We start from the raw sequence: 141,658 nt of genomic DNA on the forward strand, positions 1-141,658 counted from the left end.
GGAGTTTGGGATTGACATGTACAACTCCTATGCTTAGGATGGATAACCAACAGGGATCTACTGTATAGCACAGGGAACTCTGCTCAATATTATGTGACAACCTGAATGGGAGAAGAATTGGAAAAAGAACAGATACATGTATGTGTATAACTGAATCACTTTGCTGTACATCTGAAACTAACACAGCATTGTTGCTGACCTATATTCCAATAAAAACTGAAAAGTTTTTTTTAACCTCTTTATTGGAGTATAATTGCTTTACAATGGTGTGTTAGTTTCTGCTTTATAACAAAGTGAATCAGTTATACCTATACATATGTTCCCATATCTCTTCCCTCTTGCGTCTCCCTCCCTCCCACCCTCCCTATCCCACCCCTCTAGGTGGTCAGAAAGCACCAAGCTGATCTCCCTGTGCTATGCGGCTACTTCTCACTAGCTATCTATTTTACATTTGGTAGTGTATATATGTCCATGCCACTCTCTCACTTTGTCACAGCTTACCCTTCCCCCTCCCCATATCCTCAAGTCCATGCTCTAGTAGGTCTGTGTCTTTATTCCCGTCTTACCCCTAGGTTCTTCATGACCTTTTTTTTTTTTTCTTAGATTCCATATATATGTATTAGCATACAGTATTTGTTTTTCTCTTTCTGACTTACTTCACTCTGTATGACAGACTCTAGGTCCATCCACCTCACTACAAATAACTCAATTTTGTTTCTTTTTATGGCTGAGTAATATTCCATTGTATATATGTACCATATCTTCTTTATCCATTCATCTGTTGATGGACACTTAGGTTGCTTCCATGTCCTGGCTATTGTAAACAGAGCTGCAATGAACATTTTGGTACATGACTCTTTTTGATTTATGATTTGCTCAGGGTATATGCCCAGTAGTGGGATTGCTGGGTCGTATGGTAGTTCTACCTGTAGTTTTTTAAGGAACATCCATACTGTTCTCCATAGTAGCTGTATCAATTTACATTCCCACCAACAGTGAAGGAGGGTTCATTTTTCTCCACACCCTCTCCAGCATTTATCGTTTCTCGATTTTTTGATGACGGCCATTCTGACCGGTGTGAGATGATATCTCATTGTAGTTTTGTTTTTGTTTTTCTTTTTTTGTGGTACGCAGGCCTCTCACTGCTGTGGCTTCTCCCATTGCAGAGCACAGGCTCTGGACGCACAGGCTCAGCGGCGGCCATGGCTCATGGGCCCAGCCGCTCTGCGGCATGTGGGATCTTCCCAGACCGGAGCATGAACCTGCATCCCCTGCATCGGCAGGTGTACTCTCAACAACTGCGCCACCAGAGTAGCCCCTCATTGTAGTTTTGATTTGCATTTCTCTAATGATTAATGATGTTGAGCATTCTTTCATGTGTTTGTTGGCAATCTGTATATCTTCTTTGGAGAAATGTTTATTTAGGCCTTCTGCCCATTTTTGGATTGGGTTGTTTGTCTTTTTGTTATTCAGCTGCATAAGCTGCTTGTAAATTTTGGAGATTAATCCTTTGTCAGTTGCTTCATTTGCAAATATTTTCTCCCATTCTGAGGGTTGTCTTTTGGTCTTGTTTATGGTTTCCTTTGCTGTGCAAAAGCTTGGAAGTTTCATTAGGTCCTATTTGTTTATTTTTGTTTTTATTTCCATTTCTCTAGGAGGTGGGTCAAAAAGGATCTTGCTGCGATTTATATCATAGAGTGTTCTGCCTATGTTTTCCTCTAAGAGTTTGATAGTTTCTGGTCTTACATTTAGTTCTTTAACCCATTTTGAGGTTATTTGTGTGTATGGTGTTAGGGAGTGTTCTAATCTCATACTTTTACATGTACCTGTCCAGTTTTCCCAGCACCACTTATTGAAGAGGCTGTCCTTTCTCCACTGTACATTCCTGCTTCCTTTAGCAAAGATAAGGTGACCATATGTGCGTGGGTTTATCTCTGGGCTTTCTATCCTGTTCCATTGATCTATATTTCTGTTTTTGTGCCAGTACCATACTGTCTTGATTACTGTAGCTCTGTAGTATAGTCTGAAGACAGGGAGCCTGACTCCTCCAGCTCCGTTTTTCGTTCTCAATATTGCTTTGGCTATTCGGGGTCTTTTGTGTTTCCATACAAATTGTGAAATTTTTTGTTCTAGTTCTGTGAAAAATGCCAGTGGTAGTTTGATAGGGATTGCATTAAATCTGTAGATTGCTTTGGGTAGTAGAGTCATTTTCACAATGTTGATTCTTCCAATCCAAGAACATGATATATCTCTCGATCTGTTTGTATCATCCTTAATTTCTTTCATCAGTGTCTTATAATTTTCTGCATACAGGTCTTTTGTCTCCTTAGGTAGGTTTATTCCTAGGTATTTTATTCTTTTTGTTGCAATGGTAAATGGGAGTGTTTTGTTAATTTCACTTTCAGATTCTTCATCATTAGCATATAAGAACGCCAAAGATTTCTGTGCATTCATTTTGTATCCTGCTACTTTACCAAATTCATTGATTAGCTCCAGTAGTTTTCTGGTAGCATCTTTAGGATTCTCTATGTATAGTATCATGTCATCTACACACAGTGACAGCTTTACTTCTTCTTTTCCGATTTGGATTCCTTTTACTTCTTTTTCTTCTCTGATGGCTGTGGCTAAAACTTCCAAAACTACGTTGAATAAGAGTGGTGAGAGTGGGCAAGCTTGTCTTGTTCCTGATCTTAGTGGAAATGATTTCGTTTTTTCACCAATGAGGATGATGTTGGCTGTGTGTTTTTCATATATGGCCTTTATTATGTTGAGGAAAGTTCCCTCTATGCCTACTTTCTGAAGGGTTTTTATCATAATTGGGTGTTGTATTTTGTCGAAAGCTTTATCTGCATCTATTGAGATGATCATATGGTTTTTCTCCTTCAATTTGTTAACGTGGTGCACCATGTTGATTGATTTGTGTATATTGAAGAATCCTTGCATTCCTGGAATAAATCCCACTTGATCATGGTGCATGATCCTTTTAATGTGCTGTTGGGTTCTGTTTGCTAGTATTTTGTTGAGGATTTTTGGATCTGTGCTCATCAGTGATATTGGCCTGTAGTTTTCTTTCTATGTGACATCTTTGTCTGGTTTTGGTATCAGGGTCATGGTGGCCTCGTAGAATGAGTTTGGGAGTGTTCCCCCCTCTGCTATATTTTGGAAGAGTTTGAGAAGGATAGGTGTTAGCTCTTCTCTACGTGTTTGATAGAATTCGCCTGTGAAGCCATCTGGTCCTGGGCTTTTGTTTGTTGGAAGATTTTTAATCACAGTTTCAATTGCAGTGCTTGTGATTGGTCTGTTCATATTTTCTATTTCTTCCTGACTCAGTCTTGGCAGGTTGTGCATTTCTAAGAATTTTTCCATTTCTTCCAGGTTGTCCATTTTATTGGCATAGAGTTGCTTGTAGTAATCTCTCATGATCCTTTGTATTTCTGCAGTGTCAGTTGTTCCTTCTCCTTTTTCATTTCTAATTCTATTGATTTGAGTCTTCTCCCTTTTTTGTTTGATGAGTCTGGCTAATGCTTTATCAATTTTGTTTATCTTCTCAAAGAACCAGCTTTTAGTTTTATTGATCTTTGCTATCGTTTCCTTCATTTCTTTTTCATTTATTTCTGATCTGATCTTTATGATTTCTTTCCTTCTGCTAACTTTGGGGGTTTGTGTTCTTCTTTCTCTAACTGCTTTACGTGCAAGGTTAGGTTGTTTATTTGAGATGTTTCCTGTTTCTTAAGGTAGGATTGTATTGCTACAAACTTCCCTCTTAGAACTGCTTTTGCTGCATCCCATAGGTTTGGGTCGTTTTGTCTCCATTGTCATTTGTTTCTAGATATTTTTTGATTTCCTCTTTGATTTCTTCAGTGATCACTTCGTTATTAATAGTGTATTGTTTAGCCTCCATGTGTTTGTGTTTACAGATCTTTTCCTGTAATTGATATCTAGTCTCATAGCATTGTGGTTGGAAAAGATACTTGATATGATTTCAATTTTCTTAAATTTACCAAGGCTAGATTTGTGACCCAAGATATGATCTATCCTGGATAATGTTCCATGAGCACTTGAGAAAAATGTGTATTCTGTTGTTTTTGGATGGAATATCCTATAAATATCAATTAAGTCCATTTTGTTTAATGTATCATTTAAAGCTTGTGTTTCCTTATTTATTTTCATTTTGGATGATCTGTCCATTGTTGAAAGTGGGGTGTTAAAGTTCCCTAAAGTCCTCTACAATGCTTGTGTTACTGTCGATTTCCCCTTTTATGGCTGTTAGTATTTGCCTTATGTATTGAGGTGCTCCTATGTTGGGTGCATAAATATTTACAATTGTTATATCTTCTTCTTGGATCGATCCCTTGATCATTATGTAGTGTCCTTCTTTGTCTCTTGTAATAGTCTTTATTTTAAAGTCTATTTTGTCTGATATGAGAATTGCTACTCCAGCTTTCCTCTGATTTCCATTTGCATGGAATATCTTTTTCCATCCCCTCACTTTCAGTCTGTATGTGTCCCTAGGTCTGAAGTAGGTCTCTTTTAGACAGCATATATATGGGTCTTGTTTTCATATCCATTCAGCCAGTCTGTGTCTTTTGGTGGGAGCATTTAATCCATTTACATTTAAGGTAATTATCGATATGTATGTTCCTATTCCCATTTTCTTAATTGTTTTGGGTTCGTTATTGTAGGTCTTTTCCTTCTCTTGTGTTTCTTGACTAGAGAAGTTCCTTTAGCATTTGTTGTAAAGCGGGTTTGATGGTGCTGAACTCTCTCAGCTTTTACTTGTCTGTAAAGGTTTTAATTTCTCCATCAAATCTGAATGAGATCCTTGCTGGGTAGAGTAATCTTGGTTGTATTTTTTTCTCCTTCCTCACTTTAAATATGTCCTGCCACTCCCTTCTGGCTTGCAGAGTTTCTGCTGAAAGATCAGCTGTTAACCTTATGGGGATTCCCTTATGTGTTATTTGTTCTTTTTCCTTTGCTGCTTTTAATATGTTTTCTTTGTGTTTAATTTTTTATAGTTTGATTAATATGTATCCTGGTGTGTTTCTCCTTGGATTTATCCTGTATGGGACTCTCCAGCACCAAGAGCCTTTCATCCACACGGCTCAGAATAAACCGAAGAAAAAGTAGAAAGAAAGAAAGAGGATAAAAGAAAACAAAATGATGTAAGATAAAATAAAATAAAGTTATTAAAATAAAAATAATTATTAAGAAAACAATTTTAAAAAGTAATAAGGAAAAAAATGGACAGACAGAACTCTAGGACAAATGGTGGAAGCAAAGCTATACAGACAAAATCTCACACAGAAGCATACAGATACACACTCACAAAAAGACGAAAAGGGGAAAAAATAATCTATTTTGCTCTCAAAGTCCACCTCCTCAATTTGGGATGATTCGCTGTCTATTCAGGTATTCCACAGATGCAGGGTACATCAGTTTGATTGTGGAGCTTTAATCTGCTGCTTCTGAGGCTGCTGGGAGAAATTTCCTTTTCTCTATTTTGTTCGCACAGCTCCCGGGGTTCAGCTTTGGATTTGGCCCCGCCTCTGCATGTAGGTTGCTGGCTCAGACAGGACGGGGTTAAAGGAGCCGCCGATTCGGGGGCTCTGGCTCACTCAGGCCGGAGGGAGGGAGGGGTATGGATGCGGGGCGAGCCTGCAGCGGCAGAGGCCGGCGTGACATTGCAGCAGCCTGAAGCGCGCCATGCGTTCTCCCAGGGAAGTTGTCCCTGGATCACGGGATCACGGGACCCTGGCAGTGGTGGGCTGCACAGGCTCCTGGGAGGAGCAGTGTGGAGAGTGACCTGTGCTTGCACACAGGCTTCTTGGTGGCGGCAGCAGCAGCCTTAGCGTCTCATGCCCATCTCTGGGATCTGTGCTGATAGCCACGGCTCACACCCATCTCTGGAGCTCCTTTTTTTTTTTTTTTTTTTTTTTTTTGGCCGTACGCGGGCCTTTCACTGTTGTGGCCTCTCCCGTTGCGGAGCACAGGCTCCAGACGCGCAGGCTCAGCAGCCATGTCTCACGGGCCCAGCCGCTCCACGGCATGTGGGATCCTCCCGGACCAGGGCACGAACCCGTGTCCCCTGCATCGGCAGGCGGACTCTCAACCACTGCGCCACCAGGGAAGCCCTCTGGAGCTCCTTTAAGCAGCGCTCTTAATCCCCTCTCCTCGCGCACCAGGAAACAACAAGGCAAGAAAACGTCTCTTGTCTCTTCGGCAGCTCCAAACTTTTTCCCGGACTCCCTCCTGGCTAGCTGTGGCGCACTAGGCCCCTTCAGGCTGTGTTCACGCCGCCAACCCCAGTCCTCTCCCTGCATCCGACCGAAGCCCAAGCCTTAGCTCCCAGCCCGCGCCCGTCCTGGTGGGTGAGCAGACAAGCCTCTCGGGCTGGTGAGTGCTGGTCGGCACCAATCCTCTGTGCGGGAATCTCCCCGCTTTGCCCTCCGCACCCCTGTTGCTGCGCTCTCCTCTGTGGCTCCGAAGCTTATCCCCTCTGCCACCCCCAGCCTCTGCTTGCGAAGGGGCTTCTAGTGTGTGGAAACCTTTCCTCCTTCACAGCTCCCTCCCACTGGTGCAGGTCCTGTCCCTATCCTTTTGTCTGTTTTTTCTTTTGCCCTACCCAGGTACATGGGGGTTTTCTTGCCCTTTGGGAGGTCTGAGGTCTTCTGCCAGCGTTCTAGTAGGTGTTCTGTAGGAGTTGTTCCACGTGTAGATGTATTTCTGGTGTATCTGTGGGGAGGAAGGTGACCTCCGTGTCTTGCTCTTCCGCCATCTTCCGTGCCTTCTTTCGCCATCTTCCGTGCCTTCAAAAAGTTTTTTAAAAAAGAAAAAAAAACCAATATGGGAAATGAACATTACAGGCTAATGTTATTTGAATATTGATGTAAGTCAAATCAGTCAATAAGCAAAAATGTTATATCATTTTAATTTGGGTTTATCCTAGGACGAGTGGCTTTTCATTCAAAACACAATTGATGTAACATAACACATTAATTTAAAATGAAATTTTGAAAACGTTAACATTTAAATCATGAAAAGTATCAAATAACTAAACATAAATCTAAAAAAAGATGTGCATGACCTCTGGTGAAAACTACTGAATTGTATTAAGAGACACTAAGAAGACCTAAACATAAAGATATTCCATGTTCAAATTTGGAAGAGAAAATACTTTTCAAATGTCAATTCTCCAAAAACTGATCTACAGATTCATTGCACCCAAGAGTTACTTAACAGAACTTAATTGGTTCTAAATAGATGTGGAAAAACCAATGGCGAACATTAGCCAAGTAGTCGTGAAGAATGAGAAGAAGATGGGAGGTCTTGCTTTAGCAAATTAAGTCATAGTAATGAAGACAGTGTGGTATTGATGGGGGCATAGAGACATAGACTACTGGATAAGAAGTAGAGATCCCACACACATTTGGACACTGATACATACATATATGAACACTTGATTTATGATGGAAGTTTCACGGCAGAAATTAGGGGAAAGACTATTTTCTTTTTTCTTCTCAATAAGTGGTGCAAGGACAATAAATGTCTCTATGGTGTCCTATAAGGACACATTTTTTCTACATGGAAAAAAACTTGACCCTGTTGTTGTTGTGTCCTCTCCTGCCTCTTGATGTTGTGGGCCCCCAAGGTGACAATGATTGAGCTGCACAGAGAGCAGAGTAGGGGTGTGGGGAGCATGGAGTCACAGGAGACACAGACCAGGAGCTGTGACAGGCAGGTGACACGAGGCAGGGCTGCAGCTGAGGGCAAACTGAGGCGACACATGGTCCTGGGGCTGAGTGACACTGTTCCCTGTGCTCTTCAATGACATGAGGGCAGAGCTCCTGGGAGCTTTCTCAGCAATGTCGTGAAATTAACCTGAGTTTGCATTAGGAGCATATAGAGTTGGATCTTCTGAAATCCTCCTGTCCTAGGGCCTAACACAACCTAGGATTTCAGTAAATGATTTTTTGGCTGCAAGAGTGAATAGCCTCCAATTAGCTTTTGGCTAAGGTTTGGTGGGGATAGTGCAGGTGGGATTCAAGGCCACAAGGATGGGGGAATGGCACTGCCAAAGGCAGTGGGGCAGTCGAGGGCCTGGGAGGCAGGGGAGATTGGGCAGAAAATGGGCTGCTTGGGGACTGGGGCAGAGTCAAGGCACGCAGAGAGCTTTGGGTGCTGTCATCTAGCCACTTCTGAACAATCGCACCCTGAGCTCTGCTCCTGGGCAGGAGTGAGGGGTAGAGGGCACTGAGAAATTTCACTGGTTCTTAAGCTGGGTCCACTGACAACTCCCATACTGCAGACTGTTTGTCTGAGTTGCCCTTTCCTGGGATGGAGTGAGGGATTTTAATTCCTTGTGTTTTGTAGCTTCACATCCTCTGCCAAATGCACAACCTCTGCCAAATGCACTTTCCCAGTGGTAAGAGAGAGGCTTTTAGTGAACACCCTTCCTTCCTGCCATCCATCTTTGCTGAGTGTCTATGCAGCATCGAACTTGTTAGTCTGGGTTTGGGAAGGGAGCTGAGGTTCAGAAATTTGAGTTGGGCAGAAGGGTCAGAGTACAGGGGGTTAAGTGAGATGGGCTCAGGAATAGGGACTGTCACTCACCTATTCCAGCCCGGGGGAAAGAAGAAAGGCCATCAGCAGCAGGAGTGGCTGCAACATCCCCAAAGTTCTGCCCATGTCAGAGCTGCTGTCTTTCCAGACACAAAACACAGGGGAAGGAAGTAGGGGAGGCTCAGTGCCCACACAGACCTCCCACACTGGTGCTCCCCCGAGCAGGGTGTCAGCATGCAATGTGGTCATCCACATTCTCTGCCATGGGTTAGGTGAGAATGGCACTGTCACCACACTTGTACTCCCATTGCCGAGTCACAAAGTAAGAAGAAAGAACAACAAAGTGAAGGCTGTGATGCAGCCAGTGTTACCGAGTCCAAGCTCATACTGCTCACTGCACAACAGGACAATAAATATAGAGATGAGTTGTTGAGGCAAGGAATAGCAACTTTAGTTGAAAAGCCAGCAGACTGAGAATATGGTGGACTCATGTCCCAAAGACCCATCTGGCCTGAGTTAGAATTCAGGTTTCTTTTATACTAAAACGGGAGGGAGTGAAGTCAAGCATTTCTTGGTTCCAGTCAGCCTCTGGAAGGGATGTGTTAATTTCTTCCGTTCTGCAATCTTTCACAGGTGGGCCTGGTCAGGATGTTTCCGGTGAGCTAAACAAAGGTATTTTAGCTTAATGCTCATTTCCTGAGAGGCAGCATCCCCAGACATAGGCCATTATGTATAATTAAAACTTTACAGGTAACATCCCTTTAGTGACTAACTTAATAGAATACAAGGGCTCTTCCCTATTACACCAGCAGAGGGGCTGGATCCCCAGAAGCCCCTCAGTGACTGAATCAAGAATATCTCCATTTCTCCATTTTTGGCTGTTTTTTCATTGTGATGAAATCATGAATAAATATTTTAAAGGCTAGGTCCCGGGATATGAAAGACACAGCTCTTGCCCTTGAGAAGCTGACAGTTGCTGGACTAGACCTAGAATCTGTGGTAAGAGAACAGGATGGTAAGAACTTTGGGGAGGGAGTCTGCTTGGTGCCATTGTGAGGTAGAGGCTGGACTTGCTTTAGGGGCGGATAGACCTGGACACACCCCAGTACCCCAAACGGCAACCTCATTTCCTATGTTGTCACCACTTCAGTGTTGTATTTTTAAAGTGCTTAGAATCGCCTCTTTAAATGTAAATATTCTGCAACAAAGAGTTTTTCTTATCCCACAATTTTGAATGAAAGTCCTGGGCTTGATGTTCACTGGACCAAAACAAACCATCCCTGGGTCCATCGGAAGTGAATGACCTGGTGGGATGTGTCAGAGCAGGCCAAATAGGGTCAGGTGGGTGGTACAAGGGGGCTGCCTGATGTGGATCACCAGAGCCTGGCTGTGGGCAGCAGGGAACACACTTGGAGAAGATGAGTGAGAGATCTGTTATATAAATCTCTGTGGGGATTCATCAAATATGTAAACATATTAAGGCTAGTGAGCCAGGTTTCTCACTGTCTGAGGATTAGATGGTATTGGTGGCATCAATGTTAATTCCCTAGGTTTGATCATTGGACTGTGGTTATGTAAGAGTGTCCTTGTTTGTAGGGATTACACTCTAAAGTATTTGGGAAGTTGATGGAGTACCATGTCAGTAACTTTAGTCTCAAATAGTTCAGGAAAACAAAAGTTTTTTGCATTATAATTGCAACTTTTCTTTATTCTTGAGATTGTTTCAAAATTAGAAGGAACTCCATAGCCTTCACATATATAAAGAACAACCAGTTTGAAGATACGAACTGTAAAGAAATATCTGTTGCAGTAGCAACAAAAACCATAAGACTCTTAAGAAAAACTTAATTAGAACTGTGAAAAACCTATTCAAGCAAAACGTTAAAGTACTCCTGAAAAATACAAAAACGGACCTGAGAAATAGCAGGATATTCTTAATTCTTGAATAGGGTGGATCTACACCAAAAAGGCACTGATTCTCCCAAAGTCAATATAAAATTTTAATGTGTCCAATAAAAATATTATTTTTTTCTCCTAGTGTTATACAAGTTCTAGATACTTTCTTAAATTTATGTGGAAAATAAGCATGAAAGAATAGCTAGTCAGATATTACAAACATCCTATAAAACTTCTTTTCTGAAAACAGTGTAATGTCCACTCCTGAGTAGACAGAGAGACCAATTAAACAGAATAGAAAATTCACAAGCATACCCAACTACATATGGAAATGCAGTTTATACTAAGGTGGCATTACAAATCACCACACATCAAAGATCAATAATAGATACACACAAAAAAAGAGACACACATCAAAGATCTATAATAGATAGACACACACAAAAAAAGAAAAGAATCCAAAGATAACACTAACTACAGTCACCAAATCACAAGGGAAGGGAGTAAAAGAAGAAAGGAGCAAAAAAGAACCATGAAAAAAACCCAAAAACAATGAATAAAATGGCAATAAGTACATACCTATCAATAACTACTTTAAACATAAATGGACTAAATGCTCCAATCAAAAGACACAGAGTGGCTGAATGGATAGAAAAACAAGATTCATCTATATGCTGTCTACAAGAGACTCACTTCAAATCTAAAGATACGCACAGATTGAAAGTGAGGGGATAGAAAAAGTACTCCAAGCCAATGAAACAAAAAGAAAGCCAGGATAGCAATACTTATATCAGAGGTAATAGCCTTTAAAATAAACACTACTTATAAAACAGACTTTAAAACAAAGAGATAAATAAGGACATTACTTAATGATCATGGGATCAATCCAAGAAGATATAACAATTGTAGATATATATGCACCCAACATAGGAGCACCTAAATACATAAAGCAAATATTAACAAACATAAAGGGAGAAATCGATAGTAGCACAATAGTAGGGGAGTTTAACACCCCACTTACATCAATGGACAAATCATCCAGACAGAAAATAAATAAGGAAACACTGGCCTTAAATAACACATTAAATCAGATGAACTTCATAGACAGATAGATAGATCGTTTCATCCAAAAGCAGCAGAATACACATTCTTTTCAAGTGCACATTGAAAACTCCCCAGGATATATCACATGCTAGGCCAAAAAACAAGTGTCAGTAAATTTAAGGAAATAGAAACCATTTCAAGCATCATTTCCAACCACAACACTATGAGACTAGATATCAACTACAAGGAAAAAAACTGCAAAAAATGCAAACACATGGAGGCTACACAATATGCTATAAACAACAAATGAGTCACTGAAGAAATCAAAGAGGAAATTTTAAAATGCGATGAGACACTGAAAATGAAAGGACAATGATCCAAAAACTATGGAATGCAGCAAAAGCATTTCTAAGAGGAAAGTTTATAGCAGTATTGTGTGGGCTACCCAGACAGGAAATAAACACTGGAAGGTCTGCAAGTCTACAAGGAGTGGTACTGGCAGAAGTATGGTGGTGGGCAGGGAAGGCAGAGTCATCCCAATACACATTCTTGAAACAAATTAGCAAGAACTTGAGTCCTTTGGGCAATTCCCTCCCTAGCCACCCTGGGACCTGTCTCTTCTTATGGGTCTTGAGGGAAGAAGGGGTGGTGGGAGAGGCATTTGATGAGTAGAGGCATTTCCTTGGTGGTCATTACAGAGATGTTTTATTTTATTTTTTTATTTCCATTACAGAGATCTTTAAACAAGGGAAGGATTGTTTCCTTGAAGGTAGGAGATGGAGGATACGTCTATGGACAAGAAGATTTGAAGGAATCAGAATGTTTAAGGTGCTTACCTGCTTCCATCCAAATGTGCCCATGAGCAGACAGACCAGCTCACCAGGACAGTGTTTTGAATACTTGTCAGAGAATGCCTGCCACAGGAGCCCAGAGGTTTTCTCTCTGGGGAGGTAGGTGTCTGATTAGAGGCTCAAGTCTTGTTCAGGGATGCCAGGAAATACTCACAAAGGCAGGGGTTAGAAAACATGGAAGACACCTTCACACCATAAACAACAATAAACTCAAAATGACTTAAAGACTTGGGACTTCCTTGGTGGCGCAGTGGCTATGACTCTGTGCTCCCAATGCAGGGAGCCCAGATTCGATCCCTGGTCAGGAAACTAGATCCCACATTCATGCCACAACTAAGAGTTTGCATGCCACTACTAAGGAGCCCACATGCTGCAACTAAGGAGCCAGTGAGCCACAACTAAGGAGCCCATGAGCCACAACTAAGGAGCCTGCCTGCCACAACTAAGACCCAGCACAACCAAATAAATAAATTAATTAATTAAAAAAAAACAATAAAGGGGTCAGTCCAATAAGAGGATATAACATTTGTAAATATTTATTTAAAAAATGACTTAAAGACTTACATATATGACATGACACCATAAAACTCTTAAGAGGAGAACATAGGCAAATCATTCTCTGACATGAATCGACCCAAAATGTTCTTAGGTCAGTCTCCCAAGGCAATAGAAATAAAAGCAAAAAAAAAACAAAAAACAAAAAACAAATGGGACCTAATCAAACTTAAAAGCTTTTGTACAGCAAAGGAAACCATAACAAATGAAAAGACAAACCACAGACTGGGAGGAAATATTTGCAAATGATGCAACCGAAAAGGGGCTTAATTTCCAAAACATACAAACAGCTCAACACAATACAACACAGCTCAACACAATACAACACAATAACAAAAAAAATAACACATTGAAAGATGGGCAGGGACTTCCCTGGTGGACCAATGGTTAAGACTCTGTGCTCCCAATGCAGGGGGCCCGGGTTCAATTCCTGGTCAGGGAACTAGATCTCGCATGCCACAACTAAGAGCCCGCATGACACAACTAAAAGATCCCACATGCCACATCTAAAGGCCCTGCATGCCCCAACTAAAGATCCTGCATGCTGCAACGAAGATCTCGCACATGGCAACAAATATCCCGGGTGCCACAACTAAGACCCAGCAGAGCCAAATAAATAAATATTTTAAAAAAAGAAAATATGGGCTTCCGTGGTGGCACAGTGGTTAAGAATCTGCCTGCCAATGCAGGGGACATGGGTTCAAGCCCTGGTCCGGGAAGATCCCACATGCTGTGAAGCAACTAAGCCCGTGCACCACAACTACTGAGCCTGTGCTCTAGAGCCCGCGTGCCACAACTACTGAAGCCCGCGTGCTGCAACTACTGAAGCCTGTGCACCTAGAGCCCATGCTCCGCAACAAGAGAAGCCACCACAGTGAGAAGCCTGAGCACCACAACGAAGAGTAGCCCCCGCTCACCACAACTAGAGAAAGCCTGCATACAGCTATGAAGACCCAATGCAGCCAAAAATAAATAAATAAATAAATTTATTTAAAAAAAAAAAAAGAAAAGAAAGATGGTTACAGGCAATGAAAAGGGGCTCAACATCACTAATTATTAGAGAAATGCAAATCAAAACTGCAGTGAGGTACCACCTCATACCAGTCAGAACGGCCATTATTAAGAAGTCTACAAATAGCAAATGCTGGAGAGGGTGTAGAGAAAAAGGAACCCCTCTGACACTGTTGTTGGGAATGTATATTGGTGCAGCCACTATGGAAAACAGTATGGAGGTTCCCCAAAAAACTAAAAATAGAGTTGCCATATAACCCTGAAACCCCATTCCTGGGCATATATCTGGAGAAAACCATAATTCAAAAGGATGCATGCACCCCAATGTTCACTGAAGGACTATTTACAATAGCAAAGATATGGAAACAACCAAAATGTCCATCAACAGATGAATGGATAAAGAAGATGTGGTACATATATACAAAGGAATACTACTCAGTCATAAAAAAAGAATGAAATAATTCCATTTGCAGCAATATGGATGGACCTAGAGATTATCTTACTAAGTGAGGTAAGTCAGACAGAGAAAGACAAATACCATATGATATCACTTATATGTGGAATCTAAAATATGACACAAACGAACTTATCTATGAAACAGAAACAGACTTACAAACGTAGAGAACAGACTTGTGGTTGCCAAGGGGAAGGGTAGTGGGGGAGGGATGGACTGGAAGTTTGGGATTAGCAGATGCAAGCTATTACATATAGAATGGATGAACAACAAGGTCCTACTGTATAGCACAGGGAACTATATTCAGTATCCTGTGATAAACCATAATGGAAAAGAATATGAAAAAAATGTGTATGTGTGTGTGTGTGTGTGTATATATATACACATAGAGAGAGAGAGTGGAAGAATATATACATATATGTATATATATATAAAACTGAATCACTTTGCTATACAGTAGAAATTAATAAAACATTGTAAATCAACTATTTTTCAATAAAATAAATTTTAAATAAATAAAATCTTTAAAAAAAAAAAGAAGAAGAAAGAAAGAAAACATGGAAGGCCTCTTGCTGGCTTGGCTGTCAGGGAGCCTGGCTCAGTCCAGGCTCTGTCCTAACTCTGTGGTGCCTCCCGTCGGTCACTACAGCCTCCTGGGACTTTGTCTCCCTCATCACTCAAAGGAGGATGAGGGTCTGCAACAAAGATTCTTAAACCTGTTTCAAGCCACAGAACCATTTCCTCAAAATAAATGTTATACTTACACTGAACACGTATGTGGCTGGGCAACTTTTTTAAATGCTATCTTTGTTTTGTTTCTATATTTTCCTTTTTGTCTTTTTCAATCAAGGAGCCAGGTCCTTAGTATGTCTTAGGGTTTTTTTCAGCTCTAAATCAGAAGCTGTGTGACATCATCGCTCTTCCTTTGTAAAAGTGCCCCAAGTCACTAGGAGATTGTGCCGCTGCATGATTTCTGCACAACAAGATGTGAAAAGGCGTGCTTTTGAGAGCTACATGATCCCAGAGTATGGACCCCGTGCCACAGAAGAACATGGTGCTGTGTGTTTGGGGCAGGATGGCACCTGCACAGAGCTGGAACTCACACTCAGCTCCCAGGCAGTGCTGCATAGCAGTGCAAGACCTTGGAGGGATGGCTGCTGGGAGTGTCTGGTGAGGTGAGCCCAGCACAGGGCGGTCCTTGCTCAGCAAAAAATCACACACTCTACATGTGGCCCCTCGGTCAAGACCTCTCTAAGGTTGAAAAGTCTAGGTCGTCTTGGACCAAGTGGAGGCAGCAGTAACCCTGACAGCTCAAATAGCAGAGACGTTTCTCCATTTGTCCAGACCATGTGGGCCTCCTTGATTCCAGTTTGATTCTGCACAGGCAGGAGCTTGTAGTCATGACAGGGATCGTGTTTCTGCCCCGTCCAGCTAGATGAGCGTTTAGACTCAGATTCTAATTGCCTTCAAGCAAATACATCATATGGGTTTTCCTACCATCTGAATGTGTGCAATGACATTCCTACCTGCTACTTTTTTAGCGTAAAAGAAATAAGGCTGCCCTCGTTCCCTTGTTTTGAGGGAATTTTTAGTCCTGGTGGAGACTGGGGAAGTACTGACTAGCCTAACAATTTGCATTTAACAAACTGCAGGGTGGGAGTGGCCAGCCTTCTCTAGACCCCTTCTTGAACTGTGGGGAATCCTGGGAGTAACTTGGAATGAAATGAAACCCAGATAGGGATGTTGGTTGCTCCAATTTCATCACTTTCTCATCACGAGCCTCATCAAGGCCGTGGAAGTTTCTGACTTGGACAGAAGTATTCTTTTCTCTATCCTCTCAATCAGCTGTTTTGGAGAGCTGATAAAGAAGGTCACATTTCTTCCTAAAGGAAACATAAAACAGTCTCAAGATAAGGATGACACCACAGGCCTGTGACTCCCTCATCGACCCTTTGTTCAAAACTCACTGTCTGAGAAGAATGGTGGCTGCGTTAGGAAGATGGGTCCCTTAGCTCACTCCTGGACCTGATCTTTACTTAAGCTTCCCTCTGGGACACAGAATGGGCCCTTCTCCCATTGAGCTTCTTTGCTTCATTGCCTTATCTGGTTATCTCAGCACTGGCTGGACAGAATTCAGGAGAACCTGGTCCACAGAGGATCCCAGCCCCAGGCTCTGAGTAGAGTTCACAGAGGATAGGGTCTTGTGCGGTGAATAGACTACCAGCTATCTCATGGGGAACAAATGAAGAACTAACCAGGGTCAGGGGTGAGGGGACTTAACTTACAGTGGAATTTCCCTGCGTTGCAACAAAGCAGCTGTGCATGACAGCTGTCTTTAAGCATTATATGAACTATCATACGGTATGTATTTTCTTTGTGCATGTGGTTTTATATGTAGGGCAGAAAAGGCAAGAGGTTGAATTCTATGTACTTTCTGTCCACATTGCCATCTGAGTAGTCATGGCCACTTGGCCAGGGATGTTGGGATGCAAGCTGCTGGTGAAGATGTTGGCTAGGTGAACTTAAACCCTCTTGCTGCTCTTAGGCGTTACATCTTGGAGAGTACTGGCCTGGCAGTTGGGAGAGCAAGGTTCCAATCATGACTCTGGGAAGAACTCTCAGAATCAATCAATCAACCCCATTATACTCCTTATTTCCACTAATATGTTCTATTGAAGAGAGTACTTGGTCATCTGAAGTCTTCCCATTGATTACAGATATCTACAGTAGGTAATAATTTAAGTAACAGATTTGCTGCTGTTTGCCATAAATGAGCATTTACAACTTATAACTAATATTTTTAACCACTTACAACAGAGTAAGTAGTACCTTTAAATTTATCAGATTAGAGAACTAATAGATAACCCGGGCCAATTTTCAAAAGCTAAGTTTAGGTTTCCCTGCGTCCTCTTCAAAACAAATATCTCTATTATTTAGAGTTCAATTAGGGAAGCAGAAGCACTATGAATGATGTACAATAAGGGATTTATTATAAAAATTGTATCTTATAAAATTATGGGAACTGGTGAAGAAATCCTCTCTAGATCCTTCTTGATATCCTTGATCCTTCTTTTGATTTATTTTTACAGTCCAGGAAAGCCAGATGTTATATGGAAAGATCATGTGATTGGAGTCATGGCTATGAAATCTTGTCAAGTGACTCAAATTCTCTGAGCCTCAGTTTCCTCTTCTGTACAATGGAAACAATAATATTTCTCAGGGTTGATGTTAGGGTGAATGGGACAAAGCTTCCACCTATAGTATACCATATTTCATTGATTCCAAGATGCACAATATTTCACATCTTAACCTCTTTACAACAGTAATGAATCTTGTAATCAATGGCATGTTATCGTCTAATTGAGAACAGTTTTTCCCTTTCTCAGTGTCAAATAAAATAATGAAAGCCCAGAGTAACAACTCAAATGATGCAGGTGCAGGTATCATTTTATTATGCAACTAAAAATGACCCTCAGTGCACAAGCGGAAACCCCAGCACCCCCTAGAGAACACACATGTTTTCCTTCATACATTGCATTCCTTTCCCCAGTCATTGGACTAACCCTTCAACTCCCATTTCTCATTATTCAGATTAGTGAAATGGAAAATATGAGTTTCAGAATCTGACATATTAAATGTTAGATCTTGCTGCTATGTGACATTCTGAGCTTCAGTTGTGTGTTCCATAATTTTGTATACTACTACTTACCCAAAAGGACTGTTAAAAAGATTAAATGAGATGATGTGTGTTAAGTCCTATCAGTGCCAAACATATTGTGGGTAGTCAACAAATTCTCCCTTTTTCCTTCCTTCTCTCACTGCCACATTCTATTCTTCTACTGAATATTTGGACTGAAGGAAGGATGGATCTTCTAGAACACAGTCACACTTGCTTGTTTACATATTGTGTATGACTGCTTTTGTGCTATGACAACAGAGTGGAATAGTTGCCAGAGAGACAGTATGGCTTGCAAAGCTAAAAATACTTACTATCTGGCTATTTACAGAAAAAAGTTTGCTCATCCTTATTTAGATTCTTACAGCATCTAAAAATCCCCACCTCCCCTCCATTTGTGTTACTTCTCTGGCTCAAGAGAGTTTCATTAGATGAGAAAGTGAATGCCTCATCCGAGGAGTCAGGACTCTTGGGCTCTGACTGAAGCTTCAGTACCAGCAGAGCAGAGAGGATAGTTGAGAGAATTTTTGATGAGGAAAACAGCCAGGCCAGAGTGAAAGGCAAAGATGTGATTATGTTGTTTCTGTGGTTTGCAGTCCTCCCTCGTTTTTTTTTTTTTTAACACTCTTATTTTTCTTTAATTGAAGTGCAGTTTGTGGCAATCTCTGCTTACAGCAAAGTGACTCGGTTACACACACAGAGACATTCTTCTTTATATTCTTTTCCATTATGGTGTATCACGGGATATTGAATATAGTTCCCTGTGCTATACAGTAGGACCTTGTTGTTTACCCTCCCCTTTTCTTTTAATTCTGGAGTTATAAAAGCAGGAGCGAGGGAGGGAGTGACAGAAGCAGCTTACAATGGGCAGCATCCCTGGGAAAATGCAGGTCCTACTCCTTCTACTGCTCTTTCTCTTGCCTCCTGAAGCTAGAGCTGGTGAGTCCAGGGTGGAACTTTTCTGTCCTCTGGGTACTCTTAACTTACGAAGCTGAATCAAAGAGGACCCTAAATTGACCCTGCAAGATCCCATTGCAAGTGTTCCAGCGGGGAACCTCTATCTGGAAGAGTCATACCCTTTCCCTGCAGATGATGACAGTGTCCCAGGGACGGGAAGTCTTGGGTGGAGGAAGAACAGGAAAATGGCTTTGGAAGTTCCTCTCGACCTTTCCTCAAAATATCCATGATTCTGATTCATGGTCCTTCTCTGGCCTTGCTCTCATGTGGACGTCAGGATGGGGATGAAGAAATGTTTCACAACAGCTCAGAATCAAGACTAGCCACTGTGTTCTCAAAAGTATGATGAGAACTGACAGGGTGCATTGGAGAAGGGGAAGCCAACACAATGACACGTGGAGAGGTCTGAGCTACTTTAGAGGGAAGGGTGAGGATGCAGGGGATTGTCGCACATCATTCATCTCATTTTTCCCACCTAACGCTCTGTCTGACAGTTCGGTGAGCCTGTGTTTGAGGATTTGGATTCTCTGTTTCAGAGGAGATTATCAGTGGCATTGAGTCCAAGCCACACTCCCACCCCTATAATCACTGATAATAATCACTGATGAGGAATACGTTGCCACCTGTGGTGGGTTTCTCATAAGTCAAGAATTTGTACTGGGGACTTCCCTGGTGCCACAGTTGTTAAGAATCCGCCTGCCAATGCCGGGGTCATGGGTTCGAGCCCTGGTCTGGGAAGATCCCACATGCCGCGGAGCAACTAAGCCCATGCACCACAGCTACTGAGCCTGCGCTCTAGAGCCCGCAAGCCACAACTACTGAAGGCCACGCTCCTAGAGCCCGTGCTCCACAACAAGGGAAGCCACTGCAACAAGAAGCCTGCGCACCACAACCAAGAGTAGCCCCCGCTTGCCACAACTAGAGAAAGCCCATGCGCAGCAACGAAGACCCAGTGCAGCCAAAAATTAATTAATTAATTAATTTTAAAAAAAAAAGAATTTGTGCTGGGACTTCCCTGGTGGTGCAGTGCTTAAGAATCCGTCTGCCAATGCAGGAGACACGGATTCAATCCCTGGTCCAGGAAGATCCCACGTGCCGCAGAGCAACTAAACCTGTGCGCCATAACTACAGAGCCTGCACTTTACAACCTGCAAGTCACAACTACTGAGCCCACGTACCGCAACTACTGAAGCCTGCACACTCTAGGGCCCGCATGCCACAACTACCGAGCCCAAGTGCCGCAAATACTGAAGCCCATGCTCCTAGAGCCTGTGCTCCACAACAAGAGAAGCCACCACAATGAGAAGCCCACGCACCACAACGAAGAGTAGCCCCCGCTCGCTGCAACCAGAGGAAACCCACATGCAGCAGCAAAGACCCAATGCAGCCAAATAAATAAAATAAAATCTTAAAAAAAAAAAAAATTTGTGCTGACAGGTGCTCACTGTTAAGGAAGGTAAGAAAACTTTGAATAGCTCTCGTCCCGTGTGCGGAGCTGTAAGAACCAGAGTTATACACGCCAAGGCAGGGATTCTTGAGCCTGCTCGTCTCAGGATGGCCAGCAACGCACAGTGGGAGGAGCCAGGCCAGTTTCATCTGTCATGTCCATTTCCAGAGGCCAGGGCATCATTCAGGGCAGCCCGGGTCAAGGCAGGCCAACCCTGCCTCCTTATCCTGGTGCTGGCAGAGCTCTCGCAGTCCATGTAGCTGCCTGGGCCTGGGCCTTCCTGAAACGGCTATGACCTCTGGGGGGAGCTTCTGCCCTGAGCAAGATCTGCGTTCCTCAGGCGGCCCTGCACTGGGGCACAGTGGGCCTGGGGTCTCTTTGCTCACAATGGTCCCTTCTCCAGAGACCAGCACCTTTTCCTGCCTCTCTCCTCCCTCTCTGCAGGCATGTTAGGGTCACTCTTGGAGCTCATGACACGACATAGAAAGAATCCACATGGCAGTAGCTGGAGGTCGAAGAACAGCTTTTTCAGCAACCTCAGTGACATGTTACTGAAGGTGCCATCGTTCTTTCACTTCTCAGCCCCTCCTTTACCCATTCTCCTGAGCTGTGCATTTCTCATTCTATGCCAACCCATTTCCTTGGGGCCCCCTCCACTCCATGTCATCACCACCCCACTGGGGAGAAGCTCTAGGCCCTGCCTGGGGACCTTCTACCACACCACTCCCTCCACTCTCCCTGGGACTGGCAATCCACCTGCTCTTCCTCCCTCACGGCTACGAACAAGAGCCGAGCTGACCCACACCACAGGGACAATCCCCCTGCCTACCCATCTGCCTTCATTCCACCCAGGAGGATGCGCCAGGCAGCTGGCTGGGGGAAGACAAGGGTGACAGAGCCAGTGTCACATACTCTGAGGGAGGTGAAGCTCAGACTCCTGGATGACAAGACCTGCAACCACTTTCTTTTGCCCAGTCATAACCTCCAAATCTGTGCAGGCAATCCCAGGAAGAGAAGATCAGCATACAAGGTAACCACATACCTACACCTCCGTCTCCCAACTCAGTACTTGGGAGACAGCGTCCTCCTGGGCGGCGATGGGGTCAGGAAGTCCCGAGTACAGTGAACATGTCTGAGTTCACGGGTTTCTAGGACTGTGGAACTGGACTCCTCCTTCCGGGTGCCATCCTTCTATAGCCACGTCCTGCTTCTAACCCTCCCGTCTATCCTGCCGTACAGGGCTCCAGGAGAGAAGTGAAGAAGATGGAAGGGACAGGACTAGAGTTGTGGTTCTATGCCAGAGAGAGAATGAAGACAGGAAACCCCTGTCTAAGGACTCCGTGAGGAGCCAGGATCCCTAGCCAGATTCTGGGGTATCTTGACTGGGGTGCTGAGAGAACCAGGATGACGTGACAGAAAGGAGAGAAGAATGCCTGCTGCTCAGGATCTGCTTTCTCTAACCCACAGGGCAATTCTGGGGGCCCCCTTCTGTGTGCTGGAGTGGCCCAGGTACTGAGTCTTATGGAAGTACAGACACAAAGCCTCCTGGTGTCTTCACTCGAATCTCCCCATATGTGTCCTGGATTAACGAAGTCCTAAATGGCAGTTGGCCACAGAAGCCTGGCCAGTCTGCAGGAGAACCCCAAAGCCAGAGCCCTCCCTGGTAGTCCCTGCATTCCACAGGAGCCTGGCTCCGCCTGTGCCCAGGAAGGCTCTCCAAGAACAACAAAGCCCCTGCTGGTTGTATCCCCAGCAAACTTCAATAAGGATGCAGCCTGCAGTGTGTCTGTGGGGCTCTCCTCTCTCCCCCCAGAGCTGCTCTGCTCTGCAAGGAGGAGTCCAGCTCCGCCTTTCTAGCTTGAATGAACACTAGCACTGGGCTCCCTTCTTGCTAAGTAATAATCTTTCCTACCAATTCCCTTGTCCATTGTGTGGTGTTAAGAATTATTAAAGAAAACATTTGCACCTGCACAACAGGATTTAACATCCAGAGTAATACTAACACTGACTTACCTTCTTCCTCCACCACCACCTCTTCCTCCTTCTCCTCCTCTCCCTTCTCTTCCCACAAACCTTGTGCCTCAGCCAGTACAATTCAGGGCATAGATGTGCCGTAGCAAACTCTCCATAACTATTTCTGGAGACGGTCCCAGGCTTGGGCTGTTGATACCTTGCATTCATCCCTCTCAATAATGTGTCTGGGGCTTCCCTGGTGGTGCAGTGGTTGAGAGTCTGCCTGCCAATGCAGGGGACACGGGTTCGAGCCCTGGTCTGGGAGGATCCCACATGCCGCGGAGCAACTGGGCCCGTGAGCCACAACTACTGAGCCTGCGCATCTGGAGCCTGTGCTCCACAACAAGAGAGGCCGCGATAGTGAGAGGCCCGCTCACCGCGATGAAGAGTGGCTCCCGCTTGCCGCAACTAGAGAAAGCCCTCGCACAGAAACGACGACCCAACACAGCCAAAAATAAATAAATAAATAATACTTTATAAAAATGCAAATCTGAGTATGTTCATTACCAACAGGTAACCCTAGAGCACCTTCCTGTTGCTCTCAGGATTTAAATAATTAATTGATTGATTGATTAATTTAAAAAATAATAATAATGTGTCTGCAGCCAGAGAAGCATCTGTCAAGTGAAAAAGGAAAATTTCCCAAGTACAAGAGCTCAGGACAGCGGGGAGGGATGAGCCCTGGAAGTCTTCAGGACGGGTTTGTCAACTGCAACAGTCACCACGAAGTAGGGCCACGCCAGTCCAGAAGAAAGTTCCCCTAGAATGTCAGAGTGAGTCTGGCCCCTGAACTACATCAGAGTCACCCAATTCAACTGTCATCTTCCTTTGGAAATGACACGGTGTCTCCAGTCTTCCAAAAGAGAAATCTGAGTTAGGTCAAGTTCTCCAAAATTTCCTCCTGCAAGTGAACTGCAATGCTCTGAATGCCGGACCCGCCAGCATCTGAGATGGATGAGTGCACTCACAGCCATACATACCCGGATACAAGGCAAATGGAGCATAAACTCCAGCTAACTCTCAGAAGCCTGCCATTAAAGGGCCCTCATACAGGTTTCACCATGGTCCCGAAGAGGCCTAAGAAGATAGGCCTGGCCTGTGCAAGAAGGAGCTGCTACTCCTGGCCCAGACCAGGGACCCATAGCTCCATCTTCCCCACTGCCTGTCAGGCCACAGATCTGGGCTTCCAGCTCTGCCACTGATCAATGTAGACGTAAGATAAAGAAATCGTGATAAACATAAACATCTGATTATAAACACTAACCCTATGTAGAAAACAGATATATGTACATAAATTCTTTTAAAAAAGAAAAATCTTGGCAGGATCTCAGAAATGAAAGAACTTATGCTGGAATGACAATAAACAATTTTTACGCCCTAACTCTTGTTTTATATTTATGTAATTAAATAAGAGTTTTTAAATGTGAAATACAAGGAGCAGAAGCCCTATGGGTAATGTTTGCTTGGGAAACCAGCACACATACTGAGCTGTAGCTCGGGCCCCACCCACTGTTGACTCCCAGATCCTGAGGACAGCACATCCACAGGGCAGCCCTTCTTTCCAGGAAGCTGGACAACTGGAGACATGGGGAGAACAGTCAGCCTACCCTGCCAGCCTGGCCCCCAAGAAGTGGTAGGGCTGGTGGAGACTGCAAAGAGCTGGACTGAACCCACAGGATGAACTGGACCCCAAGGGGCTGACAAGCACTGACTCTAGCTTGGCCAACACTGCAGACCAAACAAGCATCACATGGACCCCTGACATGGAAATAGCAGTTGCTGGCCCAGCCTCCCAAAAAAAGATAAGCACATCAGCATCACTGCAATGTTTATTCTGTGATGCAGAGGGTAGGGTCCAAGGAGTGGGCCCGCCGAACCAACACTGAGAGCAATAAGAGTCTCAGCACCACAGGGTCAGAAGGAGAAACGGTCTAGATAAGAGGGCTTTGCTCAAACTCATGGGAAGAGGGCCTCTGCACAGCTGATGCCAGCACATAGGGAAGTGCTACAGAGCCAGTTCCTCCTGGGGTCACAGTTGTCGGGGCCGAGGTCATAAAGCCCAACAGGAAAATATCTGCTCTTCCCACCCCACCCCAATGTTCATCCCTTCCCCAGGAACCTGGTGATTGTGTCTCCCACACCCACAGCTCCTCTGACAACTTTTACCCTCACATAGTCATACCCTGTGTAGTGGCTTGGCATGTGGGTATAATGACGGAATAGTTATGGTTGTACTGCATCCTTTAGAAACTACATAATGAAGTCCTAACCCCCAGTACCACAGAATGTGACCTTATATGGAAATAGAGTCATTGCAAATGTAATTACTTAAGATGAGGTCATACTGGAGTAGGATGGGCCCTTAATCCATATAGCTGTCCTTATAAGAAGAGGAGAGGGGGGACTTCCCCGGTGGTCCAGTGGTTAAGAATCCACCTTCCGGGGCTTCCCTGGTGGCGCAGTGGTTGAGAGTCCGCCTGCCGATGCAGGGGACACGGGTTCGTGCCCCAGTCTGGGAGGATCCCGCATGCCGCAGAGCGGCTGGGCCCGTGAGCCATGGCCGCTGAGCCTGCGCGTCCAGAGCCTGTGCTCCACAATGGGAGAGGCCACAGCAGTGAGAGGCCCACGTACTGCAAAAAAAAAAGAATCCGCCTTCCAATGCAGGGGACGTGGATTTGATCCCTGGTCAGGGAACTAAGATCCCACATGCCGTGGGGCAACTAAGCCCGCATGTCGCAACTATTGAGCCCCTGTGCTATGGAGCCCACACGCCGCAACTAGAGAAGCCCATGTACCGCAGTGAAGATCCCACGTGCCACAACAAAGACCTGATGCAGCCAAATTAGTTAATTAATTTTTTTAAAAAAAAAGAAGAGGAAAGAGGGAATTCCCTGGCTGTCCAGTGGTTAGAACTCAGCACTTACACTGCCAAGGGCCCGGGTTCAATCCCTGGTCAGGGAACTAAGACCCCACAAGCCGCATGTCACAGCCAAAAAAAAAAGAGAAGAGGAGAGAGACACACGAGGAGAAGGCCATGTGAAGACAGAGGCAGAGATTGAGTGATGCATCTATGAGCCAAGGAACACCAAGGATTGACAGGTGTAAACAAAATATACGGGAGAGGTGTGGGACAGATTCTTCCTCACAGCCCTCAGAGGAACCAATCCTGCCAACACCTTGATCTCAGACTAGCCGCCAGAACTGTGAGAGGGTAAATTTCTGTTGTTTTAAATCATCTCGTTTGTGGTACTTTGTTATAGTGACTTTTGGAGTCTTATACGAGAGTCAAGGCAGAGTTCTGGGAATTTAAGGTTTTCTCCAAAAATTGCTATTTACTTTAATAAGTGATTTATATTGAGTAGGCTTTAAATTCATAAAAAGCTTTGCCATTCAAACATCATCAAGGAAAGGATCTATGATGAGTGGGGTGAAGAGGTCATTAAAACCACATTTATAGGGTGTAACTCCAGCTTGCTTGAGAAAAAAAATTTTTTTACTGTAATTAGAATAACAGGCCCAGGACTTTACTCTTGCCTTGTCCTCATAATCCACTGCTCCCTGCTCCTGAGCCCACCCCACGGGCTGCTCCATCTCTAAGACCTTTCCCTGTAAGAAACTGCCACCCTGCTGGAAACTTGCCTCAGAGTGAGTCAGGAAAGACCCCTGGGTGTGATTTACAAATCATAAAGCTGACAAATTACTTGTATCCAGAATATATTAAGTACTGACAAAGCCAACTCCATTAAAATATGGACAAAAGACATAGACACTTCACCAAAGAGGATTTACAGGTGGAAAATAAGCACATGAAAAGATGTCAACTTCATTAGTCATTAGGAAATTGCAAATTAAAAACACAATGAACTACCACTACACATCTATTAGAATGGCTAAAAATAAAAGTACCAAAAGTACCAAGGGCTTGCATGGATGCAGACCAACTAGAACTCTCATACATCGCTGGGGGAAATGCAAAATACAGTCACTTTAGAAAATAGTTTAGCAGTTTCTTACAAAATTAAATATACACTTATTATACGACCTAGAATCCTACCCCTAGACGTTTACCTTCTAGAAATGAAAACTTAAGTTCATGCTAAAACCTGTACACAAATGTTAATAGCAGCTCTATTCATAATTATAAAAATCTGGAAACAAACCAAATGTCTTTCAACAGGTGAATGAATAAACAACCTGTGATGCATGCATACAATGCAATACTACTCGGCAATAAACAGAAGCAAACTATTGCTCATGCAACAACTTGGATGAACCTTAAAGGCATTATGTTGAGTTTAAGAAGCCAGCCTCAGTAAGTCACACATTGTATGATTCCATTTATATGGCATTCCCAAAATGGCAAAACTATAGTGATGGATAACAGATCCTGCCTATGCTTTCTGGACTATTCATTTGAACATTCAAGGCATGCAGCAATAAAGAGTGCAAAGATTTTGGACTTCCCTGATGGCACAGTGGTTAAGAATCCACCTGCCAACGCAGGGGACACGAGTTCTATCTCTGGTCCAGGAAGACCCCACATGCCATGGAGCAACTAAGCCCGTGTGCCACAACTACTGAGTCTGCGCTCTAGAGCCCACGAGCCACAACTGCTGAGCCCATGCACCACAACTACTGAGGCTGCGAGCCGCAACTACTGAGCCCGCATGCCGCAACTACAGAAGCCCACGTGCTGCAACTACTGAAGCCCGTGCGCCTAGATCCTGTGCTCCGCAACGAGAAGCCACCCCAATGAGAAGCCCGTGCACTGCAACCAAGAGTAGCCCCCACTCGCCGCAACTAGAGAAAGCCCGCGTGCAGCAACAAAGACCCAACACAGCACCCCCCCAAAAAAAAAAGAGTGCAAAGATTTTGAACTTTAAAATTAGATGAGCCTGGGGCTTCCCTGGTGGCGCAGTGGTTGAGAGTCCGCCTGCCGATGCAGGGGACAAGGGTTCGTGCCCCGGTCCGGGAAGATCCCACGTGTCGTGGAGTGGCTGGGCCCGTGAGCCATGGCCGCTGAGCCTGCGCGTCCGGCGCCTGTGCTCCGCAGCGGGAGAGGCCACAACAGTGAGAGGCCCGCGTACCGCAAAAAAAAAAAAAATTAGATGAGCCTGTGTTTGAATCCATGCTCTTCCATTTTCTGACTTTGTGCCTCTTTAAGCCCAGTTTCCTCATCTGAGGAACAGTGGCGACAGTGAACTATGGTAAGAAATTTTTATTTTTAAATCATCATGACTTCTCTTGGTATATAGTGCTATGAATTTTAACACACATATAGATTCATGTAACCGCCACCAATATTGAAATACTCAACAGTCCCATCACCTCCCCAAACTCCCTCACGCTGTTCTTTTATAGTCACATCTCCCTACACTCAACCCTTGTGTAAAAGAACTTCAGGTTGAGGATGGAGAAAGGAAGTAATGGAAGGAAGGAGAGAGAGGGAGAGTAAAAGAGAGGAAGAAAGAAAGGAAGAGGGGGAAAGAGAGAGATTCAGAAAGAGATTTTCCTAGCGGTAATTCACAGTAATATACAATTGAGATACAAGGTTATGTATACATCTCTCCCTGACCACCCACCACACTTCCTCCAGATGCTAACCCTTTCATTTTCTCTTCTCTCTGAACAACCTGGCTTTGGTCCCCAGGAAAAGAAGCATTAACGCTGTCCGTGGTCCTGATTTCCTCCCTCTACCCTTCCCCAAATGTGGTTTGGGGAAGCTCTACTGAAAAGAGCTCTACTGAAAAAAATCCCTAAATGACACGTGGAGGGTTGGTCCAACCCTCTGACTGTGGAAAATATACACTATCTGTCTCATTCGTCTCACATAAGTTGCCCCTTCACACTTTCCCAACTGCCTTACCAAAATCATATCTGCAGCTGGACAGCATTTGCCATTCTAGAAACAAAAGAATATCCTTGCAACCAAGAATGTAGGATGTGGAGAAATGACTAGACAAAGGAGACATCCTTATAAGCCCTCAACAGAGTACAACGATCCCAGTAGAAGGAAAATAACAGGCCATTCTAGGACCACCTAGAAGACAAGTCTCTCCCAATCCAGGAACTATTCCCTGATAGTATGACCCGTGTAAAGCAGGGGTGTAGACTGTGACGAGCAGCACTGAACCTGAAAGTGCTGATTCTACCACTGGCAACAACCATAGATTTTAAAAAATCATGTGGATTCCTGGATTGGAAGTAACAGTTGTTGCCTCACCAGTCTCCCCTACAGCCCATGCAAAAAAGATCAGATCATCATAGCTACAGTGTTAATTTTGAGATGCAGAATGTGATGGCCCATGAAGTGGGCCTGTCTGACTGACAGTGCGAACACTGAGTGGTAGCATCACAGAGTCTATAGGGGAAACCCTCCAGGTAAAAGTTCCTTGCCCAAACTCAGGAGAAGGGGCACCCTCCGACTCCCCCCTCAAATAAGAGCCTACTGCAGGAATGGCGAATGGAAAAGAGAAATATCAGAAAGAAACTCCAAAAAAGCATGATTTGGGGGTTTCTTGCTGAAGAGGCTGGGACAGAAATAAGGACACACAACCATGACATACCTTCCTCCCGATCCAAAACTTGGGGTCATCTCAGAGGACCTCTCTATTCATCATTCTCCTGGATACTCTGTCTACTTTAAAAAACAAATGTGCAGAGTGCAGGAATTCTAAAAGGAACTAGTGTGTTAGGAGTTAAAGCAAGAATATAGTAAAACAGGCTCACCCGCGCGCCCCGAGGCTGAACGCTTGATGTCAAGGCCACACCGCCAAACCTCGCCCAGAGTCAGGCGTGTAAGCCAGCCTGAGCGGCGCCAGCGAGTAGCGGCAGGACCGCCGTGGGGCTGGTAGCAGCGAGCCGGAGGGAGCACGAGGCGACGCTGGCTGCGGGGACCCGGTGACAGCGCGAGAGGTACTAGATTTTACAAGTTTGCACTAGTATAAAGCTAGTCGTTCTTGGCTCGGGAGGAGTTGGAAAATCTGTTCTGACTGTACAATTTGTTCAAGGAATTTTTGTTGAAGAATATGATCCTACGATAGAAGATTCTTATAGAAAGCAAGTTGAAGTAGATGCACAACAGTGTATGCTTGAAATCTTGGACACTGCAGGAACGGAACAATTTATAGCAATGAGGGATTGAAAAACGGACAAGGCTTTGCATTAGTTTATTCCGTCACAGCACAGTCCACATTTAATGATTTACAAGATCTGAGAGAACAGATCCTTTGAGTTAAAGACATTGATGATGTTCCAATGATTCTGGTTGGTAATAAGTGTGACTTGGAAAATGAAAGAGTTGTAGGAAAGGAACAAGGTCAAAATTTAGCAAGACAATGAAACAACTGTGCATTCTTAGAATCCTCTGCAAAATCAAAAATAAATGTTAATGAGATCTTTTATGACCTAGTGCGGCGAATTAACAGAAAAACTCCAGTGCCTGGGAAGGCCCGCAAAAAGTCGTCATGTGAGCTGCTTTAATATATTAAATGCATTGTAGCTCTGAGCCAGGTCTGAAGAACTGCTGCTCAATTCAACAGTGCCAGCATTCCAACTTTGTTAAACCTACCAACACCTTAAATGGACTTTCCGTGGTGGCACCCTTTAAGAGGCGGATGAAAGCTACCACATCAGTTTGCACAGTCTAATCACTCTCCAGTTTCACAAGAGAGATTTTTACTTATATAATAGTCCTAGAGTATGCAGCTGATAAAACCAGAGGCTACAATCCAGTATTACTGCTAAGAGACAGTTTTCATCCACCAGTGTTGTGCCTGTATGAAAATGGTGTACTGTATACTTTAACACACTGCATACTTTTATTGGAGAGTACAATAATGTAAACCCTAAAAGCACCACTATTTTAGCATAATAGAAGCGAGCCCAAAGGGGGGTAAAACAAATCAGCTTATATCCTTGCAAATTACTTTACAGATGTTGACTGTAAGCTGTTAAATTTAGACTTTAAATTTAGGAAAACATACTCATTTGGAAACATCAACTACAGAAGCATATAGAGCTTATTGTAAGGGAAAGCACAGAGTGAGCTCCAGTCCACTTAGGAAAATGCGGCCCATGTGCCGTTCCGGCTCCACTGTACTGCTGTCTCAATCTAATGCAAGGTGGCACAAGTCCCTGCCAATTTTCCTTTATGCGTTGTATCTCTTAAAAGACACTTCAACATATATGAAACTTTATAGGTGTTAAATCCCTACATGGCAAACTAGGGGTAAAACCACTTTTAAGACATGTGCTCAATTGAAAAAGACAAGCCATTACTCGAAGAACAAGGTTAAGAAACAACCTGGCAGCCTGAAGTTCAATGAATAGAAACAAGATGCTGTGCAAAACATACCATAACTGAAGTCTGTAGATCTGACTAATCGTAAGGTGTTTAGGGGAATTCAAATGAAGTATAATATTTATTCTTTACACAAATAAATATATAGCCTCACTGAGGACATATGCATCATATATGCATCAAACGGTTATATGACAGCACAAGGTATGACACCATTAAAAGAACAAACCAGCATTTATTAAGGACCAACCATGTGGCATTTTATACTTAGCACCACATTTAATTCTAAAACAAAACAAAACAAAACAAAAAACCTGCTTCATATCATTCTTCGTATTTTACAGATGCAGTAACTAAGGCTGACAACCTAAGGAACTCTCCTAAGATCAATAGATCGTTAAGTGGCAGAAGCAAGATTCAAGCTCACCCCGTCTAACTGCAAAGCCAGCCTCATGACTTAAATGTCAAAGTGAATAACAGCACAGATAATAAATGTTTCAGAAATTCAGAGAAGGGATGATCCCTCTGCATTTAGTAGCTGAAGAATCACTGCCATAATTAAAATGCCATTGCTTTTATATCAAGTCCACTCTTTCCTTTCCACTAAGTGTGAATCTTAAACAAGACTCCATCCAACCTCTACTTGAGTATCTCCATCAATGGGGAGATTACCTCCCCTGACCACACATTCATGTTGTAACAGTACATTATTAGTAAAGTCTCCCTTCTATAGAGTCAATATCTGCTTCCTAAGATGTAGAATTGGATTTGGAGGCTACCTAGCCAGAAACAATGTCCCAACTCCACCACAGGACTGTTGGCTTGACCCAGGCATTGTAGGAAACACCAGACAACTGAACCATAACTAATTCTTCCCCCCAAGCCAGACTTTCTACCACTCACCCTCACTCCAAAAGTTAATCCCGGGGCTTCCCTGGTGGCGCAGTGGTTGAGAGTCTGCCTGCCAATGCAGGGGACGCGGGTTTGAGCCCTGGTCTGGGAAGATCCCACATGCCGCGGAGCGGCTAGCCCCGTGAGCCACAATTGCTGAGCCTGCGCGTCTGGAGCCTGTGCTCCGCAACAAGGGAGGCCACGATAGTGAGAGGCCCGCGCACCGCCATGAGTGGCCCCCACTTGCCACAACTAGAGAAAGCCCTTGCACAGAAACGAAGACCCAACACAGCCATAAATAAATAAATAAGTTAATCCCACACGATGTCTCCTCCCTCATGTTACCCCCTCCTAAATCAAATTTTATACTCATTCATCTGATTGGCAGAGTCTCGGTCACATGATTGGGCCCTAGATGCAAAAGAATCTGAGGAAGGAGGCTGTGGATTCTACCTTAGGAAGGCAAGAATCATAACTGGGAATTCCTCCAATACAGGAAAGGTGCTCAAAAGACACTAAGGATCCACCACGTACATGGTAAATGTCCACTACGATCCATCACTGGCTGCCCAACATGAATGTGCACTATTTTTTCACACCTAATCCTCCTAAAAACAAAAATTCTCCCATTGAACATAATTTTCACTACCTTTGGTACAAAGGAAAATGAGGCTTAACTCTCCCTAGAGCTGAAATGACCCAGTCTCTTAAGTTACCACTTTCAACTCCAAGTTCAGGATCTCTAGGTGATAGCCATTCCACCTCTAACTTAGTCACACTCCCAAACTGATATCCCTAAACCATAGACTAAGTGTAAAGTTCACCACCAACAACATACCACATATAAAATAGCAGAAGGACGACAGAGGAGAGAGAAAAAGGAAATCTGTTAAAGTATGCAAAAACAACCAGGACAGAGCAGGAAGAAGATACGGGCGAATAGTGCAGACTTCATTTCTGAAGCTCTATCTTTTCCATTCCCTTGCCCTCAGCCAGTGCAGGTGAAACAAAACTTGAGTATAGGTGGACCTGAACCTTAATGATGCTATGAAGCTATCTGACTAGCCCTGGACTACCTACCTCTCAATTTCTAATTGCATGAGTGAAAAACAGGAACCCTTCATTTGTTTACACCTCTGCTTTTTGGTCTATAGGGTGCATGGCCACAGAACAGAACTTTTCCACATCCAGATTCTCCTCTGTTCTGCTGATGCCAGAGTAATATTGACAGCTTCAGCAAATAAGAATACAGGACCCACAATTAAACTCGAATATTAGAGAGACAACAGTTTATTTTATTATAAGTATGTCCCATTCAATATTGGGACATACGTGTACTGAAAAATGATTTCTTGTTCATCTGAAATATAAATTCAACTGGCACTCTTTATTTTATCTGGCAACTCTAGAGAGTGAAAGAATTGGTGCAGAGACTCCTCAGACATTGGGAATATGTGTAAATGTTGTACTCTAGAGATGGTCAGAGCTGAGGGCAACAGAGCACCCAGCCAGTACATACTAAGGAATGGATCACCTCAGCCACAAGCCCAAGATGAGACCAAGGGCATGACAGAATGATTTGGGGAAAGTATTTATCCCCTGTGCTTCACCATCTCTGAACTAAATACCCTATAAATTTCCAAGAGAAATGACACTCCACCAAGTTATCCCACTCTTCCCTGGACTCGCTGCTTCTCGAAGTCTGGGGAAAACAACAGAAGTGCTTGAAACCAGTTATGAGAGCTACGAGTTGTGTGATATGGATCACGTTGATGTGTCCGACTCTCAATTCTACATTTGTAAAGTGACAGTAATGGTAATTCCCAAGGCTGTGGTGGGGAAAAGCAGAGTCAAACCTCAGATACTGACATCTGTGTATATTCTATTTGAATCAAACAAGCTTGATTCCTAATGTGAGAGTAGGAAACCCCAGCACCCCAGGAGCAAACCATCCTTCTATATCTACATTCCCATTAGCAGGACTCTATTTCTCTATTTGTCTTTGGTGGTAGAACAGAAAGGGCCCTTCATTTGAAATGAGGAAAGTCTGATTCTGAACCATAAGCCTTGACAGACAGATTCATAAAATTGAGATACTACTACCTACTTCACAGGGTTGTTATGAAAATAATAATATATCTAAGATTATGACAATGAATGATATGCATACTCTCTCAAGAAATGCTAATTCCAATCCCCTTTGCTCTTGTGATAAGGTATGTAAAGTCCAGTCGTAGGGTTTGACCACTTCCCGCATCTAATCTTCTTGTATCATTCTCTTCTTCCAGTGAAGTTTTGATTTGGAGGAAGAAAGAGATCCACATCAATATTTTTTCAAATGGCAGGTAATCATCCTTTAAGCGGGGTGCAGCTTCTGTTTTACTATGGAGTGGAATAAAATGGAACGGAATGGAGTGGAAACTAATGGAGAGCATTGCACATAAGGATAAATACTGTTTCCTGAAACTCCTGATTCATTCACATGTGTGTAAGTTTATGTTCATGTACTCACACATAAATATAGTATACGCATTGGGTCGTTCTGCAAAATGTATTTCCTACTGTGGGTCATGGCCATAAAAGCGCACGTGCTTTCTGAATGCACAGTGTAAAGACTTTCCCCCACCCATGTCTCTGATGGGGCTTTAATGAGCTTCCCTACCTGGGAAAGACATGATCCTTCCATCTCCCACCACAGATGAGGCACCAGGCTCGAGAGCTCATCCCTGAAGCCAAGACTCAGGAGTTCAGGACTCAACCTTGTCTCCAGCAAAACAGAGGGCATCTCTGGGGAAACTTCTGATTAGAAAGATAACCAGCTCAGAATGAGAGAAGAAAAAGTGACCATGCAGTTCCTGTGGTTACCAGCCCTGCCCTGCCTTCACTTGCTGGGAGTTATAAACCCAAGACTGGAAAATAGAAGAGGCACCTGTCCTGGACAGCCTCTCTGAGAAGATGCATCATCTTCCTCTCCCCCTGCTGCTCTTCCTCCTCTGCTCCAGAGCTGAAGCTGGTGAGTGTTGGGTCATTCCATCTGGAAGCTGCAGCATCAAGACTAAATAAGATTTTAGTCTGAAAGTAGCTGACTCTTAAACAGAACCCCAGATCTCTCCCCAAGAGCCCAGAGTGAATTTCCACTGGGGTTATGGTCACCCATTCTCTGCAGCCTGTGGTAGTTCCCAGGAACGAGGAACCCCACTTTGATCGGGGGAAAGCCCAGAGCAGGCAGGATGAAGAGGATGTCTTCTCTTTATATAACGTGTGACACTGTGCTTAAAGTCCTGTGTTGCCTTCACCTTCTGGCCTTGTAATTTGGCCGATCTGTGAGCACTCATGGGATATGGAGACGGTTGAGACAGGAACCTGGAGAGCTTGTCCTGCACGGTGACAGAGGAGAGTCGAGCAGGTGCAGAATGGGAGTGGGGGAAATCCGAGGTGAAACACGACGGCATGGCATCTGAGGCCGAGCTGGCTGCTGTGTCTGGAGGAAGAAGAGCAGGTACCAGAGGCACCAGAGAGGGAGGGTGGGCAGATCACAGGAGGAGGATGCATTAGAAAGAAGCCTCTCCCAACTTTAACCCAGCTTGTGCATTTTCTGTGTTCAAGCCCTGGGGTTCTCTGTTCCAGGGGACATCATCGGGGGCACAGAGAGCAAGCCACACTCCCGCCCCTACATGGCCCACCCGGAACTTGTCACTCCCCAGGGCATGCTGGTGGCTTGTAGTGGTTTCCTGATAAGAAGGGACTTTGCCCTGACGGCTGCTCACTGTGCAGGAAAGTGAGACAACAGGGTCCTGTTTATCTCCGAATGGGAGGTAAACAGCCAGAGGGGCAACCAGGGACACCCCCTGGGGGGCCTGAGGGGGACCTCCTGGGTCTGGGTCTCTTTAAGGAGAGGCAAGACTTGGGCTTAAGGAAATCGGTCTCATAATTGAATAGCTCCCCTGACACTCAGTCACTGTGAGCTCAGCTCTCCTCAAAGGAAAGGAGACCCCATCCCAGCACCCCTCTTCCAAAAGTAGCTCCCTCTCCCCGACCCCAGCACATGAGATATGGACTCACTCTTCAGGGTCCCACCCAGTTCTCTGGGCCACTTCCTCTATGTCCTTTTCAGGAACACTGGCCTTCAGTTCCCAGGGACCTGAACCCATCCTTTCCATGGGAGACCGAGAACAGCGTCCACCTGAGACACCAGCACTTCCCCCTACCCTCTGACACCTCTGGCTCCAAAGGGCTGGCCCTGATTGGAAATGCCAATCCTGTCCCCTGGGTCCTCCATGGCCCGCTCAGTCCCCAGCAAGTCCCAAGGGTCTTGGAAATTGTCTCTGTTCCCTGGGAAAGCTCTTCCCTGAGTAAAACCTGAGCCCCTCCGATACCACAAGTGGCCCAGATAAAGGAGGCTGGGAAGAAACCATTGACCCTGGGAGAGACTCTGTCCCCTTTTCTCAGAATGGGCATATCTCAGGAGAAAATCACACTGTCACTGTTTTACCTTGTCCTTCTTCTCCCTCACAAAGGTCTATAATGGTCACCCTTGGAGCCCATAACATAAAAAAGAAAGAAGACACATGGCAGAAGCTTGAAGTCGTACCACAGTTCCCTCACCCAAAATACAATGACTCTATTGTTCGCCATGACATCATGTTACTGAAGGTGGAAATTCTTCTTCCCCTTCTCCACTTCCTGTTCTCCAGGGCTTCTCCTTCAGGTCCCATTGCCCTGACATTTCCCCAACCTGCCTCTACCCCTCAACTCCCCCCTTGGAAGTGGCTGTAATGTGAAGCAAGTCGCCCTATCCCTCCCTGATTGTCTCCAGTTGCCCCCAAGCCCATTTCTAGTTCTGACAGCCCTCGTTTCCTTCACAGCTGAAGGGGAAAGCCAACCTGACCCTGGCTGTGGGGACACTCCCCCTTCCATCCCAATTCAACTTCATCCCACCCGGGAGAATGTGCCGGGTGGCTGGCTGGGGAAGAACAAATGTTCAGGAGCCGGGCTCCAACACTCTGCAAGAGGTGAAGCTGAGACTCATGGAGCCCCAGGCCTGCAGACACCTCACTACTTTGACCACAGTCTCCCACTGTGCATGGGCAATCCCCAGAAGACAAAATCTGCACTTAAGGTGATCCTCAGACTAGGGTCTTCTCCACAATCACTGTTCAGGGTCTGGACATCTCCTGGAAGGAGATGGAGTCAGAAGAGTGTCAGCCAGTGACAAAGTTTGAGATCATAGGACTGAGGAGCTGGAACTGTCCCTGGGCTGATCATCCTCCCGCGGCCCCAGGCAGTCTCTGACTATCCCTCCCAGGCTGCTACACAGGGTCATGGGGTGCCAGGAAGGAAAGCAAGCAGCAGCATCAGACAGAGACATAGAACCTCATGAGGAACCAGGGTTCTCGCCGCTGATGCTATTGGGTTGGCCAAAAAGTTCATTCGGGATTTTCCATAGATGTTATGGAAAAATCTGAACGAACTTTTTGGCTAACCCAATAGGTCTGACCAACTCAGAGTTCGTCCATGGGGAGGAGTGGGTGGTTCCCTGGCTCATCTTTCCTCTCTCTCTCTCCCTTTCCCTCTCTGAACCACAGGGAGACTCAGGGAGCCCTCTTCTCTGCACTGGGGTGGCCCAGGGCATTGTCTCCTACGGACAGTTGGATGCAAAGCCCCCTGCCATCTTCACCCGGATCTCCCATTACTGGCCCTGGATCAATAAGGTCCTGAAAGAGAATTAACCTGGAACCTGGGCCAGCCTGAAGGGAAATCTGGAACTGGACCCAAGCAGGTTCTCTGTGCCACTCACTCTGGATCTGCCTCTGGTTCCTGCTCAAGTCCCACCACACCCCTAAGCCTCAGGAAGGTTCCTCCAGATCACAGAATTCCCAATAATTCCCAATAAATCCCCACTTCCAGAACTGAGTGTGTGTCTCCTCTCTCTGCTGCTGTCTCCTGCCAGCATCAGGCATTCCGTAAGCCTTGAAAGGGGTGGGTGTGTGATGTGTGTGTGAGAGAGACAGAGACAGAGAGGAAACGGTGAAGAAAAATAGGGAAAGGGCTTCCCTGGTGGCGCAGTGGTTGAGAATCTGCCTGCCAGTGCAGGGGACACGGGTTCGAGCCCTGGTCTGGGAAGATCCCACATGCCACGGAGCAACTGGGCCTGTGAGCCACAACTACTGAGCCTGTGCGTCTGGAGCCTGTGCTCCGCAACAAGAGAGGCCACGACAGTGAGAGGCCCGCGCACTGCGATGAAGAGTGGCCCCCGCTCACCGCAACTAGAGAAAGCCCTCACACAGAAACGAAGACCCAACACAGCCAAAAGTAAGTAAATAAATTAATTTAAAAAAAAAAAAAAAGAAAAATAGGGAAAGAAAGAAAAGAAAGGGATTCCCTGAAGAGGCAGGACCCATATTTCCAACATAAAGAAGAAACTACACCAGATCCTTCCTTGCCTTCATCATCAACTCAACACCAACTCTGATTTATCTTTAGGGATATTCAGAATCACTAAGAACATTTTGAATTGTAGATGTTTAGAGCACCCCTGACCTCTCCCCACTAGACGTCAGTAGCAACAGTCTCGTCTCAACCAACTTATGAATCAAAACCATCTCCAGGCTTTGCTATATGTCCCCTGGGGGTGTGGCTGGGGAGGGGTGAGGGAGCCGGGCAGGAATCACCCTCCGTTGAGAACCCCCAGGTTAGATGCATTTGGCAGCGCGCTGGGCCCTCCTCACAGTCCACCTCGATAAGAAAAGATCTGCCATCTGTGGAGCTTTTTTTTTTTTTTTTGCGATACGCAGGCCTCTCACATTGCGGAGCAGAGGCTCTGGACGTGCAGGCTCAGCGGCCATGGCTCACGGGCCCAGCCGCTCCGCGGCATGTGGGATCTTCCCGGACCGGGGCACGAACCCGTGTCCCCTACATCGGCAGGCGGACTCTCAACCACTGCGCCACCAGGGAAGCCCCCATCTGTGGAGCTTTGATCTGAGACGCAGAGAAGACCATCTGTCACTCACTTCTGCAAAACAAATACATGGGACAGATAAGAGGAGGGACAGCATCACAAGTTCTGCACGAACGACAGCCACAAACGGCTGCTCCGTAACCAGCAGGAAGGTGAAGGCCTAGAGCCTGCTTGGCCTCCAACTCTTGCCAGTTGAGGGACTGGCCGGAGGAGAGAAAAAGGGCGGGACAGGGACAGACACAACCGGAGCCTGTGGCTGATACCACTCCTCGCTTCTGAGGGCATGGTGATTCCCTTCAATTAAGTGAACTCTTTCCAGAAATTCATCTTTAATAAAGAATCAGAGATATACACAAAAGTTTATGAATAAAAATTTTAATCTCAGCATTTTCAGTAGTAGAAAAACTAGATTCCCAGCCATGGAACAAAGTTTAAATAATAAATTCATATGATTGAATATTTTGAAGCTATTAAAAATTTATTTCAAAACATTGAATCATGTAGGAAAATGCAATATAACAGAATGCTTTTTAAAAGCAACATAAATATCTCCCTGTAGTAGAATCTTAATTTTTGTAATTATATATTATATGTATGCATAGAAAGAAAACTAGAAGAAATTAACATCAAAATAATTATGGTGGTTATTCTAGATGCTAGGATTAATAACTATCTTTATTTCCTTTATATGCTGCCTCCAAACCCCTGGTATTCTAACTATTGCTGACTCAGTACCATACACGGACCTACCTATGCATAAGCACATACACCCATTCATTCTTCCGCTGGTCAAGGTTTGCTCTGTTGGGGGTAAATATCCTTGCACTTCCAGATCGCATCACTCAGCCCATATCCAGGATGTGGCTAAAGAAGCTAAGCCTTCATGGGATCCCTTGGGTCAGTGCACAGGCATGGTGGTCTCTCCTTGTCAATTAGTGCCTCGCATGGACGTTCTTTTGCCTTTAGCAAAGGTAGTGGTGGCTAGGGATTTATACCCATGGGAATGGTGTGAGCTGGCAAGTATAGCTGATTGAGCTGATCAGAGGTAGTGGATAAAATGGTCCTGACGAAGCCTTCCCTATGCCACCCAAATCCACTTGCACCTTCTTACAGTATCTGGACCTTGCCTGAGACCAAGATGCCCATCCTTCTTTCCTGAGAGGGAAGGTGCAAGTTCAAACCTTCAGTTTAATAGCCAATCACGGTCTCCTAAAAAGACTTAAAGAGGGTTGGCAAATCAAGCTACAGGGTCCTGTGCTGCAGCTGCTCCCGGGTCTTAATTGATATTTCTCATCTCACCCCTCTACCACCCATTCTAGATTTCCCTCCCCTTTGGCCAACACTTGAGTTGGCCTGGGTTATATGTCTGCTGGGGTTACCCAGACTTCTAACCCTGAGGGGGCTGAGTCTTTAGCTGCCTTATATTTGACAGGTTTGACTAGTTGCTGTTGCCCATTTGTAATGATCACTGAGCACTAAAGTACAAGGGGTGTCCCCAGCGAATCCCCTGGGTTCAAGTCATACTCTTCTCTTCACCCTTTGTGCGGCAGCAACCCTAGCTTCTCACAGGCAGCGCGGTCAATCACTCCAGCCAGTGTCGTGCCTCCCTTCTCTGCCTGCTGGCCCACTGATATGAGGAGCCCACAATGGCCAGGCGAGAGCCACAACCTCCAGCTCACGGAGCCTTTGCCACCTCCCTTGGTGAAAGCACTTTCTTCCTAAAAATTCGGACTCACAGCAACACGGCTTTTAACTTCACTCACTCCATGTAGCTCCAGTGAAAGCTGCAGTAACTAAAAGAGCCATGCTTTATGGAAGTCGGTGCCCTCTCTCATCCTCCTACTCCTTTTCTAACTTTTCGTCCACCTTCTCCTTTCCTTCCATCTCTTCCACCATCCCCACACCTACCCAAACCAGGCCAGGTCACAGATAAGCCAATATCAATTCATCAGAAGTGTCCCTAAAGGTGATCCTCAGTCCCATGGCTTCTGGCAGTCTCTATCCCTTATACCCTCTTATCTACACCAAAATCATGTTTGTGACAAAAAAAACAGAGAGCTCTCCTGAGCCCAAGGCCTTAGGACAAAGTGGGAAGCATCATGGGCCTACAGGTCTCTGGAATCTCAGGTCTAATTAAGTCATCCACAGTAAATGAAAGGTATCAGGCCAATGAATGAGAGGCCAGTACAGGGTAGGATATCTCCAACCCAGGAAAGGGATGCTTAGGCTTCAGCCAAACCTGGCCCTAGAGCCAACTCTGAGTGCACCTGAAATCCAGCCTGTCACTAACACCAGAGTGACCCCAAATTTCTAGAGAATTCTAGGCAGAATTTTTGAAATTAAGCCAAGGCTTTTCTTAACATTCTTTGCCACATACTTGATGCTTATCACCACCTACCGCTGGAACCAGGACTGGAAAACCAGCACAGAAGCCCTCCAGTCCCAGGATACCTGACAAGAGCCTACGGCGAATGCCGGGCCACAGTTCTGGGATCATCAAACAGACTTCACTCTAATTTACAGGAGACGGGAGGACAGGCCTTCCTGCCTGGCTCCTCCTTCTGAAGTGACTCTCCTGCCTCCATAGCCTCCCACACCTAGGCTGCCTACACTGAGGGACTGCCAACATCTCCCGCTTGCTCCTGCCTCACGGCTTGGGAGTCCTAACTCCAAATCTAGTTAGAAATGCAATACAATGTGAATTGGAGAAAGCAGGATCAAAAATGTGTATTCACTCTGACTGCAACAGTGTGGAATACTGTACGTTTGGGGAGAAAACTGGACAGAATTCTTCAAAAATGGAGATAATTGTGTCAGAATTATAATTAAATAAATGGCTTATCCATTCTCTAAAAAATTATTTCTGTATTTTTACAAATGACCATAAACATGAAAAATGCAGAGAAACAAAAGTGCTTTCTGAAACTGCTTAGATGCTCAGCGAATGATCTTATCCCTGTTACTCCCATACACAGCACAGTCCCCAGGGAGCAGGGAAACCACAGGACACAGTGCCATGCTGTCCAGGAAAGAAGATGGGGGAGGGCAGACTTCCTCAGGATTGTCCAGAGGCTGTGCTGGGAGGGGCCACCTATGGGAGAACTTTAAGGATGCCCTGAAGGCAGTGTCTGGGTCTGCCCCGGGCCATGAGCCCAGAAAACAAGAAGCTCTTCTTGGACACAGAGTGTGAAAAGGCTGTTGGCGCCACACTGATCTCCTCAACCAGCTCACCCAGAAAAGACAAGATCAGCCACCAGTGCGGATTTGATTCGGAGACGCAGAGAAAGTCATGGCTCCAGCTGTCAGGTGCTGGGGTTTGATAAGAGGAAGGAAAACTTTACAACATCTGCAGGAGAATTAGCCCAAATATAAGAGGATTTCCCCATGCCATGGAAAAGAAGAGCCTAGGACCTGCCCAGCACAAACACTACACAATTACAGTCCAAAGCAGACAGCTTCCCTGGGTTCTACCAAAAAGGCAGGGACAGAAGTGAGGAGGCTAGGGATTTCCCTGATGGTCCAGTGGTTCAGCCTCCACGCTTCCACTGCAGGGGGCGTGGGTTCAATCCCTGGCCAGGGAGCTAAGATCCCGCGTGCCGCGAGGCGCAGCCAAAACATTAGTTAATTAATTAAATTTTTAAAAAAGAAGTGAGGAGGCTAAACAGTGTACCTCCACCCAGAGCTGAGCCTTCACCTAAGGCAATGGGAGCTGTCTCCCTCCCTCTCTGCCTCCCATCATTCCCCTGGTTACCGTGGCGCCCTCGCCATCCAGCCTGATACAGAGAATTGGTGGATAAACCTAAGGAAATCTCCCAGATATTAGAGCAAAAAAAAGACTGACAAAAACTAGAGAAATAAAAAGAATATTGGAGCACCAGTCTAGGAAATTCAACACCTGAATGACAGAAGTTTGCGTCAGCATAAAATTAAAACATTTTCAAATAGTTTACTTCCCAGCCCCCTTTCTCAGCACTGGAGGATGTGCCCCACCAACACAAGAGAATAAACCAAGAAGTGAAGAGAGATCCCAGCATGACAGCCTTTGGTGTGGGGAAAAATCAAAAGTGGGGAATGGGGCTAGTATTTTCATAAACGTTCTTGCAGAATCACTTAACGATTTAACTATCTGCGTGCACATTTGATAATAATAAAGCACGCAAAAGGCAGGTGTCGAGTAGCTATTTACTGGGGAACAGAGCATTCCAAATGAAGAGGACTGGGAAGGGGTACATGTCCGGCAGATGGCACCACTGAGCAGCAGGCAAGACAGCGTGGGAGACAACCAAAGAGCTTGTATGTTGGGTGGATGGTGATAGAAGACAGGCATTCCAGGCACTGCAAGGTTACCTGGTTCTCATTTTAGATCTGGTGGGAAGACATGTCTGTGCATCACCAGCAGAGACGCGGGTAATGATTGCTGTAGGCGGTGCCGTCAGCAGCCAATGGCCTTTGCACAGAGCTGCAAACCAAGAGCGGCTGGAAGGCTACTTTATGCCTCCACAGAAGTCAACCTGGGTGGGGTGGGGGGTTGTCCCACCTTCTTCCAGGGAGGCCAGCACCACCTGGCTTGGAGAGCCAGAAGTCCAAGCTCAGGGCAGAGGATGGGGAGGTGCAAGCAGGCAGGTTTTGTTTGACCTGGTCTCCTCTCCCTGCCAGGCTTCACCTCCTATGTCGTCCCAGGAGTCCCCGCCTTGCTCAACACTCAACTTACAGTGCTTTTCCTTTCCTCCTGCTTTTTTCCTTTCCTCCCGCTTTTTTCCTTCTGCTGCTTGGCCTTTGTCTTCACAGAACCCAATTCAAGGTGAAAAATATGATTCGGACGCCAAACCAACCCATGAGTCTCAATAAGGGCACTTGGTCATTCACTCACAGCAGAATGTGTGATTGGCCTATCTGCCTGTAAGTATTGATATTATAATATCAAATTATAATATATTATTATGCTGATTTATCATCATATCGAGCATCATCAATGTTGTTAGTCGTCATTACTGTGGTTGTTACTGTTATTATTACTGATTGCTGTCATGGTTATTGTTATAAAATATTGAATAAAGTTTCTCTATCTGTGACAAAAAAAAAATGTCAGCCCTAAGCCAAGGAAAAGCAGGCTCAGTGCCAGGCAGGGCTGGGCAGGCAGTCCTCAAGGTCCCCAGGTGCATCAGAGTCCAGCCCAGGTCCCAAGGGAAGCACTGACACTCACCCCGCAAGCCCAAGTCTGTGTGATCTCAACAATGCCCAGCACTTGTGGGGAGGCACAGAGGAGAGAGGCAGTAGGGCACTAGTAGGGCAACGTCCCCTAGCCTGGCTGAGAGGGGATCAGACCCCTGATTTAGACAGGGCCTCTTCTCAAAAGCAGCCCAACCCTTCACATCCAGCCCAGCCTCCCGCTGGACTCAGAGCCCACTGGAAGTCCAGTCACTAGGCAGCCTCGGCTTCCTTCAGCCTGCCCTGGACTTGGGGCTAGGACTCCCCCAGCTGGCCACCTTTTGAGCAAAAATGTGCCTCTCTGCCATGGTCCTGCCCTCAATCCATAAACAAATTGTGCTGTGCACCTACAGTGTCCCAGGCACAGGGAGACAAGAGCAAATAAGACAGGTTCAGTGCCTGCCCTATCAGAGCTCACAGTCTATGAGGCTTTGCCTGATTTATGTAATAATCTCATTTTGAAAAATTACAAGATGTGAAGTGTCATTTGTATAGAATAATGCAAAGTTCACAAATATGATTTCATTTAACCCCAAAATCAGAGTATGATTAGAGCTGGAACACTAAGACTTATCGCTGAAAAGCTGTATGGTTTCATGGTTAAGCATGCCAGCTCTGGAACTGACTGCCTAGGTTCAAATCCCAGCTCCACCACTTAGTAGCTATGTACCGACCACAGGCAAAATAATGTCTTTACGCCTCGGTTTCTTCATGTCTGAAATACAGGTAATTATAGTTCCCAAATCATACAGTTGTTGTTAGCACTAAATGAACCAATATTCTGCTTAAAACACAGAAGAGCTCAATATAAGTTAGCTATCATTGCTATCAGCTAATCCAAATTCCTAATTGTGTAATTAGAACCCAGAAAGGTAAAAGGACTTCTACAGTCATACAAAGTTTCTGACCCTTAACCAAGGTTCTATTCTCTCTGGCACTGATCTTCTTAGGAACTAGAAAATTCACTCAGAGGAACTTAACTTTCCCACCCGCCACTCTAACCAAATGCTTAAATCCTCCTACCTCATCCTCATCTGGTGATCACCAAGCAAGGTGGCTACTCCACTTTCTAACCATTCAGATAAGAAAGTTCTCGAACTAAAATCTGCTCTTTGCAAACATGGTACAAAAGGATACATGCACCCCAATGTTCACTGCAGTGCTGTTTACAATAGCCAAGACATGGAAGCAATGTCCATCGACAGAGGAATGGATAAAGAAGATGTGGTACTTATATACAATGGAATATTACTCAGCCATTAAAAAGAATGAAATAATGCCATTTGCAGCAACATGGATGGATCTAGAGATTATCATACTAAGTGAAGTAAGTCAGACGGAGAAAGACAAATATCATATGATACAGCTTATATGTGGAATCTAAAAAAAATGATACAAATGAAGCAAAAGGTGGGTAACAGAGCAGGGAGGAGGGTGGATCTGAAGAGGTGAGTGGAGAATAGAGCCTTTTTCCTGTCTGCACCCAATCCCTAAGAGAACCTTCCATTGAGTCCTTTGGCCTGTTCTGTCTCTCACGTCTTTGGTTGACAGTCCTAAAGCCACACCCCTTCCAGGAATCACATCACAAATAAATTACTCGCACTCAAGTCTTTGTTATCAGGGTCTGTTTCTGGGAAAACCCAAACTAAGATACCCCCCGAAATCAAGATTTATTAAATCTACTATAATTAGTACAATGTGATGTTGATGCAAAGACAATCAATTAGAGCAATTAAACAGAAGGAGTCCAGAAAAAGACACATTCATCCATGGACATGTGGTTTATGACAAAGGAGGAAATACAGGGCAGTGGGAAAGGACACTCATTTCAGTGCATATTGCTGGGTCAAGTGAATATCCATGGGGAAAAAATGAAATTTGACCCCTATCTCACACACACACAAACATCAGTTCCAGGTGTCCCACACATTAAAAGTAAAATAATAAAACTTCTAGACAATGTGACAGGAGTATCTTTATCACCTTGGGGTTTAGAAAGATTTCTTCAAGGCACACAAAAATCACTAAGCTTGGGCTTCCCTGGTGGCGCAGTGGTTGAGACTCCGCCTGCCAATGCAGCGGACACGGGTTCGTGCCCCTGTCCGGGAAGATCCCACATGCCGCAGAGCAGCTGGACCCGTAAGTCATGGCCGCTGAGCCTGCGCGTCCGGAGCCTGTGCTCCGCTACGGGAGAGGCCACAACACTGAGAGGCCCGGGTACTGAAAAAAAAAAAAAAATCACTAACCTTAAAACAAGTTTCTCAACCTTGCACTATTGATATTTTGAACAGGATAAATTTTTGTTGTGGAGGAATGTCCCGTCCATTGTAGGATGTTTAAAAGCATCCCTGGCTTCTACCCACTGATGCCAGTAGCACCACCACCAGTGCCCCAGTTATGACGATGAAAAATGTCTCCAGAACATTGCCAAATGTTCCCTGGGGGAAATGTTGCCATGTTTGGTGAGGGGGGACAGACACACAGTTAGAATTGAATCTCAGATTCAACAACAACAACAAAAATAGTGTGTGTCCCAAAAATTTCCTGGGAAATAATTAAATTTTTTCATTGTTTATCTGATATTCAGATTTAACTAGAGGTCCTGTATTTTATCTGAAATTCACCCCCAGTTGAGAATTACTGTCTTAAAGGAAAAATGATTTGATAAATTGGATTACAAGAAGGACTTCTCACCAAAAGACATCTTTAAGAGAGTGAAAATGCAAGCCACCCCATGGAGGAAGATCCTTACAGCACATATGCCAACAAAGGGCTCACATGCAGAATCTATACATAATGCCTGTCGATCAATAAGAAAAAAAATAAGACAACCCTAAAGAAACACTGACAAGAGACTTGAACAGGAAATTCACAAAATAAGATATTCATCCAAATGGCCAATAAACATATGAAAGGTACCCAACCTTATTAGTAATCAGGAAAATACAAATTTAAACTACAATGCAACCGGGACTTCCCTGGTGGGACAGTGGTTAAGAATCCGCCTGCCAATGCAGGGGACACGGGTCCGAGCCCTGGTCCGGGAAGATCCCACATGCCGCGGAGCAACTAAGCTCCATGCGCCACAACTACTGAGCCCGCGCACCACAACTACTGAAGCCTGGGCGCCTAGAGCCCGTGCTCCACAACAAGAGAAGCCACCACAGTGAGAAGCCTGCGCACCGCAATGAAAAGTAGCCCCCGCTCACGGCAGCTAGAGAAAGCCTGCGCACAGCAATGAAGACCCAACGCAGCCAAAAATAAAATAAATAAAAATTAATTAATTTTTTTGAAAAGTCTATGGGTTCAAGTCCCAATCTAGGTTTTGGCCAGGTTCGAGTCCCAGCACGTGGGTTCAAGTCCCAAGTTCACTTCTATCTCCACAAACTCTGGGGTCTAAGGAGACTATGTTAAAAAGGGGAACCAGAGGGGTTCTAGGCTCCTTTATCTGTTGGATCTCCATGTTAGGATCTTGGTTGATTGGTTGATTGGTTGGTTGGTCCTATCATACTTTAATTAGAAACTATGTGAAATGATGATGTGAATAGCATTTAGCAAATTACATGCCAGAGCCTGAAAGAAGTTGTAAAAATCTGCCCAAGCAAAATGAAGCAGGGGGCATTCACACAGAGCTGGCATAGGGGAAGGTGCAGAGTTGCCAGCAAACCCCTCATCCTGCCCTGCCCCAGCCCACGCTGAGAGGAAGATCCCTCCCTGAGTCCTGGCTTCCTGTCCCGCCCCACAGTGATGGCCTGACCACCCAGAGGGACTGTGCTCAACTCCTTTTGCTGTTTCAGGAAACTGTCCCATTTCAATGAAATGGGAAACTGTCCCATTTCAATGAAAGAAGTCCTTGCGATTGCTATAGACTCAGGAGGAACCCTTGTCTTCCTGAAGGGCACCAGCTGCACTTGGCCCTACACCCAGATGTGCAGACAGAAATTTCTCAGGTCTTGTTGCCTGGCTCGGATTTGAACGTTTTAACTGCCAAAGTGTCAGATGGGGGCTTCCCTGCTGGCGCAGTGGTTGAGAAGTCCGCCTGTCGATGCAGGGGACACGGGTTTGTGCCCCGGTCCGGGAAGATCCCACATGCCGCGGAGCGGCTGGGCCCGTGAGCCATGGCCGCTAAGCCTGCATGTCCGGAGCCTGTGCTCCGCAACCGGAGAGGCCACGACAGCGAGAGGCCCGCGTACCGCAAAAAAAAAAAAAAAAAAAAAAACAAAAACACCCCAAAGTGTAAGATGGACTTTGAGATCTGCGAACGGTTTAACTTAACTAGATTAGTTGTCAAAGGAGAGGCTGAGGAGGAGGGAGAAGCTGACCCACCCATCTCCAGAACCCCAGAGCAAAAAGACTCTAAGGCATTACAAACCTGCTCTCCATCAGCCTCCCAGGGGAGGAGGAGTGGTTGCTGGGATCAGAGCGCTGTCCCTATGTATGTTCCCTCTTACAAGGGGCACAAAGCTCTGGAAGGGATTCCCACCTCACTTCCATGAGGATACTGATGGACCTCCACCCTCCTGAATCTGTGGTCTAAAGGCATCTGATTTAGCAGACTCTCCTCCCCCTCTCCCCACAACTCCCCACCCCCGCACTGTCCCAGGTATTGTCTCCTGTCAACCAGGCCTCTGGGTTACAAAGACTGACTGACAAAGCACAAGACAGCCTCAGTCCCAAAGCACACTTTGTTTTTGGTCTCTGGAGAGTTCTTTTATTTTCTAGCTAACTCGACAATGCATTTAAGTGAAGATGTGTTCAATTCTATCCAGCATATCCATTTGTAACGGGAGTGTTTCAGCATACATATGCCACAAAGTGTTCCTCCCACATATTTCTTTATATATATATATTTTAAAATATTTATTTATTTGGCTGCGCTGGGTCTGAGTTGCGGCATGTGGGATCTTCGTTGCTGTGTGCAGTATCTTCGTTGAGGCATGCGGGATCTTTAGTAGCAGCATGCAGATTCTTTATTTGCGGCATGCTAACTCTTAGTTGCAGCATGCATGTGGGATCTAGTTCCCTAACCAGGGATCAAACCCAGGCCCCCTGCACTGGGAGCACAGAGTGTTAACCACTGGACCACCAGGGAATTTTCCCCACATAGTTTTAAAAGACCATTCCACTTGCAGTGTGTGGAACAGTTTGGAGAGAGAAAAACATGCTGAAGCAGAAATCTATTAAAGAGACTACTGCAGAAAATAGACCAAAGAGGATAATAACTTGAAGAACAGTGATGGTGGCAGAGATAGAAATACATGGATCTGGGAGATATTTAGTAAGTAAAATCAAAAGTGTTTTAGATATCCAAGAAGATATATCCAGTGGGAAGTTTTTATAGGATTCAGGAGCTCTGAGGCTCTCCTATAGTTCATAGGCGATTCGGGAAGTCTTCTTTGAAAAAACTGGTAACCGAATTCACCGAGGTAGATTCTTGGGGGAAAGTGCACAATGGGAAGAAAGGAAGATCCGTAGGACCCAGCTTTGAGGAATATCAACATTGTAAGACCTTAGAGGAGGTGGAGCAAACAACACAGACTGAATAAAGTTGGGCGAAAGACCCAGAAGAGAGTGGCTTTCCTTGAGGCCGAGAAAAGAGCATTTCCAAAGGGAGGGAGGAGTCAGCAAGTGTCCAGTGATACAGAGGTCAAGAAAAACGACTGAAAACTAGGCGTTAGGTTTGGTGACACGTGGGAAATTAGTGATATTGGCGAGAGGCGCAATGAATGATAAAGGCAAAGCCAGATGGATGTGAAGTAGAAGCAGAAAACGGACACCACTCTTTTAAGAAGTTTGGCTATGAAGGTGAAGAGAAAGATAGGACATTAGCGGAGGAAGAGGGCTGGAGAAGGGTTATTTTAAGTCGAGGGGAACTTGAGAACGTTTAAATGCCGACAGGAAGGAGCCGGAACAGGGAGAAGAAAAGGTGAAATAATAGGCCGGGTAGAGAGAAATCCATTGTACCTCTGGACGGATTCTGTTGTACTACGTATCCACCAAACTGAAGTGACAGCCATAATTCGGAGGACTGAGCAGCTTCGGGCTTTAGGTCAAAGGTTTTTTCTACACTAAAACCTTCCCTCTTCCGCCTCCTCCCCTTCTTTCCCCGCCCCCTCAGTCTATTTCCCCACCCCCCGGCCTCCTTGCTAAGATCCCCGCCTCTCCTTGCAGTGAAATATACAGTCTTCACTACGAATTCTTCCGGGTCGCCAGGCAGGACCACGCCCAGTCCTACCCGCCCCACAAGTGGAGGGCGCTTCCCGAAAGACGCATGCGCAGAAAGGCTGCAGTCGTCCTAGAGGTGGACTCTAAATCTTGCGCAGGCGCGTTAGGTCCTTGTCGCTATGAGGGTTCTTGTGGGTGAGGGAGGGCAGGAAGGGGGAGTGGGAGGAGGCCGGTTTATACGAAGAAAACATAGCCAGAAATTGAGGGCTAGGAGGCCGTTTCTGAGAGAGGGCACCGTCTCGTGCACAGGCAACCTGGCCTTGGCCTCAGAGCCCTAGAAGCCGAATCTCCCTAAACTCTGTGACCTGTGTCACCTCTGCATCGCGGGGAGGGGGCGAGGAGGGGAGAAGTCTGGCGTCAGATGGGAGGGCACCGGAAGAGGGGGCCACGTGGGGACGGAAGGCGCCCCCGGGAGGATAAACACCTCTCATTTTCTGATCAGGTGGCGGAACGGGCTTCGTTGGGACAGCCCTAACCCAGCTGCTGAAGGCCAGGGGCCACGAAGTGACGCTGGTCTCCCGAAAGCCAGGGGCCGGTCGGATCACGTGGGTATGTCCAAATTCTGGAAGCATGGGGGGGTGGGGGGTGGGGCCTAGTTTGGTGGCGCAGGGCGAGGGCTCGCGGGCACTGTGTGCTTTCTCCAACAGGATGAGCTCGCTACGTCGGGGCTGCCCCGCTGCGATGCCGCCGTCAATCTGGCGGGAGAGAACATCCTCAACCCTCTCCGCAGGTCAGCCGGGCCCTGAAGCTGACATCCTTCAGAGCAGAGGGAGGAGAGGGCCGACTCTGAGGATTACTGTGAGCTGTGGAGAATGGGACTGCCAGATTGAGAACTCAGCCCGTGTACCGGACTGCTCGTTCCCCCACCCCCACTCCTCCACAGCCACTTGCCCTTCTTCCCGCTCAGCTGGTGGACCTTGCTCCCCAGTCAGGATGCCCAAAGTAGATGTGCCTTTTCCTTCTACAGAAGAGATGGACCATTCCTCTAAGCTGCAATGCCGGGTTTTATTAGAAACGGATATGGATGGGCCCCAGGGAAAGAGAGGAAAGGAAGGGTATGTACATGTATTTAGTGGCATTTTATTTCCCCTGTTTCTCCTGCAGGTGGAATGAAGCCTTCCAAAAAGAGGTTCTCAGCAGCCGCCTGGAGACCACCCAAATGCTGGCTAGAGCCATTGCCAAAGCCCCACAATCCCCCCAGGTCTGGGTCTTAGTCACAGGTGTAGGTATGTCCCACACCACTAACCCTTAGACTAGCCAGGGAAAGGAGGGAGCACAGTGAGGAGCAGCTCAGGCCCCAGAGTGCTGGTCTTTTCCAAGCACGGGATCTACCTAGGCCCTCATTCCATGCATATTTCTCCTGACTTTTGTATACTTTCACTGAGAAATGGGGACCTCAGAGAAAGTGAAGGGAGTGGCACTGCTCCCAGTGCCAGGGAAAGTCCCACCTACTTCCAGGTCCCTTATTTCTTATAGCAGTTCTTTAGGAACAGAATTCTTGATTCTTGTATTTTACCTTTGGGACCAAATAACAAATACACACACACACACACTAGCCACTATTCTAAGTGATTTGCACATATTACATTTAATCCTTACAAGAAACCTATGCAGTAGGTACTATTATTCCCATTTTAAAGATGCAAAAATTCTGCACAGAGAGGTTATGTAACTTGCCTTTAGTCAGAGTTAATAAATGGTGGAGCTGAGATTAAAACTCAGGCAGTCTGGCACCCAAGTCTTTATTCTTAGCTTCTCACTCTAGCACCTCAGCTTAACCCCATAACGAAAGATAAGAATGACTCCAGGGCCAGAACAGGTCAGCTCATGGAGAAGATCAAGGGGAAAATATCCATGGCTCTGAGTTCCCGTGGGGAGATCCCAAGGGCCAAGGAGGGTGAGGCCAAGGGGAGCCTTGACTGCAAAGGGCCAGACAGGACCAAGGACACGCAGAGCAAACAAGTGCTGTTCCACTGGCAGCTTACTACCAGCCCAGCCTGACTGCCGAGTACGATGAGGACAGCCCAGGAGGCGATTTTGACTTTTTCTCCAACCTTGTAACCAAATGGGAAGCTGCGGCGAGGCTTCCTGGAGATTCTACACGCCAAGTGGTGGTGCGCTCCGGTGAGAACCAGGGCCCTGGGTATCAGACAGGGTTGGAATGCCTTCTCTGGCCTGGGAGGGTGGGGGGATAAGGGGAGCTGGGCTTACAGAGGATGCCTCCACTTCTAGCTAACCTACAGGTGGGAGGGCGGGACATCCCAAAGAGAGCCACACCCCTTGCCTGCCACAGAGCAGTCAGCATGGGGAAAAGGTGAGGAAGGGGAAGCAGGGAGGAACAGTGGGACTGCCTGGAGGCTAAGGGGCCTTCCTGTACCGTCCTTCTTGCCCGCTCTAGGGGTTGTGCTGGGCCGTGGAGGCGGTGCCATTGGTCACATGCTGCTGCCCTTCCGCCTGGGCCTGGGGGGCCCCATCGGCTCAGGTCACCAGTTCTTCCCCTGGATTCACATCAGAGACTTGGCAGGAATCCTAGCCCACGCCCTTGAAGCAAGCCATGTGCAAGGGGTCCTGAACGGAGTGGCTCCAGCCTCCTCCACTACCAACGCTGAGTTTGCCCGGGCCTTGGGCGCAGCCCTGGGCCGCCCAGCCCTCATCCCTCTCCCCAGCACGGTGGTACAAGCTGTCTTTGGGCGAGAACGTGCCGTCATGCTGCTGGAGGGCCAGAAGGTAGTCCCAAGGCGGACACTGGCTGCTGGCTACCAGTATTCCTTCCCAGAGCTGGGGGCCGCCTTGAAGGAAGTCATAGCCTAGGTGGGGGAGGCTCAAGGAAGGGCCTGAGGCCTGTCCCTCAGCGGGGGCTTTCCTAATGAGAAACTATGAGCTCAGGTTCTCCTCTGCTTGAAACCTGAACCATCTGGTTCTTAGGGAGTCCTCTTTCTTTCTCGTTGTCCTGTTGCCTCACCTTATTTAACTGAGAGACTGTCCACTGTTTCAAGGCTGCAGTCTCATCGAGTTGGGACCTTAACCTCTTCAACTGCTCCTAAATAAATTCCCAAGTTTGGTTTCCCTGCATGTCCTGTTCCTGGCCCATTTCTCCTTTTTGCTGTGTAGAGAATGTTCCGCAGTTTAGGCAATAAAGGTAAATTATCTCACTAGCTTCAGCTCATCTCTTTGGCCTAGGTTCTGAAATTTATTTCAAGGAGTGCCATCCTAGGAGACCCCTTACTTTACATGGGGTTTTGAAAGTTATAATGTGCAACATCTCCCTTCTTGGTCCCTCCATTGCCAAAAGAGTTGGCAACAAATTTGAGGCACGAGGTTATGACAAAGGTAGAGGCAAGAAGAATGGTGATCCATTTCCAGTGGGCTCTGTGGTCACCCTGCATACCTGTTTCACGCAGTGCCATTAGGATGCCAGCAGAGGAAGGGACAAGGTCCAAGTCCAGGACAGCCTTCAGTCTGTCACTGAACAGCAGTGAATTGATAAAGCAATCACACACTGGCCCCAGTTCATCAGGCTGCAGCAGGACAAAGCTGTGCAAAGCTTAGGACTGTCAAAAGATAAGGACTTGCTTCTCATCTGACTGGGACCACTTAAGTCAACCAGGATCCCTAGCACAAAAGGGCAGAAGATACCTCGAGCCCACTGCATACCCACCAGCATTGAAAGTGAAAGATACAAGGAACCTGTCAAAAGTTACAAACTCAATCCTTTCAGGGAAAAAGCGTCCCAAGTATTCATCAAGGAGCCTCCCCCTTTTTCTCGACCCTGGTTTCTGCCACAGTTTGACCAGAAGCAGTTCCCCTAGCCCCCAATTCAGGCCATATTAACCAATCTCCTTTCTTCTGAGGAGACTACGGGTTGTCCTTGAATCACTGTTACCACCCCGACTAGCCTCTCCAACTCGCCTGCCCCCAGCCCAGCTCAGTGCAGTGTAGTGGTGGACCTCACCAATGGGGAGGGGCAAAGACCCTGGGACCCTAGGACCCTCTCCATCATCATTCAGCTCCACATGCTAGTTGCTGATACAAGGATCTGGGGTGATTTCAACTCCCTGTGCCACTCAGGGAAGCCTAAAAAGAGGGCCATGTCCAGGAACTTGCTGCAGGGCCCAGACAGCACAGAATCCAGGAACACCTGTCTCACTTCTTTATCTGGTTTTGGACTCTTTAGGAAGTTGACTGGCTCTATACTGTTCCTGATGGAATGACTGGCCTCAAAGGTAGAAGTAACAGAAAAGCATATTTGGGGATGCACTAAAGGAAGGACTGACTAGTACTGTCCACGGATGGATGTGCTGCCTCGGAGGTAGTAAATTCCCTGGTACAGGAGGATTTCAAGCAGATACAGGACAATGACCTGTAGGAATCAAGGAGGAAAGAGAATGTCCTGAGGTGACAGCAGCTGGTCTGGTGGCCAGTCAAGTACCTTCTGACTCTGATTCTTCAATTTTCGTTTTCCAGATTGGTTCCTCTAGATACAAACTCTGTAAACCCTCCCATCCGCATACACGCACACACAGAGCAGAAGTGGGTCTCGCTTTATGCAACATATATGTTCTGTAAAGAAGATGCTAGGGTCAGGTCACATGAACGTTTTGCTCGCAGAACATGGCTTCACTGGTTTGGTGACCGCTCAACGCTCGAGCAAGTGCATTAACTGGGGACTGCGGACTTTCTGACACATTCGTTCAACTGTAAACAAACACCTGAATGCAACAGGAGAGCTGCCATTGATAGGAAGGAACCCTGAGAGTTTTCTGGTAATGCAAACAGTCACCCCTAATTAACCGTTTTGTAAATGTGGATTTGGCGGGGGAGGGGGGTTGCCCAAAAGGGACGCAGCCATTATAGGGCACATTATACTGAGGATGCAGTGTTAAAACATCTAGGGCACAGGTCCTGGGGACAGAGGACCCTCAGCTCTCTAAAAGTGAGGTTTTGGTTAGGAAGCCTGTGCAACCACAGACAGACACACCTGAGGCTTGGTCCAAGTACCTTTCCTCCAAGGAGCTTTCCTCCACGTTCTCATCTCTCCTCCCAACAGGCTTTTTTACCCCTGACATGTAGGCGGAAGTAAAGACCAAGATCAATCAAGGTCACAGGCAGGCATAGCTGAGACCAGAAGCCAAGTCTCCCTCTGCCTTCTCCACCAGCTCTCCGCTGCCCCACTGTGACCCAAACCCCATAACACTAGCCTTTCCAGGGTCCAGCATTCCCTTTGATGCGCCCAGGAGCCCAGCCAGGCCTGGGACTCGTCCTGTCCTCTGGCCATCAGAGCAGCAGCCAGGAGGAGGAAAGGCTTAGCTTCCTGGCCACCTGTTCTACATTCCCCTCCCACCCACCCTAGCCTCCATCCCCAGCTCAGCGTGGAGGAGGGGCCGACAGTGCCCATCTCCGTGACCCACCCTTCCCAGCAGCCCCCATTCCCTACAGAAACCCTGCATAAAGCAAGGTTAAGAAGTTAAGGCTGAGCAGAACCTCCTGAGAGCTGGTTGAGGTCCTGACTCAAGGTGAGATCAGGTCACCTTACAGACCTGTCCCCAAAGTGCCCCAGGCAAGAGCATTCCCCACACACGAATGCACTTCCTTGGTGCTTCCCTGACACAAAGCACCAACTCAGGGAGAGACTGGGTCCGGGTCTGAGCAGCAGAGGGACCCTCACAGAATGAGCTGAGCTGGATGAGGCTGGAGCTGACGGGGTGGCAGTCACTCAGACAGGTGAGGCTCAAAAGTTGAGACTGAGCAGGGCCTCAGAGAGCTGGTTGATGTCCCGGCAGTACGGCTCCCGCTGCAGGATGAAGTCCACCTTGTGATCCTGGCCCCAAAACACCTCCAGCAGTTGGCGCCGGAGCCGCTCTGTCTCCCGCGTCTTCCGAATGCCACCACTGCCTTTCTCCTCTTCTTTTCTCCCCTGCTGCTGATTACTGTGTTCTGTGAAGCCCCTGGCAGAATGCTGCGCCTTAGAAGACCCCTGTGCCCTGGGAAGAAGCAGAGGGAACAGGAAGAACTGATGAGCATCCTCGAGGGAGGTGAGAGCCCAGTGGGCCTCCCTGCTCTCCACTCCCAGTCAACTGCCCTGCCTACTCTGGGCTCTGGGGAGTGACCCCGAAGTTCCAGAAACTGACCACTGAGGGGCAGTATCAACCCACTTCTGAAGGGAAGATGGCCTGTTCCTTTGGAACCTGGAAGGTGAACCTGCCACTATCTAGTTCTAGTCTAATAAATTAATCACTTTATGTCCAACAGAGGGCATGCTCAATGCAGCTGGCTATAAGTAAAAGCAAGCACCTTCCAAATAACTCCGTCCAACACACTGATTAGGGAAAACAGGAAACAGGAGCTTCCCTCCCAGCCAGGAGGGTCTGAGTCAGGATTCCCTGGGCCAAGCCCAAGGCAACTTGAACTACTACAGAATAAAGCTGGCCCAGATTGAGGTCGTTCTTCCCCCAATTCTCCAGGCCTGCAAGGCTCCTGCAGAGCAAAAGCTAGGGCTGCCTAGGAGAGTCTGAGGCATTACCTGACCGGCTTCTTCAGGAACTCATCCAGTGTAGGGCCATTTCGCCCCAGTGGGTCATCAGGCACCATGAAGAGGTTTCCCACGAAGGTGAAGGGCAGCAGGCTGGATGGGCACAGAGAATGTGTGGTCACAGAGGGGCCTTTGCCCACCTCCCGGACAGTTAAGACCAACACCATCAGAAGCTGCCAGCTACCATCCTTTGCAAAGCAACGTCAGCCCCTTCCCAGAGTCCTCACCCGGTGGCAGAGCAGAGCTGGTTTTAGAGAAAGGTCTGAGTCCGTGCCCTGTGCTCAGGGGAGGGCTCCCTCACCGCTCTCTAATGATTGCCATCCACTTCTCAGACTCCTCTGCCAGGTCCCGGAACTGGTCATTGGAGACAATGATCCCATCGGTCTCTTCAGCCAGCTTCACCATGAACCTGTCACGAAAACCACGGCCGCCATATTGGGACTCTCCAAGATCCCAACCCCAAAGATCGTTATCGACTCCCATGACCCACTTCCGGTGATGGAGTTCTGGCCCCCTCACCTTGATCCAGCCCCCAGGTGACTGACTGCATACAGGTGCCACGGGTTAGAAAGGAAACTCATGAAAGATGAATCCATCGTGGTTCCCCAATAGCATCCCCTCAAGTCACCACAATCCTCCACTCAACACTTTGTGCCTCATTAGCGTGAAACAGAAAGATCTGGCTCTGGCTCTGTCTTCTTCCACCGTGCCCCCATGAATCAGTCACAGATCCATCGTGCTCCTCCTCTGAAAGGCTTTCCACTCTGCTTCCTTCTTTTCCAGTCCCACCATTACCATCTGAGCTACCTGGACATTAAAGCATGGTCCTACTGCATAGGCTCCTGATGAGGGGGTCCCCTGCCCCCAGCCACTTACCACCCTCCAGTCTCTCCTGACCTCCCCCAAGAGAATATGCTCTTCCTACACAAAAGTCTTCCAAACTTGCCCTTTATCTACCGAATATTTCCACATGCCCAGGCCTGGCAGCCAAGGCCATCTAGAACCCAGCTCCAAGCCACTCTTATGGCCTTATCTCACCCCATACTCCCTGCTGTACTCAGCTCCTGCCAAAATCAATGATCAGATTACACCCTGTTCTTCAAACATGCCCCGTGCTGTCCGACTTCCATCTTTCTCAAACTATTCCCTCCATCTGGAAGGTACTTCCCCAACCTCACTGATGAATGGAACCACCAGGGGAACTTTAAAAAAATAAATGCCTGGGCCCCACTTTAGTAATTCTGATTCCACAGGACTGGGGTAGGACTCATGAAGTGAGTCCTTTTTAACAGGTTTAAAACCTAGAGCTCCAACGCATCCCATGTCCTTGTCAATCAATCAACAGAAGCTCTCAAAGCTTTCTCTTCCCACAAAACCCCAGCCAGAAGGGGGATCCCTTTCCTCTCCATTCTGTACTGTTGGTTTACATTTTCTTTGGGCTCTTTGAAGTCGAGAATCAGGTCTTCCCTGATTCCCTGCATTCCTGCTTCCTTCGGCAGGCCACGCACCTAGTACTAAGCAGGCAGTCAGTATTTGAAAAACATTGTGGTATAGAGGGGACTAGTAATCAGGATTCGGTGTGACAGGTGTCTGGTTCTGAGTTTCTGTCTGGGAAACAAATTAAGAAGATGACATAAAAATGTATATGGTATAAGGTACAAAAGGTATTTTCAAGTTAAGCATATTTTACTATTATCACATTACATCATACGTTGTTCCGCAGTATTCAGTAGGCCTGTGCTACGTGCCACTGTGTTTTTCACTGTAACTAGGCAAAATTCCAAATTCATATTGTGCTGTCTGCCTATCAGGACGTACACCACTGTACAGACATGTGCCTTCAAAATTTATTACAACTGACTCAACCTTCAGTTTTAACAGTGTCAGTGCTGGCGTGTAAAGAAGATTCCATAGCGCAGATAACCTGTGAAATCTAGACATAAAACAGAATAGCATCGGGAGAACGTGAACTTTTTGTAGAATACCATTTTCCTGTTAGGGAATAAGAGCTAAGTATTTGAAAAAACAAAATGTATAATCACTTCAGTTTGGAAACTTGTTTTTAATTGAAAATCGAAAATCCTAGAGAATAAAGAACTTGTCACTAGTTTTTTTAAATCGGTTAGTTAGCTTTTAAAATCCGCCCATCTCCCACACTGTGTGCACACTGGGGAGGGAATGTGCCCCGTGTTTTTCAGTTAAACCAGCTAGCAGCTTTAAGTTCTCATTTTCCCTTTGCTACTTCATAGCCTTTGCCAAGAAAATTAACTACTCTGACCCTCCGTCTCCACTTCTGTACAAGAGGTAGGCCCTCTGCCACACTTGATTGGATCCGTGAAAAACTAAGGAACATCACTGCCCTCCTGCCCAGCACCTTGAGTGAGACAAACACATACCTTAGCTTCTTTTGACATTCACAAGGAGGATGAATAAATGGAAGAGGATCTTGAGACAAAGAGATTAATCCACTAAGAGACTCCACAGTCAATGACTGTGCAACCTGGGACTCAAATCCAGACCTGCAAATTCTAAGACCAGTGATCTTTCACTGTCTTTTATTATACCATGTTTTGTACAGTCTTACTATGCATGGAATGTTTCTTCATTTATCGTTATTTTGAACATTGATTCTGGTTTTTCCAGAAGGTTGGGGAATTTCTCTATGTGTTTGGACATCTAGGTTGTAAGAGGCATTTGTCAGCTATTCACGTCATTGGCTTTCCCATCTTTCCATTAAACCAGTATTTTCTAGACAGTAAGGCACTGTATAAATATGAGGCATCCTTTAGTTTGATGAGTGAAAAGTGAAGGATGAGTGGACAAACAGAGCTGTCCACCATCCATCTCATCCTGCCTGCGGGGCAGGTTTACCTCCCCAGTCATAGGGGCACACGGAGGAGAACTGACCCTTGTCCCACGACTCAGGCTTACAGACAGTGTGAAGGGTCAGGAGCTTCTGTCTCTCCCTCAGTCTCCCACTTGGCTCCTTGAATGTCCAGCCTGTGACCAAGAAAGAAGCAAGTACCTGTCGTCATAGGAAGAGATCCTCTTGCCATCCAAGACCCGGGAGGGAGTGAGGGAGAGCAGGCTGAGGGAATACAGCTTGTGCAGGAAGTGACCCTCTAGAGAAAGAGGAGCACAATGGGGTTATCCTCAAGGTGGAAGCAGGGCCCATCCCCGGACACAAAAGACCAGTCCCAACTCACCTCTGACCTTGGAGTCCCTACTGAAACGCCACTGAGGCACAAAGACAGTTATGTCGCGGTGGCCACGGTCCCAGAAGTACTGCACAGCAATGGCAATGCCCCGGCTGGAGAAGTAGTGCTGGAGGCCATGCCTGCAGTGGAAAGGGGTCAGCATTCTGGGACCCCCAGGGGGGCCTGGCAGCCTGGCTGTACTGCCCCCCACTTCGCACATATCCCCAAGGTGAATGCAACTGCCCATCTCGTCATCTCATCCCCCTCCCCAGGACGCTCAGCCCCACCAGGTACTCACACCATGGCCACGTTGCTGCCATCGATGACAATATGGCGGAGGTCTGGCTTGCCTGGCACATTGGCAAGGCACAGGGTGAAAGGGTCCTGGAGGGCCTCCTGGAAACGCTGTGTGCCAGTCACCAAATTACCCCCCCGGGTGCCTCGTTTCCACGGAGACCCCCGACCTCGAGCCACGACCTGCTGCTTGTCTGCCCTGTCTCCTCTGTCCCCTCGATCTCCGCAGTGCCAAGGGGGTTCAGGCGCCGGTGGGGGGCTGGGCACTCTTGGAGGTGAGGCTTCCCCATTATGGAGCCGCTGCAGGAGGGAGGCTCCCCGGGGCGGGGCTGCCTTCTGACAGGGGCCCTGGGTGCCAGGAGGCGCGCCCTGGACCCAGAACCTTCCTCTTTCCTGAGGCACCCCCTCCTTCCCCAGGGCCTTCCCTTTCAGAGGCACTGCCTGCCCTGCCTCTCCTCCTCCTGACTGTGGCCTGAAGGCCACTTGTCTCTCCGAGGCCTCTTCCCCGGGCCACTCCTTCCACCCCAAATCCATCTCCCTGGGACCACCGTGCTTTGTCCCCTCCTTCTCCATAGCACATCTCTCTCCCCTTGACTCCTGCCACCCTGCAGGTCCTGTGTCCAGAGACTCCCTGCTGTCACTCAGGGGACTCCTGACTCCCTGGTGCTGAGCACCCAGCAGACCTGGGCTCCCCCACTCCCAGGACGGGAATGCTTGGGGCCCCTGCCCCCTGGATGCCTCTTGCACCAGGCTCAGCAGTTCTTCCTGGACAGCAAGGGGCAGCTGCAGCAGGGCCTCTGTGTGGGCATCCCCCCGGGACTGCAGCAGAGAAGAGAATTCTCTCAGCACTCCAGCACACTGAGAGGCTCCAGGGGATGGCCCCAGCCGAAAGTCCCAGCTCAGCCGCTCCACAAGGTCCTCCACTCGGCTCTGGACCATGACAAAGGCCTCGGTCAGGCCGCTGACCATCAGCGAGCCGGGCGCCCCCGGCACCAGGTGGGCTGATGTGCTCCAAGTCAGGCAATCAAGGAAGAAGCCCTGGGCTCCCAGAAAGATGCAGTGCAGTTTGGGTGGGTAATGAATTTCATTCTGTAGCTCTGGGCTGCAGAGACCCTTCAGGTACTCCTGGGGGAAAACGTGGGGAGGGGAGGTAGGAAAAAAAAAAAAGAGACTGCTGGAATCCTAAGTGGCCCAATAGCTCCTTCGGGGCCGCTGCTCTCCTCTGAGCTCCAGGATGCCTGAGGAGAGCTATGGAGCCCTACAGATCCTGAAAAACGTGGTGGTTAAGAAGGGAGCGAGAAACTCACTTCTTTGCCTTTTCAGTTGACAGCCTGTGGCTGAATTTCCATTTAGAACTTGCCTCAACTTAAGAAACTGTTATAATTAATTGGTTAAAAGGCTGTCTCTTCTAAACATTTATGTGTGTGTATGCGTGTTGTGTATTTCCATCATAACAATCATCATTGACAACTTTTACCGAACTCACGCTTTACATGCTTTATCTAAGTCACAATAAGTTCAGTGAGGTGGGTACTGTTATTATTCACATTTTATAGATAAGGAAACAAACTAGGACCACAAGGATGGTATTTGGTCGTGCCTTACTGTAAGTCCTGACTAACTCCAAAGGAATCAGTGTGGCCTCCCACCCCACAGTGAATTCCTTGGTGGGGCCTGCCTGCCCAACCAAATTATCTCTTCTCCCCCAAAGAGTAAAAACTGATTTGAACTGAGTCACTAATCTCCAAGCCCTGGCAGAATCTGGGTCATCGCAGCAGAAATGAAACCAAAACTCTTGACAAATAGAGAGTCTGGAAGTTCCTCAAAGCTCAGGGCCAGTGAGACAAGCAAAGAGTGGAGATCCTCCCCAGCCCCTCCTCTCTTCTGCCTCCTCGGGGGAGGGAGTCATTGTTTTCCCAGAAGGGTCAGGGAGAGGTGTTCACCTTGGCTCTGCTGGCGTTCTCCTTGGGGCCCTCCAGCTGCAGCCAGATGTGAGGGTTCTCAGGACAGTCCTTTGGGAGGACGCTCATCCCCACCCTGAAGATGCGCTCCACATAGGGTTGCTGTTCCCGCACCTTGTCCTCAGCCTCCGCAGACACCGCAAAACGGTCAGGGGACGGGGAGCCAGCCCCCCAGGTAGGCATGGCTCCTTGGCCGCCCAGCCCTGGAAGGAGGGAAAGCAGCTCAGAGCCTCAATGTCCCCTCAACCCAAATTTGGTCTCCTGGCCTACACCAGCTATCAACAGGTCGCACCTAGTTACCAAACTGGTAAACCCAAGAGGTAACCAGCACTTCGGTCCAGCCTGGGGATAGGGAGGGAATGTCAGATTATCTGGACACAAGGGCCTTCTCTCCGGAGACAAGTCATAGATAAACAAGGAAGGCTGTCTCTCTGGGATGGGTGTGTGGCCTTTGGAAAATGACCACAGCCCTGAGCAGGAAGCGGGGGCGGGGCGGCGGGGGTGGGGGGAGATCCAGCTGGGTCTGGAGGCCAGAAGGAGGGGACAGGTGACGAAAGAGTCCCTCTCCTTCGGGTCTCTGCAATCTCCGGGTCCAAGACGGCCTCTTAAAGGTGAATCCTCACCAGGGCTTGAACTGCGCTGTCCTCTGGGTCCCTTGTCAGCCATTTCCAAGGTTCTAGCCACTCCCACCCCTCCCCCTTCCTCCGCAGTCTGCTGCACCCCTCGGTCGGGCCACGAGCCCCACGCGGGGCCCAGGGGTCGGACCGGGCCCCGCCCATAGCCGCTGGCGGCTGCCGCCCTCCGACTGCGCTCTGCACTGCCGCCTCTGGCTCCCGCGGCCCGGGCGCGGGGGAGAGCGCGCCTACCCGCCTCGCCGCCCGCTGCGGCCTCAGTCCCGCCGGCGCCGCTCGGTGCCCGCCGGCCCCAGCTTCGCCCGCGCCCCCGGCCCAGGGAAGAAGGGCGGGGGGCCCGACTCTGGGCGGGCCTTCCCGATTCCTCACCCAACGGGGACCTCTCTTCCCCACATCACGAACAGTTTTTTGAGTCACTTCCTGGCCGGGGGCGGAGTCAGCTGGGCCCCTCCCGGGGCTGGGCCTGCACCGAGCCCCGGCGCGCGCCCGCCCCCGCCAGCTGCAGGCTGCTCTCCGCCGGCGGCCGGAGCCTCGGCCCGGGCCCAGGCCCCAGCCGGATCCCCGCCCCCGGCCCCGCCCACAGCCTACTCGTCCCCACCCCCCCGGCCCCCCCTCTCGCCCGCTCTTGCTCCAAGCCTGCGGGTCACGTCTCCGCGCTCTTCTGAGTTTTAAATCGCTCCACGCAGTTGTTTCTCAGGAATGAGGAACCACTTCATGGAGAGATGGAGGTGAAGAGCGCCTTAAACGGACTAATGCAGTCCCTTCGGATGAAGATATAGAAGACCAAGGAAAGAAAGAGACGGGCCCAGGGTCACAGGACAGTGACACTGTTGGGCCAAGCACTTTCCACCAAAACAATTGCAGGGAAAACACAAAGACACTCCCTTTTTTCCAACGGTGGAAAAGATGCTGCTAAGAGGGCTGCTGACTTGCGACGGATTTTGAAGAGGGGAGGAGTGAGGGGAGGAGCTGTAGGAGCTGTCTCACACATACGCACACACTCACACACATACACATACAAGAATTCACAGTCTCACACAGACACCCATGTTCTCTGTCGTCCCAGTTCCAGCCTTCAGTGCTCTCGGGAGGGGCTGCCCTGGGGTTTTGGCTGTAGCCCTCCCGTATGGCTGCCTCATTTCTCCTCTCCCTCCCAGAGCCCAGCTGCTGTCATTTTGTGCCCTGCCGAGGAGGCAGGAACTGCAGTGACAGCAGGAGTAGGAGGCAGGAACTGCAGTGACAGCAGGAGTGAGAGGCAGGACAGAGTCGTGGGGCACAGAGAGGGATGGAGAGGGAGATGCCAAGACCAGGTGACCATGAGTCCCAGAGAGGACTGAGAAGCAGCGTGAGGGGTGGTGAGAGCCTGGAGGAGAGGTGGACAAAACCAAGGAGCAAACAGAGAAGGCTTGTGGGTCACAGAGCCACTCAACCATGCTGGGAGCAAAGCGACACTGGCCACCAGGTCCCTCACTCAGCCCCTGGCTGACCTTGGCCCTGACACTTACGGCCCTGAGGACAGGGTGGGCCCAGGAGGGGACAGAGCCAGTCCTCCTGGAAGGTGAGTGCCTGGTGGTCTGTGAGCCCAGCCGAGCTGCTGCAGGGGGGCCAGGGGGAGCAGCCCTGGGAGAGGCACCCCCTGGAAGAGTGGCATTTGCTGCAGTCCGAAGCCACCACCACGAGCCAGCAGGAGAGATCGGCAATGGCACCAGTGGAGCCATATACTTCGACCAGGTAATCCCTCTACCCTGCAAAGACCTGGAATCACTGTCCAAACCCACTCTGCTGCTAAGGAAACAGCCCTGCTGTGGCCAATTGCCCCCAAGCCTTCTGCCCGTCTCCCTTCCCTTCATTCCCACCACACCCTCCTTGCCCTTTCTCACCATTGCTTTTGAATCCGTGCATTCCTCCTGTTTGGTCTACTTGCCACCCCTTCCTTTCCTTACTCACTGCCCCTTCCCCCCAATCCTGGTTTCCCCGAGCCCCAGGCATCCCCAAGCCCCACTCAGTAGGGTCGCTTCTCACAGGTCCTGGTGAACGAGGGCGGTGGCTTTGACCGGGCCTCAGGCTCCTTCGTGGCCCCTGTCCGGGGCGTCTACAGCTTCCGGTTCCATGTGGTGAAGGTGTACAACCGCCAGACTGTCCAGGTGACCTGAACCCTAGGCCCTGTCCCATCCCCGGCTCAGGAGGGGAAGGGAAGGGGGAAATAAGTGGAGCCCAGGGGATCCGCAGGCAGACCTCCATTGGCCTGCATCCTGGGGGGCCAGGAGCAAGGCGGGAAAGGGCCCGCCTAGCAGAGACTGTGAAGGAGGCACAGAGTCCAACACCGGCCACCTCTCAGCCCTCCCAGGAGGGTGCTCTGAGCCTCAGGTTCCCAGGTTCCAGAGTGTCCCTCTGGGGCTGCAGAGAAGGAAGGAAGCCCTCAGGAAAGTGGGGGTCCCGGGACAAGGACTAAGGAGAGGTACTAACTGGGCTCCCCTCCCCAGGTAAGCCTGATGCTGAACACATGGCCTGTCATCTCGGCCTTTGCCAACGACCCAGACGTGACCCGGGAGGCAGCCACCAGCTCTGTGCTACTGCCCCTGGACCCTGGGGACCGGGTATCTCTGCGCCTGCGTCGAGGGAACCTGCTGGGTGGCTGGAAATATTCAAGCTTCTCTGGCTTCCTCATTTTCCCACTCTGAGGACTCAAGCCTTTCAAGGAAGGAAATCTAGCCCCTGACCCCTGCCCTCTGCCCTCTCCTGCCCCAGAAGTAGCATCTTCAGGGCAGGAGAGAGACTCCCTCTGGCTGCCTTTATTATTCCACGTCCTTGCATGGGACCCTGTACCAAACATCCAAGGTGAAGAGTAGAGCTCTGGTGTCTCGGGACCTGCCCCTCTTAACCTGCCCCTCACAGTTGCCTCTCACTGCATCTCTTTCTGCCTGCAGCCCTAGGATCAGGGCAGGGTTTGGCAGGTAGGGAGGCCTGTGCTACTTTGCAGACTCTGCTCCTCCTGTCCCCCCAACTCCAACCCAGCTTCCTGCTCAGTGCTATTGGGGAACAGGTGGTATAGGTGAGCCTGACAGTCCCCTACAGGGGACCAGATGGACCAGCCTCAGCATACCCAGCAGGCTCCTTCCTGTGAGGAGTGCCAGCATCACAGATCTCGGCCAGCACAGTCAGAAGCTGAGCCAGCACTGTGTGGACTAGAGCAGGAGGGAGACTCAGCCAGTAGCAGAACTGTGGGGAGGGCCACAGAGCAGCCCAGAGCCTGGGCTGGTGCGGCAGGAAGGGGGCATGCACCCAGCCTGAACACAGTATACATTTTTCACGTACATTGGGGCAGCCAGCCGACGGTGAACCCGGCATCTATTTGTGGAAGATCCCAGATGGACTCTGGCCCTCATCTCCCCACCCAAGACATGGGTGTGTATGTTTGCTTTGGCCGAAAGTGGGTATACAAAGGTTCCTTTGGCAGCTGGAGGTGGAGGTAGGTCACATGTGGGCAATTGTAGATCTCCAGGCATGGAACACATCAATGACCGTGGCCCCCTCCTAGAACTGCTCCACCTTTGTAGTCTCAAGTTCAATCACTTCATGCTCTGACCACCACCTCCTTCCTCCCAGCTCTCTCAGGGACCTTCACTGTACCTGTCCCACACTATCCCACAACCTCTCTTCTTTCTCTTGATTTGTGCTGTCTTATCCTCCTCCTTAAGATTCCTTGGATTCCATAATTCATCCTTTCAACCACTCTCCTGCCAGTATTATAAACTGTGTCTCACCTCTCTGTCCCATTGGCCCAGCATGGATGAATCTATCAATAAAGTAATTAGAGAATGATGCTCAGTGAGACCCTACAGGATCACTAAAGAGAGAACACGGCATTACAACTGGGTTCAGGGGTTACAGGATACAAGCAGGTATGCTGTAGGGAAAATAAATGTAAAACTGTATGTCAGAGTCAAATAAAAAAGGATTTGGTAGTGCCTGAGTTAAATAGGAAATACCAATTGTGAATTTGTGGTTTTCAAAAGAAATAACTTTTTCAAATTTTGTCACTAAAGCGGCATAGAAACAACATCAGGAAAAAATCTGATATGCATTCTTAGCACCCGAAGCTTTGCCTCAGATATTATTCTCCTTTAAAAGGACCCAAGGTCCCTTGGAGAATAGCTCCATGTCATAAATAACTCTAGGCCTGGAACCTATTGGTGAAGACAAAAAGCAAAGGTGCTTTCTTAAATGTAGGGTAGAGCTGAGAAGGCAAAGGAACCAATCTTAATAGGCTTCCACAAATTGACGTTCTGTGACAATGTGATAATCAAAAGGAAAATAATATTGTTAATTGGAACAAGGTGAATTTTTAAAATCCACAACTCTGTTGTGATTTTCAAAAAGGAAGAAATAACTATACAATGTACAAAAATGTAGTTAGTCTACTGAGCGAAGAAGTATGACTATAATAGGATATTTTTAGTTAATTTTGACAAGTAGAAGAGTATAAGTAGAGCAGATATTATATCTATTCATAAGGTGCATTTATTTTTCTTTATCTGCATAAGTAGGGAGGGGTGGATCCAGAGAGCTCTCAGTAATTCCAGAAAACGTTGGAACTGTACCAAAAATGAAAGAGACTGATTGGCACCATCTGGTCATACATTACAACTAGGAAGAAAGAAGCTCCCACAGTGTGTTACATGAACATGAATTAGGCAAACGTCCAAAAGATAACTGCTCACTGCTCAAACATGATCCTTCATTTCTTGGGAAAGGGGGCCTCTCTACTACCCTACTAATTATAATGAGATTACAGGAACAGTAAAACCCAAAATAATAATGGCTTAAACAAGGTGGCAGATTATTTCTGTCTCACATAGAAGAATCTGCAAATAAAGACTGCAGGGTTGGATGGCAGTTTTATGATCGCCACAGCCCAGTTTCCTTTCTTGCTGTTCTACCACCTTTAGCATATCACCTCCTGACCCAAGATAGCTCCTTGAGCTCCAGCCATTACTTCACCCTTACAGTCCCAGGAAGGAGGAAGGAAGGGCACACCCATTTCCTTTTAAAGAAGCTTTCTGAGAGGCACCTCCAACAGTTCTGTTTGCATCTCATTGGCTAGAATTTAGTCATATCTAGCCACACCAGGCAAGGGAGAGAGGCTAGGAAATAGAGTCTTTATTCCAGGCAGCTATGCCCAGCTAAAAGTCAGGAGTTATATAATAAGGAAGAAGAGGAGACTGGATACTGGAGAAAACAACAATATTGGGGAAGTTTGTAAAAATGAAAATGAGCTAGATAAATTTGTAAATGATGTCAGTAAAGTTATTTTATTAGTTTTTCTATTGCTGTGTAATAATTACCACAAAGTAGTGTCTTAACACAACTTTGACCTATTTATTATCTCAGTTTCTGTAGGTCTGAAGTCCAGCAGAGCATGACTGGATTCTCTCCTCAGGGTTTCATTAGGTCAAAAGAAATGTGTAGGAAGGGCTGCCTTCCTTACTGAAGTAGAAGAATCCACTCCCAAGCTCATTCAGAATTCAGTTCCTTATGGTTGTAGGATTGAGGTTCCTTGCCATCAATCTCCGGGCCAAAAACGTCAGGCCAAGTCCTTCTCACAGTTTGAACCTCTCTGACCTACCCTTCTATCACGTCTCTGACCTTAAAAATTCTCTGATTTTAAGGGTTCTTGTGATTAGATTGGGCCCACACAGATAATCCAGGATAAGCTCTCTATTTTAGGGCCCATAACTTTAATTACGTAGAAAATGTCCCTTTACTGTTAAACATAAGAGGTTTGGGCATGGACATCTCTGGGACATCTGCATATCATAGTCATTAAACTTAAAGATGACATCATTTAAAGAAAAGGCATCCAGTTACAATACACTAATCCACGGGAAAAGTGTGGACTTGAAAAGTTCCAGTGATATATAAGGTAAGCACTGGCTCAGATTTTCATCATCTTAGAAGGTAAAGTGTTTCCCAGGTCCCAACCAAGAATTCATTGATTAATAATTCAAAACTTCATCTGCACTGAGATATATTCTTCTTTTGGATATCCAAATTCAAAAATTGGTCTGAACTGAGATAGTGTCCTTCTCTTGGGTCTACAAACCCATTTTTATAATGAGTATAAGAGTAGGTGTAAAAAATTTTATAATCCTTGTAAGATGTGTGTGCTTTACCAAAATGCTTGATGCTTTTAGAGGAGCTGACATATGATACTGATGATTTGATTGAAATGTATAGGAAGATTTAAGTTTGCAATCAATGTTTAAATAATCTGATTTGTAAAATGTGTAGATTTTGACTTGGTTATATAGTGTTTAAATGTTGAGACAGTTTTTTGCTTAAGTAGATTTATGAAGTAAATAAATTAAACAATAAATAAAGCACAGATGGTGGCTAGTGTTCCTCTCCAGGCACGAAAATCTCCTAGGACTCTAAGGATCCTAAGAATAGAATCCAACTGTCTGCCTTCCCTACACCCACGCCCTGGTAGCTGATTGCTACAGAGAAAAGTCCTGCTGAAGGATACGCCGTGTATCTAAATCCATGGTCTCCAGCCACCCCTGGAGCAATTCTCCAAGCAATTCTGTGGTTTCCTTTGTCAGCTTCTTTCCTCATCTTCCCCCGAATCCAACTGAAGGCTTCTGTTCTCTCCTTAAAACTTTTACTCCTCCAACTGCCCCCGCTGCCAGCAGCAGTCTTCACCTTCTACTTCACTGAGAAAGCAGAAACCCCAGGAGGAACCCTTCCCACCAGCGCATCCGAAAACTCACCTTCCTTATCTCTCCTTCCTGTCTGGCTCAGTAGAAATCGTGTCCTTCTTTCTGTCAAGGCGGCTATCTTCATCCACCAGTCTTGGATTCCATTTCCTGGAAACATACTCTTTTCTTTGCCTCTCCTCCCTCCTGTATGTTCAGTGTTTCCCTCCCTACTCACTCCTTCTGTTTAGCAGTTAAATAGACTCAAGTCTGTTAAGTCTAAAACAAAAAACAGATGGATATGGAAACAGTGGTAGATATATGGTTACCCTCAGCTTTATATGCTAGTTAGCGTCACCTCTCCTCCCCTTTAGAGCCAAATATCTATGCTTACCAGTTGCTCACCCCTTAAGTCAACTGCAGCCTCTGCTACCCCACCTAAACTGCCCTCAAGCTAATCACTCATAACTTCTTCGTCACTAATGTCACTATCATCTAGTCCTCTGTCACTCAGGCTCTCCCTAACATTTGACCCTGTCGGCCACACCCTCCTTCTAGAAGCGCTCCCTGCCCTCATTTCCCTGACTGTGCACATGCTCTGGGCTCTGCTTCCACCTGTCTGCTGAGGCCACTTTCTTTTTCAGCCTCCTGTACCTCTGCCCATCTCCTAAATGTCAGTTTCCCTCAAGGTTCTGCCCTAGGATTCCTTTCATCCTGACACTCTCAAAAGCCTGAATCTCCATCCATATGCTGACAACTTCCACATTTTTTATCTCTATCCAGGACCTCCCTCCCAAATGTCAGATTCCTACTCTGCCTAGCCCACCTTGAAGTCAACCTGCTAAATAATTAGAGTCTTTCCTCCCGAAATCTCTTTTCTCCCTTATTCTCTGTGTCTAAAAGTGGAACGTCCCTGTTGCCCTAACCAAACACCAGCCATGTTCCTCGATTCCTCCCTCTCCCATAACCCCCATAAATCAGTTCCATCCATTGTTTTCCATCCATCTGGCTACCAATATCTCAGAGTTCTACGAAAGCTTCCTAATTGGCCCCTTGGCCTCCAGTTTTGCTTCTCTGAGTCCATTCTCCACACAGGGGTTGCCAGAGTGGCAACTTCACTGCCTAAAGCCCTTTAGGGTATTGTGGGGAAGGCAGAGGGTCTAGGATTAAATCCGTATTGCTTAACGTGGTTTTTTTTTTTTAGGTCCTTTGCAATCCAGCTGCTGCGATCTCCCCTGATTCATTTTTCACCATCTATGGGAACATGAAAACTTACAAAATAGCACTATTTATTAGCTGAGGGAAAATGGTACCCCCTTGTGTGTTGCGGGACCCATAGCTGGTGTATTAACTTAAGGATATGCAGATTACGATCTGCTGAATGCGGAAGCACAGGCCACCACATGGGGTCAGGAGGTAGCTCCCTCGGTTCCCCATCTGGGGAAGTAAGAACCCTGTAGTCATTTTGATTGAAGGTGTAGCACACTCACACAAAGGAAGTAAAGTTTAAAGATTTATTACTTACAGACCCCAGAAACCAGGAGGGGGGAAAGGGAAGCAGTGATCCAGGAGAAGGACAGTCCTCTGTCCCAGTGTGAGCAGGATAGCAAGAACCTATTATGTGTAAGGTAGTTGGGGTGCAGGTCACTAACTTTACCCGGACTCAACTATAAGTGGTCATTTCAAAGGGCGCCCCAGGAAAAGCAAGTGAGAATTTGGGGCAGGAGTCCTAAACTCAGGTCCTTATCTAAATGTCCAGACTCTGGGTGTGAGCAGGGTCATTGTACTGTAAAATGCCTAAGCGGCAACTCAAAATAGAGATTTTCTCATTATAGCTCAGAAAACGAGGGCATGGCATTCGCGTCAAAATTTATCAGGGCCAACAGAATTGTTCTTGGACCCAACTGAGGTAAACCAGGCTCTGTTTTAGTTTGTAAATCATCTTAATCTGGACCAAACTGAAATGGAGAAATCTTAATATACAGTATACTAATGTATATTAATATCATACATTAATAAAGGATAGAGAGGCCATAGATTAGTGGGGAGAAAGTAACTCTAGCAACAAAGTGAACATACTTGCATGAGAAGGAGTGAGCATAGCGGTGAAGGTGGTGGGCACTGGAGCCTCTCACTTAGTAGCTGCACGTGACCTTCAGCAAATAACTCTAACTCCCCCTGCCTCATTTTCTTCCTCTAGACAATGAAGAGAAACATGGTATATATCCCACAGCGTTGGAAAGCACAGAGCAAGTACCCACTATATGTAAGTTACTGTTACCATATGAATTAGGAAACAAGTTAAAACTGGTACATGTCCCAAGGATTCTTGGACAATCTTTAAAACGTGGGTAGGTCTTTAATCCATTTTGAGTTTATTTTTGTGTATGGTGCTAGGAAGTGTTCTAATTTCATTCTTTTACATGCAGCTGTCCAGTTTTCCCAGCACCACTATTGAAGAGGCTGTCTTTTCTCCACTGTATACTCTTGCCTCCTTTATCAAAGATAAAGTGACCATATGTGCATGGGTTTATCTCTGGGCTTTCTATCCTGTTCCATTGATCTATATTTCTGTTTCTGTGTCAGTACCATACTGTCTTGATTACTGCAGCTTGGTAGTATAGTCTGAAGTCCGGGAGCCTGATTCCACCAGCTCCGTTTTTCTTTCTCAAGATTGCTTTGGCTATTCGGGGTCTTTTGTGTTTCCATACAAATTGTACAATTTTTTGTTCTAGTTCTGTGAAAAATGCCAGTGGTAGTTTGATAGGGATTGCATTGAATCTGTAGATTGCTTTGGGTAGTATAGTCATTTTCACAATGTTGATTCTTCCAACCCAAGGACATGGTATATCTCTCCATCTGTTTGTATCACCTCTAACTTGAGGACACGGGGAGGGGGAAGGGTAACCTGGGACGAAGTGAGAGAGTAACATGAACATATATACACTACCAAATGTAAAATAGCTTGTGGGAAGCAGCTGCATAGCACAGGGAGATCAGCTCGGTGTTTTGCAACCACCTAGAGTGGTGGGATAGGGAGGGTGGGAGGGAGACACAAGAGGGAGGGGATACGGGGATATATATATATATATGCATATAGCTGATTCACTTTGTTATACAGCAGTAACTAACATAACACTGCAAAGCAATTGTACTCCAATAAAGATGTTAAAAGAAAAAGTGAGTAGGATTTTTGTTTTGTTTTATTGTAGCCATTTACCTGTTATAATGCTGCTTTCTTTCAGGTGTGTTCACTTCTACCCAGAAACACAAGGACATCATAAACGGTCCCTAGGAAAACATGATATAGCAAAGCTTAGGGGGTCCCCATCTCACCAGATAGTTAATGTACATTTTTTAAAAAATGTTTATTTGAGCGTAGTTGATTTACAAGATTGTGTTAGTACTTTATGTACTTTTTAACATGAGAATGAGATACACTGCAGGACGTTCTTTATATAATATTTTTGCTTATGTCTGGGACTGTCTGCCTACTGGTGACTTTATAATTTCTCTGTCAGAGACTTGGGAAGCTCACCTGCCAGTGCCCCAAATGAGAAGGGGAAATCGTGATGGTATAAAGGAGAGAAGCAGTGACTAGTAGGCTGCACTGCCCATGGTGCTCAACTGTGGACACATCTTTATTCACTCCGCTAAAAATACGTCAAATCAGACCTTGTAAATTGTTCAGCCGTGAAGAAGAGAAATCTCACCAACAGAGGGCTCAGAAGCCAACGTGGATAAATTCTGAGTATTGCTTAAAGTTCTCTTGAGTAGAAAGTAGAGGTTTTGCTAAGCCACCTTCCTGATCAATCTTTCACTTAGGAGTTCCGAACCTTTCACTTGCTGCCCTGTCCTAAGAGCATGTGCATTGTTTTCAGTGAAGGGGGTCAGGAAGACAGACCTTGCTGGACTGCACGTGAGCGGAGGCTTCAGACCCCTGTGCTGTGGGCTCCTATGCCGTGTTCCTTCCCTTACCACCCTGCACTGTATTCGCTTGTTGAATTGCCTCCCTCACCTAACAGTGGGCCCCAGAGGGGCACCATGCCATTCCCATTACCTGCCATCCACTCCACACTAGACAGGGCCTGGCACACAGTAGGTGCTCTATAAATACTAAGTGACCATGTGCACGTGAGCCGGGGAGTTCTCAGGAAGGACAGTTCCTTCCCGCCACTCCATCCCCCTGCCAGTGCTGAACAGACATTCCGTCAGGTGAGAAAACAGCAAGTAGCAGACACCCGAAGTCTGGAAGCTTGGCCAGGGTTAGGAAGGTTTCTGAGTCTAGGGGGCAATAACAGCAAGCACTCCAGGGGCAGGAAGAAAAGCAACGTGAGCTAGTATGTGATTGTCTTTATCGGTTCGGGCTGCTGTAACAAAAACCCCATAGATTGGGTGGCTTAAACAACAGAAACTTAGTTCCGGAGGCTGGGCATTCAAGATCAAGGTACCAGCAAATCAAGTGTCTGTTAAGAGCCCACTTCCTCACTTGCAGATGGCCATCTTCTCATTGTACCCTCAAGTGGTGGAGAGAGAGGCAGCTCTAGTTTCTTTCTCTTATAAGGACACTAATCTCATCTTAGATGCTCCACCCTCACGACCTTATCTAAACCTGATTAACCCCCCCAAAGCCCCACCTCCTAATACCATCCCACTAGGGGGTAGGGTTTCAACATATGAATTTGGAAGGACACGAACATGCAGTCCATCACAGTGATGAAGGCTTACTCCATACCCGGCACCACAGTAGCCTCTTGGCGCGACTATTTCATAAGATCCTCGCACCATCCATAATTTAGGAATTGTTACCCTGCACCTGATAGGTGGGGAGACCAAGGCCCCAGGAAAAGGCTTCATAGGTAGCAGCCATGGATTCAGTATTCAAACCTAGTTCTATTGTGTTTCCGATACAGCCAAGCTGGTCCAGCACTGATGCCATTCTTACACCAGCCTTCATTCATCTTCATTCCCACCCTGCCCACTTCTAAGGCGTGAACGGAAAGAGCACTAGCATGGAAGCCCTCAGCCTGGGCTCTCCTCACAGCCCTGCCATGAACCAGTAGGGAGAGAGAGGTTGAGCTGTATCACTACCTGGGCGCTGGTCTCCTCGGTAAAATAAGAGCTCAGGGGCTTCCCTGGTGGCGCAGTGGTTGAGAGTCCGCCTGCCGATGCGGGGGACGCGGGTTCGTGCCCCGGTCCGGGAAGATCCCACATGCCGCGGAGCGGCTGGGCCCATGAGCCATGGCCGCTGAGCCTGCGAGTCCGGAGCCTGTGCTCCGCAACGAGAGAAGCCCGCGTACCGCAAAAAAATAATAATAAAAATAAATAAGAGCTCAGGTCAGATGTACTTGGAAAGTTACTATCCAGGCTGTCAAATCTGCAAGTCTGCCTGGAAAACATGCAGCCCCCATGCCCCACAACTGCCTCCCACCCTCCTCATAATTGAGGCTACAGCTAAAAGAAAAAAAATTTTTTTAAACTGGATATTAGCTCCGTTTTGATCCGTTTATTGACAAATCAAATGGGGGAAAAAAAGGTCACCACAAGGGGTATAAGGTCATAAATGTGGTTAACGGGTAATGGATACAGCACTGAGGAGGGAGAATGAGGTTGAACAGACCATCAGAGCGAGGAGGGGGAAAGAGGTATCTGCTAAAAACCCCACTCACCTTTCAATTTGTCAGCTGTCACCCAATCATTCTTTCCTGGACAGAATTAACAGCTAGAAATGGTTTGAGGGCAACACCTAAGTGGTTTATCTGCAAGATCTGGGAGATGAGCTGGAGGGAAGATGGGTATAAGATTTTGAGACCTTCTCTCACTTGAACCCCATCTGTGGTGAACAGAGAATCAGGAAGCTTAATCCTGGTCCCAGCTCAGCCACCAACTATCTCTGTGACTTCGGGCAAGTCACTTGCCCTCTCTGGGCCTCTTTCCTCTGCTGTAGAACAAGCTAATTGGACTCAGTGGCAGGCTCTACTCTGGCTCTAGCCATGTCAAGCGTTTTTGCAACTGGAGCTAGGCCAGGAGACTGGCTCAGTTTTGGAGAAATAAAACTACTTAGAGGCCCAGCCAGAGTGACCCAGTGCTGGTCTCCACCTGGACCCCCCTCTGTCGGCGGCAGCAGCCATTCGGAGGGAGCGTGAAGCAACACACACCTGTGAGAAACGCGCTCTTGTGGCGAGTGATCTTTGCAGAGCGGCTCTGGGGGAGGCCGGGATTCTCTCTACCCAGAAGGCAGGGTCCAGGGGACTAGGGTGGGGTCTGGGGAATCCAAACAGAGCAGTCGTACACCATGTAGGGTCTGGGGATGCAGGGTACAGTGGCAGTGAGAGGAGCGGGCTGCGGGCTGCGGGGTGGGATTGGGAGGTAGGGTCACGCCAGCACCTCACCCGGTGCCAGACCACTCATTTCAGTCACCCTCCCCCTGAAGCCGAGGCCTGGGCCCCTCGGTCTAGTCGAAGCAGCTCTTCAGGTAGAGACGCCACACTTGGCATCGAGATCCTTGACTCCTGTGGGCTCGACATCATCGAAGCCGGGGTCAGGGAGCATCTCCATTGGCTGGAGTCAAATGAGGTAGGCTGACTCCGTCTCCCCCTTGCCCTTCCCATGCTGACGGGCAGGATGCACCTACAGGATGGCTGGCCGGTCGTCCTCCCACCCCGGTTCCGAGCCTTGAGGCCCAGGACTGCCAGCCTTTCCTTAACAGCTGGGCAGGCCTAGCCTGGCCTGAGAAAGCGAACCATGAGATAAGGGACGGGCTGCGTCTCCACAGCCCGCATGGATTTGGGTCAGCTGTGACAGATTCACGGGCAAAGGGTCCCCAGTCAGGGACAACAATCGGGGGAGGAGCCCACAATCGAGGTTTCTGTTTGAGAGGGGAATGTGGTTTTGATTCTGAGGTCCAGAGCCACACTGTTTCATGGTAAAGACAGCCAGAAATAAGATTCTGGGCTACGTGTGTATATGTACACTTTCACCTGGGGAGAGACATTGAACCTGGCCTGCCCCAGGAAGGGATACCTGCCAGGGTAAAATTGTCAGAGGCCCACATCTGACAGCCTTTAGCAGATTCTCCCAATACCCCATACTGGGCATGTTTCCATAGGGACGCTGGTCCCCAGTTCAAGACAGTTCAGCAAAGCTTTATGAAGTAACTTCTCTACAAAAGGCACAATGAAGGGCCCCCAGGGGGCTGTGAGAGCATTGCTGGGGTTAAGGGGAGGCCTAGCAGCAGAAGCCCAGGACCCTGGGGCGGGGGGCTCCCCCACAGCTCCAGCTCACTGCTCCAAGACCTTGAAGGACAGCGGGGTGCCACTCTTGGCAAAGGTCTTCATCAAACTGCTAGGATAGATGCACCCAAGCTTCTCTGGGGTGGGGAAGCCCCAGACCCTGTAGAGGGACAGGCTTAGCCGGTCCCCGATATAGAAGGGACCCACCCACTTGGCGCTGCTGCCGTTCCTGGGGAGGGACAGCAAGAGGACCTGGTCACCCACATTCCACTCCTTCTCCTGGCTCTCCCGCTTGAAACGCCTATTCTCAGCCTTTTCACTCGTCTTCTCAGCCACCCTCCAGTGGAGCTCCAGCAGCTCCCCCATCAGCTGTAGCAGGAAGACATCCATCTTCAGCCCTTCAATGTTTGCACTGCTCATCTCCCACCACAGGGGCTCGGTCAGCCTCTCCTCGCCCCCCGTCAGGATCTGGAACGGCGTGGCCTGGCTGGAGGAGGCCCTGAAGGCCAGGTGCAGCAAGGGCAGGGAAGTTGCCCACTTCTTGCCATGCAGGAAGATGAACTCCTTGAGGGCCCTCTTGAATTCCCAGTAGGCCCCGGAGCTCGTCAGGCAGGGGAACTGGAGGTCCCTACTCAAGGAGGCCACCTGGGCTCCCAGGGCCAGCCCACAGCTTACCAGGACATGGCGGGCAAACTGGGGGCCCTGGGCGGCCTCCAGCCTCACCGGAACACCCCACCTCGCGAACAAGTGCTGAAGCAGCACCTGGGCCACAGCCATGTGTGTGTAGGGCTTCAGCGGGAATGCCTCTACCCACCTGGTGTTGGGGTCCGCCACAATCAGCACGTGCTTGTGGCCCTCCTCGCTGACAGTGACTGGGCCCACCACCTCTATCTGCAGGTTGGACCAGGGAGCGGTGGACCTGAGTGGCCACAGGGACTCAATAACCTTCAACTCACTGCCTGTGAGATTCCGGGGGATACAGAACAAGCAGCTCCTGCAGTAATCTCTCACGTGCTCCTGCATGCCCGGCCACCATCCCAGCAACCGCAGCTTCTTGTAGGTCTCCTCGGGCCTCTGGTGGGCCCCCATGGGGAGGTCGTGCACAGCAAAAATCAGATCCCTCCGGAGCTGCCTCGGGACTACCCAGACCCGGGGCCTCTTGTCTCCCTTGAACATAAGCAAGCCACTCTCTTTGTCGAGACTGAGGGAGTTAAAGGCAGAACTGAAGGGTGAAGAGCTGGATAATTTCTGCCCGGCCTGCAGCTTGGCAATGATATCAGCCAGGGTGCCGTCGCTCAGCTGTAACGCCAGCAAGTTGAGCCTCTTGCCCGTGGTACGGGGAGACACCACAGGGACTGGCACATCGTTTGGCAAATTCCACCACTGGCCGCCCCCCTGGGCTCCCTGCTTGGCCAGGGTGTCCACCGTCACAGCAAACAGGGAGCCCCGGTAGGAGGTTCGGTAGATAAACGGAAGGGATGAGAGGCCGGAGGTGAGGGCTATGATGTAGGAGAGCAGGCTTGGGTGAGGTAGCGGAGCCCCGTCGGAGGAGAGGAAGCCCCGAGCCCTCCAGAGGGGAAGGAGCTCCCAGAGGAGGCTGAAGATCCAGTTGCAGTGCGTGAGGAAAACCACGGGCAGGTGGGACTGGCCAAAGCGCTCCAGGCCACAGGCCACGGCCGCCAGGTGGGCATAGGTCGGGGTGTAAGGGGAGCAAGAGAAGGAAAGGGAGACAGGGGGGCTGGTGGGAGATAGAACGTAGAGACCGAAGCCAGCACACCACTCATCCTCCCGGTAAAAGCAATACCCCGACATGTGGATGCAGACAAAAGTGGACAGGTCGGAGAAAGGAGGCAGAACCTGGAAAAAACGAGGCATGGAAGCCGCAGGAGTCAGCAGCCGGTTCTCCCCCAGCAGGCCCTGGAGGAGGGTCAATTCCAGTGCTCTCTTGCCCTTGTCCTGTACCAAGAGGGACCATCTGATCAACCATGCTTTGGCAACCCTGCGGCCGTCCCCTGCCCCAGGGTCTACAGTGGTCCGGGAGGCATAGGAAAGGCCCAGGACCACTGGGGTGTCTCCAATGCAGCGGGAAAAATGCTTGAGGGCCCAGGCCATGGCATAGGGACTGTCTCCCCCTGACTGCGGGCCCTCGCTCTCCTCGTCGGGGAGGAGGGGTTTCGAGGTATAGGCTACGGGGTGCTTTCTCCCTGAGCACTCCTGGTACACGACAGCCGTCAGGGCCACTTGGCTCACCGTCACCTCCAGGCGGAAGGGCAGTTGGGGGTTGGGGGCCGTCAGGCAGAGGGCGGACACCAGACCTCGCTTCAGGGCCAGAAAGGCCTTCTCATGCTCCCAGTCCCACTGCCAGTCCGGCTTCTGCTTGAGGAGCCTGTGCAGGGGCCCCACAAGGGCTTCATAGTCAGGGATGACGTCCCGGTGGGAGTCCATGAATCCCACGAAGAAGGAGAGCGCGGTGAAGTTGCTGGGGATGGTGAGCTGGGCCAGCTGGGCAAGAACCTGCTGGCAGGGAGCCTTCCCATCCCAGGGGATGCCCAGGGAGGGAGAAGGTACCGCCGGCAGGAGATCGATGTCGAGGGCTTCATCCTGGGGGTCGTGCAGGCTGAGGCACCGGAGTATTTCCTCTGAGAGGGAAGAGCACTCAGCCCTGAACACGGACATCAGCGAAGAGTCCAGGTCCTCCTCCTTCTCGGCCGGCTTCTGCATCTCCTGCTCTTCTCCCTGCCTCTCCTCCTTCTCCTCCCTGACTTCTTCCACATTCTGCAGACTCTCCGGGGGCCCAGGGTCAGCCTCCTCACTCAGCTCAGAGACACTGGCAGAGCTGGGAGGAAGGGTCTTCCACACCTTCAGGAAGTTGCCAATGTCAGTGTCCAACCTACACCAAAACAGCAGGACAGAGGAGTCTGATGGAGGAGGTGGGGGACAGCCCGCCCCGAGAGGCCATCCAAGGCGAAACCACATCTGTGGAAGCCCACAGAGCCTCACCGCACTGCTGAGTTTCCCTGAGGCTGGGCCGAGGGCCCGCCTCCAACACGGCACAGCCTCAGAGAGGACCTGCCCGCAGATATTCCCTCCACTCCCAGCATGTGCCGGACGGCAGTGTTAGAGGTTAATCTGGGCTTTGAAGGCTTATCCAATCAAAACCTCATTGACCGAGTGACATGTCCAACCAGTTTTAAGCCAATGGTTTGATAAGAATTAGATGACGTACTTCCAATCGGACTCCAGGATGAGCCAGCCGGGGAGGTCAAGAGAGGAAAGGAGGCCTGACATGGGGCTTGGGAGCACACAGCACACAAACCTCGGCCCCATCACTGTTCTTCGAATTGGAGAGATGGGACTGGGGGACCTGGCCCGGGAAGCAGTGCCCTGCCCAGAAGGTCCCTGCCAGGCCCAGGGAACTGGGAGGTGAGCAGCAAGGCGGCCCAGAGTGGGTGGAAGCCAGAGGAACTGAGTTGCTGCAAATCAGTTCTGCCGGCAGCAGCACAATGACCTTGGGAAAGTACTTGAGTCTCAGATTCCTCATTTGTAAAACGAGGACAGTGGTCACGTATGTCTAACTCGAGCTGTGAGGATCAAAGTGGGTAAGAAATGTGGAAAAAGTTCTGCTTGGTATATACTCCAGACACAGCTCCCCCTGCACACAATGAAACAAGAACAAGGCGGTTCACCGCAGCACTGGTACCAACAGCATAACATGGAAACTGTCGAATGGCCCTCCACAAAAGACCCCATAAACCTGTTGGGTACTCACATAATGGAACAGAGCATGGACATTAAAGCCAGCCACAGGAACTAACATGGCATACATCTGGGGAAAACAATAAAACATGGCGACAAATGCCAGTTGTGGAATGTTACATATAGTATTGAAGCATGTGTGCAAGACTGTGAAACTGTAAAACCATATTGTAAGTGGTTTACGGACGTGCAGATGTGGGTGGAAGTACGAAGACCTGAAAAACTCAAATCACTCTGCTCACTATTAAGCACTAGACAAACGTTGGCTAGCACCAAGGGGAAGCTTCCAGTCAGCCCCAGGAGCGGCTGGGAGGCGGGGTGTGGAGGGGGGTGCCTGGCCCATTACCTGTTTGGCTTCTTCAGAAACTCATCCAGAGTGGGGCCATCACGGCCCAGAGGATCGTCGGGCACCATGAAGAGATTCCCCGCAAAAGTGAAGGGCAGCAGGCTGGACCCGGGATGGAGGAGGAAACGTCACAGAGGGGCCCTTGACCCACCCACACCCCACTGCCACCTGGTAGCTCCACAGGGGCTGAGACCCACATCTCCTCCCAGCAGGTGCTGATGAGCACCGCTCCAAGGCCCTTCCCCCTGCCCAAACCCCTGCTGCCAGGGACTGCCCAGCACCCGAGGGGAAGGAACAGCCCAATCCCCTGGGAGCTGCCTCACCGATCTTTGACCATAAGTTTCTTGGAATTATTCATCAGGACATGGAGCTGCTCGTTGGTGACGATGATGCCATCTGTCTCTTCTGCCAGCTTTACCATGAACCTGCAGGGAGAGGGGAAGTCGCTAACGACCCAGTACCCAGACCCTCACCTCCCCAGTCCTCTGAGAAAATGAACTTGCAGCTTCCTGTTGAGGTGTGCTGGATAAAAACGCTGCCCTTGATAGCCGGGGAGCCAAGACTCTAGAGCCCATCCTCGTCTATGCAGCCGACTGGGATGTCCACTCGCCCCTGGGAGGGTGAACTGGGATGCACATCCCCCAACTGTATATGCAAACACAGACCCCTATTTTACACATAGGCATTCACATACACAGGCTCAGACACGCACACAGAAAGCCATGCACTTGTCCACATCCATACATGCATTTTTACTTCTTCGGTTTCCACATCTGTCAAACTAACATAAAATACCTACCCTCTATTGCTGTGAGGATTAAACTGAATGAGACAATACACTAGACACTGAAGAGTCTAGTTCAGTGCCTGCCACACAGCGTGTATCAAGCATTCCATGATTACTCTTCACCAATGCACAACATTCAGGTACATGCCAAGACACACATACATACATGTGGATATGTGTATACACGTATAAAAACACATACCTGAATAAACAAATCCATTTTTCCAAGGATCACTTCTCGAAAGAGGGCTGTGACCAGGAAAGAAAGCAAAGGCCACCCACTTCTCGGCATTCCCTGCAGAGTGCCATTCTGGCAGCCACGAGCGTGCAATTCCACAAGTGACCAGCAGAGGGGCCTTCTGCAGGAAAGCTACCTTCCCTCAAACCCAGGCCTGAATTTAAAGGCTCTCAAAGACCTTACCCAGGGGGGCCAGCTCTTGAAGGAAGGATGCCTGAGCTGCCCTGCCCAGACCTTCCCAGGCTTGAAGGCTGAGTGGGCGCCAGGTCTTGGGGAGGAACAGAACTTCTCCCTGCCTGGCATGGGAGGTGCCTAAGTGGAGGCAAGACCTGGCCTGCTGGACATCGAGTCCAGCACAGGGCCAGTGACCTGGACAGGGCCTTCTCGGCCCCATCAGAGGCAGCATCACAGGCACCCGTATGCGCACTGGTCCTGCAGTCACGTTGGGGAGTGGGTGCTGAGGACTGGCAAGTAGGGAGGCATTCAGGCTTTAGCTAGGAGACAGGGCCAATCTGACTCCATTTTCAGAGCCCAGCCAGGGCTCCAGTCACATACAGCCACACACATACCTCCTCCCAGGGCCAGGGCGGGTGGGAGGAAAAGACTGCATCAATTCCTTGAGAAAACCTGAGCTTCAACCCAAACTGGCACCCAAATCAGCTGCTGGGGGAAGCAGCTCGCTTGAAGCACCAGGAGTCACCTGGGCTAGTCCCATCCAAAGAAAGCAGAGCACCCCATACGTCATGGGGGAGAAAGCCTCTTAGCTCAGGTAAATTGGGCTGCGGAGTCCCAAATTCAGGAGCACCTCTTGGGTTTGAATAGAGCCGACCTTGGAGCCCTCTCCTCTCTGTGTCTCTCCCTCTGCCTAGAGGGCCGGTGCACCACACCACCCTCTCTGACATGACCCTCTGACTTATTTGCTTCCATCTCCCCAGAGCAAATGCGGCAAGACTCCACCTGACACACCAGCCCAGCCCAAGCCCCAGGGCCCCACAAGAGAAAGCCTGCAGGCCAGCACACCTATAATCATAGGTAGTGATCTTCTTGCCGTTCTCGAGCTGAGAGGGGGTGATTGAAAGCATCTTGAGGGAGTGTAGCTTCGTCAGAAAGTGGCTCTCTGGAGGTGAAAGGCAGAAGACAGCGACGGTCAGAGGAAGGGCTAAGTGGAAAAGGCCATGGTGGGGACAGAAAGGCAAGGAAAAGTAAGGCATAGAGAGTAAGCCCACTGGAGGGGCTGGGCAGCTGGGGACAGCTCACCTCTCACCCTCCGGTTCTTCTTAAGCTGCCAGGTGGGTACAAACACAGTGACCTCTCGGTGTCCCCGGTTCCAGAAGTACTGCACTGCCATGGCAATGCCCCGGCAGGAGAAGAAGTGTTGGAGGCCATGCCTGGGGTTGGGGGGTGGCGGGTGGGGAGATGGGGGGAATTAGTGAGGTAGCAATTTTCTGCCCTAGGAATGGCCCTGCCTCTCTACCCCTCCCTCAGAGCCAGCCTAGGATAGCACATCTGGCAATGTCAGGGCATCAGCACCACAGGCACCAACAATGCCCCCTCCCCTCTCACCATCATCAAACAGTGAGCACCTACTGGGTCCACTCACCTGCTGTGTGCATGTGTGTGTGTGTGCGCGCGTGTGTGTGTGAGCGTGTGTGTGTGTGTGTGTGTGTGTAGGGGCCTCCAGGGCAAAAGGAAGGAGAAGAGCTCAGTTTAGGACTGGAAACAAACAAACATTTGCTGACCAACTGTGTGCTGGGAGTGTGCTCAGCACAGATAACTATTCTACTGTGTGGGCAAATGAAGACATCCTGCATGTATTTCTGCTAGCACATATACAGCAGTAAGTGCTGTGCAGAGAGAGTGATCTCTGAGAGTTGGCATGGTTGCGAAAAGCTTCACAGGGGAGATCAGTGCTGGACCTTAAGGGTTGGGCTAAACATTTGAAAACTGGCCTGAGGTTGACAGACCCCATGCTATGTGAGGCAGGCTGAAATGGGAAGAGCACGGGCCTGGGCAGTGAGCAGATCTGAACCCAAAGGCCAGCTGGGCCCCTTACTGGCTCTGGGACCTTGGTCAAGATTAATCGCTTCTCTGAGCCTGTTTCTGCTCCTGTGAGGGAAGGAGAACAGAAACCTACTTTTGAAGGCTGCTGGGATGATGCCATGACCACCACCCAGCATGCAGTAGCCCCTCAACATGTACCACTTCCCTCCCATCTTTCCCCCATTTGAACCCCATGTCACCTGTATACAGCGGTCAAGAAAGGACGCCCACAGTCTATCACCCCAGGGACACCCTGCCCGAGCTCCCCAGTATCCCCAGCCCACCCCAGGTCCGTGGCTACTCACACCATGGCCACGCTGCTGCCGTCAATGACCACTCGCCTCAACTCCTGGTTCCCCGGTTCTTCTGACAGGTTCAGCTCAAAGGGTGTATTCAGGGCCTCGTGGTACCTCTGGAAGCTGGTTACTGTGCTGTTCGCCTGTGGGTGGCGAGGCGGCTGCCTCGGAACCCCCTCCCGAGCCCCTAGGAGCCCCTCCACCTGAGGTTGGCGCTTACAACTGGGAGCCAAAGTGCCGCTGGACTGGGGCCCCTGCCTTCCAGCTTCCCCCTGGCCCTTCAGGAGGGAAGCACTGCCCCTTGACGAAGGCTGGCCCTCACTTGGGAATTTGGCTGCGTCCGGGGCTGGCCCTGCATCTGTGGGTGCCTTCTGAGCTGCAGGCATCTTCGGAGCTCGGCAAGTTCTGGGAGCTGTAGACCCTGTTTTAGCTGTAGTCCCAGTCTGGGCTCTGGGCGTTTGGGGACCTGCAGGTGACGTTTTTGCTGCATGCCTTTTCTGAGTTGTGGGAGTTCGGGGAGCTGCAGGCCCCATCTGAGCGGCTGGCTTTGTGGGAGCCAAAGGCACTTTGGGGGCTGCAGGTTCTTCATGGACTGCCGGCATAATCTGGGTTTCAGGCACTTTGGGGGCTGCAGGCAGCACGGGATTTGTGGGTGGGGTTTGAGCTGTGGGCACTGCTGCAGCCATGGGCACTTTGAGAGTTTCAGGCACTGTTTGAGGTTCAGGTCCTGAAGGAGCTGTCAGCCCCCCTTGAGTGGCGGGCCTCCCCTGAGCAGTAGGCACCCCTTGCCCTGTGGAGGGCCCTGGAAACGGCCTCTCTTCGGGTTCCTTACAACCCCACTGCATATTTCCTCGATCCCCCGGCTCACTTCCAGCTTGGAGTTGGGGTGTAGAGGTCAAAGGTGGCCCTATCTGTGGAAGTCCTGGGCTAGCCTTGTCCGTTACCCCTGAGCCTCCTGAGACCACCAATAAACTCATTACTTTTTTAGGGGTCTCTGGCCTTGGGCAATTCCGTAGGGCTGCCTCTCCTCCTGGCCCCCCATCTGGTCTACAATCTGGGCTTTCCACACTGGGCAAAGGAACCAGCTCCTTCTGTTTCCATCCCAGATTTAAGGGCAAAGGATTCTGCCCTGGCAGCTTGAACTGAATGGGGCCCAGTGGCCTCTGCCAGAAAGGGAAACTGAAGCAAGCCTGGGACAGGAGCCAGGCCAGGTGGAGAGAATGCAGTTCATTGATCCTCCAGAAGGTTGCAGCAATAGTCCCCGGCCACAAGGGCCCGAAGGCTGGCCCCGGGGTCCAGGACTTCCAGGGCGAGCACACACTCAGGGCTGACACTGGAGGCTGGAGAGGGAGCTTGTCTTCCCCCCTCCGGGCCTGCCGCTGCTGGGACGAGGCTTGTGTGCGGTCCGCAGGGTCCTGGCTGCCGCTGGCTTGTACTGACCCTTCCTCACAAGCACTGTCCGTACCACCTTGGTTGTTGGAACCAACCCTGGAGGAAACCCAAGTTTGTTGGAAAGGTGGTAAGGCCAGTTAGGTCCCAAACTCTTTCCCTGGGGTTGGGCAGAGAAGCCAAACGGATTCTCCAGAACTTACCGTACCAGCTGGTTTGCTGTCTCCAGCTGAGCGTTCTGGCCTGGGATGAGGGCCCCCATGGCGCCTAGGCTGGTTAACCTCTTTGAATTTTCTGGGCTCCCCATCTCCAGAAAAGGCCCGGGACCGTCTCCCATGGACACCATGGCTGGACCTTCCTTCTGCTGGTGGGCTGGGCAGATCAGGAGCTCGGGGTCCGAGCGGGAGTCGGAGGCGCCAATGCAGCCGAGCCACTGGATGATGTCCTCCTTGCCCGCAGCGTCCCGCACCAGGCTCAGCAGCAGTTCCTGGACTGCTGCGGGCAGCTGCAGCAGGTCCCCTGCATACTGGTCACCACGGATCCAGACCAGAGCCCCAAAAGCCCGGGTCACCTCGGCTTCCCAGATGCCCCGGGGGGTGAGCAGAGGGGCAGGGCCCCAGCGCAGCCGCCCTACCAGCTCCTCCAGCCAGTTCTGGGTCATGATGAAAGACTCGGTCAGCCCGCCCACCATCAGGGAGCCCGGCGGACCAGGCACCAGGTAGGCCAGCGTGCTCCAGCACAGGCAGTCCAAGAAGAGGCCCTGGGCCCCAAGGAAGGCGCAGTGCAGGGCCGCCGGGTAGCGGACCTCCTTCCACAGCTCCGGGCTGCACAGGCCCTTCAGATACTCCTGAAGCCGGTGGGGAGAGCACAAAGGAAGCCAGCCGTTACGGGCCTGCCACTGGCACTCACTCCCCTCACAAGCACATGCCCTGCCCCCGCCCACCATAAGCCAAATGACGCCCCCGGCCCAACACTCTCTCCCTGGTCCTGACTCCTCACACACTCATCTCTTTCCAGGGAGCTCTGACAGATGTGGGGGGCCGGAGGGAGGGCGAGCACCTGGGCTTGGAGTCAAGGGCCCTGGTTCTAGTTCCAACCTGACCTCAGTACGTTAAGGTTACTGTGGGAAATTTGTCATCTTCTCAGGGCCTCAGTCTCCTCACCTATAAAGTGACGGATTAAATTAGATACTCCTAAGGTCCAGTCCTACCCTGGCGTTCTAGAATTGTGAACTAGCTGGGAGGAGGCGGGTGGCACATTACTGAGTACCCTCCACGTGCCAGGAGCTTATGTGACCTGGAGCAGGTTATCTACCGTCCTTATGCCTACGTTTCCTCATCTGTAAAATGGGGATAATGGTTCCCACCTCATTAGGCTATTATGAAGCTTCAGTGAGATAATACAAAAGAAGTGCTTAGCTTATGCCTGGCACAGCCTATTCCCATTTTGCAGGCTCAGAAAGGCTCTATTGCTGACCCAAGGACACACAGCTAGGGTGACTGGGTAAGGACCACAGCCCACATCCATCTGACTCTGAAAGCAGAGCTCTTTGCACATCCTTGGGCTGACTACACAGTGACTCCAGGGTAATCCACTGAGATTCTGGTTAATCACCCTGCAGAAGGTCTCCAGCACAACCTGTACCTGTAACCATGGTAACTCTGCTGCCCAGAGGGGACAGAGGAAAAGGTAAGTCGCTGGGCCAGTATGCAGGGGATCCCCACAGATACGCACAATGGCTGAACCAGAAGGGAAGCCTCTGGCCCTCTGGGCACCAGGTCCTTGTGTTTCCAGGGCTCACACACTCAGTCTTTAGCAGTCACTGGGACAGGAGAGGTTGGGTTCCTCCACTCTATGGCTGATTTCCACCAGCATGACCCCATGAGCTCCAAGGAGGCATGGGCACTGCCTCTTAATCAGCCAACGCTTGATGACTGTATTAGCCCTCAAGTCTCTCCTCATGCCTGTGTCAGTGACAGTCATCCCTCTTCCTGCTTCCCCATGACAGTTCCATTATGGAACAAATGCTCCATTTTGGATCTCCAGCAGCCAGCCCAAAGACCGTTCTGGCCCCTCTGCTCAGTACCCAGACCATCCCTCCCTACTCAGGCTTAAGCTCATCTCTGCCACACGGCCAGGCTATGGACCTCCAACACCTTCCCCAAAGGGCCTAAGGTACACCCAGGCACTTAGGCCCATGTCTAACCCCTTTTCAGTCAGTCCAAAATCAGCTCAAACTCTGATAGACATCCCAGGCCAACCCCTCCCACCCAGAACCTCAGCTGGTCTGCACTGCCTGGCAAGGGTGAATCTGACCAGGTGGAATAACTCTCATAGACCTGCACAAACTCCCCCACCCCATGCACCCCACGTTCTAACTACATGAAAACAATATGTAAAAATGAAGAGATGTGCTCGGGAAGAAGATGGTGGGTGGTTTCTTTCTCCTTCTGCAAAGACCTTAAAATATTCATTGTTCCATTAACCGTCCATATCTTTAAACAAAAAGATATATTGGAAATGAGATAATTTTCAAAACTGCTATTTATTGAATACTTACTATGTGCCAGGCTCTTTACATACATCAGCTCATTGATTCCTCTCTCAGCCCCATAAGGAAATTACTATTATCCCCATTTTAGGTGAGCAAGGGAGGGCACATGTCCGAGGTCACACAGGTCGTAGGCTGGGACACTTAGGCCCTCTGACTCCGAAGTCTGCGGTCTTAACCATGATGCTGTCTACACTTCAGAGCAAAAACCGATATGGAAACAACAGGCATTTACATCCAGAAAATATCTGAAGCCATTTTCCTGCTTAAAGCCCACCCAGACCTTTTTCTCCAAAAGGAGAAAAAATAGAGAAGAGGCAGGGACAAAATAAGCCAGAAGAATGTGCATTTGTTAAAATATGTTGCCCAATGTCCCGCAAGTCATTTTTCAACTTGTAAGTTAAATAAAAACAATACCACCAGGTAGTTTACTACTGCTCTATACTTGATCAATCCTGACTTAGGATTCTCCCTTCTCATAAGTCGGTTGCTATACACCGTCTGCTTTCCAGAACCACCCTAAATTACACCGCAGGATACTCAAAAAGCTCAAAAACACGGCAGCACCAAGAAACTCTGGAATTGGGAATGAAAGAGATTAAAAGGTGAACTAAGATAAAGTTGTTTGAGGAGCAGTTAGATCTGGGAGCCCACCCACCCCTCTACACAAAGGCTGAACAAGTGCCTCCCTACCCACTGGAGTTTGTTCTGTAGAAAGTAAAAGACAAGGTCTTAGGATCAGAGGTTGATCAGCATACCTGAGGGTGTGGGCACCATAACAATCATGAAGGAAGAGAGGAAGGCCAGTAGTGAGGTCTACGGTGAGTGCTGAGTGCAGAGAAACTCATTCTTCCCATATAGAGACTCCGCAATAGTAACTGATGATGGATGAAGACAGATACTCACACAGAGGGGTCTCACTGGGGCACCTCAGAGCAGTGGGGGAAACTACAAGCTTCCAGAGAGAAAAAAAACTTCTCATACAAAGGACCAGGGACCAAGAATAGCTTCAGATATCCCTAAAGCAAGAAGTCAATGGATTCATGCCTTCTCATTTCTTCTTTTTTTTTTTTTTGTGGTACGCGGGCCTCTCACCGCTGGGGCCCCTCCCGCCGCGGAGCACAGGCTCCGGACGCACAGGCCCAGCGGCCATGGCTCACGGGCCCAGCCGCTCTGCGGCACGTGGGACCCTCCCGGACCGGGGCACAAACCCGCGTCCCCTGCATCGGCAGGCGGACGCCCAACCACTGCGCCACCAGGGAAGCCCAATGCCTTCTCATTTCTGAAGGAAAATAATTTTCCATGTATAATTTGATACCAGCCAAATTGTCAATCAAATGACCATCAGATATGCAATGTAGATATGCATGTATGCAACCCCAAGAGTTTACCTCCTATAAAACCTTTCTCAGGAAGCTACCAGAGAGCATTTTCCAGCAAATCAATGAAAGAAACCAAGAAAGGAGACCCAACATAAAAAAAAAGCAAAGACAATCTCCAGGAAGACTGTGGAGAGAAATCTCAGAATGTATTCATCCATTCAATAAACACTACTGAGCACCTACTACCTGTCAGGCACTGTTCTAGGAGGCACAGAGGACGACTAGTTCAGATTGGAGAGTGGGACTCCAGAGGCAACATGCTTGTTTCGGCACCATCTTTCTAACTTGATGACGCTACTGAAGGACGTGCTCCACCAACTCAAGACAAAGACACAGCGTCCAGGAAACGAGGTATCTAACAAGGAAAAAAGGCAAGAGGATGCCAAGAATGACAGCAAACGGGAGTCTCAGGATGACAGCTGTGCAGTCCTGACCAGAGAGAAAGAAGGCTGCCCCCAGGAAAAAATCTGGAACTGACAGACCATCTTGAATCGATAGATTGTCCTTGTAGGAAACTGTAGTGAGAAGCTACTGAAAGTTATAAGAATTAGCAATGGGTACGAAGGAAAACAAGCAAACTGGAAAGGAGTTGAGTTCTTTACCTCAGGGAACTCGAAAAGTAAGAGAGAAAACCTAATCATAGGGGCTTCCCTGGTGGCGCAGTGGTTGAGGGTCCGCCTGCCAATGCGGGGGATGCGGGTTCGTGCCCCGGTCCAGGAAGATCCCACATGCCACGGAGTGGCTGGGCCCGTGGGCCATGGCCGCTGAGCCTGCGCGTCCGGAGCCTGTGCTCTGCAGCAGGAGAGGCCACAACGGTGAGAGGCCCGCGCACCGCAAAAAAAACAACAAAAAAAAAAGACCTAATCATAGTGCACTTCAACACTTAGATGTAAATGATATTTGCAAGGGCATAATATTGCAAATACTAAATACAGATTTAACAGAAAAATGAAATATAACTATACTGGGAAGAAAAAAGGGATGGCAATATAAGGGAGATAAATCCTCATCTATAATTAATAGAAAGTAAAATGATTTCTAAAATTGATTAATCAAAAGATATAGTAGCTACATATTTTTTTAGGAATGTGGAGGTGTAGAAATGCCAGAGCAGATATTTTCTACGGGGAAGAGCACTGAAGAGGGAGTTGGCAGGGGCAAGGCAAGGAATCACTGCGTTATACTGTAAGCTTTTTAAAAATTATTGGACTTTTAAATTATGTATTATTTTGATAAAAGAAAAATTAAGTTTAAAATAAAGGAGAAGTATAAGGTGCCCACAACACAATTAGATGTGCTGGTAAGTGTTTAGCAATCATCCAGTTATGGGGGAAATAGTCCCGATTTGTAGCATTTGCCAATTTCTGTGGTGTAAATACTCCTTCCATGGTTGATTTCAAACTACCAACAGGACTCCACTGGCTCAAAAACTTCCTGAATTTTCAACGATGGGTCAGCAGGAGTTGGTTCCTGCACAACCCTGGCCACTACCAGCTTCCGTGGTACTGCTCAGTCATTGTGGGCCAGGGACAGATCAACTTCCACCTGACAGCAAAGCCCAAAGTCAGCAAACCACACCCTGTCCCACAGCTCCCCACCCCAACCTCTGGCTCCCCATCACCTCCCTCCCTCCATCGTGTCCAAAAAGGGGAGAATCAAGCTGTCACCTGTCCTCTCTGCGCCGGACCCTTCTTTACATCGTTGCCAAGGAGGACAGAAGAGCTGAGCAGGGCTCGTCTCTGGGCAACTTTGATCATTAGTAAAAACCCTCCTTTCCACTCTGAGGTGAGGCTGATTTCACCTCAGAAAGGCCAGGCCTCCCCAGTGTTTCTTTTTGCTGCCTAGGAATGTGATTTCCAGCAATGTCCTCATTATTTTTTAAATCCCACCACGAGAAAACTACTTAAAGGCACTTCCGAGTTCTACAGAGTTTTTCCTGGAAAACCAGTGCATATAATGTAGAAAACACCCGGGCTCTTCTCCAGAGAAGCCTGTATCCTTCTTGACCCCTCCTCCCCTCACAGACAAGACACCCCCATCCATCACCCCTTCCCCATCCTACAACCTCCAGTCTCACTGAGCCCCCTCTGCCAGCTGGCCTGTGTATATTAGGCCATTATCCAGGTGTGTGATTCTGTGCCCCTTCAGCTGGGATTGGGGTCAGCCACAGCACCTCCACATGGAAACCACAAGACATCCTTATACATGGGAAATTTTACTGTATCAGATTGTTGGGCCTTAGAAAGCATTTAATCCAAGCTTCTCACTTTGCAAACAAGGAGACCAAGACTCAGAGAGGGAAAAGAGCTCATTCTAAGTTATACAGCTAGTTACAGAAACAATAACTGATATCTCTACTCTGTAACTCTCCACGTTTGTGCAAGTCCATAAGAACGCCTTATTTCAATTGACTCTCACAACTCTGCCATGAAGTGGGTATTATTATATTGTTTTATAGATGAGGAAATAGGCTTAAGAGAAGGTCAATGATTTGACCAAGGTCAGCCAGTTAGAAGGTAGCAAACCCCAACCTCCAACTCTCTCCACCACAATCCTCTGTCCCAGCAGTAACTTGGTGACAGCAAATTGCACCTAGATCTCCTAACTTCTGGAACAAAACCTGATCCTCCCCACCTTCCCTGCTCTCCTGCTCCAAAGCTCCAAAAATCTCTTCTTTCTGCTCATTCTGTGCAATAAGGGAGGGAGTTACCCAGAACCCCTCATGTTGTTTCCATCTTAAATCATGCTTTTCCCCGGGGGAAGACAGAGGGGAAAGAGATGATAAGATGGGGGGAATGGGGCTTCCCTGGTGGCGCAGTGGTTGAGAGTCCGCCTGCCGATGCAGGGGACATGGGTTCGTGCCCTGGTCCGGGAGGATCCCACATGCCGCAGAGCGGCTGGGTCCGTGAGCCATGGCCGCTGAGCATGTGCGTCCGGAGCCTGTGCTCCACAACGGGAGAGGCCACAACAGTGAGAGGCCCGTGTACCGAAAAAAAAAAAAAAAAAAAAGATGGGGGGAATGGAGAAAGCCACTGGTTACACTAGCAGGGCCTGAGGTGTGAGGGAAAGCCGGTGGGCCCAGGAACTCTGAGGCAGCAGTGGTAGCAGGAGTAGCCAAGCCTGGAGAAGCTGATGGAGGATGTAAGCGGGGGACAGGCGAGCTAGACACTTCAGAAAGCACCAATCCCATAAAAGGGTGAGCAGGTGTATTTCAAATTAACAAAAAGATTAAGAACCCGGGACTTCCCTGGTGGTGCAGTGGTTAAGAATCCGCCTGCCAACGCAGGGCACATGGGTTCAATCCCTGGTCCGGGAAGATCCCACATGCCGCGGAACAACTAAGCCCGTGCGCCACAACTACTGAGTCTGTGTGCCACAACTACTGAAGCCCTCATGCCTAGAGCCTGTGCTCCGCAACAAGAGAAGCCACTGCAGTGAGAAGTACGTGCACCACAACGAAGAGCAGCCCCCGCTTGCCACAACTAGAGAAAGCCCGCGTGCAGCAACGAAGACCCAACGCAGCCAAAAATAAATAAATAAATAATAAACAAAATCACTCTTACTTAAAAAAAAAAAAAAAGATTAAGAACCCAAAACAATCCAAAGGCTCCTCTTGTTAACCTACCCTATGCCAGCTACTGAAAAGTCTCCATCTCAAGGGTTCCTGCACATCTGCTCTCCAGGCAGGAACCCCTCCCCTCCCCCAGTACCTCTGTCAGAACTGGAAAAACTGCTGACGAAGCAGCCTAACAGAGGGGGCTGAGGGAGGAACTTTCCAGCCTGCCTGCCCACTGGCCAGCGTGTTCTGGGCCTCCCCCACCCATGGCCTTGACCAAAATTAGGATATTGATAGAGACCCCGCTAGGGAAGGGGTGTGTGTTGGGGTGGGTGGGTGCATGGGGGAGCAGGTGGTCTGGGGCTGAGGGAGGCTATAGCATTCCTACCAGGAAATGATAAGATAAGGGAATCTAGGGGAAGAGGGAGACCTTGGCCACGACTGGGGAGTCAGAGGGAACCTGAGAGGCCCAAGTGGAGGAGAAGCTTATGAGAGAAGCCAGGGCACATGCGTTAGAGGCACACTGTGACCTGGCCTGTCCAGCGTCCAGCCCCACACAGCAAGCCCTTTCATCTGAAAGCCCACAGCCCTCCTCCCAGATTCCCACCCATCCCCTAGGGCTGCTGCCTTCCAGGGCTGCTGCAGCCCCACCTCTGAGCCCCTGCAAGAGGCTGCCTAGAGCATCAAGAGTGGGGGGTGCGGAGCCCAGAGCCCTGGGTTCTGGTCCCAGCCCCTGCCACGCCCCACCTACCCGACCCTGAGTGCTCAGGGAGGCCCCTTACCCTCTCCAGCCCCCAATTCCTCATCTGTAAAGTGCCCGCATTAACCTAGAAGCATCTTTAATGGCCCTTCCAGTCCCAGCACTCTGAGAGGCTCCAAGAGGCAGCCCAGGATTTAAGGAGACTTAAAAGGCGGCAGAAAGACCTGGGCCTTCCAGGCTCTTGGTGGAGAACAAAGAGGTATGTTGCACAGACTACAGAAATACAGGACCTTAAGTTGCTCCCCAGATGGAGGAGCAGGCTGTAAGTGCGGGGCCCTGGCCAGGGAAGGCTCACGGGGGGGTCACACGACGCCGAGCCTCTCTCAGCGCACTTGAGGGACAGAAGTGACACGCAGGAGAGGGGTGGGGCAGAAAAGAAAGAAGGAACCAGAGAGAAGGACCCAAGGCTGCAGATCTGGAAAGGCAAGAGGATGGCCCAGTACCTGCTCGCCATACTGCCGAATCCAGGTCGGGGGACCTCAGGGGACCCCTGAGGGGGCGGGGGGGCGAGGAGCGAGAGAAGGGTCTGGCTGGAAGCGATAGGTGGGGAGAAGCTGTTTACCTTGGCTCTGCCCATGTTCTCCCTGGGCCCCTCGAGCTGCAGCCAGAAGTAGGGGGTGTCCGGGCGGCTCTGGAAAGCGTTCAGCTTGACCCTGAAGATGCGCTGCACTTGCAGCCGCTGCCGCTGCACCCGGGGCTTCGACTTGGTCTGCACCATGAACCATTCCTGCGCCGGAGGGTCGCCCCCGGACAGGAGCATGGCTGGCTCGCCCGCCCCAGGAAGGAGGGAGCCGACAGTGCCAACGGGGTCCCCCGGCCGAAGGCGCCTAGGCCACGCCCCCTCCTCCCGGCGGCGCGCCCCCGCCTTGGCGCGGGTCCTCCCGGCTCGCGGACCCACCCGCCGCGGCTCGGGCGCCCTTCCTCCAGCGCTCCGAGCCTTTCAGCGGCGGCTCCCGCTACAATCTCTTCCTGCCAGGGGTTACAGCCGGGGGTGGGACCAGTCGGGCTCCCTTCCCTCCGCCCCCAGCCTTCCCCCTTCACCACTGCGCCAGCCCCTCCAGGATGAACTTTAGCTGAGTCGGCTGGGTAGCTTCAAGGGGCGCGGAAGGAGGAGGGAGGCGGCGGGGATGGGGGTGGGGAGGGTCTTGGAAACCTCTGCCTCCCACTCGAGTTTTGGGCCCAGAGCCAGAATTCGGGGGTCAAAGTTAATCTCCTTCCACATTCCCCTTTCCCCAGTGGGAGGGAAAGGGAAGGAGGGGCAGTCGGGTGGGGGGAGAGGGGGTATGGTTTCAGGGACCCGGCCTTTCTCTCCGTTCCTCCTGCCCACCCTGACGCCTCCCAGGCCTCCCTGGAGAACAGAGACCTGCGCCCCTCCTTCCCTCTGAGGAAAGGGTTAAGGGAGAGCAGGGTGGGGAGCCTGGGAGGCTGGGGCCTGTGGAAACTCTGGGCCGGAGACCGAGCAGGAAGGAGAGGGTAACAGCACCGCCTCCCCACTCCCCATCCCCAAGTCTGGGGACAGCCCGGGGCTGGCAGGCTGCCCAGACCCTCCCGAAGCCCCCAGGGCTGGAGGGGCGGGGAGAGCGCCCGAGTTTTCAGACTTGCGTTGTTTATGAAGGGCCTTTTTGAGCAAGTTTGAGCTAAGCCAAGAGGGAAAGCTTTAGGATAGGAGTAAGGGTCTGGTTGGTGACAACCTATAAGCGTTCCCTCAACCCCCGACCCACAGCCAGTCCGCTGCTTGGCATCGGTGGCCAGACACCAGCCCTGGACTGGGGGACCGCCTCCAACACCCTGCCCTGGAGGCATCCCCAGCACAAAGAACACGTTTCGCAGCCCTGTGGCCTGAACAGAACCTGGCTCTGTGGAGGGCAGAGTCTGCATCCTGGGCCTCGGTGAGCTTTCTTTTCCAAACCCAAACCCAGAGCTGCTGTCTGACAGGGACAAGTGTACCTATGGGGACAAAGGGCAGTGGACTTCAAATTCGTTCCGCCCTGGCACCTCTGGGCTGCAGGGGCTGTGGCATGTTTGTGTGCAGGTGCAGGCAGAAAGCCAGGAGCACCCCACTGCAAGGAAAGGGTCCAACTGGGGCAGGGGAGAGGGGCTCACACTGAGTCCTAGCCTGGCCTGGACTCAGCCCCTCCTGTGCCACCCACCTCCACTCCTGCTTCTTCTCCATAGATTGAAGTCCAGAAAAAGAAAAGGGTATCTGTGTCACCTCTGGCTCCAAGGTCTGCCCACTCTGGTGTCCCTGTGCTGCCCCTCCATAGCGCCTTGAAGAAGAAGACCCTCTGGAGGAGCTTCCATCTGTCTCCAGTCTTCCCACATCTAGCTGTTCTCCCTTTATCAGAAGAAGCTCTTTCCTTATTGCCTTATTGTGCCTCAGTTTCTCCTCTGAAGCAAATGAGAGTCTCGTACCTGTGCTCCCTACTCCTTCCCTGAATAAGCACTTATGTCTTGTTGCCCTCTTCCAACTGACGGTGGACTCCATGCGCAGTGGCATCTTGAAAACTCTCAGGTTTAACCCTATGTTCAAAGAGGTAGTGTGGAGGGTGGGAAGAGGTCAAACTTAGGCATCAGGTACTTGGTAAGTGGGCAAAAGAGGGTAATTTATTTGAACTCTTGTGCCTCCATTTCCTTAGCTCATAAAAATGGGGATGATGGTGCCTATAACACAGGTTACAAATCAGACCACCCAGGTATCACACCTGGCACACCACGTGGAACAGAGTAGGCACCCAATTCATTTCATTTTCCCTTCCTTGATCTTGTCTCTTCTCCCCACCTCACCTCTGGCCAGTACATCACAATACCTTCCCAGAGGTCCCCTCTTTCCCATCCTTTTACATCTCACTGTCACCAGCCCAGCTCCTAGATCAGCCTCTCCTCACCCTTCCTGCTAACCCATCCCCCCCACTCCTTCCTCTCGCTGGGATATAGCAGATTTAGTTAGATACCCTGGTTCCAGTCCCAGCTTTGCCCCTGATGAGTTGTGTCCCCTAAGCAGGTAACTAATTCCCTTGACCTCTCCAGGCTTCCTCATCTAAATTCATTCATAGGGCCAAATTCATTTACTCACTCAACAAATTCAACACATATTTATTGAGTGTCTACTATGACCCAGGCCCTGGAAGTATAGCACTGACTAAGAAAGATATCTCCCTGCCCTCATGGAATGGGTGAAGAAAGAAGAAAACAGCTCTGATTTCAGGGAATGAGAAATGCTCTGCTGGAAATAAAACAAGGTGTGGTGATGGAGAGTTCCCTGAGGGGGCCTCTCTGATGAGGTGATATTTCAGGTAGAGGGAGTGCAAGAACATGGCCACTGAGATGGCAACGCACTAAGCTCTTCACAATTTTTTATCCAACTCTCTCCCCAACTCAGATACGTTTAGTGAATCCTTGCCTGGAATATTAGGTTAAAACTTGTTGTGTTGGAGGCCTTCCTCTCCCAGGTCCTAATCTACCTTCTCAACCTTGTACAAAAGGATCCCAGCTCAAGTCTAAGTAGAATTAGATCTGTCTAGGCATGTCTGGCAACAGGGTAGCACACCCTGCCAGGAGCCTGTTTGCCTAAGGAATGAGAAGCCTCCAAGGAGAAAGCTCATCTTCATTAAAGGAGGGGCCTTCCCTGTGAGACTGACAGAGTAATAGATTCTTATCCCTCCAAGGCTCTACTGGGAGAGGAGGTTTTGTCTCTCAAATACCTCCCCGCCTAGCCCAGATACACAACTAGCCCAGTTCCTGGGATAGAGAGTGGGGAGCCCTGGTACCCAGCTGGACTGCTTGGGACCTTTGTGAGGGAGTGACCCAGAGGGGAGACAGACTTCTCCCTGACTTTGCCAGAGTGCCTGAGCAGCTTGCAATCCTGGAAGGCTCCCATCAGAGCAGAAATGGCTTCCCAAAGGCACATGAAATGGTCAGGACTTAAGGTGGTACAAATGAGCAGGTGGAGACAACAGCCAAGGAAACTGAAGTTAAGCGGGGGACTCCCCATATTGGTCAGGATCTGGGTAGGAAACACACGATCCTCTCAAAAGTGGTGGCTCAAGGAAGTTTAAAGAATGGATCTTTTAGGGCTTCCCTGATGGCACAGTGGTTAAGAATCCGCCTGCCAATGCAGGGGACACGGGTTCAAGCCCTGGTCTGGGAAGATCCCACATGCTGTGGAGCAGCTAAGCCCATGCACCACAACTACTGAGCCTGCGCTCTAGAGCCCACAAGCCACAACTACTGAGCCCACACGCTGCAGCTACTGAAGCCTGCACGCCTAGAGCCTGTGCTCCACAACAAGAGAAGCCACCGCAATGAGAAGCCCGCGCACCGCAAGGAAGAGTAGCCCCCACTCACCGCAACTAGAGGAAGCCCGCGCGCTGCAACAAAGACCAAACACAGCCAAAAATAAATAAATTAAATAAATAAATTAAAAAAAAAAAAAAGAATGGATCTTTTATGGGGATGTGAGCAGGATTAAGGAAACCCTATAAGAGACTGATGTAGTACTCTCGGGCTAGTTTAGGGGAAGGTGTTAACACCTGGAAGCCGAAAAGGGAACAGGGAGGAAGTGGTTACTGGAGCCAACCAATGGGCCAGAGCTGGAGCTGCCGAAGGCCTTAGGGAAAGATGCACAGCCACTGACAAGCTGGGCCAGTGGGAGGGAGTTGCCTTCCAACTTCCTGTCAGTGCCTAGCCCTGGCCAAACCCCATCAGAAGCCAAAGGGCAGTGGGGTCAAGGCCAGCCACTGAGGTCAGCCTCCAGGACACAGGGCAGGGTGGAGAAGAGCGAAGAGGGAGACTGGAAGGGACAGAGAATAGTCGGCATACCCCTTCGTCTCTTAGCAACCACAGGCTGATGAGGTGTCAGGAAACTGCAATGATACTAATCTCCCCTACTCTTCTCCCCACCAACACTTTCTCTCTCGGGAACAGGGATGAATATCCTTGCACTCCTATTCAGAACACAGGACTTACAAAGACTAAAATGCAAACCCCAGGTCTGTCACTGCATCAGTTTCTGGGGGGCTGCTGTTACAAGTTACACCACCTGCAGGCTTAAAACAACAGAAATGTATTCTCTCAAAGTTCTGGAAGCTAGGGACTTCCCTGGTGGTCCAGTGGTTAAGACTCCCCGCTCCCAATGCAAGGGGCCAGGGTTCGATCCCTGGTCAGTTAGCTAGATCCCGCGGGCACGACGAAGATCCCACATGCCACACCTAAGACCCGGTGAGGCCAAATAAATAAATAAATATTTTTTAAAAAGAAAAAAGTTCTGTAAGCTAGAAGTCTCGAATCAAAATATACAAAGCTGGGCTTCCCTGGTGGCGCAGTGGTTGAGAGTCCGCCTGCCGATGCCGCGGAGCGACTGGGCCCGTGAGCCATGGCTGCTGCGCCTGCGCGTCCGGAGCCTGTGCTCTGCAACGCGAGAGGCCACAACAGGGCGAGACCCGCGTACCGCAAAAAAAAAAAAAAAAAAAATATATATATATATATATATACACACAAAGCTACTATATGCAACTGACTATATGTAACTGGTGTATGAAAAGACAAGCTGTTCAATGGAACAGACTAAAAACCTAGAAAAGAAGAGCAGCTGCATATACTGGAATTTAGTATATGACAAAGATAGCCTCTCAGTCAGTGGAGAATACCGTGTATTTTTCAATAAATAATCTTGAGACAATGGGACAGCCTTCTGGGATAAAATAAAATATGCATATTTCACCCCATATGGCAAAACAAATTCCTGAAGAATCAAATATTTAAATATTAAAAATGACATCATGAAACTACTACAACAAATCATGGGAGAATTTTTTATTGTTATATTTGGGAGAGGCAGGCCTTTCTAAGAATGACACCGTAGCAGAAGTCATTAAAAACTTGCTTAATATGTTCAGTTACATAAATATAGAATTTTTTTTCCCATGGGAAAATAAACACCATAAGCAGAATCAACAGACAAATGAGAAGCTGGGATAATATATCTGTCAATTATATCACAGACCAAGAGCTAATTCCCTTAATATTAAAACAGCTCTCACAAATTAATAAGAAAAAGACTAATTCAACAGAAAAGTGGAAAAGGCTGTAAACACTCCACAAAAGAGGAACTATAAATGGTTCTTAAACATATAAAAAGATGCTTCTCTTCACTCTTAACAAGAGAAATGCAAATTAAAACTATAGCAAGACAGCATTTTTCACATACAGGGTGGCAAGGATCAGCAGTGTTTGCTAACCCGCGGTGTTAGCCACTCTCTTATCCTGCTGGTATGTCTATACAACCCCCAGAGAGAACAATTGGTAAAATCCATCAATTGGCAATTTTTTTTTTTTTTTGTGGTGTGCGGGCCTCTCCCTGTTGTGGCCTCTCCCGTTGCGGAGCACAGGGTCCGGACGCGCAGGCTCAGCGGCCATGGTTCACGGGCCCAGCCGCTCCACGGCATGTGGGATCCTCCCGGACCGGGGCACGAACCCGCGTCCCCTGCATCGGCAGGTGGACTCTCAACCACTGCGCCACCAGGGAAGCCCAATTGGCAATATTTTAACTGGATATTCTCTGTGGCCAAACAATCGCACTCTAAGATCGTATTTTACAAATATACGCTCACATGTGCTTAAAAATATATATATGAGCAAAGATACTCTTTGCAGCAGTGTCATGGCAGATCAGAAATAATCTAAATGTGGACTCACACAATGGAATACTGTCATTCAGAAAAAGCAGGGGGTAGAATTAAGTTCCTGTATTTGTCCTAATATGGAACTATGTCTAAGACGTATAAGGGTGAACTTATAAAGCCAAGTGCAAGGGAAGGAGGGCTGAGGGAACCATCAGATGCTGGCTGCCCCAGTCTACCAGCCAGCACCCACACCCAGACGTACATTCACCGTGTCCCTAAGGAAGCTGAGGCTTCTGGGCTCTTCCCTCACGTAGGACCCTGCCAAGGCCCTGGGAGGGGCCCTGGCCACGTGCTCACACAGTTCTGTGTTTTTGTAAAATCTGCAAAAATATTTTAACCCCAGCTGATAAGACCACTGTGTCTTTCCTTTAATACTTCCCTCTGTCACACTTCCCCTTGAGTCAGGTGACATTGGTACAGCCAAGGGCATTTGGGGGATCTGGCTAGGGGGAAGGTCGGCTGGAGACACATTAATTTCAGGTTGATGGGACAGATTTATGTGGCTTGCAGTAACTTCCCCACAGAGTCAAGTTATTGCTTGCTGTCCCTGTGTTGAAATGGCCTCCAGAAGTATTCCTATTGCCCGCTGTGTCACCTCATCTAGGATGGTCACACCAAGGTATAGGTCACACAAACTGCACATCAAGCAATGAGTAAGAATTTTAAAATACCATATTTTTCTGAATATTACAGCGTTTGTGATATTTATGTTTTTTAAAATGTGCAATTTAGCTTGATTTTTCTATGTTTTGTACCAAAATTAAAAGCAAAATGCTGAATCCCTTGCTAACCTCTATTTTTAGGGGGAAAAAATCTACTGTCTGGAGTGTCCTTTCTATTGGCTTAGACCTCAGGAGTCCAGGTAGCCTGATACCACCTGTTTGGACCCCCCAAAAGGAAACTTCTATCAGCAGGAAACATATGTCCTCTATTTGATAACGGCCCTTTGTCTCCCCTGCAGATTCCCCAAAGCCAAGCTTCTCATACCTAAAGCATTTGCTCCCTGTCTCTCCTCAATTACATTACAAATTAACAGACTATCTCCCGTGTTTCACTATTGGCAAACACTCAGGTAATGCAACACTTCAGCGGGTGCTGGTATTTCTGTGGGACAGATTCCTAGAAACAGAATTGCTACACTAAAGGCTGTGTTTGCTTACATTGTTCTCCAGAATTATGGTGCACTCAAACCATGGAAAATTATGTGGCCAAGAAAAATAATAAGGTAGATGATTGACCAATTCCTCAAAGTCGGGAAGCAGGGCACAGGCTGCGAAACAAAACAGAGCATGATTTTAAAATGAGGGTGGGTGAGGGCAGGCAGGCAGAAAATGTCCACTTTCTGCTTCAGAGTCCATTACCTCTTTTCAATATTTTAAAATATTTTTTAATGAGCGGGTACTGCCTTTATAATTTTTAAAATATTAACTGGATGAAGGCATATCTGTTGTTATACAAATATATCACTACCTAAGGAGGAGAATCTTCCTTCTGTTATTAAGAATGTTCTAAAGGACATCTCACTCTCAAACTCACTTCTGAAACAGAGATCATCCCTAAGATTTTAGGATTACTGTTTATCTTGGCTTGAGCTGGCAGAGTTTCTGTCCCCGACATCATTCCAGATACGGCAATTTCTGCCTGCCTCGATCCTGGCATGTTTCCAGCCCTTCCTACAACAAGGCCGGGGCGGGGCTCCTGGGGATCTGCTCCCTAGCTTCCCAGGGACACAGGTGGACCCTGGTGGCTACCACGTTTTCTCCATATTTATGGCCATGAGACACTGGTGCACTTTTCGTAATTGTTGCAAAATACCAAGAGCTCTGTGGGTGTGAGGCTATGGCTTTGAGGCTGGGTGGAAGGATTTTTAGGGTGAGCAGCTATAGAGAGGCTGGAGGTCTGGCGGGGGAAACAGCGCAGTGTGTGCTGGGGCAAATGCAGACTTGCCTGGAGGCCACTGATGGCGGGGGGCACAGCTGGTCAAGTGGGACTCCAGTGGTCAGAGGCCATCACAAGTCAAGCAAAACAGGATAGGCTGTGGGGAGCTTTGAGGCGGGGTCTCTAACAAGGCTATGACTAATTAAAACCACTCTGAAGCTATGACCACCTCCCAGTCCCGGGCCTCTCCCAACCAATCAATCATCAAGTCTTGTAGATTGATTTCTCTTTTCTTCAACCAGTAAGTATTGAGTGCCTACCGTGTGCCAAACTGTGTTCTGGGTGCTGGAGGTACATCAGTGGTCGTGGTCCCTGCTCTCATGGAACCTGTTTCTAGAGATGAACAACAACAACAACAAAAAGACATAATGATTTCATTGTAACTGTATTAAGTGTTATGAAACTAAAGGAGTACTAAAAGTCCTGCAGGTTTTTTTAAATTAACTTTATTTGCCTGTGTTTCCTAAACTGACCTCAGAAATTACCACTTCCCCTTATTTTGTACATATAGACTTTATTTTTAGAGCAGTTTTAGGCTCTCAGCAAAGTTGAGTAGAAAGTACAGAGTTCCCACGTCACCTCTCTTCACATACGCACTGCCTGCCTCACTATCAACATCCCACATGGTACTTTTGTAACAATAGATGAATCAACATGGACACATCATTGCCAACCAAAGTCCATAGTTTACATTAGGGCCCTATTTTAAAATATATATATAACAATGTAATAACACTGAGACTCACAGCTGCAGGCAGTAGGAAGCCTAAGCACTTTCTAAGAAGGAAGTGATATGCTTAGATTACTGTTTTGCACAAACAATTCGTTCACTGCTTCTTCTTGTGTCACCCATGAATGTGTCCTTATCTCCTGAGATTTATTTGGTTTAGATGCCGCAGACTACGTTTGCCCAGGCTACTGCAATGACTTTGAAAGTAGTCCGCCGGTCACCAGACCATCCCCCCGACCTTCACCCCTGATTTGACTCAGAATCCAGATTCCCCAGGTAACAGAAGAATACCACTTTCTCTGTGGCATGAGTTTGCTCAGACGTTTTCAATAACTCTTTACCAGTGGTTTTCCAATATTCTTATCTGTGGAACCCATTTGGCGATGACAGTAGAATATAGTGATTAAAAGCATAGGCTCTGATATCTGTAGCCCAGAGATGACATTCTAGCTTGAAGAATCCCAATTTCTTCATCTTTAAACAGAGGATTATAATACTACCTGGTCAAGGAGAGGGGAGATTGTGGGGCATTAAGTGAGATAAAACACACAAGTGGGCTTCCCTGGTGGCTCAGTGGTTGAGAGTCCGCCTGCCGATGCAGGGGACATGGGTTCGTGCCCCGGTTCGGGAAGATCCCACATGCCGCAGAGCGGCTGGGCCCATGAGCCATGGCCGCTGAACCTGCGCGTCCAGAGCCTGTGCTCCGCAACGGGAGAGGCCACAACAGTGAGGCCCACATACCGCAAAAAAAAAAAAAAACCAAAAAACACAAAGTGCTTACTACAGTATGAAATAAACACTTGATAATATTAGCTCTTAGTGTTGTTGTTATTACTACTGCTCATAGGAAATCTTAAAGGAAGTCTAAAATATGAGATATAAAAATCAGTGCATATGATTTGAACACCATGGTTCTACCCAGCCTGCAGGACTAATCTCTCAGCCCAGTCTGATACCCCTCCACTCCCAAATTCACTGTTCACCTTTACAACATTCATACCATACTGATCCATTCACTTTGCACAGTTACGTCACAGACTCTCTGAACTTTGGTCCATGCTGTTCTTTCACTTCCTCTCTACCCATCAAAACCCTATCTACAATCTGAGGTCTCAATCAAATACTACTTCCCACTTCCTTCTGAAGACTCTCTTGGCCATTCCAACCTCTTCTTTGACCAAGTAGCACTCACTATCTTTACCAGCTGTTTCCAACCTTTCCCTTCTTGTTCTTCTTCCTCCCACCCTGGAGAATTCACATGCCAGATATACACTCTGAGTATGACCACAGTTGTGCAAAATTCCTAGTTACGATAGGAATGGTCTGGTCTCTTACTGGTCTCTCACTGCTACTGGGCTCTCACTCAGTAAGGTATATTAGAATGCAAGTGAGTGGGAGTGGCAGTTTTTACAGGCATACACGTAAAGATGCTCTGTTTCATCAAGAAGCATTACTCACTCGTGTAGTGGGTTGAATAGTGTCCCACCAAAATTCATGCCTACCTGGAACCTCAGAATATGATATTATTTGGAAATGACGTCTGAAATTATTTGCAGACATCATCAATTAAGATGAGGTCTTACTGGATTAGAGTGGGCTCTGAATCCAACGGCTGGTGACCTGGTAAGAAGAGGAGAGGACACACAGAGACACAGAGGAGACACGTGGAGGAGAAGATTCTTCCCTAGAGCCTTCAGAAGAGCATGGCCCTGCTGACACCCTGAAATTCTGGCCTCCAGAACTGTAAAAGAATATATCTGTGTTCTTTTAAGCCACTCGGTTGGCGGTAATTTGTCAAGGCAGCCACAGGGAACTAACTAATGCAACTAGCTTCAACATTTAAACTACTTTTAGTAAAAAAAAAAAAATTGTGTGCCCCTTTATAAGGCCTCAGGTCTCCCCACCGTGGCAAGTGGTCGAATGATCTATAGGATGCATTTGACCTCATCACATACCGTCTTCCAGGGTTATCGCCTAAAATTCTAGAAGACAGCAGTCACAAACAGTGGTCAGCAGGAGACCTACTGGCTGAGCAGAGCCTGGGATAAGCAATAGAGAGTGATGGGGGCTCTGATGAGCTGGAGATGGAATGTCTAGTCTAAATGGGCCAGTCGGTACTCGGCTCTCGCGGCTTGCTGCCAAATCTCCCCTTTTTGCCGTGCGGCGTGTGGGATCTTAGTTCCCTGACCAGGGATCGAACCCTCACCCCCTGCAGTGGAAGGGCAGAGTCTTAACCACCGGACCACCGGGGAAGCCCAAATCTGCCTATTTTTCAAGAAAAAATAAAATAGTAAAGCTGATCTTTATGTGAAATAGAATTTTTTTTATTTTGGCAACCCTGGTAGACTGCAAAACATGGCCACACATTCCTCTCATCCCTATATTAAACAGGCAGGATTATTAAAGCACCATGCCAACCAAACAAATACCTCCGTCACCAGTTAGTGATCTCTTAAACGTGAACCCGTGGAAGACAGAAATCGTATCTTACCCATCTCGATGTCCTCAGTGCCTACCATTACCTGATACTATTTAATCACTGCTTTGAGAACAATAAATACAGCTATGTGGCAAACTCCTGCACAGCTGCAGTATCTGTGAGGATAGGTCTTTGCTGTACATGCCTTTTCTTTTTTTTTCCTTCTTCCTTGAGGTACGCGGGCCTGTCACTGTTGTGGCCTCTCCCGTTGCGGAGCACAGGCTCCGGACGCTCAGGCTCAGCGGCCATGGCTCACGGGCCCAGCCACTCCGCGGCATGTGGGATCTTCCCGGACCGGGGCACGAACCCGTGTCCCCTGCATCGGCAGGCAAACTCTCAACCACTGTGCCACCAGGGAAGTCCCTGTACATGCTTTTTCAATCCCAGCAGAGACCAACACTTTCCCCTGCAGTTCTATATTCCTTACAAAAAGAGTGATTGTTAGATAATGAATTAGTAATGCAAACTGCATAATAGAATGGAATTTGGGATGGCTGATGAGCAATGAAGCCAGAGCAGATTTTGGTGACAGTGTTACATATGGGAGAACAAGAGGTCACCCTGACCGACTACAACCTTAGAGAAAAAATGAGGAGTCTTGATGGAGACAGGAGATGGAGCATAGCCAGAGCCACCCAAAACTGGGAGACCCCAAAACCAGGTGAGACTGTGGTCAGTAGCCAATGGGGTGCTAAGTTAGGAAGGGCTAAAATTTTCAGGATGGAGAAAATAATACCAAAACAACCCAAAATGGAATTGGAACTTAATCTCCTCTGCCTTGGAAAAACATTTCATGCTCTATATCTTGACTCACGTCAAGAGTAATAAAATGTTTCAGCGCCTGGTTGAATCTAAGTACTATGGCTTCTTCTACACAGCCAGGGCATGGGGGGCTGGCCAAGTACAAGGGCAGGACAAGGCCTTGGCCAGCTTTCTTCCTCTGTCTGTTGCCACCATGAGGGAAAAGGTACAAAAGAGACTTCTCTGAGACTGAGCAACGTCCTTAAAGGGCCTAAGAATGGAGGGGGAGGGGGCACAGTGGGAGCTCAAAACAAGTTCTGCCCCTAGTCTGTACAGACACCCAGCCCGTATTGCATCTCCACTCCACCCTATCAGGGAGGGACTGAGGGCCTGGACCCTTGTATCCTGTATTTTATCTAGCAACCTTGAGAAGGAAGGTCACCTTCTGCAGTCTCCTCTTTATGCTGCCATTTGTTACATAAACCCCTGGCACGTTAGAATTGGAAGCGACCTCAGACACTGTTTGGACCAGCCCAACCCCTGCATTTTACTACTTAAGAAGTGAGCGATATCCAAACGGGAGCATGAATCCCAGGGCCTTCGATTCCAAGTCTGAAGTTCAATCTCCGGACTGTCTCTCTGCCTCATTTGAAGGCAACCCTGCATGTTTACTTTTCGTCTGATTTCACCCATGTGATAAGGAATTGGCTGCAATACTGTGGAAAAGATTGCTTGACCTGGAGTTAGGAGATAGCCTTAGAATCCCAGCTCTGTCCCTGGGGAGCTGTGTGACTCCTGGCATTACTTAAGCCCTCTGTGCTTCAGTTTCCTCATCTATGAAAAGGGAAAGAGTAACAGGAACAACTTCCCAGGATTGTCGGGAGAGGATTAAATGAGATGGGCTTTGCGAAGGGCTTGATGAGGCGCTTGGAGCAAAGTGAGCTGTACCCAAGTGTTATCTACTTCTGTTGCTGCTGTTCTTAGCACGTATTTCTGAGCCTTGGTTTGGGGTTGCAGAAACCTTGGAGTTAAAACACATAAAGCATGCCCCTAATACACATCACAGAAAAAACTGGCAGCTTTTATTATTCACTGCACAAGGAGAGACAAAGAGTTATAAGCACTGACCCTTGTCTTTAGGATCTTAGAATCTAGTAGAGGAGACAGGGAAAGCTCCCTAAAAATAAATCTATGATTACTAGAGGCCACATGACTGATAATCCTGAGAAGGGGGAACTGATCTTCAAGGGGTGGTGTGTGAAATTGCAGAAGAGGATATGGGATGTAAAGCTCGCAGGAGCAGGAACAGGGTCTTGCTTTTCTTAACCTTCTTCCTCCTCCCACCTGCCCACCCCACCCTTCACCTTGTTACTGCTGCCCCCTGGTGTCTGTCACCTTCCTAGCACTCCTGGGTGATAACCCAGGCGCTGTTCACTCCTGGGGCACTCTGGAGGGAGGGGCTCCCACCTACCCCAGGACACTGCCAAGCGTGATTGAAACTCAGCTAGGTCCTGCTGGGAAGGAAGGGGTCTCTTTTCTTCAGATTCTGCAGCCTGGACAAGGACACAAGCAGCAACTGCCTAGATGGAAGGAAGGGAAAAAACCAGGAATTTATTGTACGGTGGAAAGTGCATCCAAAGTGCCTGTGACACATCCAAATGGATGCGGGGCCTGAGAGCAGCAGATGCAGAGGCTGTGTCTCCAAAAGTTACAAGATCATGGAGCTTTAGCACGGATTGCCCCTCCCCCTACTAGCTTCAGCTTCACTCCCTCACTGGCATCAGTACCTAAATATGCTTGTGTTTTTCCTTATAACAAAAATAAACATCTCAACCCTTTTCAAGATTCGTGGTCTGTATTTTGTAGAATGTTTGCCAAGTGTTGTTTGTTGCTTTCTTATGAATAAACTGAGGTTATGGGTTTGGGGGAAGAATATCACAGAGCTTATGTGAGATTCTTAATGCATCATATCAGGGAACACCTGATATCAAATGACTTATTGCTGGTGATGTTAACCTTGATCGCTTGGTTAAGGTGGTGTTTGCCTGTTTCTCTACGGTAAAGTTGCTAATTTTCCCGTTTCCATACTCTATTTGTTAGAAGCAAGTCTCTTAAGTCCAGACCACATTCAAGACAAAAGGAATTAAGCTCCCTCCATCTTCTAGAGCAAGGGGTAGCAAAGAATTTGGGACAGTTCATTAAAACCCTCACAGTAATTAGTAGGGCTAATTTTGGAGCAGATACTTTGAGGCTTTGCAAATATCCTGTTCTTCCTTAAAGTTTTACCTACTGATTTTAGCATTCATCAATGCATCTTGCCTGTAGCAATTATTACTATGATGGTCTTATAGTAGACCATCTACCATAGTAGATGTTCTAGTTCCCTCATTCCTTCTACATTTATTAACAGGAATTCTTCTGTAAAGATCTGTCCCTCTCCCCCAGTTAGTTAGTTATTCAATCATTTATTTGCAGCAGTGTGGACTTAACAGAGATTTATTTTATTCTTTGAATTACAGTCTAATATTATCATTATTTATTACATTGCTCATATTGTTTCAGCTTTGGCCATTGGAACATCTTTTGAGTTGTCTCTTGTGTCTTTTTGATATGCACCCCTCCCCTTTTTTTGCACTTACTTTCTGGTAATGCAAGTTGCTCCAGGATTACCTTGTATTTTCCCTGCCCTAGCTCTAGAATTAGCCATTTTTCCAAGGAACCCTGGTTCTTTTTATTGGAGAATGGTTTTTAGAAGCCAACATCTGGATGCTAGGTGTCTTCATTGATAATGGGGTGCCACTCATTTTAGGCTCTCTTAGTAGAAAAAGCAAATATATGCCAAATATATGTATATGTATGTATATTAACAAATATATGTATGTATATTAGCCCCTATACACACCATATCTATATTTGTCTCTGTATCTATTTGTGTGCATGTGCATGTATTTTATATATACTTATATAAAACAGATATCTATGGATTATAGATCTATCTATATAGATATTTATATAGCTCTAGTATATATTCTATAATATTCTATATATAATATTATGTAGCTATAGACATGGATATAGATATACGTAAAACGAGCATGAGTTCATACTGATATCTCCAATCTGAATCCGGCACCACAGGGTTTCTCCTAGACTTCCAGCCCACACCATGATAACCAACCCCTGCTTTCTCTGACAGTGAGAAACCTACCTCACTACAATGTATTTACTTACTGTTCAACACTAGTATATAGGTTAAGTAGCTTCAGAATCATTAACCTGTAACAAACTTACCAACTATAATCTGTACGTATGATTCCTTTTGTCTTTAGCCTTACAGTACCCAGTCAAAACATTGTTTCCCCAAATTACTGACTTTAGCTCCTTCCCACCCACCTCCACCTTTTCCATATATATTCATAATACATTTAGATCCATATATTACACTTTACATTCTATCCTAGGATCGAATGACTCTTTAAAAATTTGTATATCATTAATTTCCATCTGTGTAGAGTTCTATAGATTTTGACAGTGGCACAGAGTCACGTATTCACCACCGTGAGATCACACAAAACAGTCCCATCACCCTGAACATTCCCATGTGCTATCCCTTTGCAGTCAACTACTCCTTGTTCTCTAAGCATTCCCCCTGCAGCCACTGATCTGTTTTGCGTCTCTACCACAGTGCCTCTTCCAGAATGTCATGTAAATAGAATCACACAAAATGTAGCCACTTGAGTCTAGCTTCTTTCACTTAACAAAGTGCATTTAATATTTATTTATAATGTTGCATGCATCAATATTTCATTAATTTTTATTGCTACGTAGTATTCCACTGCTTGGATGTACTACAGTTAATCTGTTCACCTACTGAAGAACATCTTGGTTGTTTCCAGTTTGGGTTGATTATGAATAAAACTGCTATAAACATTTGGGAACAGGTTTTTGTGTGGACATAATTTTTTATTCACCAGGGTCAATACGTAGGGGAGAGATTGCTGGTGGTATCACATGGCAAGTCTATGCTTAATGTGATAAGGAATAGCCAAACTGTTGACATGTCCTTAAGTCTCTTATAGTTTAGAGGTTCCTTCCCCATCTCCTTTTTTTTTCCCTTTTCTTTTCTTGGGATGTTTTGTGGAAGCAACCAGATGCTGAGGCCACTAAAACCAGCTCCCAAAAAAGCACCAAACCCCTGCGCGCTTCCCACATCTGGAGTTTCCAGGAGGTACATGAGATGCCACTCCTCTGCAGCCTTCTTCCCGACACTTAGAAAGTCTGGCAGGGGGTGCACCAAGGCATCACAGAACTGCTCCAGGCAGAGCCCAAATTCACCTGGAAGGCTACCCAGTGTGCCCTCCCCAGGTGTCTTAGAGGTCAGAGACCCAGCCAGAGAAGGAGACTCAAAAGTTCTGGGGCACCTGCTGCTGCACCAGAGCTCCAGGCTGCCCCGAGACCATCTCAGATTGTCCATGGAGCAAGACCGAGCCAAGGAGAGGGGAGAGGTGAGCTGCAATGTCAGGAATGTGTGTGCCTTTCCCCTCCCTTAAGTGCACTTTTGCAGGTGACCTTCCACCCAGAGCAGCCCAGACTAGATCTATGAGAAGGGGGCAGGGAGCTGTTTTAGAGTCTGGAGTGGGAAGGAATGACCCTTAATTGACAGATGACTCTAGTTCTCAAACTTTCCTGTGCCGGAGAATCACCTAAGGCAGCGGTTCCCAACCTTTTTGGCACCAGGGACCAGTTTCATGGAAGACAATTTTTCTATGGCTGGGGGCGGAGACGGGTGGTTCAGGCAGTGAGCAAGTGATGGGGAACAATGGGGAGCGGCAGGTGAAGCTTCCATCGCTCGCCCGCCCGCCCACTGCTCACCTCCTGCTGTGTGGCCCAGTTCCTAATAGGACATGAACTGGTAGCGGTCCACAGCCCGGGGGTTGGGGACCCCTGACCTAGGGTGCTGTTTAAAATGCAGAAACCTATGCCTGCCCCCAGAGAATACAATTGAGTAGGTCAGGGGTTGCCTAGAAATCTGTATTAAAAACAAAAACAAACAATAAAATAAAATAAAACCAAAAAACCTCCCTAATGACTCAAATGCAAGTTATCTTCAGACCACACTTTGAGAAACCGTGGCCAAGAAAGTCTTTTCTGGCACCGACCGAAGATCCAGCCTCCTTCTCTTCCCTCTCCCAACTCCAGCCTCAGGGAGCTGGATGTCTGTAGGAACCTGGGAAGAGACAATGACCTTGGGAGTTGACCCGCCCACCTCAGGATTCTAATGGGAAGAGGGATTAGGCGTGTGAAGTGTGGGCCCACAGGGCAGAACACTGTGCTGGCGGAGCAGCCACAGGGGAGCAGATGGAAGCTCTACCCAAGGAAGAGCTGTGAGGCAAATCTATTGTATCAACCCCAGCTTAAGCCCTACCATCTAGTGGGAAAGCGCCCATTATCCTTGGATAACTAAGCTTCCTAGCATGGCTACAAGGCTCCGCAGAACCCAGCCCCTGCTTCCCCCTCTGGTCCCCACTCACAGCGCCCCGCACTTCCAGAACTTCACCAGTCCCACGAGCGTGCCAAGCCCTCCATCTGCTGGCCCTCCCTGTTTGCCTCTCTCCTCCAAGACATGGCCCATCTGGTGGCTCTGCCTGGCCTGCCCTTCCCCTACTCTCAGCCCAGTCAGTTCCCAGTCATGCTTCAGATCCCAGTCTAGAAGTCACCCCTGAAGTTCCCTCTGACCCCCACAGCTGGATGGAGTAACCCTGTGCTCTGCTCCTTCCCCATATTAAAATTGTTTACTCCCCCCGCCCAAGACCTGACATATTTTCTGTACAAGAAACATTTACTGAGTTGAAGTGTTGAGTTATAATGTGTGTTTACTTACTGACGCCCCATGAGGCTATGAGGTCCTCCAGGACGCATTGGCTGGCACTTAGTAGCTGCTCAATAAATGCCTGGCAATGAATGAGTGGCAGTGCTATTGCAGAGAGTGAAACGGTCTGCCCTGGGAGGCAGCGAGTCCCCGTCACTATAGCTTTTCATTCACGGAGGCTGACTCGCCGCCTGTCAGAGATCTTGGAGGGGGAGCTGAAGGGTGCTGGCCAGGACACGTGTGCCCTGGGTCCCTCCTGCTGTGGGTGATGACTCTAGTCCTGCTGGAGGGTACCTTTGAGAAGCAGCCATGGCCCAGTGAGCCAATCACCTGATATCAGTCTGGTTCGCAGCAGTTTGTGTTCAGGAAGATAAAGGAAATTCATTGCAAAGCAGCAGTTACAAGACCAGGGGTCATCCTCGTTCTCCTGTCCTCCATTCCAGAGCCAGCTTCTGTCACACCCACAGCTGAACACATAGGCACTTGCCAGGCCTGTCTAGACGCACTGGACATACCAGCCTTGAGGGGAGGCAAGTCTCCCGAGTGCTAACACCCGGAATATCTTTGGGGTACGGCCCCCTGCAGCTGGGCCAGTGGTCCTCAGTGCCTCCTGTATGCCAGGCTCTCCCCAACCCACTGGGGACTTGGCCCCCTAGGCTGTCAAGACGTGGGGCAAACCAGGTTTCCAGGCCGGGCCTGTCAGTGGTGATATGTGGGTATACCTGTGGGAAAGACCGGAGCTCAGGCAATGTCAGGGCATCTGGGGAGCTGCTTGGCTTCCTGCAGTCTACCTCTGAAACATAGATCTTTCCAGAATGTCTTCACAGACCCCAAAGGGTGGAGGATCCAGAGTGTGGATGGACCCATGCCAGCCCTCCCTCATCTCCTACCCTGCTCCAGGGAGATAAGCTTCAGGGGCCCGACCTCCATGGGTTAGGATATCTGAGGGTGGGATATCTGGGGGCAGGAGCCCAGAAGTGCAGCGTTCAACCTGCTATTGATTAGCTGTGTGACATAGGGCAAGCCCCCTTCCCTCTCTGAGCCATAGACGCCTCCTTTGTAAATGAGGGAGAGGGACTAGACTGGTGTTTCCTGACCTTGACTATGAATCAGAATCATCTCGGTGGTAGCAAGAGGAAGTAACTTGAAAATACACAGATCTTCCCAAAGCGCCTAAAAGAAACTGAATCCCCAGGGGGGAGAGGTCTCCAAACCCTGGCTCCCGACCTCAGCCCAGTTAGGGAGCCTCTGCGACCCTTCAAACCCTCTCCACCCCCTCGCACTGATACTCTTTGGGATGCAATCTTCCCGGCCACATCCCATCCCTTCCCAGGCTCTAAGCCTCCTCTGGCCAGGGCTAGAGTAAGCTGCCCCATGTCTCTCTCCAAAGAGTTTTGGAGCCTGAAACACTAGTCAGCGAGCAGTTTATTACCCATCAACCTGGCCCCAGCCTCCCAGCACCGTGGGCTGTACACAATCTAGACACGGCCTTCACTCCCGGCAGTCCTCCAGTCCTCGCTCCCAGTAGCCCCCCCCAGGGTCCACCCCCATCCCAGGCCTCCACATTCCCCCGCCCCCAGCCCTCCAAGGCAGCACCAGGCCCCGGGGGGCCACACCTCAGCTAGGGGAGGGAAGGGAGGGCAGAGGAGAGCAGGCAAGAAACTGGGGAAAGAGGAACCAGATTGGCCCCCAAGCCTCTGGAACCGCCATCCCAGGATGAAGGGAAAGTGGGCAGGGCAGGGGGGAGCAGGGGCCAGGCGATGGTTCAGGCGGGAGGCTCTTCTCCAGGAGGTGCAGGGAAGCCACTCAGGTCTCGGCCAATGATCTCACTCACTGTAAAGGAGGGGCAGTTGAGAGACTGGACAAGGGTCAGGTCGCCTCCTTTTCCAGAGACCCCCAATCCATTCCAGGCAGGCCTCCGTCTAGGACGCCTCCAGGCTCCTCCTGCACTGGCTTCTCTACCACTGGGCCTCAGTTTCCCCACTGTGTCCTGACCCCTGCTCTCAATCAAATCTTGCTGAACTCCATCCACGTGGGTTCTCAGGCCCCCTTCCTGCTGGCTTGGCCTGCAGCGTCAGGGCAGTCGCTGTCAGCAGGGCCGGAGGTGGGTGTAGCCAGTGGGAGGAAAGAGAGGCGAAATAGGAAGGCCCCTCATCACCAATCCAGACCGCTGTCACCAGGTTTAGGGGGGAGCTGAGGCAAGGGAAAACATGCTCGGCTGGGACACCAGCAAGCCACTGCCCCTCTCTGAAATTCACTGCCTGGGTCTGCAGATTGAGGGAGCTAGATTGAATGATCTTGCAAGTACTTCTAGCCCTGAGATTCAGCGATCTGGGGCCAAGGGCCGAGGCAGCAGAAAGGTTAGGCAGGTACTCCGTGCCCCCTTCAGAATTCAACTGGCCACACGCACCAAGCACTGGCCTCCTTAGGCCCTCCAGCTGGCCCTGAGGGACCACGGAGGCCCAGCCTCTGCGAGGCCAAGCTCCAGCCCTCAGCAAACATGCAGAGCAATCTCTTGCACACACTCACACTCGCAGCCCCTGGTCCCACACCCACCTTCCTCCAGCGTGATACCCTGGATAGGGACACTGTCTCGGAAGCTGCCGCCGTAGCCACCCCTGGACTTCTCCTGCTCCGGAGCCCCCTCCCCAGGGCCATAGCTTGGCCCTACCTCACTGTAACCCTCAGCAGGTGGGGGGTGAACACAGCTCTGGGGAGCGAAGGGGCCTTCAAGTGGTGGGGATGAAGGTAGTGGAGGCCGGAAGGGGGCTGGAGGAGGGAACGGCAGCCCCAGGGGAAAGGGGGAGCCCCGTCCTCCATAGGGGTCACTAGGGAAGGGCCGGGGAAGGAATGAGACTGGAGGTGGGCGGGCGCAACCTGTGGTACCCCCAGTCTCAGGGAACATCCGCGGGCCAGGTCTGTAGGATGGCGGGGGCCCCGTCTGGGGGTACAGAGGGGGCGTGCCATAGCTGAAGCCTTCTGACAGGTAAGGAGTTTCATAAGCAGGGTCTTCATGGGGATAGGAGGGGTAGGGGGGCCTGGGTGGTGAGAAGTCCATGTCAGAGCCAAAGTGGGGGCCCGATGCTGAAGGGAAGCCCCGGAGAGATGCGTCCGGTAGAGGCTCCTCCTTGAAGATCACTGGACGGATGGGAAGGAGGACACGCTGGTGAGAGGGCTGGCAGTCTCCCCGCCGCGTACTCTCCAACCCTAGGTCTCTTCTATCCCTAGGTCTCATCCCTCCCTTGACCCCTCACTGCATCCCTGTGCCCCTGCATCAGTCCCCACGTCCGCATCCCCCCACCATGGGCTGTTCCGGAGCGCACCAGGCAGGAACTTGAAACTCTGGGTAGGACTCCGCTTCCTCCGCCCGTTGGAGACGTAAAAGTAGACCTGGACTGGCCGGGACACCCGCTTGTTGCTGTACTCAGGGATGGTCAGGGTCAGCGTCACCTGGGGAAGAGCAGAGGATGAGGCAGGGGGCCCTCAGGGATCTAGGCTCAGCCCAGCCCTTCCAAGTACCCTAACTCCACCTCCTGGCTTTTTCCATTTACAAAGGAGCAAAGTTCATTCCCTAGAGGTGTCCCTGCTTCCAGAGTGGCCAGGTTGCTTCCTCTAGAAAAGGACAGGTAGCTGCTGGAGTCCACTCCAAGCACAAGGGAGCCGGCTGAGAATCTCCTGACTTCTCCCACCCCACTCCCACCCACGGGAGGGACCCTAGTAACACGGGTACCTCATTGCTCTGCAACCGGTTCACTGTGGCCTCCTCCTCCCATTGCAGCTTTCCGTCTGTGCAGGAAGAACAGGGAGCTCCAGCCCAGCCGCACGGCCCCTACCCCTTGCCCCGTGCCCAGGCCTCCGCCATTTCCCCTCCTGCTGGAGCCACGGCCAGACTCAGAAGGTCCTGACAAGGCCTAGCTCACAGAGGAGCCCGCTGCATGTTTACTCAACCCAATAGGACAGGCAGGGTTTAAAACAGTCTCCAAGATCTAGAGCCACAAGCTGAGGCCAAGAGAAATGGCAGGGCCAGTCCAGGGACCAGAAACAACTCTGGAACCCTCTCATGCAACTCTAAACATCCCCTCCCATGACAGAGCTGGAAAGAAGTTCAAGGGTAGGAAAGGGTCTCAGCTTGAAGGGAGGCTATGAGACCCCAAGTCTCATGACCTAGAACCTCTGACTCTGCTCTGATATGGTCCTAGGGCGCTAAACTTGAGGATAGGGCTGGGGCTTTGGGTGGGCAGGGTTGGGGAGAGCAGAGGCCTCAGGTTGGTGAGTATACCTGGGCCCCTCAGTCTTCCCTTCTCCACCCCGGCAGCTCTATTCTGGGGCACCTCACAGCCTCCTGTAATCACAGCTGTGCTGCCAGTCCCATAACTCAGGAGGGGCTCAGGGTCCACCTGTGAGGGTACAAGTCACCTCTTTCCTTCTCATCTTCCCCAGCCACATGGGGGTAAATTAGCTCAAAGCTGACTCCTCAATAAAAGAATGTGTATTTCTTACATTTATTTGCCATCCTGAGCATTTCAGATGCCTAGAGTACACATGGGGAGGAGACAGTATAACAGGACGGGCAGTCTATCTGACCCATTTTACAGATAAGGAAATTGAGGCTCAACTTGCTAGTTTAGAGACAGTGCCAGAAATCATTCACCCTCCCGTTCCAAGCTCTTCCTGCCTGCCCTCCCCGCCTCCCCATAGATACTCACCAGGGCCCCTCTCGATGAACACCACCTTGGAGTCAGGCAGGAAGTTGGAGCCAGTCAGCACTAGTTCCTCCCCTCCCGTCACGGAGCAGGCACTGGGGCTGTAGGCCTCCACCTGGGGCAGCTCCTGAGCTGAGCGCTGGGCTGCAGAGCAGTGCAGGAAAGGCCTGGCTGGCTGGTATGGAGAGGACAGCCTCCTGTGCCCCAACCCTCCCTAGAATAACTGTCACAGGGCCCTGGAGGAGCCCTCCTCAGAAGCAGACACACAAGAAAAACAATGGTCTCTCTGGGGTCACACAGACCACGTAAGGAACCACTCCTGGGCAGAAAGACAGAGATGAACAGGGTAGGCCTAAAAGCTATGCAAACAAATACATGGGGGATACCCAGGGGCAGATGGAGGACAGGGTTGCTCTGGTCCAACCCAGAGGCACAATCTGGAGCAGGGGCAAAGTAGAACACTTCCCCCAGCCCATCCATGATAGAAATAAGGGCTGGGTCCTTTACAGGTGTCCCCAGGACCAGCAGGGCACCGCACATTCTGCAGAGGAGATGGGCAGACAGACACACAGACAAGAAGTTAGCCAGAGACAGAGAGATGCTACAGGGCTTCTTTGCTCACAGCACTCGATGGGCACCGATGCTGTCTGCACCGAGATGACCTTCCCGCTGCCTTGGGGCACGTGTACCCTGAATACCAGCCGCACGCGTGTGTTCTTGCGCCCGATGTCCGTCTCACCCTTCCGCAGCTCAATGTCTGAATTCCGAAGCTTCAGGATTCCGGCACAGTCAATGCTGAAGCCAAGAACGGAAGGCAAGCCCTCCCAGCTGATGCCAGAATCACCCTCCCTCCAAAGCCCTAAATGACCTTCTCTGGGAGACGATGGGGGGCTATCGGAACCCAGAGGTGGCCTCTCCAGAGTACTGCCCGGCCCCAAAGTCCTCTTCTAGATGGTGAGAATGCCTGACACCTCCTAGGGATGCCGTCTAACTCTTCTGGGGAGAGGAAGAGTGGACCTAGCTTAGACCCCATGGAAAAGGCTAGTCCTCAAGCCCGCAGAATAAAGGGAAGGGGAGCTGGAACCTACTTGGCTGCCATGTTGTTCTCAGGGAGCAGGGTCATCTCCAACACCTTGGTACCACTGACTACAGCTTCGTAGCTGGCCGTGGCCACCATCTTGCCCGTGATACGGTGCACCTGATAGAAAGCGTGAGGTCGCAGGTTCCTCTCATCTGCGGTGCCGATGAACATCTGTAGGGTCAGTGGCTTCTCACTGTAGCCTAGGAGCTGGCAGAGGGAGACAAAGGCCACCCAGTTGAAATCCCCACTGTCTCATCCTTCATCCATCCCTAAGTTTTCAGTCCACCCCTGGAGAGGAGTGAAAGATAAAGGATATCCTGGAAGGGATTTCCAGGGGGAGATTGGGCACTAGTTTCTCCACCAGTTGTGGCGAAAACGTGGCCTGGAGTTCAGTGTTATTCTTGGAATGAGGCCCAAACTGGGCTGGGCAAAGGGGAAAATCTTCCAAGGGAGACTGGCCCAACTCAACAGAGACAACCTAACTCCCAGTGAACTTTGGCCTCAGCCTGACCCCTCCCCCACATCTGGCAGGCCACCATTTTCCAGAGCAGACATAAGGCTGGTGTCCCATGGGATGCGTGGAGCGGGGGTGGAGGGACAGAGGAGTAGAAAGTACATCCGGGTCCTTGAAGTGCACCCTTCCTCCCCTAACACCAGTCCCTCCCCCAGGCCGCCTGCAGGGTCATTGCTGAGAGGGAGTGTGGGAAAGGGCAGTGCCATGGGTCTGCACAGCTGGAGCCCATCTGCAGGGATCTGGGACTGGAGAGGAGAGAGGCTACCAGGCCTGGCTTCTGCCCCTTACCTTGACAATGGGGTGACCACCAGGGGCAGCTTTGACAGCTCCCCGGCTGCCCTCTGTCTCATAGTGGGCCCGGTGGTGGGCTCTGGGCTGCACCTCGATCCTCAGCTCCAGCTGCTCATACTGGCTGGGCAGAGGCCAGTCCAGCGGGGGGAGGGCAGAGGTCCTGGACAGAGACAGAGAGAAGAGCACTGATCACCCGCAGCCTCACACCCCAGTCAGGGCAGCCCTGGGTCCCAGCTCCCCAGGATGTGAAGGAGGAAGCGGCAGTGGGTATGGGAGAAAGAAAATTATAGCCGAAGTAAAACAGTCCACAAGTCCAGAAGCAGGGGAGATGGGGGACAGACCCCTCAGAGCCCCTTGAGTTGAGGGTATGTAAATGGGAACCAGGACTGAGACTCCCTTCTTCCCAGCTCTCAACACAGGGTCTGGATACAGAGGAACCCCAAGCCCAGTTTAACCCCCAAGCCTGGATAGGAAGAGTCAAGTAAAGAAGCACAACTTCAGGGACTTCCCTGGTGGTCCAGTGGTTTGGACTCTGCCCTTCCACTGCAGGGGTCATGGGTTTGATCCCTGGTCGGGGAACTAAGATCCCACATTTAAAAAAAAAAGAAGCACAACTTCAGACCAGAAAAGGTCTCAGAAATTAACCCCTTTGTTAATTTGTTAAGCCCAAATAAAGAAACTGAGGGTGGAACGTAGAGGGCTAAGCAAGCCAGCAACTGACAGAGCCGGGACTGAGCACATCCGTTCCCAGGCCAGCGCCCTTTCCACTAGCTGGGGCTGGACAGGTGGGTTCCAGAAAGCTCGGGGTTACGGATCTGCAACTTTCCTGTAGTGAGCGCCCAGATACCCTAGGCCAGGGAGTCTCAACCGGTAATTGCCCCCAGGTGATACTTGGCAATGTCTGGAGACAACTAAGGGAAACTTCTGGATGGAGCCAGCTTGATCTGACATCAAAGGTTTAGGATTATTGAAATGGACAAGGTTCTTTGAGGGTGGAAGGTGTAGAAGAACAGCAAGAACTGCTTGGTTTAATATGAATCCTTTGACTTGCAAATACATGCTACTTTATTCAAATCTAGCAGGTACACTTTTAAGCCACAAGTCAGGCCCTAGAAATTGAGTTAGAGAAGGGAGACTTGCTGCTGCCCATTGTAGGGCTGAAATCCAGCCCACGTTCCAGCACCGAGCTGGGGGTGGAGGACACCCTAGAGGAATTCCTCCTTTACCCACATGGTCCTTCTGGGGCTGGGGGGGCTTTTTCTAATTGATCCACAGGGAGTGACTGTCCTTTTGCAAATCATCTGTCCAAAGGGGGTGCGTTTTTTAAATTCTCCCTAAAACTGAGTAGTTTACCAGCAGCCAAGCTGGTAGCAGATTCTCTTTTGAAATGCCAAGGACACAGAACTAGAACCTTTCTTCAAACCCATCCCTTGGCCCTCCTGCTTCCTGGGTGAGATGACTGGAGACAGCAGTGGTGTCAGACACAACCCTCACCTGAAGATGGGGCTGTGTCCCCCAGTCCGGGCCTTGGACCAAGCCAGTGGGGAAGGCACCGCCAGGTAGTCCATGCCGGCAACCTCCTTCCGAGGACCCCCGGGAGGAGCCCCAGCCTCCTCTACTCCCGAAGGCAGCTTCCCATTGCACGGGGCAGGCTCCTCAGACCGAGGCAGGGCCACCGCCTGCTCGCTGGAAGTCCTCCGGGTCTTCTGAGGGATGCTCTCAGCTGGTGGGGCCCCCGTGTAGTCAAAGGGGCCAGGGGAGCCCGGGTCCCGGACCAGAGGCAATGGGGGTGCTGGAGGTGGCTCAGGCCCCTCCTCCCCTAGGCTGCCTCGGCGGGACAGAGCTGGGGAGGCCGAAGATGGGGTTCCTGAGCTGGAATAGCGCCGCTTGCCACATGGAGAGGCAGGTCGTGGGGAAGCTGGGGTGGGCCCAGGAGCGCTGAGGAGTAGCCAGCTATCCTCTGGACCCCGGCCTCCAGGGCTCGGACCATACAGGCTCCAGGGGTCATCGGGGGTCCACGGCCTAGGGGAGGCCCGGGGTGAGGGCAGTGGGGAGCCTAGGCCAAAGCGGGAGGCCGCCTCATTTAGCTCAGACTCCACCTCGTCACAGGCTGCATACAAGGCTGCCTCGTCAGAGGCATCTGAGAAGAAGCTCCATGAAGACAGGCTGCTGCTGCCAGGGCTCGGGCTGAAGAAGGGACCCCCGCCCTGGCCCCCCGCCTCTCGGTAGCCTCCAAAGCCTTCTGGTGGGGGGTAATCCCTGGGGGATCCTTCCCCCCAGGCATCTGGGTTGTCCTCCAGCGCAGCTGGCGGGTCGGGAGTGGGAGAGATAGAGGTGATGCGGATGCTGGGACACTCAAGAACACGGCCTCCCCCAGCCCCCCCGGAGCCCCCTCCCGGCCCCCCCAGCCTCACTGACCGGGCTGGCTGGCTCTCCCAAGTGCCAGGTGAGGGGGCCGGGCGGGGTGGTGGGGAGTGCATGCCAGGCCGAGGGGGTGGGGGCCGGGGAATGCCAATAGGGGCAGCACCATAGGGAGGGGGCTCCCCCAGGCCCAGACGGCAGCATGGTGGGGTGTCCTCTGAGTCCAGTTCTGTCAAAATGGGAAGGGAAGGAGACAGAGAGAGGGACGTCACAGGAGATGGGGAGAGAGAGAAGCAGGTGAGATGTCTAGGTTCCTTGAGCGGACAGCCTCCCAGGTCTGGCATGCTGCCCCCTCCTCAGTAAAGAGAGGTCTCTGAGGTGCCCTTCAGAGCCACAAAGACAAAAGCAAAGTTGGCCTTGGGAAGGTGGAGGAGATGGATGGAGCCAGACGTGTCAGGTCTTTTCCTACGCAGAGAACATCACACTCTGAGCTCCTGGCCCTGGGACCTGGGGTACCAGACGGGGCGGGTCTCAAGGTAAGGGAGGCGGGTCGAGAGGGGCTGGAGCTGGGCCTGGAGGCGTGTTTAAGGAAGCATTGGGCTGAGCTGGGGGCGACTCACACATGAACCCAATTAGCAGCGGTTCCCAAACCCCCAAACGGCGCTGGCAGGAGCCCCAGTTGCCATCGCAACGGTGGCCAGGGGAAGGGGGGCTCCAGGGCTGTGATGACAAGGGAAGGTGGCTCCTCCCTCACTCCCCCCAATCTGGGGGTGGGGGTGCAGCGGAGGGGTGCCGCGCGCCGGCCGGGCGAGGGAGGGGGTGGCGCGGGCTGCGCGGATTCCGTGCGAGCGGCGGCCGCCGCCCCCGGCTCAATCCCCGCCATCTGCCTCTCATTGCGGCCAGACGGGGGAGGGGGAGGGGCGCCCCGGCTGGGCCTGAGAGCGCCCCCAGCCCCTGGCGTCCCGTCTGCGGGCCCAGGGCTCGGTCCCCAAGGGGCAAGCTCCGGAGCCCAATCTCCCCTTTCCCTGGCAGCGCCCGGGGCTCTCGGGACCGCTGTTCCCGCCCGCCCCGCATCCCAGTGACAGCCCAGCCGAGAGGCGGCGCGCAGCCAACGGCACCCCCCACCCCCACCCCAGTCACGACCTAAAAAGGAGAAAGTGGTGCCGGGTCCCCAGCCTCACCTCCGCAGACCCCCGAGTCCCGCACCTCCCCTCAACCTCTGAGCCCCTCATCTCTCACCCCAGGCTCTCTGCCCGAAAGTCCCCAGACTCAGGATCCCTGCGCCCTTCCCTCACGGACCCCAAGACCCCTCCCCAGCCCCGCACTGACCTTCCCCCGACCCCCCCGCGCCCAGCGGGGGGGTCTCCTTTTCCTCCCCGAACACCAGCTTAAATTCCAGCTCCTCATCCTCGCAGCTTGCTGCCCCCATGGATCCGGCCAGAGCCCCCAGGTCCCGGTCTGGGTGGGAGGGGGGATCTCAGGAGGCTGCAGTATCTTGACCCGTGGCTCCCGCCCTCCCTTCTCTGAGACGCCCCCTCCTCCGCCGCCGCCGCCTCCCTCCGGACGCCCCCTCGTTATTATAGAAACTTTTCCAAACTTTTTTCCCCAAACTTCTTCAAAGTGCCCCCCCAGCCTCTCTCTGATTGGCTGCCCGGGATGCTCCAGCCCCTCCTCCAGGGATGAGATGGGAAAACCACGCGCCCCTTGTCCCCCCCCCGTCCCTCCCTCCCTCCCTCCCTCCCTCTCTCTCTCTCTCTCCTCTCTCCAGTCCCTCCCCCTCAAAAAAAAAAAAAAAAAGAACAAAACTGAATTGGAAAACGGTCTCTCAAGCGTGGTAGGACCATAATGATGCCTATTGGCCCTCAGTTGTGACAATCATTTCCCCGCAGGGAGCACCACCACCACAATCCCCAACTTAGTCTAAGTTCAGGGGCTCCGGGTCCGAGCGCCTTAAAGGGGCCACATCCTGGGCCCACAGTGTAGAGGGCCCGGGGAAGACACTTTCTGAAGAATTGTGCAGCCAGCAACTAGCAAGGAAGGACCACCTCTCCTCCCCTTTTCCTCCAAGCCTAAGGCCAGCCAGGCTCTGGGGTTAGAGAATGGCTCCAGGCTGCTCTGAAGAGGAGAAAGCCATTCCTTTGAAGACCCTAGCCTAAGGCCGCTCTGCCGAGGCCTTCTGGAAGCCTTTGACCTGCCGAATCAGGCCCTCCACCGGTCATCTCTCCCCCTCCCCCCAAAATGAAGAACATTTAGCGGTCTCGGGTCACTGTTCAAAGGTCCACGGCTCCTGATGGGCGAGGATCCAGGCCGGACTTTACCGCTGCCCTAGTCTCAGCCGCCCAGAGGGGCCATTAATTAGCCCCTTAGGAAAGTCGGCTCCCTCCTCCCTAGAACCTTAGTCTGGAGTGAATCTCAGATCCGATGGCAACCCGCTCCAGCTCTCCTGATAATCCTGACCAGGTTTACCAGAGCCCCGCAGCCCAGCGACCTTGTGGGCCCCAGAGTTGGACACCTGTCACCTGTGCGGGAGGAGGAAGAAAGACTCGGGCTGGAGTTTCTAGGAAGGGCAGGCATGGTGGGGCCCTGTCGTGTGAGAGGGATTTAGATCGAGATTAGTTACTTGGACGCCGGACTGGAGTGGGGGGTGGGAGGTGGGAGGTGGGAGGCGGGTACCATTCCCCCTAGCAGACCGTAGGCTACAAACCTGTCTAACAAGCCGCAGCTATCTTTAATCTAAATCCCTCCGGCTCAGGGCCGCGCCCCCAGCCCCGCATCTAAAGGGTTAAGCGACGGCCCTCGGGTCAGACGTTTACAAACACTCCGCAGCCGGGGTGGGACCGCGCCCGTTACTCTAATGAGAAACAGGCTCGGCGGGGCCGGGAAAGAGGGGAGGGCTGGCCCGGCCCGGCCGGCCCGAGCTCCGCTGCGGCCGATGCGGCTCCCCTCCCTTCCCTCCCTTCCCTCCCACCCCTCCCACCCTTCCTCTGGCCCGCCCTGGGGACACCCCCAGCCCCGGGGGACCCCAGTGACGTGCGGAGCTGCCCCGGCGGCGAGCCCAGGGCCCAGACGCCGGAGGGGCGGGGAGAAGAAGCCAGGCGGGCGGGGAGGGAAGAATGTTCCGAGGCCGAGCGGGGAGGCGGCCTGGTTTGATTTTTTTTTTTTTTTTCTTTTCTTTTTTTTCCCCCTCGGTTGGTCTCCTCAGGTTACATTTCCCTTCCAGCTTCATCTCGGAAATAAAGGAAGGAGAGACCCACGGGGAGGGAGAGCGAGGAACATCCTGAAACGTCCGGCCAGCCTCCACCTAAAAGGCGGGCAGAGGAACTTGGGAAGCGGAGGCGAGAAGGGCAGGGGTAGAGACCTCGACCCCGCTCCAGCCTCTGATCCCACACACACCGCCCCCGCCCTGCCCGCCTCCGCAGCACAAGCAGACGTGCACATTCTTTTCAAATGTCATATTTCCTTTGATCCTGGGCAGCGTTTCTCCATGTGTCTGGCTCAGCTCCTGCCCAGCCTGCCGCTCCCCCCTCTCACCCCACTTTGTGTATTTTCCTGGAGGTCCCTCCCCGTCCTCCCAGCATCTGGAAGGCCCTGAAGGCTGGCGTTGGCGCACATTCCCCTGGCGACTCTGGCCTCGCCTTCCAGTGACTCAATTTCCCCTCTGCCGGTGGGGGCCAGGGGGTGCGGGCGGAGAAAAGAGTTGTTGAGCGTAAATGTGGTTTCAAAGAGCTTGCAGGCTGCTCAGAGCGCCAAGCTTCCCTCGGTGGGGAGTGGAAGGGGGATCCCCTCGACTCTGAAAACCCTCGTATCTGTCTCGGCTGCAGCAGAGGGATGGAATTTATGACTTCTGCAACGTCCTGCCAGGGGAAGAGTGGATTAGTTGTAGGTTTAGGTTGCCCTACACATCTGCCCTCTGGCGACCACAAAGACTCAGCCGCCCTCCCTCCCGCAGGTCCGATTTCTCGCCGGCCAAGCCGTCGTCCTCGCTCGGCTGCCCCCTAGCGCACACGCCTGAACACAGCTCCGCTTTCTCACCTTGTGTTCGTGGAGCGCTTTGACTTATGCTCTCCACTTTCACAAGCATGATTCAACAACGCCTTGGAGGTGGACTTTCTTTTTATTTCTTTTTTTTTCTTTTCAGTTACACAAAATACAGTCTCCTTGTAAACGATTCAAGTCATACAAAAATATATAGTAAGCTTCGATTGCTACTCCGCCATTTTGTACAAATTTGTTAACCTATATATGTACATATCCCTGCTCTTTCTGTGTACTGCAGACCGTGCTGCAAGCATATTTCTTGACTTGCTTTTTGGTTTTTTCTCAGTTAACAAATGGCTTGGAGAGCTTTTCCTGTCAATACCTGTGCATCTGAAAATAGTAATAAAAGTGTCCATCTCTTTATTTGAGGTTAGTGACAGAGCTAGGTCTGCAACACAGGTTTCCTGGGTCCTTGTCCAGTACTAATTCCACTATACCACATTATACGTAGGAATCTGTCTTAGAGTGGGCTTTCCCCCAAAAATCAGAGCCTGAAAAAAGAATGAGATGCAGGTAGTTTATTGCGGAGAGCAATCACAAGGGGCAAAAGTGGGGGACTGGAAAGAGTGAAATGGGAAAGAAGGAAAACCATCCAAGGGTGTGATGTGGAGCTGGTTACCACCCTGAGCAACTGGAACATTGTCCCCCTGGGCACCTTCTGTGGAGCCATACAGAATGTGATTCAAGAGATGGGATATTTGTCTACTTGCCCTCACCCCAAATTGTCAAGAGTTGCCCCTTGTGTGTTAATTCCCTCACTCTTCCAGTTTTACACAAGGGTCAGAAAACGGTAGGTGTCGCACAAGGCTGCAGCAAAGAAGCCCCTGGGCAAGAGGCAAAAAAGGTAGGAACTGTGCCTGTGAGTAGGTACTGTCAGGTGACATGGACAAGCAGTTGGTTGCCACAGTAATAGCTGGAGTAAAAAGATGGATGGAGAGTAAGTGAAGCAATTAAAATGTGTCCTATACGACAGAGATCCCCAACCTCCCAGTACCAGCCATCGGCTTGTTAGGAACCGGGCCGCGCAGCAGGAGGTGAGCGGCAGGTGAGCGTGCATAGCTTCATCTGTATTTACAGCGGCTTCCCGTCGCTCGCATTACCGCCTGAGCTCCGCCTCCTGTCAGCATTACGGTGAGTTGTATAATTATTTCATTATATATTACAATGTAATAATAATAGAAATAAAGGGCACAATAAATGTAATGCGCTTGAATCATCCGAAACCATCACCCCCGCCCCCCCGCCCACCGCGTCCGTGGAAAAATTCTCTTACACGAAACCGGTCCCTGGCGCCAAAAAGGTTGGGGACTGCTGCTATACAAGATCATTCAGTCATCCAAAAAATATGTATTGAGGAACCTCTATGTTCAGAGGCATTTCTAGGCATTGGGTACCTATATTTATAAACCACACTCCCAAGAATTGCCAGTTATTATCAGGCTGGAGATACATTTCGTACTTGACATCTCCCTCTTCCTTGCCCCCTAACTGTACAGAACTGTTTTATTCATAGAGTATCTATTTACCTACATATCTATCTATATCTATCTACCTATCTATCTATCTCTTTCCTTTGCATTCCCTTCATTGCCATTCCAGTTTAGACCTTGATTTTTTCTTAGACTTTCAATAACAGTATCTAACACCAACGGCATACTTTACACATTTGACAACTGAAGCATATCATTTTTAAACCCTTCTCTATAACAAAAAATAATTTCAGTATTAATCATGATATGAAAAATAATAGCCAGAAGAAATGGAAAGAGTAATAATTTTCTTTTACTGACTTCTTATGCTCATATGTCTAACAAGGCCAGTAAATAGATAGATAGATAGATAGATAGATAGATAGATAAAACAGTAAAAGACAGGAAAAGGCAACAGATTAATAATGCAAATATATTCATATACTTTTATTTCAAATACAAAGGAAAAACATATACTTACATATTGGTCTGTCATAGAAATGAATTATAACATTACAATTTCTGTTCCAGGTCTTAATTTTTGCAAATTTATCAGTGACTTTGTCAAAATTGATCTTCACATATAGACAGTATAGCCAGATTTGTTGATCTATCTCACTTATGGTTGATCAAAGGAAACTTTTTAATAATCTTAATTTGTTATTGAGATATAATCCGCATCCTATAAAATTCACTCTTTTGAAGTGTACAACTCAGTGTACAGCTCCTACCTTTTTAGTATATTCACAAGGTTGTGCAACTATCACCCTATCTAATTCCAGGATATTTTCATCACCCCAAAAAGAAATGCCATACCTGTTAGTAGTCACTCCCCTTTCTCCCCTTCCCTTTCTCCCTAGAAACCACTAATTCACTTTCTGTCTCTAGATTTGCTTATTCTGGACATTTCATGTAAACAGAATCACATAGTGTTACCTTTTGTGTCTGGCTTCTTCCACTTAGCATAACGTTTTCGAAGTTCATCCATTGGTAATACACATCAGTACGTCATTCATTTTTATGACTAAATATTGATATTAATTTAAAAATTTTCTCCACAGAAAGCAATATATATATTTAGAAAAAAATCTAAGGAGAAGATTGGCACAATTCATTAAAAATCCCATTTCACAATAAATTCCAAAAATTGCAATATGTCTTTGTTTCTCCAGGGTTGAAGCTAACAGCTTTCAGATGTCTCCTTCACTGAAAAATTTTAAACACAAAAACTTCAAGTTTTTGCATAATGTAATAGTTTCTATTACTGCATAACAAATCACTTCCAAAACTTTGTGACTTCAGACCACAATGATCATTTATTATCTCTCATGGTTTCTGTGAGTAAGAAATGCAGCAGTGAGGAAGGCTCCTATCTGCTCCACAATGTCTGGTGAGGGACTTGAAGGCTAGGAGCTAGAATTGTCACAGGTCTAGCTGTTGACATTGACTGTTGGCTGAGACTAGCTAGAGCAATGGGCTGTACCACATACATATGACTGTTCTTTGTGGCTTGGGATTCCTTACAAAATGGCAACTTTGAGAGAGAGCTCCAGATAGAAGCTCCATCATTTTCATGGCCTAGTCTTGAAAGTCACAAGCCCCTGGCCAGAATCAAGGGGTGAGAACATAGACCCCAACTCTGGGTGGAAGAAATATCAGTTACATTGCAAGAACAGCATGTAGAATGGGATAAACACATACACATGGTCATCTTTAGAAAATAAAATCTGTCACAGTCTGGTCATGACAATCCACATCCTTCCCACACTCATCCCCTCCCCATAAGACCTTCAAGTCTCATCCCATCTTGCCACCAAGCTCAGGCATAAGGGTCCAGATCTCATCACCTAGATCCTGGACCTCAAGCCTGAGGAAATGCTGTGTAACCAACCACCCCAAAACTTAGTGGTTCCTTCCAGCTACATATTATCTAGTTGGGGGATAAGATGTAAACTTGAAACACTACATGCTAATAAAAGAGTTTAACAATAACTGGTAATTCAGGAGATGTAGCAAAGCAATTCTATCAATAAGAGATGACTGGTTGGAAGCAACAGAAACTGGCTCTATATAACTTAAGCAAAAGAGGAACGTTTTGACAGGAGAGATCACAGAACTAAAAGAAAAGGAGAATCAGGCTTCAGGAAGGATGGGCATGTAGGAGCTAGACAGTAGTAGCTCTGGGGAGCTAGACACGAGGACCTGAGGCACAGTCTCTTCACGGTCCTGGACATCTTCAGTTCCTGGTGTGTACCAAGTCCTTCCCACTTCCAGGATTTTGCAGATACTGTTTCTCCTGCCTGGATCTCTCTTGACACACAACCTTCTTTGCCTAACTTCTACTAATCTCTAGATCTCAGCTATAATCTCATAGCATTCTCATAGCAGCCATAACACATCTCCCAACTGTAATAAGATAATCGCGTAAACACTTGTTTAATGTCTGTGTACCCCACTAGAGTATAAATTCTCTGAAAGGAACCTTGGCTGTCTATTTATCTACCAAAATCTTTTTTTTTTACATTTCATATATTTAATAAACACTAGTGGAAATTAATGAAAACCAATCAAATGAAAACAGGCAAAAGCTATTTGTTCAGAGCTTCCTCCAGCAAGGGAGTCAGTCAGCCTCACTTGCATTTTGGCAGAGACTCAAAGTCAGGTAAAGGAGTAGGGAAGCTTTATTGTGGAAAAAAACAAAGGCTTCGGGTACGACCTGATTGGAAGCTATTGGTATGGGGAAGCTGTAGGTGGGCTAACTGAAGGCAGGGCCTCCTATGTGATTGGTTAAAGATGCATTGTTTGGCTTTCTCTAGTTGGTCCTAATTTGGAAGCAAGGAACAAAACTTAGGGAAGCTGTCACTTATTAATCAAGATCTAGCTGTGTGGAGAAGATGGTTACAGGACTTAATTTTTGGCTTCCGAAGGCTGGTTGCTAGAGATAGTGGTCTGAATTCCTGCAAGCCTGACATATATAGTAGTAGGCTGGCTTCCTAGGCTGGTTATTGTAGATAATAGACTGGGGAGTTGCTGCAGATTACAGGTCAGAGTTCTATTGTTATATGTGGTCTGGCCATTGTCCTTTTGTATATTTAATCTCTCACATTTATTGAACATCTATTATGTGCCGTCACCATGCTAAGCTCTGGAATACAGAGATTGATAGAAAATATTTGTTGACCGATTGAAGAGTTGGTAAGAGATAGTGTTTTAATAACTAGGTGCATCTGTTAGAATTAGGTTTGGCTGGGTATGACATAAAAACCTGAAATATCAGTGGCTTAAATAAGACAGAAGTTTATTTCTCTCTCATATAAAGGCTCTACAGGTAAAAATTCAAGGTGTAGTATGTCAACGCCACTCCCAACTCGTTCCATCTTGCTGCTCCACCATCATTAGCATCCCACTTCATGGAAGATGGCTGCTCAAGGTACAGCCATCACATTCACTTTTAAACCAACAGGAAAACAAAGAGCAGAAGAATACACACCACTCCCTCTGCACGCCATTTATATTTACTTCCAATTGGCCAGAATTTAGTCACATGGCCACATATGGGTATAAGGGAGGCTGGGAAATGTATTTATTCCAAGTGGACATATATTTACCTGAAAATATCAGGTTCTATCACTAAAGAAGATGGGAAGAAAGACTATTGGGGTCAATCAGCAGCCTCTGCAAACTAGAGAAATGGGATGTACGGATTATCCATAAAATTCAGTTACTCATATTTCCTCTAATATGAGATATTCTTGGGCTTCCCTGGTGGCGCAGTGGTTGAGAATCTGCCTGCCAATGCAGGGGACACGGGTTCGAGCCCTGGTCTGGGAAGATCCCACATGCCGCGGAGCAACTGGGCCCGTGAGTCACAACTACTGAGCCTGCGCATCTGGAGCCTGTGCTCCACAGCAAGAGAGGCCACGGCAGTGAGAGGCCCGCGCACCACAACGAAGGGTGGCCCCCCGCTCACTGCAACTAGAGAAAGCCCTCGCACAGAAGCGAAGACACAACACAGCCAAAAATTAATTAATTAAGATATTCTTGACTTAGCATGTAATTATTCTCATTATATATTACACAGAATGAATCAAGTTCTTTCCATAGTTAAGAAGAAGCAGCTTGGGACTTCCCTGGCGGTCAAGTGGTTAAGATGCCGTGCTCCCAACGCAGGGGGCACTGGTTCAATCCCAGTTCAGGGAGCTAAGATCCCGCATGCTGCACAGTGCAGCCAAAGATTTTTAAAAATAAATTTTAAAAAGATTTTTTAAAAAGAAGCAGTGGGACTTCCCTGGTGGTGCAGTGGTTAAGAATCCGCCTGCCAATGCAGGGGACACAGGTTTGAGCCCTGGTCCGGGAAGATCCCACATGCCACGGAGCAACTAAGCCCGTGCACCACAACGACTGATCCTGCGCTCTAGAGCCTGCAAGTCACAACTACTGAGCCCACGTGCCACAACTACTGAAGCCCACGCACCTAGAGCCCGTGCTCTGCAACAAGAGAAGCCACCGCAATGAGAAGCCCGAGCACCACAACGAAGAGTAGCCCCTGCTCACCGCAACTAGAGAAAGCCCGCGCGCGGCAATGAAGACCCAGCATAGCCAAAAATAAATAAATAAAATAAATAAATTTATTTTTTAAAAAAAGAAGCAGCTTTATGGCAGTCATGGTTATCCTATTTTAGGAATGCTGTCCACAACATCTACAGCAACTATTCGGAGTCCTCACTCTGTACCCAGGGATACTTTTTTCTCAGGTCTCAGCAACAACTATGCTTCTGAATCATCAGGCAAAAGTATAATTACCATATGATCCAGCAATCCCACTCCTGGGCATATATCCAGACAAAACTCTAATTTGAAAAGATACATGCACCCCTATGTTCATAGCAGCACTATTCACAATAGCCAAAACATGGAAACAGCCTAAATGTCCATTGACAGAGGAATGGATAAGAAGATGTGGTACATATATACAATAGAATACTACTCAGCTATAAAAAAGAATGAAATAATGCCATTTACAGCAACATGGATGCAACTAAAGATTATCATACTAAGTAAAGTAAGTCAGAAAGAGAAAGACAAATACCATGTGATATCACTTATATGTGGAATCTAAAATGTGGCACAAACAAACCTATCTACAAAAGAGAAATAGACTCACAGACATAGAGATCAGAATTGTGGTTGCCAAGGGGGAGGTGGGGAGGGAGAGGGATGGACTGGGAGTTTGGGGTTGGTAGATGCAAACCATTACATTTAGAATGGATAAACAACAAGGTCCTACTATATAGCACAGGGAATTATATCCAATCTCCTGGGATAAACCATAATGGAAAAGAATATTAAAAAAAAGAATGTCTCTGTGTGTATAACTGAGTCACTTTGCCATAAGCAGAGAGTGCCACAACGTGGTAAGTAATACTTTAATTTTTTAAAAAATTAGGTGAAGATATGGAGTAATGTTGAAGAGATAGGAAGGAAAGTAATTTCTGTCTGCTCAGACAAGTAGGAAGGAGAGAGGTAGTATAGTATAGTGGGAAGAACACAGATTTGGAGTCAGATTGAGAGACCTGGGCTAGATTTAGGTTTCACCATTTCAGAGTTGTCTTTGGGAAAACTCCTTAATCTTTGTGTCAATTTCCTCATGTATAAAATGGGGGAACTAGTATCTACTTAAGGTTAATGGCTGGATAGAAGTGTATGATGCATAATTACAGTGCCTGGCACATAATAGACACTCAAAAGATATTAAGTACAGCAATTTTCTGAGTTGGAAAAGTTAACTGAGACTTGGTCATGGATCAGGTCCTATGAGAGGTGGGAAACACATTCCCTTTCTGATATTTCATTGTTAGTGTAAAGAAATGCAACTGATTTCTGAATGTTAGTCTTGCATCCTGCTACTTTGCTGAATTCATTTATTAGATCTAGTAGTTTTTGTGTGGAGTCCTTAGGGTTTTCTAAATATAGTATCATGTCATCTGTGTATAATGACAATTTTACTTCTTCCCTTCCTATTTGGATACATTTTAGTTATTTATTTTTGTCTGATTGCTGTGGCTAGGACTTCCAATACTATGGGGTTCTGGGGGGGTGTTTTGGGGGGGTTGTTTTATTTTTGGTTGCGTTGGGTCTTCGTTGCTGTGCGCGGGCTTTCTCCAGCTGCAGCGAGGGGGGCTACTCCTCATTGCAGTCCGCGGGCTTCTCATTGCGGTGGCTTCTCTTGTTGCGGGCACGGGCTCTAGGCTTATGGACTCCAGTAGTTGTGGCACATGGGCTCAGTAGTTGTGGCTCGCGGGCTTAGTTGCTCTGCGGCACGTGGGATCTTCCCAGACCAGAGATCGAACCTGTGTCCCCTGCATTGGCAGGCAGATTCTTAACCACTGCGCCACCAGGGAAGTCTCCAATGCTATGTTGAATAGAAGTGGTGAGAGTGGACATCCTTGTCTTGTTCCAGATTTTAGTGGGAAGGCTTTCAGCTTTTCACTGTTGACTATTATATTGGCTGTGGGTTTGTCAAAAACGGCTTATACTATGTTGAGATATGTTACCTCTATACCCACTTTGGTAAGAGTTTTTATCATGAATCGATGTTAAATTTTGTCAAATGCTTTTTCTGCATCTATTGAGATGATCATGTGGTTTTTGACTTTTCTTTTGTTTATATGGTGTATTACATTGATTGATTTGCATATGTTGAACCATCCTTGTGAACTTGGGATGAATCCCACTTGGTCATGTTGTATGATCTTTTTTATGTGTTGTTGGGTTCGATTTGCTAATATTTTGTTGACAATTTTTGCATCTATATGCATCAAAGATAGTGACCTGTAATTTTCTTTTTTTTTTTTGGTAGTATCTTTGTCTGGTTTTGGTATCAGTGTGATGGTGGCTTCATAGAATGTCTTTGGGAGTGTTCCCTCTTCAATCTTTTGGAAGAGTTTGAGAAGAATCAGTATAAGTTCTTTGTATGTTTGGTAGAATTCGCCTGTGAAGCATTCTGGTCCCGGACTTTTGTTTATAGGGAATTTTTAAATTACAGATTCTATTTCACTTCTAGTGGCTGGCCTATTCAAATTATCTGTTTCTTCTTGATTCAGTTTTGGTGGGCCGTATGTTTCTAGAAAGTTGTCCATTTCTTCTAGGTTGTCAAATTTGTTGGCATATAATTGTTCATAGTATTTTTTTTTGTATTTCTGTGGTGTCAGTTGAGATTTCTCCTTTTTCATTTCTTATTTTGTTTATTTGGGTTCTCTCTCTTTTCTTCTACTTTTTCTAAAAATATTTATTTATTTATTTGGCTGTGCCGGGTCTTAGTTGCAGCACATGGGATCCTCGTTGCACAAATAGTTTTTTTTTTCTTTTTAATCTGTATACTGGCTAATTTAAGTGGTTTACTTTCCAATTATGATTTCCTCCTTCCTATATCTTCTTGCTTCTTTTCTATATAAAGAAGACCTTTCGATATTTCTTTTAGGAGAGGTTTAGTATTGTTGTATTCTTTTAGTTTTTGCTTGTCTGAGGAATTCTTTATTTCTCCTCATGTTCTAAATGATAATCGTGCTGGATAGAGTGTTCTAGGTTGCAGATTTTTCCTTTTCAAGACTTTGAATATATTTTGCCCCTCCCTTCTGGCCTGCAGTGTTTCTGTAGAGAAGTCAGCTGAAAGCCTTATGGGGGTTCCCTTGTAATTAACTCTTTGTTTTTATCTTGCTGCCTTTAGAATCCACTCTTTATCTTTAACTTTTGCCATTTTTATTATGATATGTCTTGGTGTAGGTCTGTTTGGGTTCATCTTGTTTTGGACCCTCTGTGGTGGATAGTTCCGTGTGAGCTCAGACTCACCCGTTGCTGGTGGGAATGTAAAATGGTACAACCGTGCTGGCAAAATGTTTGCCAGTTTCTTCAAAAGTTAAATATAAACCTATCATATGATAGAGCATTCCACTCCTAGATATTTATTGAAGAGAATTGAAAACATAGGTCCATACAAAGACGTGTACATGACATGTGCATTTGTAATAGCAAATTATTGTCCATGAACAGGCAAACTGATGAAGCAATTGTGGTACAATGGAGTACTGCTTGGCAATAAAAAGGAATAAACTACTCATGCACACAACAATTAGGTGAATCTCAAGATAATCACATTAAGTGAAAGAGGTCAGACGAAAAAGAATACATACTCTGTGATTCCATTTATATAAAATAGAAAATGCCCACCAATCCCAAAGTGACAGAAAGCAGATTAGGGGTTACCAGGAAAGGGGAATTAGCATAGAAAGGCAGAGTGAGAGATTGAAAAGGCGCACAAGGAAGTTTCTGGTGCGATAAGTATGTTCATTACCTTAATTGTAGTGATGGTTTCACCGACATATACATATGTCAAAACTCATCACATTGTCCACCTTAAATATGTGCAGTTTACTGAATGTCAGCTCTACTTCAATAACACTGTTCAAATATTTATCTTAAAAAAGCTGATAGGGGCTTCCCTGGTGGCGCAGTGGTTGAGAGTCCGCCTGCCGATGCAGGGGACGCGGGTTCGTGCCCTGGTCCGGGAGGATCCCACATGCCGCAGAGCGGCTGGGCCCGTGAGCCATGGCCGCTGAGCCTGCGCGTCCGGAGCCTGTGCTCCGCAACAGGAGAGGCCACAACAGTGAGAGGCCCGTGTAGCACAAAAAAAAAAAAAAAAAATCTGATAGTCTTACTTGATTGATTCAAAGTCCTGGTTCCAGGTTCTTTCAAAGGCCCTCACCCATCAAAGAAAGCAGCCGAAGGAGCATAGATCTGGGTTTAAAATCCCACTGTGCCACAAAGTTTTTGTATAACCTCAGGCTGGTTACTTAACCTCTCAGAGCCTCTCGGTTTCTTCATCCATAAAATGGGACTAATAATTGTCTGCCTCACAGGTTTGTTGCTAAAATTTGAATGAAATAAGAGATGAGAGAGCCATAGGTGCCCAAATACATGATTCCCCATCTCTGAGAGAGTTAGATTCATTTCTGTTCACTTCTTTTCCCCTCCTTTCCTCTTTCTTTCCAGACAGGGAGGGATCCTAGTCACAAAGACATTCAGAGGATAAACAATGAGGAGGAAACAGGGCAGAGGGCTTGGATTGTATTCCCCTGAAAATAGCGCCTGAGACCAGAACTCGAGACTTCCTGGAGGGTGGTCCCAAGGGTCAGGAGGGACGGAGCAGAAGATGTGAGTCAGGGAAGGAGAAAATGCCCCCAGAATGTACCTATTGAGCTAGCTACTGTTGTAGAGCTCAGTCTAGCCAGAGGCCCTCTGAAGAACTGTAGAACACACCCCAGAATTGACCCTTCGAAAGAAAGGAGGCTGGGGCACTGACCCATGTCCTCCACTGTGAGGGTCACCCCCAAGGCATTAACTCTCCTCTCCTCTCACCGCAGTTCTGTCAACTGAGGGAGAAAAACAGAGACAGGCCTCTTGGATGGGTCACTGGCCGGGTCGTGGGGCCATCCACCGCAGCGGCAGCTCAAATCGAAGGCGGCCTGAGAATGTGTGGCAGGGAACACCAAAAGCAGCTGCCTCAGGCCCAAAGCCCATCTTTGGGTCAAGCATGTGACCTCCTCAACCTTAGACAACCTTACAGCCAAGAAGCTAGAGACTCAGGATTCAAGTCCGAACTCCTCTAGACCACAGGCAGGGACACAACTGACTTCCTCAATCGCTCCCTCAGGACACTTGTCTGGGAGAGAGGAGTGAGAATACCTGATGGGTGAGTCATTAAAGGAGCCCTGGGAGGAAAGGGTGGGGCTGGGAATTTACCAGAAGGAAAAGCTAGCTATTTCACTGAGCAGCAGTGAAATCATTTTTCTCTGCTCCACCAATAGTGAATTAGAAATGTTCCTCAGATTGGAAATGCAATGATGTTGATTGTATTAATGTCTATCACTTATTAAGCACATAACATGTGCCTGGAAATGTGCTGTATTATTTTATTTCATCCTCACAGCAGCCCAGCCCAGTAGGTACTATAATTAACTGAAGCTCAGAGAAGTGGAGTAACTTGGTAAATGTCAAAGAGCTAGTAACTTGCGGAGGCACAATTGAACCCCAGGTAGCCAGATCTGAGAGCCTGGACCTTTGACCATTAGGCTATAGTCAACTCCCTATAAGAGAGAGAGAGAGAGAGAGAGAGAGAGAGAGAGAGAGAGAAAGGGAGAGAGAGAGAGAGAGAGAGAGAGAGAGAGAGAGAGAGAGAGAGAGGAAGGGAGTGAGGAGGACATCCAGCTGGGAAAACTGCCTTACCGGGATGAGAGGGGCTAGGAGAGCACAGAAATTAGATCATCAACATTAACTAGACACAGCAAGTGAAGAGAGAAGGACTCCACACTGATAGTAGAAGGTGCCTTATGGTTGTTGTATGTGTGTGGACACTTGTCATTGATGGCTGCTCAAAATCTTTTTAGTCCCTTCATGCTAAGGTAGAATAAAAAGAACTTACCCTTTCCAGTCTCCCTTGCCTTGAGTGTGCAGACAGGCAACTTAGGTTCTGACAGTGGGACACCCCTGGGAAACCTGCTGTGTGAGGAAACAGATGATAAACAGGGATTCCGTTTGCTGGGGCAGGTGTCCCTAGACAGTATGGTTCTTTGTGAAAGCATCGGTCTCTCCACTTTGCTAAGGAAAAACAAGTGAAAAGAGACTTTTGACCTGCTTGGAACACTAAAGGAGAAGAGCATGCCCTGGGCACTGGAGAGGGCTCCCCAAAAAAGAATCCAAGAGCAGAGAGAAACAGGGGCCACTTCAGGTGGGATCCTAAAGGTACCGGACCCAGTTCCAATGTGTGTTTTACGGGGTTGTCCCACAGCACCAAGCAATTCTCGCACACCAGCAGGGTGTTCTACAGTTCAGCTCAGTCCTGACACTGTCTACTTGGAGATCACATCAGATCCCACAGGTGGTTAAGGGCTCAGTCCTACAAGACTGCCCCCCCCACCAACTTCAGACGGTAGTCTCAACTCCAGGTTATTACCTGGGTTTCTAGCCAACAGGCAATAGATTGGAGTTTCCAACAAATCTTGCCTTGGATTCAATTAATTTGCTAGAGTAACTCACAGACCTCAAAGAAACATTTTGCTTACTAGATTACTGGTTATTAGAAAAGGCATTTATATGACTCAGGAACAGCCAGATGGAAGAGATACACAGGGCAAGGTGTATGGGAAGGGGCACAGAGCTTCTACGCCCTCTCCAGGTGCCACTCTCCCCGCCATGTGTTCACCAACCTGGAAGCTCTCCAAACTCATCCTTTGGGGGATTTATGGAGGCTTCATTACATAGGCATGATTGATTAACTCATTGCCATTGGTGACTGATTCAACCGCCAATCCCTCTCTCCTCCTCAGAGTTTGGGTATGGAGGGGGTATTGAAACTTCCAACCCTCTAATCACACCAGCCCCCATCCCTATGTTACCTAAGGGCTTTCCAAAAGACACTTCATTAATGGAGCAAAAGACCTCTTTTCCTCTCTCAACACTGGAAATTCCAAGTGTTTTAGGAGCTCTGAGCCAAGAACGGGGTCAAAGACCACCTATCTATTTCTAGTTATAAATCACAGTATCACAGATTCCTTTCCAAGTGGAACATTTTCTCCATAACTCTTCTCTGCTCAAACCCTGGGGTTTGTTTTGTGACTTTTCTAAGTTGAGTGCAGTTAATTTGCCCATAAGTAACAGTTAATTAGTAACAGTTACTTATGGACAAAAGTAACAGTTAATTTGTTACTCCCCAAAAGTAACAGTTAATTTGCCCATAGTTGTACCCTTTCCCTCTCTGGGGAGGGTTTGGTTTTCAGCAGCTGGGAGAAGAGATAATGGTTCCCCTGATAAGCAGGAGCAACCTTGGGCCAGTGGGAAGGACTTGCACTGCCACAGTAATAAAGGTTCTTATTTTATGTTTGTTTTTCACATTCAGACCAAAAAAAAAAAGTGAGGCCTTTTTATTTCTTCATCTGCAAAATTTGACAATAGGTCTGACCTCACAGACTTGTGATGACCTTTTTTGTTTTTGAATTTTATTTTATTTATTTTTTTATACAGCAGGTTCTTATTAGTTATCCATTTTATACATATTAGTGTATATATGTCAATCCCAATCTCCCAGTTCACCACACCACCACCACCCCCGCCACTTTCCCCCCTTGGTGTCCATACGTTTGTTCTCTACATCTGTGTCTTAATTTCTGCCCTGCAAACTGGTTCATCTGTACAATTTTTCTAGATTCCACATATATGTGTTAATATACGATATTTGTTTTTCTCTTTCTAACTTACTTCGCCCTGTATGACAGTCTCTAGATCCATCCACGTCTCTACAAATGACCCAGTTTCGTTCCATTTTGTGGCTGAGTAATATTCCATTGTATATATGTATCACATCTTCTTTATCCATACATCTGTCGATGGGCGTTTAGGTTGCTTCCATGACCTGGCTATTGTAAATAGTGCTGCAATGAACATTGGGGTGCATGTGTCTTTTTGATTTATGGTTTGCTCTAGGTATATGCCCAGGAGTGGGATTGCTGGGTCATATGGTAATTCTATTTTTAGTTTTTAAGGAACCTCCATACTGTTCTCCATAGTGGCTGTATCAATTTACATTCCCACCAACAGTGCAAGAGGGTTCCCTTTTCTCCACACCCTCTCCAGCATTTGTTGTTTGCAGATTTTCTGTTGATGCCCATTCTAACTGGTGTGAGGTGATACCTCATTGTAGTTTTGATTTGCATTTCTCTAATAATTAGTGACATTGAGCAGCTTTTCATGTGCTTTTTGGCCATCTGTATGTCTTCTTTGGAGAAATGTCTATTTAGGTCTTCTGCCTATTTTTTGATTGGGTTGATTGTTTTTTTAATATTGAGCTTCATGAGCTGTTTATATATTTTGGAGATTAATCCTTTGTCCGTTGATTCGTTTGCAAGTATTTTCTCCCATTCTGAGGGTTGTCTTTTTGTCTTGTTTGTAGTGTCCTTTGCTTTGCAAAAGCTTTTAAGTTTCATTAGGTCCCATTTGTTTATTTTTGTTTTTATTTCCATTACTCTAGGAGGTGGATCAAAAAAGATCTTGCTGTGATTTACGTCAAAGAGTATTCTTCCTATGTTTTCCTCTAAGAGTTTTACAGTGTCTGGTCTTATATTTAGGTCTCTAATCCATTTTGAGTTTATTTTTATGTATGATGTTAGGGAGTGTTTTTTTTTAACATCTTTATTGGAGTATAATTGCTTTACAATGGTGTGTTAGTTTCTGCTTTATAACAAAGTGAGTCAGTTATACATATACATATATTCCCATATCTCTTCCCTCTTGCGTCTCCCTCCCTCCCACCCTCCCTATTAGGGATTGTTCTAATTTCATTTTTTTACATGTGGCTGTCCAGTTTTCCCAGCACCGCTTATTGAACAGACTGTTTTTTCTCCTTTGTATATCCTTGCCTCCTTTGTCATAGATTAGTTGACCATAGGTGTGTGAGTTTATCTCTGGGCTTTCTATCCTCTTCCACTGATCTATATTTCTGTTTTTGTGCCAGTACCATATTGTCTTTTTTTTTTTTTTTTTTTTGCGGTACGTGGGCCTCTCACTGTTGTGGCCTCTCCCGTTGTGGAGCACAGGCTCCGGACGCGCAGGCTCAGAGGCCATGGCTCACGGGCCCAGCCGCTCTGCAGCATATGGGATCTTCCCGGACCGGGGCACGAACCCGTGTTCCCTGCATCAGCAGGCGGACTCTCAACCACTGTGCCACCAGGGAAGCCCCCTGTTGGAAGATTTTAAATCACAGTTTCAACTTCATTACTTGTGATTGGTCTGTTCACATTTTCTATTTCTTCCTGGTTCAGTCTTGGAAGGTTGTACCTTTCTAGGAATTTGTCTATTTCTTCCAGGTTGTCCATTTTTTTGGCATAGAGTTGTTTGTAGTAGTCTCTTAGGATGCTTTGTATTTCTGTGGTGTCTGTAACTTCTCCTTTTTCATTTCTAATTTTATTGGTTTGAGTCCTCTCCCTCTTTTTCTTGATGAGTTTGGCTAATGGTTTATCAATTTTGTTTATCTTCTCAAAGAACCAGCTTTTAGTTTTATTGATCTTTGCTCTTATTTTCTTTGTTTCTATTTTATTTATTTCTGCCCTGATCATTATGATTTCTTTCCTTCTGCTAACTTTGGGTTTTGCTTCTTCTTCTTTCTTGAGTTCCTTTATGTGTAAGGTTAGATTGTTTATTCGAGATTTTTCTTGTTTCTTGAGGTAGGCTTGTATTGCTATAAACTTCCCTCTTAGAACTGCTTTTGCTGCATGTCATAGGTTTTGGATCATCGTGTTTTCATTGTCATTTGTCTCTAGGTATTTTCTGATTTCCTCTTTGATTTCTTCAGCGATCTCTTGGTTATTTAGTAACGTATTGTTTAGCCTCCATGTGTCTGTGTTTTTTACGTGATTTTCCCTGTAATTGATTTCTAATCTCATAGTGTTGTGGTCAGAAAAGATGCTTGATATGATTTCAATTTTCTTAAATTTACTGAGGCTTGATTTGTGACCCACGATGTGATCTATCCTGGAGAATGTTCCATGCACACTTGAGAAGAGAGTGTCATCTGTTGTTTTTGGATGGAATACCCTATAAATATCAATTAAATCTATCTGGTCTATTGTATCATTTAAAGCTTGTGTTTCCTTATTAACTTTCTGTTTGGATGATCTGTCCATTGGTGTAAGTGAGGTCTTAAAATCTCCCACTGTTATTGTGTTACTGTCGATTTACTCTTTTAGAGCTTTTAGCAGTTGCCTTATGTATTGAGGTGCTCCTATGTTGCGTGCACATATATTTATAATTGTTAAACCTTCTTCTTGGATTGATCCCTTGATCATTATGTAGTGTCCTTCCTTGTCTCTTGTAACATTCTTTATTTTAAAGTCTATTTTATCTGATATGAGTATTGCTACTCCAGCTTTCTTTTGATTTCCATTTGCATGGAATATCTTTTTACATCCCCTCACTTTCAGTCTCTATGTGTCCCTAGGTCTGAAGTGGGTCTCTTGTAGACAGCATATAG

The 141,658-nt window shown here is 48.6% G+C and overlaps 7 protein-coding genes and 1 pseudogene across 11 annotated transcripts; 5 read left to right on the forward strand and 3 right to left on the reverse strand.

Annotated features, from left to right (window-relative positions):
* Positions 1-21,306: 21,306 nt before the first annotated feature.
* LOC309968700 (mast cell protease 4-like) lies at positions 21,307-22,117 on the forward strand (the record flags this gene model as incomplete). The annotated part of the gene is given in 3 exon segments (XM_082850099.1): positions 21,307-21,480; positions 21,918-21,954; positions 21,957-22,117. Coding segments are annotated over 3 exon segments (372 nt in total).
* Positions 22,118-29,253: 7,136 nt separating this feature from the next.
* On the forward strand, positions 29,254-30,064 carry LOC309961873 (ras-related protein Rap-1b-like protein; annotated as a pseudogene). The gene has a single exon. The product of its transcript is annotated as a ras-related protein Rap-1b-like protein (transcript).
* A 4,438-nt stretch (positions 30,065-34,502) lies between these two features.
* On the forward strand, positions 34,503-37,385 carry LOC309957323 (chymase-like; the record flags this gene model as incomplete). Its single annotated transcript, XM_082832500.1, is given in 6 exon segments — positions 34,503-34,669; positions 35,284-35,434; positions 36,174-36,309; positions 36,522-36,711; positions 36,714-36,775; positions 37,242-37,385. Coding segments are annotated over 6 exon segments (741 nt in total). The 5' UTR covers positions 34,503-34,611.
* A 13,315-nt stretch (positions 37,386-50,700) lies between these two features.
* On the forward strand, positions 50,701-55,363 carry SDR39U1 (short chain dehydrogenase/reductase family 39U member 1). Its single transcript, XM_082836316.1, has 4 exons — positions 50,701-50,777; positions 51,152-51,273; positions 52,028-52,171; positions 52,446-55,363. Exons 2-4 carry the CDS (start codon positions 51,207-51,209, stop codon positions 52,856-52,858), a joined length of 624 nt encoding a protein of 207 aa, XP_082692442.1. The 5' UTR covers positions 50,701-50,777; positions 51,152-51,206; the 3' UTR covers positions 52,859-55,363.
* A 103-nt stretch (positions 55,364-55,466) lies between these two features.
* KHNYN (KH and NYN domain containing) lies at positions 55,467-63,083 on the reverse strand. Of its 4 annotated transcripts, none has more exons than XM_082849535.1 (8): positions 63,030-63,083; positions 62,011-62,231; positions 60,072-61,192; positions 59,783-59,913; positions 59,602-59,698; positions 56,878-56,985; positions 56,568-56,669; positions 55,467-56,028 (listed from the first exon to the last, which is right to left on the reverse strand). In XM_082849535.1, the coding sequence occupies exons 2-8, from the start codon at positions 62,209-62,211 to the stop codon at positions 55,776-55,778; spliced, it is 2,013 nt and encodes a 670-aa protein (XP_082705661.1). In that variant the 5' UTR covers positions 62,212-62,231; positions 63,030-63,083; the 3' UTR covers positions 55,467-55,775. The 4 variants fall into 4 exon arrangements, with proteins under 4 accessions (XP_082705661.1, XP_082705660.1, XP_082705659.1 ...); XM_082849534.1 differs by having other exon boundaries at positions 62,895-63,077; XM_082849533.1 differs by lacking the exon at positions 63,030-63,083 and adding an exon at positions 62,652-62,695.
* Positions 63,084-64,091: 1,008 nt separating this feature from the next.
* CBLN3 (cerebellin 3 precursor) lies at positions 64,092-65,341 on the forward strand (the record flags this gene model as incomplete). The annotated part of the gene is made up of 3 exons (XM_082840332.1): positions 64,092-64,391; positions 64,685-64,804; positions 65,144-65,341. 3 exons carry the CDS (start codon positions 64,092-64,094, stop codon positions 65,339-65,341), a joined length of 618 nt encoding a protein of 205 aa, XP_082696458.1.
* Positions 65,342-76,635: 11,294 nt separating this feature from the next.
* On the reverse strand, positions 76,636-94,448 carry NYNRIN (NYN domain and retroviral integrase containing; the record flags this gene model as incomplete). The annotated part of the gene is made up of 8 exons (XM_082850100.1): positions 76,636-79,477; positions 80,690-80,791; positions 81,013-81,114; positions 82,735-82,831; positions 82,972-83,102; positions 84,060-84,272; positions 85,643-86,286; positions 94,251-94,448. The coding sequence occupies 8 exons, from the start codon at positions 94,446-94,448 to the stop codon at positions 76,636-76,638; spliced, it is 4,329 nt and encodes a 1,442-aa protein (XP_082706226.1).
* Positions 94,449-113,719: 19,271 nt separating this feature from the next.
* On the reverse strand, positions 113,720-122,550 carry NFATC4 (nuclear factor of activated T cells 4). Its single transcript, XM_082837688.1, has 10 exons — positions 122,405-122,550; positions 120,209-121,304; positions 118,712-118,874; positions 117,917-118,116; positions 117,451-117,623; positions 116,832-116,972; positions 115,856-115,911; positions 115,449-115,575; positions 114,682-115,263; positions 113,720-113,958 (listed from the first exon to the last, which is right to left on the reverse strand). Exons 1-10 carry the CDS (start codon positions 122,502-122,504, stop codon positions 113,891-113,893), a joined length of 2,706 nt encoding a protein of 901 aa, XP_082693814.1. The 5' UTR covers positions 122,505-122,550; the 3' UTR covers positions 113,720-113,890.
* Positions 122,551-141,658: the final 19,108 nt, after the last annotated feature.

Source organism: Leucopleurus acutus (genome assembly GCF_964270905.1).
Source record: "Leucopleurus acutus genome assembly, chromosome: 1".
In the NCBI taxonomy this organism is placed as follows: domain Eukaryota; kingdom Metazoa; phylum Chordata; class Mammalia; order Artiodactyla; family Delphinidae; genus Leucopleurus; species Leucopleurus acutus.

Coding starts and splice junctions, on each gene's coding strand:
- SDR39U1 (XM_082836316.1), top strand. CDS start 51,207: ATGCTGGCTAGAGCCATTGCCAAAGCCCCACAATCCCCCCAGGTCTGG. Junction 51,274..52,027: donor GGTCTTAGTCACAGGTGTAG/GTATGTCCCACA, acceptor TTCCACTGGCAG/CTTACTACCAGCCCAGCCTG. Junction 52,172..52,445: donor CCAAGTGGTGGTGCGCTCCG/GTGAGAACCAGG, acceptor TGCCCGCTCTAG/GGGTTGTGCTGGGCCGTGGA.
- KHNYN (XM_082849533.1), bottom strand. CDS start 62,694: ATGGCTGACAAGGGACCCAGAGGACAGCGCAGTTCAAGCCCTG. Junction 62,232..62,651: donor ACAGCGCAGTTCAAGCCCTG/GTGAGGATTCAC, acceptor CCCTCCTTCCAG/GGCTGGGCGGCCAAGGAGCC. Junction 56,029..56,567: donor TTCCTGAAGAAGCCGGTCAG/GTAATGCCTCAG, acceptor GCTTCTTCCCAG/GGCACAGGGGTCTTCTAAGG.
- NFATC4 (XM_082837688.1), bottom strand. CDS start 122,504: ATGGGGGCAGCAAGCTGCGAGGATGAGGAGCTGGAATTTAAGCTGGTG. Junction 116,973..117,450: donor ATCGGTGCCCATCGAGTGCT/GTGAGCAAAGAA, acceptor ACTGCTCTGCAG/CCCAGCGCTCAGCTCAGGAG. Junction 113,959..114,681: donor GGGTATCACGCTGGAGGAAG/GTGGGTGTGGGA, acceptor CCTCCTTTACAG/TGAGTGAGATCATTGGCCGA.